At 37.0% G+C, this 124,145-nt stretch overlaps 2 protein-coding genes across 2 annotated transcripts; one reads left to right on the forward strand and one right to left on the reverse strand.

Moving 5' to 3' along the window:
* The first annotated feature begins 29,232 nt into the window (after window positions 1-29,232).
* Window positions 29,233-113,871, forward strand: LOC117326991 (synaptotagmin-9-like). The gene is given in 6 exon segments (XM_033883800.1): window positions 29,233-29,471; window positions 74,629-75,170; window positions 75,172-75,474; window positions 87,501-87,621; window positions 89,558-89,729; window positions 112,791-113,871. Coding segments are annotated over 6 exon segments (1,404 nt in total). The 5' UTR covers window positions 29,233-29,437; the 3' UTR covers window positions 113,023-113,871.
* A 2,757-nt stretch (window positions 113,872-116,628) lies between these two features.
* On the reverse strand, window positions 116,629-117,696 carry LOC117326731. Its single transcript, XM_033883453.1, has one exon. It carries the CDS (start codon window positions 117,694-117,696, stop codon window positions 116,629-116,631), a length of 1,068 nt encoding a protein of 355 aa, XP_033739344.1.
* Between the last annotated feature and the right edge of the window lie 6,449 nt (window positions 117,697-124,145).

Genomic DNA, 124,145 nt, shown 5'->3' on the forward strand with positions numbered 1-124,145 from the left:
TATTCTCCTGGCCAGGACGCTGACATTTATAAAGTATATTTGTAGTGCCAGTTTATCCAATCAGACATTGACCTTGTATACTCCCAACAGTACCAGTTTTCACCATCAGACATTGACCTTGTATACTCCCAGCAGTACCAGTTTTCACCATCAGACATTGACCTTGTATACTCCCAGCAGTACCAGTTTTCACCATCAGACATTGACCTTGTATACTCCCAGCAGTACAAGTTTCCCCATCAGACTTTGACCTTGAATACTCCCAGCAGTACAAGTTTCCCCATCAGACTTTGACCTTGAATACTCCCAACAGTACCAATTTTCCCATCAGACAATGACCTTGTATACTCCCAGCAGTAACAGTTTCCCCATCAGGAGTGACCCAGTTGACTCCATTTATAGAATTTCCGGTAAACCAACCTGCTGTGTTTTCCAAGACAAATCACCATTCCTGTGAAGACCTGGCCTTATTCCCAGGTCGGGCGATTTATCTTCGATACAATTTATTGTCAGTCATTACAGTTGGTACGTTCTGAATCATTGGACAAATGTGTGCTGCTATGACTGTTCCTAATCCCTATCTTCCATTACTTTAATCCATAACAGCCATAAGTTAACGTGATTTGAAGTTAGCTGTGAGTTTTCGTCGGTTCTTCTGAGGTATTTGACAGCCTTGTTAGTGCCAATGGGCAGGGTAGGTACAATCACATGGTGGTATGTGAGTTGGACATTCTAGGAATTTACGTCCACTATTGATGAGAGAATTGTCGTTTGTGTGACACTGTTACCACGCCTGATACCTTGTACATTGTTTACAATTAGCTAAGTGAGGAGGCCATTTCATTATATCCTATCTAAAACAAATCACTCAACTTTTTCATTCCATTCAGATTTGTAAATTAAGGAAAAGCACAGCTCTCAGACGCCATGGATTCTCATTAAAACATTAAGGGATGTTTTTAAAGAACAAAGCATTTGTTGTTTTGAATTACACAAGCACTTTCTTAAAGTTGTAGCAAAGGATAAATGTTTCACTGTAGTCTTAATGAGGAATCAATACTTGGTTGTCATTAGGAGTATTCTGCTGCTGTTGTTTATAGAACTACTGTTGTTGATTATAGTACTACTGTTGTTGTTTATAGTACTACTATTGTTGTTTATAGTACTACTGTTGTTGTTGTTTATAATACTGCTGTTGTTTATGGTACTATTATTGTTGTTTATAGTACTGCTGTTGTTAGTCCCCTGCCGTTTGAAAAACGGGGGGACTATAGGTTTACCCTCCGTCCGTCTGTCTGTCTGTCTGTCTGTCCGTCTGTCTGTCTGTCACGCAATAGTTGTCCGGACAACTCCTTCTAAAGTACTACTCCGATTTTAATGAAACTTGGTATACATGATCAGTATAACATGTAGTTGTGCATCAAACATTTTTTTTTCAAAATTTCATTTTTCAAAATGGCTGCCGGCTTCTCATTGGTCGAGGCTTGTCCGGACAACTCTTCCTAAAGTACTACTCCGATTTTAACGAAACTTGGTATTTATGATAAGTATAACATGTAGTTGTGCATCCTACATTTGTTTTTCGAAAAACCAATTTTCAAAATGGCCACCGACTTCTTATTGGTTGAGGCGTGTCCGGACAATCCTAAAGTACTACTCCGATTTTAACGAAACTTGGTATACGTGATCAGTATAACACGTAATTTAAAAAATGGGAAATAAATAGTTGCACTCCTGGTTCAGGCAGGGGACTTTGTATTGCTGTTGCAATACTATCCATCCTTGTTTTCATTGTACCACTGCTGTTGTTGTTTATAATACTGCTGTTGTTTATGGTACTATTATTGTTGTTTATAGTACTGCTTTTGCTTATAGTGTGTATACTGCTGTTGTTGTTTATAGTACTACTGTTATGGTACTACAGTTGTTGTTTATAGTACCAATGTTGTTGTTTATAGTACTACTGTTGTTGTGTATAGTACTGCTGTTGTTGTTTATAGCATTACTGTTGTTTATAGTACTACAGTTGTTGTTTATAATACTACAGTTGTTTATAGTACTACAATTATTGTTTATAGTACTACTGTTGTTGTTTAGAGTACTGCTGTTGTTGTTTATAATACTGCTATTGTTGTTTATAATACTGCTATTGTTGTTTATAGTACTACTGTTATTGTTTATAGTACTGCTGTTGTTGTTTATAGCACTACTGTTGTTTATAGTACTGCTGTTGTTGTTTATAATACTACAATTGTTGTTTATAGTACTACTGTTATTGTTTATTGTACTGCTGTTGTTTTTAGTACTGCTGTTGTTGTTTATAGCAGCGTTCGAATTTAACGCTCGCACACTCGCTAAATGCGAGCTGATTTTTCATTTTGCGAGTAGAAAATTGTGGTACTCGCATTTTTCTGCGAGTGCATATAAATCCTGGTAAAACAGACACACATAGTAAAACATCGACGAAAACTTTAAACAAAAACCGACACACAGACAATGCATTATTGGTGACGCTTGTACACAGCACTCGTTAGTTTCAAGCGTCTCAAAGACTACGATATACATGAATATATTGTAATGGAAAAGAAACGAGAGTTTCCGAGAAACAAAACGTGATGTCTCGCTAGCATGGCTGACATAATCAATTTTTTTAAGTCAGCCGCTGCCGGAACATCAAATGAAAAGATCGGCGAAAATAATGAGAGCAAGGACACATGTAGAGAAAGTAGCCCAACTTCTAAGAAAAAAGTGACATCATCCCAAAACAAACAAAACAAACTGTCGAGAAATGGGAACTGCATATTGACCTGGAAAAAAACCTTGAAGATGATCATGTGCACGTTATTGAAATTTATTGCAAAACTTGCAAAGAATATAGTCCCGACAAGTCATCATCAGTAAATATTTTGTTCTTAATTGAAATTCTATCAGCACTTACTGTATTGTCCATTTTCTAATTTAACAAGTCAACTTCAGATATGACAAAAACAAAATGAAATTTTTAAACAAAAAAAATTCGGGTTTTTTTTCCAAATCACAAATATGTTGTAAAATCATGATGGACAGGGAATAGCATTTTAATTAGATAGAATTAATACTTATTTCATTATTAGTCAAAGATTTTATGAGAAATCATACGTGATTAAATCAAATGAAATGACTGATTTTTTTGATTTTTTGTTCTCTTGAAAATAAATTATAACATGTAAGTAATATATAGGATCAAAATCCTTCAATATTCATTGATCTTGAAGTTGATGATATTTGAAGGGAGTATACCCTGGCTTATATGAACAGTGAGTTAAATAAAACAAAAAACAAAACAAAAATTAATTGTATTTTGGCTCAAATAAAAACTTTATTTGAAGCAACTGTTCTTTTGTTTGTGGTTCTGAAAAGTAAAGATTATTTATCATAAAACATCTGTTATATTTAATGTTAACACATAATTTCAAAATTGCGAGTAAGTTTGTAATTTTGCGAGTTAAAATTTTATCCACTCGCAACAACGTGCGAGTTACTAAAAAAGTTAAATTCGACCCCTGTTATAGTATTGATGTTGATGTTGATAGTGTTATACTGACGTTATTGTTTTTAGTACAGCTGCTGTTGTTTGTAGTACTACTGTTATTGTTTATAGTACTACTGTTGTTTATAGTACTGCTGTTGTTTTAGTACTGCTGTTGTTGTTGATAGTATTGATGTTGATAGTGTGATACTGATGTTATTGTTTTTCGGCATAGCCGTCTAATTTTGTTTTGGCCCCGGATATGACGCGACAGGTGGCGTTTTTGTCAAGATGAAGTATGTGATTGGTCAATGTAGCGGTCAATGCAAAATGCAGATATACAGTTTAAAACGAAACAAAGTTAAAGGGACTTCACGGTAAACCAATATTTATTTTGTATTTTCTATCATATTATTGGGTATATCTTTTAAAAAAGTAACCTTCTGAACAATAGCCATTCGAATTTGATGATGTATGTACATAAAAACATCAATTATCAATTATTAGGTCATGACAATCTCGGTATTATTTACACAAACTCTGTAATATTAACACAAACTCTGTAATAGTTCCACAAGGTCGGTAATATGTACACAGTCTGTACCAGTACATCGCTACTGTCACTATACTATATGAACAGTGTTTACACTTATTTATACATAAATATGTGTGCCGTAATATATACAGAACGTGTTATTTAACATTTAAACCACTGTATAATATCGTTATCCAACTAACCCAGACGGAATATAGATATCGCCTTGTAAACTATCGTCTGTTTGTGTTGCCACGATTTCAAAAGTCACGTAATAATTTAAAAATAATTTCCGCGCTAAATTAAGAGGGGGATTCCCAACTAAATCGAGTGGTCAAGCTGGACATAGGGATTGACTGTGAACATTGGGACAGCACAGAAACATAATTGGAAGGAACAAAACGCGTACATTCAGTGAAAATTGCAACGTTTATCGTGATGTCCCTTTTAAATTGAATGCACCGCTTTTAAATTGAATGCAAGCTGAATAAGTGGATGCATCTATTCAAATGACACATTTGCAGTCCTATTATCACCAAAAATGATTCAAACTGATATAATTTTGTTATCCGTGCTGAAACTGTGTATTTATTAATTAAAATGTAGTTCATTAATTTATTTCACCGGTAGTTTTACATTATAACCACCAGCACTAAAACTATGCCGTTTATCTTTTTTAAAGATATTTCTTGTTATAGTACTGCTGTTGTTGTTTATAGTGTTATACTGCTGTTGTTGTTAAGTATTTCATTGTATTGAATAAAAAACATAAGTTACAAAAAAAAAAAAAAAACCTTTCAGTGCCATAATGGCAGCTCCAGCTGTATGCTCCCCAGGAAGTTAAGAAAGACCTTGGCTGGGTGCTAAAGGCCCAAAAACCATAGATAATAATTGTGAATCATTTTGGAACGGCTTTGTTGCTGTGATATAACGTTATATAAAACTAAACAATGATCAAATTATTATTATATCAAACTGTCATCCCATGCATACATTTTCATCAAATATTGCAACTGTAGTAAACTTCACCCACTATCTCCTGGGGTGAATGTGAAGCTTTAGACCCTGTCATCTGTGAAGAGTTTATTCTGGAAGATCATTGAAATTTTAGTGAATTTGACACGTTTTTGCTCTGCTCCTCACCAGCCCTTTGGGTTGGGAAAGACTCAAGATTATTATAGTATCAAGCTATATATGAGGTTTTATTTCAAATTAAGTTTGAAATCTTTCCTGTTCAAATGGAATTGTAGATGGATATACGAACTCAATCATCCAGTTCTCCAAGGCTAAATGCAAAACCAGTTGTGTAATAAAAATAAGCACCAAGATCCTTCCGTTTATTGAGAGTAATTGTTTCCAGCATATCTGAATCTTAATATTTTAGATTAATGTTGACATTTAAGCCAATTTGACACCTTTGGGCCCCATCTCTCGACAGCCCCTGAGGGAAGGGCCATGCGGCATTGTAAAAGTTATCGTCTTATCAAATTGTCATCTCCGGGTTATAATTCCAATCAAATTTGTTTTATTTTCAATTGAAATGAAACGAAATACACCCAAATGTATCATTTTCGTAGATATAAATAGTAGTAAACTTCAAACCCTCCCCGGGGGGAAAATTCAAAGCCTGGTGTCGACGAAATTCACAATTTTGACAAATCACCTAAAGACCCTTCTGTCTTTGAAGGAGTTATTATTTCGAGCATGTCACAATCTTTATAAAAGACTTTTTGAAAATTTTAAACTAAAATATCTCATTCCTTGCAATTACATGGAATGACAGTTTGATAATTCAGAGAGGGGCAGGGCTAAAAAAAATTCTAAAATTTTAATAATTCCGCCACATACATATACAATTTAAACTTAGAGATATTTCATGAGGCATATTTTCTGACAATTAACATCTGTAGAGTAGAGTGCAGTTTGTGTTATTGACAATTTTGCATTAGGTACACTGGCATAACATATACTACCTTCAATGTACCTTTCTAAGGCCGGAAATTCTGAAAACATCATTTATAGTACTATAGCGAAACTGGACCAGGCTGAACGCTGATGGCCAGGTAGCTTAAATGGTTAGAGCGTCTGTCTACAGTTCAGAGGTCCCAGGTTCGAGTCCCAGTTTGGTCTTTGCATTTTTCCTTTCCTGTCACATTTGGTGCCCAACTAAATACCCAAGGAGATAATATAGGATTTTGTATGTGTCTTTGGGGTCAAAGACTTTATTGAAAGAGGGAAGAATGTAGCAGAACTGGACTGGGCAAATTAATGTGCCGGTTGCCAGGTAGCTCAAACATTTAGAGCATCTGTCGGTTGGAGTCCTGGTCTGGTCGTTGCATTTTCCCTCTCCGCGGTACAAATGGCCCCCAACTAAACCCATGGAGGTAGTATAGGGTCTAGTGTGTGTCTTTGGGGTGGGAGACTTTGTTGAAGAAGGGATGAATGTAGCAGAACTAGACTGGGATGAAAGCTGGTGGCTAGATGGCTCGAATGGTTAGTGTCGATCTGTCTAGAATTTGGGGGTTCCCAGGTTCGAGTCCCGACAAGGTTGTTGCATCTTTCCTCTCCTGTCACTGTACAGTAATTAACACCTCCATGTGTGTTTCAGTAACAATTTTCCCTCCATTTATAGAGAGTTCATGTTCAGACCATTCTTTGTATTTTCAGGACTTGATGTTGAAGGTATGTGGAGGTCGCGGAAGGCTGCTGAATAAAACAAAGGGGATAAATTAGACACAAAGAAAAAATGGTCAGAAAACGATCTCCAGACTCGTGGACTAACACTTCAAGGGTCACAACAGTGATGTCAGAGGTCATGGGTCAAACAAAGGTCAAGGATTTGACAGGTCTGTACAAACACTTTATATTTCATGTTTTGCAGATGCCCAGTTGTTACATCAGATGTAGGTAATGTTTTATATAAAAATATATCATGCTGGTTTATGTTTGCTTATGCATGTATATGTGATGAATATGCATCTCATTGAAGTCAAGGACATTTTTGTCCTGATTAATATTGAAGAATCATATTCTTTCAAATTTTTTTTTGGCCTTAATACAGTTTTTCTTTGTGGGCATTGAGTTCACTGTCTGATGCTTTTGTGACACTAAGAATCATTCACCAGACAACTTTGTCAGCCACTCCATTATGATTGATTGTAACTGTAGACATTAGTAAATCTATCATTGACTAAACTACAGATTCATTAGATCACCTGAGACAAAGTCTCAAGTGACCTATTCTAATGGCATTTTGTCCTTCATCATTCGCCGACTGTTCGAAAACAACTGAAATCGTTTGCTTCTTCTCAATAACCAAGAGGCCCAGAGACCTGTTATTTGGTTAAAGATTGTTGAAATGAATGACTTTGACCTTCATTCAAGGTCGCAGGGGTCAAATATGCTAAAAATCTTCAAATGACATCTTCTCACTAAACAAGAGTCCCAGAGACCTTGTATGGGTTCTGTAGCATACTGGAATAAAGAGCTATAAAGAATGTTCAAATAAATGTCCTTGACCTTCATTCAAGGTCATTGGGGTCAAATATCCTAAAATCTTTAAAGGAGATCTTCTCACTTGACAAGAGGCCTAGAGACCTGATGTAGGTTCTTTAGCATGCTGGGATGAAGAGCTATCAGGATTGTTAAAATGAATGACTTTGACCTTCTTTCAAGATCATTTGGGTCAAATATCCTAGAATCTTTAAATTACTTTTTCTCGCTAAGCAAGAGGCCTAGAGACCTGACGTGGGTTTTTTAGCATGCTGGGATGAAGAGCTATAAAGATTGTTGAAATGAATGACTTTGACCTTCATTGAAGGTCACAGAGGTCAAATATGGTAAAGGATGTATATATCATGGAAGTTCTTTAGCACTCTAGCAAACTTCACACAATTACAAAAGATAATAATATTTGAAAAAGTTTCACTTTCAGGGATTGTTAGGTCAAGATAATCTCGACTATTTTTTAGAAAAATCCTTGTCAGCACTTAATAGCTTTCAGGGGCCGGTAGGGGACTTGTATTGCTTTAGCAATACTCAGTATGCTTCTTAAATTTGAAATCGATCAACTTAATTGTCAATAAATTCAGTCAAATACTGTGAATGTACTTATTTTAGCAAGAATCATCTTATAGTCCTTTTGGTGCCCATGGAGGAATCATTTTGTTAAATTATAATTGTGCTAATTACACTTATATAAAGTGTTTTTATAGAAAATAATTTGGGTATACCATTTCATCAATGTCCTGATCTGTTAAAATTGGGAAACTTCGAGCACACCAAATGAAATATGTTTGCAGTAACATGAACAAGTATTAGATTATCTAAGTTTAAAACTGTAGACTGGCCTACACATATAGTTCCCATGGCAACAAAAGCGATTCTAAAATTGTAAGCGCCTGACAAACACTAGTCATTGGAATTCTTTTTATGCTGATGGTTTGTGAGTTTCAAGAAGTACACAGTACAGCATATATACTTAAATACTAGCAATTCCACTGAAACTTTTATCCTAGATGCCCGATTTCACCATCGATGGAGTTCAGAGCAAATACTCCCCTGCATGACAGTTCAAAGTAATGGCAAGCAGAACCTTAAATTTGTGTACAAACAATATTTATTGGAGGTTTACATGAACATTTCAGATATACGGTAGGCTGTTTGCCATATTTATCTTCACAACAATTACAGAATAAGATTGTATGGTGGTGGAACTCTCATTTATAACAGCCAGGGCTTGTTTCCTGAGTCCAACATCCAAAAATCTCTTGTTAAAGGTTGAAATATACCTACTGGCTAAGAATATGTCTGCATTATTTGGGATCTCTGGTTCAAGTAGGGGTAATCTGATTTTCCCAGTTTTGGTCCCCTGGTTTTCTTTGGGCATCTTGGTTCTTCAGTGGGTACACTGGCTTCTTCTGTGTATTTTGGTTCCTTTCGGTACACTGGTTTCTGCTGGGTATTTTGGTTCAGCTTGGTACCCCAGTTTCTATTGGTACTCTGATTTTCTCTTTGGTTTCCAGTCTTTTGGTACCCTGGTTTCATCTAGGTATTTTGGTTCCTCTAGGTACTCTGGTTTCCCTTGGGTACTTTAGTTCCTCTTTATACTCTGGTTTCCTTTGGGTATTTTGGTTCCTCTTGGCACCCTGGTTTCCTCTGTATTTTGATTCCCCTTGGTAACCTGGTCTCCTCTGGATATTTAAGTTCCCGGCCCTAGGTACCTTAGTTGCCTCTGGGTATTTAAGTTCCCCTAGGTACCTTGGTTCCCTCTGGGTATTTTGCTTCCTCTTGTTCCTGTGTTACAAGCAGGGTACCTTAAGAGTGCTCACTTCAAGCACCAACTGATGATAATCTGTTTTTTGGTAAAACAAATGATTAAAGATTGTATGATAGATTTGTACTCCAGAGATGATGACATATCCTATCTGTAGCTGTCTCGGTGTATAGCTAGCTGTTACACAACAAAAGCGTATATTTTTTACTCTCAAACATCTGCCATATTGTACAAACTGTACCGCCATGAGTTTGATTCTATGGTGTTTGGCAGAGCAATGGAACAAATAAAACATAGAACTCTTAATGAAATTTTATTTTTAGTAAGATTGCTTTAGATTGCTGTACTTGTTGCAATTATCCATTTGCTGAAAGTGATCTCCGAGGAGGGCCATTACTCTCATTGCATTTTATTGAAAAGAGGAGTTCAAAAACAAGCATACTGCAAATCATCCTGCCTTTCTAGTTTTGTAGCGCTGGGGCTAATATTAAATTCAGAATTGCAAATATGATATGAGAATGAAAAATTAATAAGCATCCGGATTGCAATAGGGAGAATTGATTGGGTTATCTGTACACAAACATCTCCTGTTGGTACACATACGACGTGCTGTCGAACATAATGTCATATGTCATGTCCGGCGTGTGTAGTTCAGGTGTGATCGGCCCCTGGTCACGTCCTATCAATGTATTACATAATGGTAAAAGTATTTTCCACTTTTGTGCTGTAATTAGCTAATATTGCTGACGGACTCTAGATTAGTATATTGGTTCATAACAATTTTTAAATGATCTCATAGTGATTTGATGTGCTTGGTTTGGTTTGGTTTGGTTTATTTTGTTTAACGTCCTATTAACAGTAAGGGTCATTTAAAGCCATGCCAGGTTTTGGCGGTGGAGGAAAGCCAGAGTACCCAGAGAAAAACAACTGACCTAGCTATGGTCAGTACCAGGCAACTGCCCCATGTGGGTTTCAAACTCCCAACCCAGAAGTGGAGGACTAGTGATAAAGTGTCGGAACACCTTAACCACTCGGCCACCGCATATTTGAAGTGCAGTAATTGTAACAATATTTTAATGAAAAGACTTTTTAACACTGATCATGATAACGGCATCTGCTATCCGACATATTCCATAAATGACTTTATGTATTCATAACTTTATGAATGTTGAAAAATAAAAATTGTTGTGTTTATTACCTGAACATTAGGATTTAATAGAACATAATTTACAGAAAAAAGAATCATTCCTTCCACATTCAACCGTTATAAACTAAACCCCCTTCCTAGCATTAATCGTAATTCTCTGACTCTGTATTGCCTCTCAATAGTCCACATCAATTATCAGTGTTGGTATGTTATAGCTTACAAACCAATAACTTGATGATCAGACAGCGGAAGTGTTAATATTGTGGTTTACAATGCCAGTAGATATGTCACTGACAGAGAAAAGGAGGTAACAGACATCAATACGGTTACTGAGAGAGATCAGCGTCTATAATCATCACATACAACAATTTTATTGTTACTCTTTAGCAGTGTGTGTAAAAGTTTCTGTTGAAGCTTCAGTATACAGCTGAACACAGCTGGCCAGTAATAGTTTCTGTTGAAGCTGAACAGAGCTGGTCAGTAATAGTTTCTGTTGAAGCTGAACACAGCTGGTCAGTACCAGTTTCTGTTGAAGCTGTACACAGCTGGTCAGTACCAGTTTCTGTTGAAGCTGTACACAGCTGGTCAGTACCAGTTTCTGTTGAAGCTGTACACAGCTGGTCAGTAATAGTTTCTGTTGAAGCTGTATACAGCTGTACACAGCTGGTCAGTAATAGTTTCTGTTGAAGCTGTACACAGCTGGTCAGTAATAGTTTCTGTTGAAGCTGAACACAGCTGGCCAGTAATAGTTTCTGTTGAAGCTGAACACAGCTGGTCAGTACCAGTTTCTGTTGAAGCAGTACACAGCTGGTCAGTAATAGTTTCTGTTGAAGCTGAACACAGCTGGTCAGTAATAGTTTCTGTTGAACCTGTACACAGCTGGTCAGTAATAGTTTCTGTTGAAGCTGTACACAGCTGGTCAGTAATAGTTTCTGTTGAAGCTGTACACAGCTGGTCAGTAATAGTTTCTGTTGAAGCTGAACACAGCTGGTCAGTAATAGTTTCTGTTGAACCTGTACACAGCTGGTCAGTAATAGTTTCTGTTGAAGCTGTATACAACTGTACACGGCTGGTCAGTAATAGTTTCTGTTGAAGCTGTATACAACTGTACACGGCTGGTCAGTAATAGTTTCTGTTGAAGCTGTATACAACTGTACACAGCTGGTCAGTAATAGTTTCTGTTGAAGCTGTACACAGCTGGCCAGTAATAGTTTCTGTTGAAGCTGTACACAGCTGGTCAGTAATAGTTTCTGTTGAAGCTGTACACAGCTGGTCAGTAACAGTTTCTGTTGAAGCTGTACACAGCTGGTCAGTACCAGTTTCTGTTGAAGCTGTACACAGCTGGTCAGTAATAGTTTCTGTTGAAGCTTCAGTATACAGCTGTACACAGCTGGTAGTAATAATTTCTGTTGAAGCTTCGATACAGCTGCACACAGCTGGTCAGTAATAGTTTCTGATGAAACTTCAGTATACAGCTCTACACAGCTGGTCAGTAACAATTTCTGTTGTAGATGTGTAAAAAATAGGCTTTTTGAAAGAGAGAAAAAAAAATGGAATAGTACTTAGTTATTAATACAAATTGATAACAGCAATAACATGCATAATAAAAGTTTAATTATGTGGCCTTTCTACAGAAAACTATTGCACTTATATATGTTAAGGTCATGTACCAGAGTAATACTAAGGTGGAGATCTGCAGTGACCTTTTCTAATCTGTTTAAATCATGCACCATGCACTTTGCATTGCATGATTTCATTTAAAATCTTCACGTTTTTAAATTCTTCTCAAAAACTGATGAACAATGTTGTGAACCTCAATTGTTAAGGTTAGATGTTTGAATCTTCGGGAGACATATTGTATTAATTTTTTCCAACATAATCCGCTTAATTTTCGTAATATAATTCTACCAGTGATGTTGAAGCGCCTCAATACCACTTTTCAACAAGTCCCGTATGTTTGCACGACTCCCAGAAAGTCCGCCACTGAATGTGTACATGTATGACATATCATATCACCCGACTAAAAATGTCAACCAGAAATGGCCGTTATCATCTTGGAAAGTAAGTGGAAGTCTGAGGGAGTAAGATCAGGTGTGCAAGGGGGATATTAGAAACTTCAAAGCCACGGTCATGGACGGTTGCTATAGCAACGACTGGCAAGTGAGCTTGGGTATTTATTAAAGTAAAACAATACACCTTTTACTGAGCTTTCGTGACAAGGGATTGATCTTAAAAGCTTAAAGTTTAAAAAAGCTTTCAATTTGAGAATAAAAATATTTTACGGTTTTCTGAATGCTTCTGAGATAAATCTCGTCTGGTAACAATATCTTCCCATGGTACGTAATATCTCAGGAAGTGCAGACATTTGAATTGATACCTTAATGCTTGGAAAACGAATGTGGGCTTCTATAAGGTATAAAAGGTGTAGAACGAGCCAAATCAGTTAACATTTCAACACTGGCTGTCTGTAGCAAAAAAAGGTCTGCAGTCCTGCATGAAGGACACATAGCCTTGACTGACATTTTAAAAACATAAATATCTTGACGGTATGAAGATTATCTACACCTCTTGGTTATCATCTGAATTCATGTGTCATAATAAATAAAATAATTGTACCCAAAAACACTAAAAATATCATACAGTCCATCCATATTTTATTTTACGCATGCATGGGTAGAGGCGGGCACACCCAGCGGAGTGTAGTATTTTGAATGGTATATGCTTATATTATATACTCGCACCTAATCAAGATTTTGGCCAAGGGAGGTAATCATCTCATTTGTTCGTTATCAGATAGATATACAGTACGCTAGTGTAATTAGTGAAGCTGCATGTCGTAAGTTTTGTGTATTTGACAAGGGTTTTTTTTTTTGTGGAAATTGAATTGGAAATTAGATATTGCATAAGTTTCATAACTTCTCTAATAAGTAGATTTGGGGCACATTTGGTTTGAGCCATTGTTGGGAGAGGCAGCTTGTAAAGTAGGAAAATATTTAAAATATGTCTAATATGAGAGTATTTTGCCATGATTACTGAAATAGTAAGGTGAGTGATACAGGCCCTCTGGGCCTGTTGTTTAGGATAACATCAGACATTATGGATTTTGAAACATTCCCTCAATAAGGATATCATCATACATCTTGACCAGGTCTGTATAGTCTTGTGTACACCGAAAACAAAAGGAAGTACCCCTCCCCACTGAAATATTGCCGGGAAAGTTTTGTTGCACCTAGAGTATTTTTTCTGGATAATCAAAGAGTCTGTTTGCTTCAAAATATCTTGTAATTCCTCTTTGTTTAATGAAGTAAAAGATTGTTGTGGTATCTTGTCTGCCATATTGTAAACAAAGTTATACTGAACATTCGTTTTTTTTCCCTACATTCTGATTGGCTGCGTCGTTCCAATTAATAGGTTGCGCGATTGGATAATAGTGTAGCAAAGATGGCTGACCTGTTCTTGCTAAAAATAGCAATATTTTTAGCACAAACAGGTCTACTCACTGATAGGTCCTTGTGAGGAAAACAGGGAATTGACCAATGAAAATCAAGCAAACACTCCTGCCACATTACAGTATGGATCATGGACCATTTGAGCTACCTGGTCTCCCACTTTCAGCCTAGCTCAGTTCCAATACATTCATCCCTCCTTCAAGAAAGTCTTCATCCCCAAAGACACACATGAGACCCTATACTACCTCCATGGGTACTTAAATGGATGCCAAATGTGACTGGAGAGCAAAAATGCAACAATCCCCTGACTGAGACTCAAACCTAGGACCTCAGAACTCTAGACCGGCGCTCTAACCTTTTGAGCTACATGGCCACTGGCGTTCAACCCTGAGTCCAGTACTGCTATATACAAAGCAATGCCTAATGTATGTGAAAATATACATCCTGTAATTTATCCCCTATGTATACACCCATAATTATATCATTTAGTTTTCTTCATTGTTTAAATTAATAGATATGTTTATAAATTGACTAAATCCCTATTGATGTCTTAATGCATCGACGTTCATTACCCCCGATCTGTTTAGCCGAGCCCCCATATCCCGGGTCCGGATCTCGTAAATACAGACAGGTTGACTACAAATCGAGACAAATCAGCATGCTATAGCATTTAGCATGGTTTGAATTTTACTCGATGTTGTGTCGAGGAGACACTAAACGTCTCCTGTACATTATAATGGGTTTGTCAAATGCTGATAATAATCTCTTCAGCAGAGACTGTCCTGCTACCACTGTCACTTTTTCTTGGAAATCACACCATCTTTTCGCAAGGATTGACTATATATATCACACATTGTTATGGTAGCAAAGACCGTTCCAATGAAATCTTCCAGAAAGTCATCTGTCTCGAGCTGAATTTGCATTGTACCACACAACATGCCAACACTGCATATTGCACTGGTATATGTCCTCAGAAGTATGAAAGCTTCGTCTGTATAATTACTTGTTTATGTTAGAAACCGATTTTCTGTATACTTTGTATTTGCATATAAGAATTAAAACAGAAAACTGGTAATAGCACAACATCAATATATATCGGGCTTAATTTTGTTGCTTAAATGCAAGGATTCTCATATTTGTTAGCTTAATAAAAGGCAGGAATCAGGTGGAAGCTGACAATGCTTTTTATACATGTCCAAGGTCATCTCAAGGTCATAGTCTGAGTCACATGGTCTCTCGAAGTGTTAAAAGCAATTACATGTAATTCTCTCCTCATTTGTGGAGTTTGGATTTGTTTAAAAATCTGAATTAGAAGTTTGTCCAACTGTTACAACTGAAATTGATGGAATTGTGTTTGTGAAGAGGAATTGGTATTCCTTTGTTCACTGATATAACAATAGGAGTATAATGTAAGGTAACAATGAATGTTCTAGACTTAGTGTAGGTGTCATTTGTATTAACAAAGGCACCTCGAGGTGATAAACCTAAGAGCTGTCATTCTCTGAAAGGTTGGCTCCCGAGGTGCATATAGTATTTCTTTATACCTTCATTAAGTTTTTAGTTCACCTGAGACAGAGTCTCAGTTGACCTATTGTGATCGCCTTTTGTCCGGCGTCGTCCGTCGTAAACAATTTACATTTTCAACTTCTTCTCAATTACCAACAGGCCCAGCGACCTGATATTGGGCCTATAGCATGCTTGGATGAAGGGCTACCAAGTTTGTTCAAAGAATGACCTTGACCCTCATTCAAGGTCACAGGGATCAAATATGCTAAAATCTTTAAACAACTTCTTCTTGATAACAATAAGGCCTAGAGACCCAATATAAGTTCAATAGCATGCTGGGACAATGGGCTATCAAAGTTTGTTCAAGTGGATGACCTTGACCTTCATTCAAGGTCACAGGGGTCAAATATGCTAAAATCTTTAAACAACTTCTTCTTGATAACCAAAAGGCCCAGAGACCCAATATTAGGTCAGTAGCATGCTGGGACAAAGGGCTACAAAGTTTGTTCAAGTGGATGACCTTGACCTTCATTCAAGGTCACAGGGGTCAAATATGCTAAAATCTTTAAACAACTTCTTGTTAACCAAAAGGCCCAGAGACCCAATATTAAGTCTGTAGCATGCTAGGATGAAGGGCTACCAAGTTTGTTTGAATGGATGTCCTTGACCTTCATTCAAGGTTACAGGGGTCAAATATGCTGAAATCTTTTAAATAATTTCTTCTTGATAACCAAAAAGCCCAGAGACCCAATATTAGGTCTGTAGCATGCTGGGATGAAGGGCTACCAAGTTTGTTCAAATGGATAACCTTGACCTTCATTCAATGTCACAGGGGTCAAATATGCTAAAATCTTTAAACAACATCTTCTTGATAACCATAAGGCCCAGAGAACCAATATTAGGTCTGTAGCATGCTAGGATGAAGGGCTATCAAATTTGTTCAAATGACCTTGACCTTCAATTTACGTCACAGGGGTCAAATATACTTAAATCTTTAAATGACTTCTTCTTGATAACTAAAAGACCTAGAGACCCAATATTATGTCTGTAGCATGCTGGGATAAAGGGCTACCAAGTTTGTTCAAATGGATGACCTTGACCTTCATTCAAGGTCACAGGGGCCACATATGCTAAAATATATCATAACTCAGGTGACCGTTAAGGCCCATGGGCCTCTTGTTTGGGGTTATATTTCAATGTAAAACATCAAACTTAAAGAAATTTAATCTGAGTTTCTTTCTTTAAAATTACCTTTGATTTGATTGATAGGTGCATGGGTATAGACATTTTTAGCTCACATGGCACAAAGTTTGAGCAATTCAGGCCCTCTGGGCCTCTTGTCATTAATCAATTTTGTATTGAAGAATAGGTAGAGATTTTTTTTAAACAACTTTGTGTGATAATTTGGAAGACATTTTATGAATCAACTTTGCATGAAAGAAGGGTAGAATTCAACTTGGGTGATGGAGTGGACAGTGATTTTTATGATATATAATACTTATAACAAAACTTATAGTTGTCTGTCACAGAAATTATACCTTAGCTGTCTACCCAAAGACTTGACAGAAATTTTAACTTGATATTAATTGTGTGTACCCTAGAACTTCATAGAAATTTTACCAGCTTGGTAATCAACTCCTATAGCTAGTTGTGTCCGTGGTAACTCGCAAAATCTCATCTTAACAGTATAGTCATTTAATTAACTCGCCAAATAGTCTATATTTGAATTGATTGGAAAATATCTGATAGGAAGTTGAGGAAATGGCATTCTTAAAAAGGCCGGGTAATATGATTTTGATTCCATCATAACATTGGTAGTAAATTGATCATTACATTGTCCTCAGGGGTCAACTCTAAGGTCACTAGGTTGCTACGGAAACCATTTCTTGTTGCTGTCCACCAGTGGTCATAATTATTTCCATGATTGTTTTTTCCTTGACCTACACTCTTAAGTTCCATAAGAGTTTAACAGGAATATCTTGCTCTAACACACCAATATGTTTACTCAATCAAAAAATCAGATTTATTGTCCATGTTAGAAGAAAATGAAGGTACAGGAAAACACACATACAGTGCATTCCGCTTAATTGGGTTGCCTATTTGCGGGGACTTTTTACCCGATTAGCCGACTTATGCAATAAGCCGAAATGCACGTCGCCATCTTAGATTTGGTCCGTAATGGTTAAGACTTGGGTCGATTTTGGATGAAAATATTTGCGTTATTATTGTTTAAGGTAATATTTTACCGTTTTTTGACATTTTAACCATCTAAATTACCCTATTTGTTGATAAATGTCTAAAACTTAAAGAAATACGTGATGACTTTCGTGAAAATCGGAGCATTTCTAAATTTTTTTGTCCGATTGTTCTATTCAAATAACCGAAAAATACGACTTTTCCAACCCAATTAAACAAATTTTTTTAACATGATTTAAGAGAAAATGGTTTTGGTTTTTGAAATTTTACCTAATTAAACGAAATACTTGATTAAGCGTTACCCGATTAACTGGAATGTACTGTACAAGCAAAATAGGGGATAATATTTGATTTATATTCATACATGAATGTGATTTGATTCAGAATATTTTATTGTGCAGATCTTCCCTACAATGGGAATTAGACAACAGGCATAGCCTATATAAACCTTCTCCCCACAATAATAACAGTACATATATATTAATACAATAACATCTTAAATGTATTATTGATATATATGAAAGGTTTATGAGGGTAAGCTTGTCGGACCAAAGGCATGAAGCCATAAAGAACAAGGCAGAGACTAGTTACAATTGAAATTGGCCGTTTATTATATATGAATAACGGACTTGAAAATATGGATTTTCAAGCCTTAATCACAAATTCTTACACATGAACATATTACATTTGTTATTTTTAAGTGTTTGCTTTGTGGATGAGGACCTCATATAATTTGAAGATGTACGTGTGATGAGCAAATGAAGCTGTTGACTTTAGGATCAAACTCATTTGTAATCTGAGAATTGTTTCACTGATTAAAAAAAAAAAAAAAAAAAATTTTCCCCATCATAAACACATTTTTGGGTCACCTGAGACAATTAAAATCTCATGCGACCTATTCTAACCCACTTTTGTCAGTCGTTGTGCGTTGTCAATATGTAAGCAATTTACATTTTCAACTTCTTCTCAGAAACCTGAACCTGAATTTCAATGAAATTTTGCAATAACTTTATGTGGCCAAAGGTCGAATAAAATTGTGAATTTATAAGGTCCCTACCCCCAGAGGAATAAGGTAAGGGGCAGGGGCCAAAAAGGGTCAAATTAACTGAAATTTAAAAAGAAAAAACATCTTCTTCTCAAGACCCAAATAAGTTAGAATCAAATACATTATTGTAATCTTCAAAGATGGAAGGGTCTTAAGGTGCTTTGTGAATTTCATGACCCTGGGGTCTCACATTTGTTCCTGGGGAGGGGTAAACTTTACTATAGTTTATATAGGGAAATCACATTTTTAACTATCATTTAATTGTTGGATTTCTATTGGAATTCATTCTAACTTGGTTTAAATTAGCAGGAATTTATGGGATGACAGTTTGATGGTATGCACATGTTGGCCCTGACTGACCCCCAGGGGCTGATGAGCGGAGCGCAAAAGGGTCAAATTAACTTTTTCAAAAATCTTCTTCTCAAGACCCAAATAGGGTAGAATCAAATACTCTTCATGGATGGAAGGGTCTTAAGGTGCTTCACCAAATTGTAAATTTCATGACCCTGGAGTTTCACGTTTGCTCCTTGGGAGGAGGTAAACTTTACTATAATTTATATAAGGAAATCACATTTTTGACTATCATTTATTTCATTTATATTGAGTATTACGTTATCAGCACGGGATGACAGTCTGATATGGTATGCACTTTTTGGCCCTGAGTGACCCCCAACGGCTGATGGGCAGAACCAAAAAGGGTCAAATTAGTTGAAATATTTTAAAACTCAGGTGACCGTTAAGGTCCATAGGCCTCTTATTCTAAATCATTTCTAGAAATAGAAAAGTTTACAATCCTTACAATTTTTGTGTACTTGTACATGGGGAGTTCTCTACTTTTCTTGCATATGACATCATCATTTTGTGTGTACAGGAAATCACAAGTTGTCAAGTATGTGTAATTTGTCTGCTACAAGTTAGTACAAATGTACAAACTTTTTTTTGTAAATAGCAACGGTGTTTTACAAAAACTTCTGTATATATATTTTACTTTCTTTTTTGAAACGTGATGCATCTAATTTCCTTTTTAAAAATCGGCAACATGTAATTTACATATTAATTTTCTATACTTATGATATATTCTACATGTAGGTATATAGGTATATATATACTTGTAAGGTTACCAGTACCCGTACTCATGCAAATAACTTTCTAAACCTTTATCTATTGTCTCTGTGTAAGCTATCAGGTATTGTACTCGTAAATTTAGACTACTACATAGCTATTACAATATCTCCAGGTTTACATTTTCATTTAATCATGAAACAAAATTTACTTGCTGGTATCTCAAGTTTTAAAGATTTAAATAAACCTATACCAAGATCACACTGCTGTACTCCTGATGCTGTGCTTCTACCAAAGAGATCATTTCTAACCAATGAAATCATTTCTTACATGAGGGAAACACATAACGTCCAATGAAAAGGCTGTTGACATCAGTTTGAACTCTCCTGTGTTATGACTCCAGGAAATGAGTTTGAAGGTTTAAAATTGATTGTTTCTGATAAAAGTTTGATGATTTGAAGCATGGCTGACATGTTAAGCTGAAGTACTTTCCTCCTGTTTAAAGTTTAAGTACTCTCAAATGAAGTCGGGTGCACTACATCCACCAAAAAACTACAAGGTATTTGAGACCCGATTCACAAGTACTAAACATGTCGGCAACTGGACTAAATCCTGCTCAAACTCTGGGAGGATAAGTGTCTTTGGAAATAAACTGCCTGTAAAATCTAAATTGCTCTTAAAGTGCACAAAATGCAAATGTCATTTTCTCAGACAGTTTTATGACAAGGTATAAAAAGGAGATTAAATTTTCATGTTGTGTCTCCAGAGACCTATTTTTAGATGGCATACAGTAGTAACCCTATCCTTACCTGCTGGTTATTAAGTGCCTTTTTACTTTTTATAGAGAAGGAAAACAAATATCTCCAGGACAGGGCACCAGAACAACAATGGAATCACACAACAAAGGATTTATCTATTGGTACATTTATTGTACGAGATAATTAAAAGTTAATGACGTTTCCAATCACAACGATTTAAATAAAAGAGGAAGAATTTTCGCAGTAATTACACTCTACTGTGTAAATAGTATCTCAACTGTGGCGTTATTTACGTCAGTGTGTTGGTTTCCTCTCCTTTAAAATGACTCCTCAGTTTCTGCCTCTTCATTTAAAATGACTCCTCAGTTTTGACCTCTTCCTTTGAAATGACTCATCAGTTTCTGCCTCTTCCTTTAAAATGACTCCTCAGTTTCTGCCTCTTCCTTTAAAATGACTCATCAGTTTCTTGCTCTTCCTTTAAAATGAGTCCAGATATTGGAGCTGGTTATATAATTTGCTGCATGTTTTCCAAAATGCTGATTCCAGCTTTACTATCTGTAATTTTTATGTTTCAGCCATAATCCTTCTTCTTTTTTTTTCTGTTTGATATATGGGAAGTGAAACAAATTCTTTGTTGGAAAGAGAAAAATTGGATAAATTTGTCTGAAGGCATCTCTGGGTAAAGGAGACTTGATAATTTTGATTACCTGTACATGAAAGGTCATGCTGCTGGGCCCCTACGAATAACGGTAATATCCTTTCGACAATATAGTATCATAATACAATATATATACTTTATACGTTGTGATCCGTTCGTGATACCGTCCAATCAAATGTCACGTCCTTTCCTACAACTTCTCAGTGTCTGAATTACATCTCAATTTAGGAGTCAGATTTATATGGATCAGACTGTCGTTGTTTTTATTAATCTTATTTAGGACAGACCTTATTGTATCTGACGGGCAGTGACTCAGAGGAATCAGAGACGGAGACACTCAAAAAATGCCGACTGGCTATGGTATATAGCTTTGATAACCAAGTTATTTACAGAATCAAGTTGTTAGTGTCTTTTTAAAAAATTTTCATATGATGATATGTTAATGTCTGCATATGATTAAGGATTAAGTATGGATAATTTGTGTTTTAAATAACTGTAAGAGTTTGAGCCAAAAATATGAGACTGATTTACTTTAAATGTGGAAATTTATTTCCACAACACAATTTTTTTTGTGATGTATTATGTGGTATTTATGAGAAATCCGCAAAAGAAGAGAAAAAATTTGCATAAATCACGAAAATAATCCCCACATTTATGGTTCACCCAGTCAATATCACGAAATTAAACCATAAATAACGATGTTTACTGTATCTAGGGAGTTACAGCCTATGACCTGTTACAGAGGCTGGGTCAGTGACCTATTTATCTCTTGATTGACCCTAAAACTTTGTGTACGTCTTAATGATCGTCAGTATCAAACAAGGAGTTAGCTTAAACTAATAGGTCAAAGGTCAATGCCATCAGGCTAAAGTTAAGGTCAAATCTTTTTTTTTTATACCTTTGAACATTTTATAATGACTTAATATAATTAAGCAAACTTGGTCAGTTAATTAAACTAAAAGTCATATGACCTAATTAAACTTGAAGTCGTACATAACCTAATTAAACTGAAACTCATATGACATATTATATAGCTGAAAGTCATTGGATCAAAGGTAAAGGTCAAATTATAGTATAATTTTTTGTAACTGGAAATAATTTTGTTATGATATAATAAAGCAAATCTGGTCAGAATTCAATAATGAATTTTCGTTAAGGAAATTATGGTCAAGGTTCAATTTTGCCGTCTTGAAATTCCTAGCCAATTTGGTATACAGTGATTTATATGACACACTGTCCAAAAAAATCATGGCTAATGATTCTGAATTTATTTATTTATTCAACAGGTTTTACATCGACTATTATAGCCTTGTAGCCTTCAGCTGAAGAGCTGATTCTAAGAATGGTGCTTAATGGTACAGTTGTGGGATTCAACATATGCTAGTGGTCAGATCTGACCTATTTTTTATGATTTTTTTTGGTGTTGAGATATGTTAGCTATGCAACCCTTGGTCTTCATAGATTCCTCGTCGCCTCCAGGTATCACAAATACACATATACTGTGTATATATATGACTTTCTGTGACATATCCGGCCATGCTACCAGATAGCATGTCTACAACCATCTCTTTGACTCGCTTCCAAGCACTTTTACTGGCGTCCTCTAATTGATATTAGATAAAAGTTTCAACAGTTGTTATTAACTGACTTCCTCTAATTAATATCAAATGAAAAATTCAACACTTGTTGATCATGCATTCTGTACATAAATCGTGTTTATATAGACAACACACGATTATGTGGACTTGCAGGAGACATATCTCTCAGCAGCTTTTTTTTCTTATTTAAATTTCAATTCAAATGATGTATCGCCTAGACAGTTATTTCATCCTCTTAGTACATACATGTATATCTTTAATACGGTTAGGTTGATAGATCTCTACAGACGTTCATTCTGCACTTTAAGGAGATTTTTTTATATACCTCTAGATTTATCTTTGCTGGAAGTAATCTAATATTTATTTGAGAGGTTTTGCCAGATTTCTGTTTTTATCAGACTGGTTTTATTGCAGTTTTGTCTCGTGTTTCTTTGTTATCACTGCAGTGAGCTCGAAACTCAAGTAATCAACGCTTCCAATTAAATTACTTAAATATCTAATTTCTTCCATCTTCTAATTTACACTCCACATCGGCTGGTACCATTCTTTCTTTACCATGATCACTATTGGACATAATTGTTTAACTACTGTCTTTCAACAGAAATGTCACAGTACTCAAAATGCACTCTGTAAAATAAACAGCTATGCTGGGTTAATTGCCTAATGAACAGTCAGGGTCATTTTGAGGCAGTGTCTTTTTGTAGTAGCTGGTGACTACCTCACTGAAAATCATATGGGGGACCTGTCACATGCCATCCAGAGCAACTAGGGTAAAGTGTCTTGCCCAAGGACACTATCACAACAGCACAGACCGGCCCGTTTCTCAGCTTCCCGAGAAACAAACCGACACAAGTAAGGAGCGTCGAACTGCGCACCTCGGATCTTCAGCTGAGGTTACGTTTTAAAATAACAAAAAATGAATAATGCAAAGTTAAAAGTAATAGTGGAACTCTGTTTTACAATCATTCATTGCTATCAAACAGCAAACTACTGTCTTCAGAAATCAGGTTCTTTTTAGCTCATGCTAATGCTGTACCTCCGGCGTCCGTATCCACGTCGGCGTCGGCGTCCCACCCCACTTTTTAGGGTAAGTTTTTGGTATCAGTTTTTGGAAAGCTTGTAAGTCCAAACGTATACACCTCACAACCTTGTAATTTGGTTTATACGTTCATTAGAGGAGAGTGATGTTGTCATGGCAAAATCATACAGAAAAAAATTGTGATTTTTTCTCATTTTACCATTTTGTGGACTTAACTTTTTTGGCACTAAGGCTCACTTTAAAGATTTTGGGGTAAGTTTTTGGAAAACAACTTTTTTGGCACTAAGGCTCACTTTAAAGATTTTGGGGTAAGTTTTTGGAAAACTTGTAAGTCCACACCCTTCTCATTTGGTTTGTACATCCATTAGAGGTCTAGGAGTGATATGATGTGACATACAATTTAAAAATGACATGCTTATATATACATATATAAGAAATGAGTGCATATAGTGTGATTGCTGCTACCAATGAGCTTCACAATCGTTGATTGCACTTGTTTCTCAAGGATTTGCAAACCAATCAGGACCAATGCAAAATTGAAATGAATATTTTTATAATGTCAGGATAATTGTATATATTATTCATTATTATATTTAAAAAAAAAAAACAGCTATATATACCAAGAAAAATATTTCTTAGATGTCTGATACATATAAGGATGTATCATTGTGATGAGATTGAGGAGTACATGAAGCAGTGTTATAGAAAGCTGCCTGTATATCATATAATTACTTCCTAGTATGCTGGTACACATTAATGCTGCTGGGTAGACTGGAAAAGGCAATATATCAAAAAAATTGTACTTGCTCAAAGAACCAGCATCACTACACCTGCATGCATTTGAACCTGTAACCTTTTGGACAGTAGTGATGCGGAGTCTGGCATCTCCCAATGGATGAGTATGAACAGTCATTAAAATTGATTTTCCGTGCTTTGTTCTTTCTGATGCAGTCTGTTTGTATAATAAATCTGTGTTAAAGTACGACTTAATGAACCATTTGTCTCGACAAGCTTTTAGAATTTTAAAATTGATTCTGGAAATAGGTACAGCTAAACCTGCCATGTCACCAAGCAAGGCACTTTACAAAGGTCATTCCAAAGGTCACATGTGACAGGTAACACATAGAATACAATGATTGTTTTAACAATGCAATAGATTTTGCAATCGCTTACCATAAACAATATTTAGCAATGTAATAGATTTTACTATCACTTTCCTAAAAATTTATTTGACAATGAAATAGATTTTATAATTGCCTACCTAAATCATTATTAAACAATATAATAGATTTTACAATCACCTAACTAAAGCATAATTTGACAATTTAATATATTTTATAATTGCTTGCATAAAATATTATTTGACTAATTATGTAATAGATTTTACAATCACTTTCCTAAAAAATTATTTTACAATATGATAAATTCTACAATTGCTTACATAAAACATTATTTAACAATGTAATAGGCTTTACAGACGCTTACCAAAAAAACTATTTAACAATGTAATAGATTTTACAGATGCTTATCTTAAAATGTATTACACAATATGATAAGATTTTACAAACACTTATCTAAAATTTATTTTACAATGTAATAGATTTTCCAACCGCTTACCTAAAAAATTATTTAACAATGTAATAGATTTTCCAATCACTTTCCTAAAACAATAATTAACAATATAGATTTTCCAACCGCTTACCTAAAAATGTATTTAACAATGTAATAGATTTTACAATGGCTTACCTAAACAGTTAAAAGTCATTTCATGTATAAATTAATTGGAGAGTGCATGAAAGACGGTTTATTTCTTTTGTAATGACAACACTTATGGTATTGATTCTTAGATACAGCATTGCACATATATAGTATCATCAGTTTAATGGCCGAGTGTATACAATAGTTTATTGTATGGGGTCTTAGTGACTATTTCAACAAATGATATTTCATTTCCTCAACTTCAGCAATTGCAAGATTTTCCTTGATATTGGCAGATTTTCAATGTTGACTTTATATGAAAACGTGCCAAATTAAATGCATGAACCTTCAGAAAGACTCTGAAGCTTTTAGTAATATCTATGTAACCTGTTTGACATTCACATCTTCCTTGGGAGCCAACAGTGACAGCCTCATATGTCATTATACAGGTCTATAGACTGTCATTGATTATAGTCGGGGCAGCACCATATTTCTGTATCGGTCTCCAAAGAAAGTAATCGGAATCTCTAAAGCAGGAGTAATGGAGTCAAAGGTGGTGTCTCTACAGTAGTATTAATGGGGTCAAAGGTGGCATCTCTACAGCTGTAGTAATGGGGTCAAAGGTGGCATCTCTACAGTAGTATTAATGGGGTCAAAGGTGGCATCTCTACAGTAGTATTAATGGGGTCAAAGGTGACATCTCTACAGCTGTAGTAATGGAGTAAAAGGTGGCATCTCTACAGCTGTAGTAATGGGGTGAAAGGTGACATCTCTACAGCTGTAGTAATGGAGTGAAAGGTGACATCTCTACAGCGGTATTAATGGGGTGAAAGGTGACATCTCTACAGCTGTAGAAATGGAGTGAAAGGTGGCATCTCTACAGCTGTAGTAATGGGGCCAAAGGTGGCATCTCTACAGCTGTAGTAATGGAGTGAAAGGTGACATCTCTACAGCGGTATTAATGGAGTGAAAGGTGACATCTCTACAGCTGTAGTAATGGAGTGAAAGGTGGCATCTCTACAGCTGTAGTAATGGGGTGAAAGGTGACATCTCTACAGCTGTAGTAATGGAGTCAAAGGTGGCATCTCTACAGCTGTAGTAATGGGGTGAAAGGTGACATCTCTACAGCTGTAGTAATGGAGTGAAAGGTGGCATCTCTACAGCTGTAGTAATGGGGCCAAAGGTGGCATCTCTACAGCAGTATTAATGGAGTGAAAGGTGGCATCTCTACAGCTGTAGTAATGGGGTCAAAGGTGACATCTCTACAGCGGTATTAATGGAGTCAAAGGTGGCATCTCTACAGCTGTAGTAATGGAGTCAAAGGTGACATCTCTACAGCGGTATTAATGGAGTCAAAGGTGGCATCTCTACAGCGGTATTAATGGGGTCAAAGGTGGCATCTCTACAGCTGTAGTAATGGGGTCAAAGGTGGGATCTCTACAGCGGTATTAATGGAGTCAAAGGTGGCATCTCTACAGCGGTATTAATGGGGTCAAAGGTGACATCTCTGCAGCGGTATTAATGGAGTGAAAGGTGGCATCTCTACAGCGGTATTAATGGAGTGAAAGGTGGCATCTCTACAGCGGTATTAATGGGGTCAAAGGTGACATCTCTGCAGCGGTATTAATGGAGTCAAAGGTGGCATCTCTACAGCCTTATTTATGGGGTCAGAGGTGGCATCTCTACAGCCTTATTTATGGGGTCAGAGGTGACATCTCTACAGCCTTATTTATGGGGTCAGAGGTGACATCACTACAGCGGTATTAATGGAGTCAAAGGTGGCATCTCTACAGCGGTATTAATGGGGTCAGAGGTGGCATCTCTACAGCCTTATTTATGGGGTCAGAGGTGACATCTGTACAGCTGTAGTAATGGGGTCAAAGGTGGCATCTCTACAGCGGTATTAATGGAGTCAAAAGGTGGCATCACTACAGTAGGAGTAATGGAGTATTTGACACTCTTTAATTTGGAAATGGTTTTGACAAATAAAAAATTGCCTTATTTCATTTGATGCTACTTCATTTTTTACCTGCTAAAGACATCAAACAGCTGTTTCATCCGTTTAGGTTTCATCAGTTAACGCTAAAGACATCATACAGCTGTGCCATTCTAGGTCTGATCTGTGATGCCAAGGGCGAACAAATTATGGATATCCAGAACAGATGACAGGAAAATCAAAATGGGGCCGGAAAATATTGTAGAAGGGGAGGAGCATTAATTATTCTCATTATTAAAATCCATTTCTGATTTTTTTGGGATATTGAATATTTTTAAAAGGAGATGAAATACATGCCCATAACACATTTTTTTTTTTTTTTTATATTTTTGACCCACTTTTTACAAGATAATTAAGGGAGTTGTCATCAATTAGCTAATTTCATCTTGACATCAGACCAAGGTCAGACATATTGGTCCAAGCTAATTAGGATGATTATAAAATGATTTCATAATGCATTGTGGGTATCGTCAGCGAAGTAGATTATGACACTGATTCTCAGAAACACCAAGCCCTCTTCTCCTTCTACTTTTTCAAGGGCCGCAGTAGCCGAGTGGTTAAAGTGTCACGACACTTTATCACTAGCCCTCCACCTCTGGGTTGCAAGTTCAAAACCCACTTGGGGCAGTTGCCTGGTACTGACTGTAGGCTGGTGGTTTTTCTCCAGGTGCTCTGGCTTTCCTCAACCTCCAAAACCAGGCATGTCCTTGAATGACCCTGGCTGTTAATAGGACGTTAAACAAAATAAACCAAACCAAATATACTTTTTCAGGAATCTCCCAAGAAATCTATATTTTGCTTATAATTTAATATTGTCCTTGTTAAATCGATTTTGAGTTTAAGTTATGGTTTTGTTATAATGTCGGTATACACTTTGGTTTTTTTTATTAATTTTTTCCCCTATCAATCTTGTCGGTTCTCTTTGGTTTTTTTTATTAATTTTTTCCCCTATCAATCTTGTCGGTTCTCTTTGGTTTTTTTTTTGGTTTTTTTTTTAAAAAAATTTTCTATCAATTTACACGTACTCCTCACACATAGTTGTGTATTGATCAATATCAAAAGATACAATGGTTAAATGTGTAACAGTGTAAACTGGATCGGGGAGACAGAAGCTCAAAATTAGTACATCAATGTAAATCTAGCCTTGTGCATGCAGATCAACACAGATCAAAAGGCTGACATCAGCACGGATTCCTGTAGAGGATTGCCATGTACCTGGAGAATTACGGAAAATCAAACATCATTATACGCCTCATATATATACTGTCTAGTGGTATAATGAACCCTTGTAATTAGCCCACTGCAGCTTTTAAAATCTCCTCCGCGGTGCTTGCTGCCATACCATTGTCAGAGTATTGATATAAGGTTAGTACTGTAAGCTTGCAGAGTTGGACACCAGTACAAACAAAATGTTTGACACCAGCAGACAGATCTGTCTGATACTCTCTCCTGTCACCATAAACAACACTCTAAGTGCCACCCTCGAGTTTGGCCAGTCGTCATGGTAACAGAATTGTCACGATGACTCTTGGGATGCCACAAGCCTTGGATTGCTATAAAACATTCATGTTTTGCTATGAGGAGTTTTGTGTAATACTGACCTAGGCGTGCTCCGTGTGACAGTGAGAACAATGCCGCTCTGGTGATTTTGTGTGGCTACACCAACGTGGAGCATCATCTCCTATTAGAGTGCTGGGCCTGTAGTTGGGATTTACGAGGACAAACGCACTGTACACCTGTTGGATTAGTCCTACTGGAGAAAACTCTGGACACCAGTGAGGTTCCGTGGTGTTGACACCTGACCTTGAGCTGCCACGCTTCACTGGATATACCAGGCACCACGAGGCACCACACGGCACCACACGGCACCACGGATGGTCCTTCTTATCTCACTCCCTTCTTATAAGTGTGGATTTATTACAGATAGTCCCAGGTTCATCAGCATGGACGAGTGATAAACCTCCAGTATGGTACAACATGACATATCGAAATTGGGTACAGGTAAGTCAATGTATATACATGTATAGGTATTATTAAGGACGTATCTAAACTGGGTACAGGTGAGTCAATGTATATATAGGTATTGTTAATTAGGATGTATCTAAACTGGGTTCAGGTAAGTCACTGTATATAGATATTGTTAAGGACATATCTAAACTGGGTACAGGTGAGTCACTTTATATAGGTATTGTTAAGGACGTATCTAAACTGGGTACAGGTGAGTCACTGAATATATAGGTATTGTTTAGATAGTGGTAAACCTCCCCATGGTACAACATGTCATATCTGACAACAAATAGATGCAGGTATCACAAAGTGCTAGTGGATACAGGTGTCAGTATAAACAGGTGTCACAGATTTGTCAGTTGATACAGGTGTCAAACATTTGTCAGAAGAATACAGGTGTCACAGATTTTTCAGTAGATACAGGTGTCACTGTGAGTTTTGTCAGTAGAAACAGGTGTCACACATTTGTCAGCAGATATAGGTGTCAAACATTTGTCAGTAGAATACAGGTGTCACAGATTTTTCAGTAGATACAGGTGTCACATATTTGTCAGTAGAAATACAGGTGTCACTGATTTGTCAGTAGATACAGATGTCACATATTCATTTGTAGAAATACAGGTGTCACAGATTTGTCAGTAGAAATACAGGTGTCACAGATTTGTCAATAGGTACAGGTGTCACATACCTGTCGGTAGATACAGGTGTCGCATATTTGTCAGTAGAAATACAGGTGTCACATTTTTGTCAATAGATACAGGTGTCACATACCTGTCGGTAGATACAGGTGTCACCGATTTGTCAGCAGAAATACAGATGTCACAGTTTGTCAGTAAAAATAAAGATGTCAAACATTTGTCAGTAGATACAGGTGTCACAGATTTGTCTGTAGATACAGGTGTCACAGATTTGTCAGTAGAAATACAGGTGTCACAGATTTGTCAGTAGATACAGATGTCACATATTCATTCGAAGAAACACCAAAAAACATACATTTGTATGGCGATAATGTAACAATTGTTTGTTCAGTGTACTGAAGTGAACCTGTTACCTGTACTATATGTAAGACAGAGTCTAGTGCAGTGTTTACCAATATTCCTCGTAACCTGATATGATATTGAAATCTCCATTAACATGAACCGACTGTTGACGTCTATTTGATACTTAGTAAAATATCAAAGGTCATCAGAATTCAATTACTTGGTGAGAGTCCTAGAAATTGGTCATCATTGTAATTAAATACACTGACATTACCGTATCTTATTTGCGCAAGCGTTAATACATTATTGTTAGCTGTATTGAATGGGAAGAATACATGTTTCCAATATTGAGTTTCTCTGGGGCTATTCACTTAATGTTATCATGCCATGAAACCTGTTCAAATATTTTCTAAATGAGCCACCTGTATTAATGAAGGCATATAGATTATCTATAGATATTTACAACAAGCATATTGGGTATTGCTTTTAAATCAATACATGTCCCCTACAGCCCACGGCTAAAAATAACAACAGTGACCTTGACCTTGATTGAAAAAACTCTGAAATTCAAAAATTATCTAAAATATTATGGTCATTATCATTATGTGAAGTTTGATGAAAACCCCTTAAAACGGTTCACACAGATGATGAAAAGTGCTGGAATTTTACCAAAGTGAAAAAAAAGGACAGTGCTGGAAAAGTGCTGGAATTTGGGGGTCAGTGCTGGAAAAGTGCTGGAATTTGGGGGTCAGTGCTGGAAAGGTGCTGGAATTTGGGGGTCAGTGCTGGAAAGGTGCTGGAATTTGGGGGTCAGTGCTGGAAAGGTGCTGGAATTTGGGGTCGGTGCTGGATAGGTGCTGAAATTTGCTGCCCAGAGTGCTTGAAAGGTGTTGCAATTCATACCTTGGTGGTGTCAACATGTTAAAGAGCCAGATTCCTTAAGATTAAATTTTCATCACAAGAAAAAATGTTTTGATAACCAACTTAATTTTTAATTTTCGGTAATGTCAAGATTCCAGTGTAGGGTTATTTATTAGAATTGCTGTCACTTGAGCGCTTAACTTACACGACCCAAATTCGAGATTGTATCTATGAGATGAAAGTAGCACATCGATGTTACAAAAGGAAATTAAGTTGATCATAGATCACTCAATGAGAGATGTCGTCCCATATTTACGAATGGGATCAGGAGTTCCAATCGGCAAATATGGCATACTGCTTGGCATGGAATGTAAACCAACAACACAGAAATTGGTACAAGGCAATGGGTGAAAGCATCCTTAAGTCTCATTGACAGTCGTAGAAATATATCTACAGGAAAATGTTCGTCATACATGAATCTGACCTTGAAAAGGTCAAGGACCTTAATTAATATCCAATGTCTATTGGCAATAGTACAATCTGTTTCAAGAGCTTTCATTTCCTTAAGATTTGAAAGTGAAACATCTTTTTTTAAATTTGAAATTTTTCAAATGATACAAAATGTAATAAATCAACTTTCCTTCTGATTGAATGAAAAATGGACACAATTTAACAGGTGGTAAATATAATGAGTATTAAAAGGCAATGTTATTTCAATCACTTTATAGGATAAAAGTATAATTAATGTTCCCTACAAGCCTGGACAAAAAAAAGTGCATGAAAAGTGGTATGAAAAATCTGAATAAAAGGATTTCAAGGAATCGGATGAATTAAGCCCCTGACAAATTTGGTGTTATGTACATACGTACAAGATGGTCGGAGAGGAAACCTATATATATAGTCTCGCGGGTTTCACCGGTACGGGACTACAATGATGATTCCAGCTGAACCATCATAATTAACTTAAATTAAGTACTTGATTTTCTGTATCATTTGTGTAGATCGGTGTCAGGCATAAAATGTACCCCCTCCCAAAAATATCCAGTGTAGCTATTAAGGGGGTACATTTTACATGCGACACCTGCAGTTATTATATATATTAAATGATTTTTTTTTCCAGACAATTTCTCTGCCGGCTGTACCTGTCATGGAATATAAGAAATGCCCTTTATTAAACTAGGTCATAACAATTTATAGGTTGACTGATGAGAACATATGATATATGAAATCTAATTTCATCCTAAGATGATTTTCAGATTTTCTGTAATCAACAGTAAATTAAATTACCATATAGCCAATTGAGCAGTCCAGATAAGTTGCTCTGACATTCATTAAGAGATCCATCAATTTTCAGACAGAAAAGTTGTCAGGTTTACCCCAGAGAGTAAGGTGGGTCAGGCTTACCACAGAGAGTACGGTGGGTCAGATTTATCCCAGAGAGTATGGTGGGGCGTTCTTTGTCTTAAATGTTAATGGACACCTGATGATTACATCATGATACAAACCTGTAAGAGCAATATTTTGTCATGCAAACATCAGGTTGGTTGTGTAAATAAACAAAGTAATTATCAGATGGTCTTAAATGTCATTTAACAATACAACATTTTCACATTAGAGCTTCATTGATTTAACTTGTTACAGTTTACAGAAAACCCATTGGGACGCGAGATAGATTTAATGGTTCAATTAACTGGCAGAGTGTTAATGGTTTGACTAGTACAGTTCACAAAAAATATATTGAGACTCGCCAATTGAGACTTGAGAGAGTTTAAATGTTTCAATTAATTGTCAGAGTGTTAATGATTTGACTAGAACAGTTTTGATGGTTTGACCGTTGAAATTTAATGGTTGGACTGTCAAAATTTTAACGGTTTCGACTTTCAGAATTTGAATGGTTTGACTTTTGGAATTTGAATGGTTTGACTTCCAGAATTTTAATGGTTGGACTGTCAAAATTTTAATGGTTTGACTTCCAGGGTTTAAATGGTTTGACTTCGGGAATTTTAATGGTTTGATTGTCAAAATTTTATTGGTTTGACTTCCAGAATTTTAACGGTTTGATTGTCAAAATTTTATTGGTTTGACTTCCAGAATTTTAATGGTTTGATTGTCAAAATTTTATTGGTTTGACTTCCGGAATTTTAATGGTTTGACTGTAAGAGATTTAATGGTTTGACTGTCAGAATTTTATTGATTTAACTCAGAGATTTAATGGTTTGACTGTCAGTTGTAATGGTAAATCAGACCATAGTATTGTTGTCAGCATTCCTGAAATGGTTTTCATCAGGTTTTGATGATACATGTGTTTCCGTACCTTGTTCTTAGTATAAACTCCACAGATAGATTCATTAAGCAGCTATTAACTTTTTATGAGGTAGACATGAAGAATTGTCAATCTTTCCCATGAGAATAGCTTTTTTACTAATTACCTCTGGAGAGACAATAATTTAACCAAAACATGTGACAGCAGATATTTCTGCTGAGCTGTGAAAGTTTCCTTCAGTACTTTCATAATACCTCAGTCCCTGTATAATTCTCACCTAGGGTACATCACTGAACAGGCTAATTACTCTCAGAATGTATATTTGTCAAAAAAGGTGTTATCTTGTAGAAGTAATAATGGGTTTTTTTCATAATAAAGTAGGTTTGAGATAATAGACTATCAGACAAGGGTGAGTGGAATTATATAGTCAATTACTAAGCAGAAAATTTCCCAATTAGTTTTGCATCAAAATGAAATTGCATAAGTCACCAATACTTCAGGTATATCAAGTATAGCCTTAATGGAATATTTAAGTGACTTTCTCATCATCAATATTCATAGATCTTAATTATTTTCTCTTTGTTATCTCCCCTGGTATGATGTTCCACTTTATAGGAATCCCAAAATATTTATTTGATCATAGCCACATACCTCCTTAATATAATTCTGAAATTTTGTTAGTGGCAGATTTTCCTCTCCATCTGTAATAAAATCCATTATCACTGACAGTTTTTACCGTCCAGCCTCCCCTCGTGGTACAACAGTACGTACATGTAGATCCCCAGTAGGGCTGAGATATGGTATATTGGAAATGTCCTCTAATAATTTAATGGAGACAGTGTAAATCTATTGCTGAATGACCTTTTCATGTAATCCCAAAGTGATCCCTAAGTTAGGTGGTGGATCCTGCAGTACTTGACCTATAAGCTGCAGAGAACCTCATGAGCACTGTCTGGTTAATGTTGCCATACCCTTTCACTTTAAACAAAAGTTACTTGTTTTGAAAAATATCAATGACTCATTTTGTACTCCATCACCTAGATTTCTCCAGTGAGTTTTTTGTACTCCATCACCAAGCAGATCTCACAAGTGAGCTATTTTGTACTCCATCACCTAGCAGATCTCTCCAGTGAGCTATTTTGTACTCCATCACCTTGTAAAACACTCTAGTGAGCTATTTTGTACTCCATCACCTTGTAAAACACTCTAGTGAGCTATTTTGTACTCCATCACCTAGCAGATCTCACAAGTGAGCTATTTTGTACTCCATCACCTAGCAGATCTCTCCAGTGAGCTATTTTGTACTCCATCACCTTGTAAAACACTCTAGTGAGCTATTTTGTACTCCATCACCTTGTAAAACACTCTAGTGAGCTATTTTGTACTCCATCACCTAGCAGATCTCTCCTGTGAGCTATTTTGTAATCCATCGTCTAGCAAATCTTTTCAGTGAGCTATTTTGTACTCCATCACTTATCAGATCTCTCCAGTGAGCTTTTCTGTACTCCATCACCTAGCAGATCTCTCCGGTGAGCTATTTTGTACTCCATCGCCTAGCAGATCTCTCCGGTGAGCTATTTTGTACTCCATCACCTTGTAAAACACTCTAGTGAGCTATTTTGTACTCCATCACCTGGCAGATCTCTCCAGTGAGCTATTTTGTACTCCATCGCCTAGCAGATCTCTCCGGTGAGCTATTTTGTACTCCATCACCTAGCAGATCTCTCCAGTGAGCTATTTTGTACTCCATCACCTAGCAGATCTCTCCAGTGAGCTATTTTGTACTCCATCACCTAGCAGATCTCTCAAGTGAGCTATTTTGTGCTACATCAACTTGTAAAACACTCTACTGAGCTATTTTGTACTCATCACCTCGTAAAACACTCTAGTGAGCTATTTTGTACTCCATCACCTCGTAAAACACTCTAGTGAGCTATTTTGTACTCCATCACCTCGTAAAACACTCTAGTGAGCTATTTTGTACTCCATCACCTCGTAAAACACTCTAGTGACCTTAATTTTGTACTCCATCACCTCGTAAAACACTCTAGTGACCTATTTTGTACTCCATCACCTTGTAAAACCCTCTAGTGACCTATTATCTGATTCCAGTATTATGTGCATGGTTTACAACTCATTTATCACAAGAACGACTAATTGTAGTCACCGTCTGTTGAACTCTTTCTTGCTTCGCCGTACCAGAGACATCTCCTTCATAAATAAGTGATAACAATGCTATTTCTGAGATGAGATCTGTCAGAAATAACTTCTTTATCAGAATACCTTCACTCTGCAGTAAACAAATCTACATGTAATTGATTTCATTTTAATCAATGAAGTAATTATTAGTTTACACAAATTAATTGATAGTAATGCCTTGATAATATCCTATTTCACTATATATTTCTTGGCAATTAGCTTGACATACATGTATAAATATAGAAAATATGGTGTAAAATTTTTATTTGTGTGCTTTTGGTAAAATTGTTTGTTGAGTTACGACAGGAAGGAGATCAAACTTGTGTATCAGTCTCCTTACAGTATCCCCAAGCTAAAAAATTCAAATGTAACAACAGAAACAAAAAAAAAGCAACAAATATTAAAAGACTGTCGCTGAAACGCTGCCATGTGACCAGCTTAGTTGGCTGATATTTTGCTCCATACCAACACAGATATTCAGTTAATGGCTGGGACTGGCCTCAATATCATCCAATCAAGTTACCCAGACACCTGCTCCATCCATGGATTGTTTTTATCGTTGTCTGATTTGTCTGTATTTCTGTAATTCTGACCAAATCAACGGACATGTCGACCTTTGATTACCATTACTGATAACAATTTTATATTAACTCCCAGAGTCTGGCCCAGGTAGGAATGAAAGGATTTCATGCATTTTTCGTCTGAAGCATTGTTAGGTGAAGGAGAATGGAATCAGTTTTGAGTTTTGCAAAAATTTGTGGCAAAAAATGCACTATAGTTCTCATTTATTGTACTGACACATATCACACAATGATACACTGTAACACCCACACAATGATACACTGTAACACCCACACATACCCACACAATGATACACTGTAACACCCACACATACTCACATAATGATACACTGTAACACCCACACATACTCACACAATGATACACTGTAACACCCACACATACCCACACAATGATACTGTAACACCCACACATACCCACACAATGATACACTGTAACACCCACACAATGATACACTGTAACACACACACATACCCACACAATGATACTGTAACACCCACACAATGATACACTGTAACACCCACACATACCCACACAATGATACACTGTAACATATACCCACACAATGATACACTGTAACACCCACACATACCCACACAATGATACACTGTAACACCCACACAATGATACACTATAACACCCACACATACCCACACAATGATACACTGTAACACCCACACAATGATACACTATAACACCCACACATACCCACACAATGATACACTGTAACACCCACACATACCCACACAATGATACACTGTAACACCCACAAATACCTACACAATGATACACTGTAACATCCAAACATACCCACACAATGATACACTGTAACACCCACACATACCCACACCATGATACACTGTAACACCCACACAATGATACACTGTAACACCCACACATACCCACACAATGATACACTGTAACACCCACACATACCCACACAATGATACACTGTAAAACCCACACAATGATACACTGTAACACCCACACAACTGAACATAAACACTGTAACACCCACACAATGATACACTGTAACACCCACACATACCCACACAATGATACACTGTAACACCCACACATACCCACGCAATGATACACTGTAACACCCACACATACCCACACAATGATACACTGTAACACCGACACATACCCACACAATGATACACTGTAACACCCACACATACCCACACAATGATACACTGTAACACCCACACAATGATACACTGTAACACCCACACATACCCACACAATGATACACTGTAACACCCACACAATGATACACTGTAACACCCACACAATGATACACTGTAACACCCACACATACCCACACAATGATACACTGTAACACCCACACAATGATACACTTAACACCCACATACCACACAATGATACACTGTAACACCCACACAATGATACACTGAACACCCACACAACCCACACAATGATACACTGTACACCCACACAATGTAACTGTAAACCCACACAATGATACACTGTAACACCCACTACCCACACATGATACACTGTAACACCCACACATACCCACACAATGATACACTGTAACACCCACACATACCCCCACAATGATACTGTAAAACATCCCACACAATGATACACTGTACACCCACATACCCACACAATGATACACTGTAACACCCACACAATGATACACTGTAACACCCACACAATGATACACTGTAACACCCACACATACCCACACAATGATACACTGTAACACCCACACATACCCACACAATGATACACTGTAACACCCACACATACCCACACAATGATACACTGTAACACCCACACAATGATACACTGTAACACCCACACATACCCACACAATGATACACTATAACACCCACACATACCCACACAATGATACACTGTAACACCCACACATACCCACACAATGATACACTATAACACCCACACATACCCACACAATGATACACTGTAACACTGACACATACCCACACAATGATACACTGTAACACCCACACATACCCACACAATGATACACTGTAACACCTACACAATGATACACTGTAACACCCACACATACCCACACAATGATACACTGTAACACTGACACATACCCACACAATGATACACTGTAACACCCACACATACCCACACAATGATACAATGTAACACCCACACAATGATACACTGTAACACCAACACATACCCACACAATGATACACTGTAACACCTACACAATGATACAATGTTACACCCACACATACCCACACAATGATACACTGTAACACTGACACATACCCACACAATGATACACTTAACACTGACACATACCCACACAATGATACACTGTAACACCCACACATACCCACACAATGATACACTGTAACACCCACACATACCCACACAATGATACACTGTAACACCCACACATACCCACACAATGATACACTGTAACACCCACACATACCCACACAATGATACACTGTAACACCCACACATACCCACACAATGATACACTGTAACACCCACACATACCCACACAATGATACACTGTAACACCCACACAATGATCACTTGTAACACCCACACATACCCACACAATGATACACTGTAACACCCACACAATGATACACTGTAACACCCACACATACCCACACAATGATACACTGTAACACCCACACATACCCACACAATGATACACTGTAACACACACACATACCCACACAATGATACACTGTAACACCCACACAATGATACACTGTAACACACACACATACCCACACAATGATACACTGTAACACCCACAAATACCCACACAATGATACACTGTAACACCCACACATACCCACACAATGATACACTGTAACACACACACATACCCACACAATGATACACTATAACACCCACAAATACCCACACAATGATACACTATAACACCCACAAATACCCACACAATGATACACTGTAACACCCACACATACCCACACAATGATACACTGTAACACCCACACATACCCACACAATGATACACTGTAACACCCCACACAATGATACACTGTAACACCCACACATACCCACACAATGATACACTGTAACACCCACACATACTCACACAATGATACACTATAACACCCACACATACCCACACAATGATACACTGTAACACCCACACATACCCACACAATGATACACTGTAACACCCACACAATGATACACTGTAACACCCACACATACCCACACAATGATACACTGTAACACCCACACATACCCACACAATGATACACTGTAACACCCACACATACCCACACAATGATACACTATAACACCCACACATACCCACACAATGATACACTGTAACACCCACACATACTCACACAATGATACACTATAACACCCACACATACCCACACAATGATACACTGTAACACCCATACAATGATACTCTACAATACTGTTGCTATTGTGTGAGATTTCAGAGATCAATATTTGTACACAATCCTAGATTTATGCATGAAAACCTGTCAGGAAAGCCATTTTTCAGTTTTTTGTTTGTTTGTCGTTAATATCACCCAATCATTATATCAATAATTTATTGTATGTATCCGATGTTCATGCATGATTAACAGATCCGTCATACGTAATTACCACTTTGATATACATTCATCTCCGGCTAATTTTTCACTCCTATTTATTTCTGACTAGATATTGGGTGTCTGAATTGATGTGACAAACAACACAAGCTTTATTGGATGAGCCGTTATTTGTTATTACACTGGATTATACCTGATAATATGATCATATATAAACCAACCGATTTATGGTGAATTACCAGTAAATAGATATCTCACGACTTTGTCCGGTATCATTGACCCCAGAATATGGATCGTTAAGATGGACAGTGTGAATCAATATTTTGAACCCGACCCCCAGCCTGGCGAAACCTGTATAGATCTATAGGTGTGACTGTGTGGAGGCGAGCTAGTAATTAGATATCATTTCATCACCATGATAATGCATGTTTTTTACAGTATTATCGTTAAAGGTGTGAGAAACATGTTAATGCTTTGTCATACACTGTGTATGTCATTTGTCACGTTTTCGACCACCTTGTTTAATAAGAGTATTTACATACAAGTATATATAAATAAGTACGGACTCCACACAATAACAACAAAATTAATTCACAATACACGATATTGTCATTTCAAAGGTTAATTTATGATGGAATCCTGCGTACCTCTAGCTGGTGACCCCAGTAAGGGGAAAAGTCTCCTCACTGGGGTATACCTACTGTATATATGTATGGATTGATTGGGCTGCACCACCAAATGTATATATTTACCAGTATATGACGCAAAGAAGTAATTCAAACAGTGTGGACAATGAGGCTTGTTAAATTTTCGAGGCAATCCGCCCCTTTATCAAAACCCAAAAAATACAAATACAATCACATAATATATATAAGAAGTACTGGAAATACAATAAAATATAATAAGAATAATGTTTTAGTAACTGGAGAAACAACAATGAACCCTTCGGCAAACGTGGGCCGAAAGCAGATACTAGCGTGACTGTAACATGTTCAACACTAGAACGCTATGCGACCAACGGCAGTATATATCAGTATATATACACTTAGGATGTGGACTGTGATCTATCAGATTTATGTAATTTTAAAAGGTCACTCACTGGTGCTCGGTTAACCTTTAAAGGTGTCTGATGGTCAACGAACATAACAGAAGACTTATTGAGTCATCTCCGATGTGTCCTGTCTGCAGGGCCATTTTTATTCATCATGGTTCAAACAGTTGGACCTGGGTTGTTCATTTATGAAATAAGGACAGACCTTTGGTGATTCTTTGCGTTTGTCAGACGAGCCTTGACAAAGACTTTCAAGGCGGGTATATTAACATTTGAGGGTCTATCAAGATGAATGCCTTAAATATTACATTTAAAAACAGAAGATCTGGTTTGTGTGCATAAACAAACAGGCTCTGGTCACCCCAATACTCATTGATTATTAGATCCATAGAATAGTCTGTAGGTCACGGAACTATATCTTTGTATTTCAATGAACCATATTTTATTGGTCAATGAACTATGTCTTGTAGTCAATGAACCATGTTCTGTTGGTCAATGAACTAAGTCTTGTAGTGTTCTAGCTATTGGTCAATGAACTATATCTTGTATTCGGTGAACCATGTACTGTTGGTCACTGAACTATATCTTGTAGTCGGTGAACCATGTTTTGTTGGTCAATGAACTATGTCTGCGGTCAATGAACCGTGTTGTGTTGGTCAATGAACTAAGTCTTGTAGCCAATGAACCATGTTCTGTCGGTCAATGAACTAAGTCTTTGTAGTCAATGAACAGTGTTATGTCGGTCAATGAACTAAGTCTTTGTAGTCAATGAACAGTGTTCTGTTGATCAGTGAACTAAGTCTTTGTAGACAGCGGACTGGTTCTGTTGGTCGGTGAATATGTCTTGTAGTCAATGAACCGTGTTTGTATGATCAATGAACTAAAAAAAAGTCTTTTTAGTGAATGAAGTGTGTTCTATTGGTCAATGACCTATGTCTTGTAGTCAATGAACCAGGTTCTGTTGGTCAGTGAACTATGTCTTGTAGTCAATGAACCGTATTCTGTTGGTTAATGACCTATGTCTTGTAGTCAATGAACCAGGTTCTGTTGGTCAGTGAACTAAATCTTGTAGTCCGTGAACTGTGTTATGCTTGTCTTTGTAACCATGCTGTGTTAACGGACAGGTACCTTAATAATTACACACAATATATGTTTATTGATGGAGAAATATAAGAGATTGACAGCCATGCACTCCTTATTACAATCATCCATGATATCAGGTCTAAAACATTTCTTAAATGACAATTAACTTTTTGATATTCCAGCAGTGTGTGGGGATGTGGCGCTTTGCTTTATTGCTAATTTTGTTATCCCTTCCTGACACAGTTGTGGAGAGAATATATCATCCCGATTGTACACTGGCATGGGTTCATGTTAGCGTCAATCTTTATGAATTGTCAGCACTCTAACGACTTCTAAAACAAATTTTTATCAAACTTCATGTAATGGTCAAATGTGAGAAAACCTCAAACGAGTTTTTGTTTCAGGGTGCCAAAGTCAAGAACAAGGTCACTGTTACTATTTATAGAAAATCTTTGTAAGGGCTGAAGTGACTTTTTGAAATTGATTTTGATCAAACTTCATGTAATGGTCAAATGTGAGAATACCTCATACGAGTTCTTGTTTCAAGGTGCCAAGGTCAAGAACAAGGTCACTGTTACTTCTTATATATATATATAAAAACTTTAATAGAACTTATTTGTGACGTTTTGAAATTGATTGTGTGTATTTCAGGGTGCCAAGGTCAAGGACAATGCCACTGTTACTATTTATAGAAAATGTTTTGTCTGAAGCAGTTTCATTATTAAACAGATTTTGATCAAACTTTATATACATTTATTGGTAATGCATGAGAATGCCTCGAGTGAGATATAGCCTCAGGGCTGATATTGTAGGATCTGTCGGCGGGTAAACTCGGCACACGCTGAGGGGATTGGTATATCACTTTCGATGCCTTCTGGAGATGGTGAAGTGTCTAAAGCTTATCATTAAATACTGAATGATTTAGATACAGGGCTGCCTGCTTAGTCTGACGACACCGAAGCCTGACATGGAACACAGCATGTTGCATATTTCAGTTCCTGTACTTGGAGATACAGAATGGTGTTTTTCTTTTTTTTTCTTTTGTTCCCTTCCACCCATTGTCTGCTGATTAGACATATCATCCATCAGGCTTTACAAGAGTATATCTTACAGATAGATAAGTAAAGCTTCCTTTTTTGTGTATAAGTAAAATTAATCTGACGCAGCACATACGTACACTCCATGTCGAAAAAATCAATAACGGGCCAAACTAGTGGCTCATTTAGTGTGATGGTGTTGTTCAAGGGTGACACATCAATTTTTTAAATTACACTGTCTCATGATCTAAATCTGTTTGATGGAAAGTCATAGTTATGTAATCTATGCTGTATAGGTTTGTTTGTGACCCCCCCCCCCCCCCCCCCCCCCCTATCCCTGACCTTGTTTGTAAGTTACATGAAGAGGTTATAATTGGGAAAGGTTGTGGATGTGTCTTTAGGTCTCCTTTGGTACAGGACTTTTTGAGGCCAGGATCTAGTGATTTTTGTGTCGCCTGCAAAATGTAGGCGACAAACAAGTTTCCATGCTATCACTCAAGTTCACTTTGGCTGATCAAACTCAAATTTCGTGTTTTCAGGCCCAAAGGTCAAGGTCACTGTTACTAAAAACAGAAAAATTGTTCTGTTGAGCTGATCAAACTGCAAATATACTTGCAGTTTTTCCTTAATGCAAATGTTTGAATGGGATTGGGTTTTTTTCACCGGTCCAAAGTTCAAAGGTCAAGGGTACTGTTACTATAAATAGAAAATCTGTTTCCATGCAAAAACTCTTGTATTTATGTACCCAACTTTCTGCCATGGGACATATCTACTTCCATGGAATTCTTGTTTACAACTTTCTTTTATTAGCGGAACCAATTTTGTATTGTCAGACTTTTTTATTGGCATATTCAACCAACAAACCAACAACTAGGGAGACCTAAATGGAGTATTAGGAGTATCGTAGTTATTCACAAGGAAGCCCCATGTTCCACAAATAAGCCCCAGCGCCTGCTTGCTTTTTGCCAAATCATCAATTTCAAGACACTAAACTAAAAGTGGTTCACAAAAAAACCCTCCCCAAACTTTCATACTTAACTTTTACACCAAGGGAGGGGGCTTATTTGAGGATAATTATGATACTAAATTCTTACACTATTGGAGGTGATAATTTTAGGATAAATATGGTACTAAACTTTAACACTAGTACAGGGGGTTATTTTAGGATAAATATGGTACTTAACTTTTACACTAGGGGACTGGGCTTATTTGAGGATACATACGGTACTGATCTTTACACTATGGAAGGGGGCTTATTTGAGGATAAATATTGTACTGGAATCCTTCTTTATGGCATATTTTCACCGAACTAACTTGTAAAAAGACAACCATAATTCTAAAATGCAGGTACAAACTCAGTTATTTATTCTGGAACATTTTCTTCGGGTTGGTAAAATAAATATGATAGAAGTTATATGACACAACCAATATGATACTTAAGAGTGTGACGTTTCGGTGACTACACTGTCACCTTCATCAGACTAATGACCAATGTGAGGCGTACTAGCACTGTCTTATGTAGTGTCCGATACGCCTCAGTGGTCCAATATACTAAACAGGGACGAGGGGGGCCACAGTCTCTCCCACATTTATGACCAAGTGTTAAACAAAGCGTAGCCGATTTTAAGATAAAACATCCTTCAGAGTAGATCAAAATCTTTTACCGTCTCCGACACTACATAGACAGTGCTAGTACGCCTCACATTGGTCATTAGTCTAATGAAGGTGACAGTGTATTCATCGAACATCACACTGTTAAATATCATATTGGTCCTGTCATATGACTTTTATCAGTTATTTATTGACAGTTATATCAGCATACAAGATTTGGAGAACTATTGACTTTGGTCTCATACTTGGTGTGATTTAATTGTTTTCATGACACATACATGTAATTATGCTCTCTTAATCTTTTGATACCAGAATCGATGGCATTTCAGTATTATATGAACAGCCGAATAATATTTTTTGTCCTCAAATTCTTGTTATATCATATCGATTGTTTAGAGGAACAAGGACGTATCTCCAACATGGAGTGCTTAGAAGTAAAGGGTCGTATCTCAAATTTATCAAATTTTAGATTTTGATAAATTGCAATTCCGACTGAGCTTTTCTTATAGAATATGTACTTTTTATCAATGGAAATTGTCTAATTCTTTTAAATCACTCAGTATTTTAACAGAATTAGACCATTTCAATTCATATAATGTACAAATTCTATAAGAAAATCTTACTCATAGTTGTTATTTATCAAAATCTAAAAATGGATAAATTTGAAATACGGCCCTTTACTTCTAAGCACGCCATGTTGGGAGATACGTCCTTGTTTCTCTAAACATTCGATATATGCATGGGATCTTGTTTATGAATTTGAAAGAATTTAGCTAAAAAAAGTAAATGATATTTCACATGTGTAATAAGATGAAAAAATTAATTAACTCAGGGAATGATGGGTTAATTGTCCCTTTTAATCATTCATGATTGCTTCGGGTAAAAGCTGCAAAAATAATTGCAAATATTATTCATATATGCTAATTTGGAGGTCATTGTCAATCATAAAGTTCAAGGTCATGCATATTAACAACACATGGACGGAAAAAAAAAATTTGATAAAAATATCATTTGTTTCATCTTTAATTTTTTTCACACATGCATCCCATTAACAAATGTTGTAAATTAAATTAGCAAAATGCTATGATGTTTGTATCTGGCTGAAACATGGAATGTCAGATGTTGAGATGAAGAGCTGTGAATCAGTTGAGTGAAGTATCATGTCTGCTTTGTACTTGTTGTGCTAACTGTTAATTAGGGTGTGAATACATAAAAGCTTTCTGACACATTTGTGATGTAGAACCCTGACAACATAGCTGGTTTGTATTTTTATTTGTTTTTTTTTTCGCATGTCAGACAGTGCAGCATTCATTTTTTAATGATAAACTGTGGAAAAAAAAATTGAACGAATTTGGTTGCCCGAGGAAATATTCTCGCTTACAAGTGTTTAGTACTCTTAAGGTATGAATAACAGCCGTTCGATATTCTGTTTCTCTTCAGGATGTACAATATACTGTATGGTGGAAAACTTTATTGAGATGTTATTAATTGGCAGGTAAACATCTTGATCACCAATTAAAGATTAACACTGTGAATCAATACAAAGCCACAGTCTTTCATCTTCAACCATTTTATAACTGTCTGTGTTTTTACAGATACTCTTAAAGTGACGACAAATTATTGTGTTTGTATATTGTTTCCATGGCTGAAGAAATCTTATAATTATATAGTAGGAGTGAAAAAATGCACAACCAGACTGGGGTTCGAACCCGGGACATCTCAACACGGTCCAGTTTTGCTACATTCTTCCCTCCCTTTTTAAGTCTTCAACCCCCAAATACCTAACCAAGTTTTCACCTCACTTGAAACAAGGTTTGGTCACAGGCACCAAATGTAAAAGGAGTAGAAAAATGCATGGCCAGACTGGGGTTCGAACCCAGGGCTTCGGAGCATTAGCTGGATGCTCTACCAATTGAGCTACCTGGTCGCCGATGATCGACCTGGTCCAGTTCTGCTACATTTACAACAATATATAAAAAGTGGCTACAGTAATGAAGATCTAAAAAGTATGCTTATTTTCTAATAAAAAATTGATTGATTTCGAGAGAATTAATTTTTCGCTTGCTATCATTTCATGCTTACAACGAAGACTGAGTTAATAAAACTCATCTTTGTCAGCGTGACCCAGTGACACCAGCTTAAAGATGATTGAACATTAAACCGATCTGACCTAACATTTAATCCATAAAATAACCTAATATACATAATCCAATTATGTTGTTTATATCAGACACAACGCCACCTGGAGGGAAGATCGATAACCTCCATTGAAAACAATAATCGGCACTTGACATAGTTGCGCGCAGTTCACTGAACACTGGTAACATTGACTACTTTGTCACTAGGATGGGACTAATTACATCAGCATGCAGTCACATGGACTGTTATGGTTTAAGAAAGGTTTTACCATGCAATTACTGTATACCTATATGTATCAATCCTTTTAAATACCAAATAAATCAAAACTCTAGCTTGTGATTTAAAACCATTAAAATCAAAACTCAGCTAGCTTGTTTGTTAAAGCACAATTTAAAATCATCAAATATACAGTTTTCCCAAGACCAAATCATAAAATACAACAAGTGAAAGTTCTGTTTGATAAGAAATGGAGAGATTGTGTTCTCTCTTCCTGTTCTTGTTTGATAAGAAATGGAGAGATTTGTGTTCTCCCTTCCTGTTTGATAAGAAATGGAGAGATGGTGTTCTCTCTTCCTGTTTGATAAGAAATGGAGAGAATGTGTTCTCTCTTCCTGTTTGTGTTTGATAAGAAATGGAGAGATTGTGTTCTCTCTTCCTGTTTGATAAGAAATGGAGAGATGGTGTTCTCTCTTCCTGTTTGTGTTTGATCAGAAATGGAGAGATTGTGTTCTCTCTTCCTGTTTGTGTTTGATAAGAAATGGAGAGATGGTGTTCTCTCTTCTTGTTTGTGTTTGATCAGAAATGGAGAGATTGTGTTCTCTCTTCTTGTTTGTGTTTGATCAGAAATGGAGAGATTTGTGTTCTCTCTTCCTGTTTGTGTTTGACAAGAAATGGAGAGATTGTGTTCTCTCTTCCTGTTTGATAAGAAATGGAGAGATTGTGTTCTCTCTTCCTGTTTGATAAGAAATGGAGAGATTGTGTTCTCTCTTCCTTTTTGTGTTTGACAAGAAATGGAGAGATTGTGTTCTCTCTTCCTGTTTGTGTTTGATAAGAAATGGAGAGATTGTGTTCTCTCTTCCTGTTTAATAAGAAATGGAGAGATTGTGTTCTCTCTTCCTGTTTGTGTTTAATAAGAAATGGAGAGATTGTGTTCTCTCTTCCTGTTTGATAAGAAATGGAGAGATGGTGTTCTCTCTTCCTGTTTGTGTTTGATAAGAAATGGAGAGATTGTGTTCTCTCTTCCTGTTTGTGTTTGATAAGAAATGGAGAGATTGTGTTCTCTCTTCCTGTTTGTGTTTGATAAGAAATGGAGAGATTGTGTTCTCTCTTCCTGTTTGTGTTTGATAAGAAATGGAGAGATTGTGTTCTCTCTTCCTGTTTTTGTTTGATAAGAAATGGAGAGATTTGTGTTCTCTCTTCCTGTTTGTGTTTAATAAGAAATGGAGAGATTGTGTTCTCTCTTCCTGTTTGTGTTTAATAAGAAATGGAGAGATTGTGTTTTCTCTTCCTGTTTGTGTTTGATAAGAAATGGAGAGAATGTGTTCTCTCTTCCTGTTTGTGTTTAATAAGAAATGGAGAGATTGTGTTCTCTCTTCCTGTTTGTGTTTAATAAGAAATGGAGAGATTGTGTTCTCTCTTCCTGTTCCTGTTTAATAAGAAATGGAGAGATTGTGTTCTCTCTTCCTGTTTGATAAGAAATGGAGCGATTGTGTTCTCTCTTCCTGTTTGTGTTTGATAAGAAATGGAGAGATTGTGTTCTCTCTTCCTGTTTGTGTTTGATAAGAAATGGAGAGATTGTGTTCTTTCTTCCTGTTTGTGTTTGATAAGAAATGGAGAGATTGTGGTCTCTCTTCCTGTTTGTGTTTGATCAGAAATGGGGAGATTGTAATGATTGTGGTGTTCTAGGTGACATAACATCACTGTTCTCTTCAATTTAGATTTGTATACAGGTCATAACAGTACTGACTTCCATTCAGTCCATCAGATGTCATAATGCATTTTTGGTCCAAATCATTTTAATCAGAAGGAAAGGGAAGATGTTGCTAATGTTTTAAAGAATTTTCTACTCTGAGATTTTTTGAATTATCGGATTAACATAGGAATGGTGTTTAAATTGTTGTGATCATCATCTTAAGGATCGCTAACAATACATCGCTTGCAGCATTGTCAGAACATCATTACAATCCGAGGAAATGAAAGCAGATCCGCTCATAGAATGTTAAGTAAGTGGATGACAGTTCTATAGTCTGTTTCATAAAAGTTACTCAGAAACACCACTCTATAACTTAACATTTTCACAATGTAGATACATCGGATACTAATTAGATATTGAATTATTGCAACACACACGGATGTATCATTAATGTTTTAAGGTATACCGTGGATCCTCCAGGATTCATGTAACTTCAGTCAAACAGGGACAAGATAGCGACAAGTTGTCGGCACAGTGGTACATGTAACGCATGTTAACTTACCTAGGCGGCTGGTCAAGGGCTTTGATTCCCCGATCGCACATGAAAGTGTATGGTAAAAAAAATAAAAACTTGTGTGCTTCCATCAGGGCCAACAGGAGTGATTAATACAAGTTTATATCACTTGTTTTGCAATTGTTATAAAATGAATATATAAAGACAATGACAGGTGTGACCCAGGTACTGTGACTTCCAGTGGACAGGTGTGACCCAGGTACAGTGATTTCCAGGAGACAGGTGTGACCCAGGTACTGTGACTTCCAGGTGACAGGACAGTGACAGGTGTGACTCAGAGACTGTGACTTCCAGGGGACAGGAGTGACCCAGATACTGTGACTTCCAGGGGACAGGAGTGACCCAGGTACTGTGACTTCCAGGAGACAGGATAGTGACAGGTGTGACTCAGAGACTGTGACTTCCAGGAGACAGGTGTGACCCAGGTACTGTGACTTCCAGGTGATAGGACAGTGATAGGTGTGACCCAGGTACTGTGACTTCCAGGAGACAGGACAGTGATAGGTGTGACCCAGGTACTGTGACTTCCAGGTGATAGGACAGTGATAGGTGTGACCCAGGTACTGTGACTTCCAGGTGATAGGACAGTGACAGGTGTGACCCAGGTACTGCGACTTCCAGGTGATAGGACAGTGATAGGTGTGACCCAGGTACTGTGACTTCCAGGAGACAGGTGTGACACAGGTACTGTGACTTCCAGTGGACAGGTGTGACCCAGGTACTGTGACTTCCAGTGGACAGGTGTGACCCAGGTACTGTGACTTCCAGGAGACAGGTGTGACCCAGGTACTGTGACTTCCAGGTGACAGGTGTGACCCAGATACTGTGACTTCCAGGGGACAGGTGTGACCCAGGTAATGTGACTTCCAGGTGACAGGATAGTGACAGGTATGACCAGGGTACTGTGACTTCCAGGGGACTGGACAGTGACAGTTGGGACCAAGGGAATGTGACTTCCATGTGGCATGAAAATGACAGGTGTGACCAAGGTACTGTGACTTCCAGGTGACAGGATATTGACAGGATGACCCAGGTACAGTGACTGCCATATGACATGACGGTGACAGGTATGACCCAGGTACTGTGACTTCAAGGGGACAGTACAGTGACAGTTGTGACCCAGGGATTGTGACTTCCAGATGACAGGACAGTGACAGGCATTGAAACACAAACAACAACAAAACATAATATTTGGCTTGTGGCCTGTTCAGACCTCAAATGCACCATCTGCTACCAAATCTTTGAGTCAATGTTACTAATAGGCCAAGTGTCATGATACTGAGCCAATAGCATGCTGGAATAAAAGTCCTTCCAAGTTTGTTCAAATCAACGACCTTAATTTACTTTCAAGGTCACAAGGTTTAAACATGTTAAAACTCTATAAACACAGTTTTCAAAATAACCTAGAGGCCTAGGATAATTATATTGAGGCCAGAAGCATGCTGGGATAAAGGAATACCATTTTCTTGAATGAAACATTAGAGTAACACATTTTTTAACAAAATTTTACATTTTGATTATGTAAGAGAATTGGATATGAGTATTTATCACAGAGGAAATTTGTGTACAAATGGATTAAAATGTGAGCACATTTATGATAATGTTTATTTTAATCATTTTAATTTTGATGAAAATAATTACCTTAAAAGGCAAAAAACACAAAACACAGTAAATTAATGCATTAATGTAATTGCCATCTTTTGTTTGAGTAGCATCAAAGAATTTGGAGATTTGATGCATTTGTATAATTGATTTGAAGCTTGTTAAGATATTTGTAGGCTGTGCCATTAAAAGGGTGCATGGTAGTTTTTCAGGTTTTCAAGGTCAAGGTCAAGACCACCATTACCAATACCATTGTAACCCTGGTAAATACTAGCTGCAATATATCGCTTGGCTAGAGAGATCTTCTCTTTTACTCAATCAGTTGAGTGTAAGACTAGTAGGCCAGAGGTCCTGGGTTCGATCTCTAGCAGAGGCAGTGATTTAAATTTAAAATCAATCATGCACTCTTTTACACTATGGCTAACATACAAAATGTTTACTCTAGAAATTTTATTTTGGGACATATTTTGATAAAAAAAAAAAACACATACCAAAGTCAAATATGAGGATTCTATAATGAGTTCCAAGCCCTAACAGAGTTCAAAAGCCAAGTTCAAGGTCATTATTATCATGAACAGAAATTCACCCAACATTAATGATTTTTTTTTTATTAAACGTACATATCATACATGGAAATGTTTAATAAGTTGGTATCCATAGATAAATTATTGTTGTAAAAAAATGAAATAAATAAGAGTGATGTCATCAATGTCTGTTAAGTATTTTCTTTTATTACATTTTAACCAATGAAAAATCTAAAAACATTCATTCTTTAAAAAAGATATTTTTCTGATTTGACCAATCAGTACACTGCTTACAAACGACAATAGGGAAAATTGAGATTTGCATATAGCTCTCCGTCATGTTATATGACGTCATAATGCAAGATAGAATGCATATAGCGTTGCAATTTGGCGTACATTTTTGAGTCGTTGTAGGGGACCGCAATGAATTCTGGGAGAGATGTAACTGCCTCGGTATATTTTGCTATAAAATGTAATAAACAGAATATCTAACAGTATCTTAAGTAATATTAAACATATTTCACTCTTGTGGATAATATTTTGATATTCTTAATAAGTGCGTAAACTCTTCCATAAATACTTTGCTAGCAAGAGATACACAAAGTATTCGGGCCAATCATGAGTAAAATATAGGTCGCTGATCCAGCCTCACGTCATTGACTGAAATTCCCTAGGACCTGTAAACGTCGTTATTTTACGCAGGGGTTTAATTTCACCATAGCGATAGGTAAACTATACGCACAAGGGTATTTTGCGACCTTTTTTTCCCTTTTGCACGACATCCCATAAAATACTACACACATCACGAAATAATACTCGTGGGGGAAATTTGTTGCAGCTGAATGGCCTTCGTGTATTCAGCGTAAAATTTCCCCCTCGTGTAAATTTCCTTGATGACAGTATTATGTTCTTTTCTTCACAAGATCGCTGTATAATCTCAAAGTCTAGAATTTCCGAGCCTAGCATGTCCGCTAGCTAGCTGTTTGGTCTACTAAGATATACAATGTTCCCCGATAAAGGAATTACCGTCTAGGGATAGAGATATGAGGGAAAATGTTGTCCAGCATGGATCCATTTCTGGACATTAGTCAGAACAGGAATATGAAGTGTTCCACTAATCATGGAATTGCTATGATGAAATGGTCGCTGTCTCATTTGATAGCCATACCTGATGTCTGATAAACACCTTTTAGCTAATTTGAAAACCAGCGACTGGTTTTGTTGTTCTTAGATTAATTACTACTACCATATGTTATGACTATATATAGTTTGGTGATTATTCCTTCTGTTTAAGTTACAAATGAAAGGAAATGTCAAGTAACCCTACCTGTGTAATACCACAAGGTCACCAGTTACCTTACCTGTGTAATACCACAAGGTCACCAGTTACCTTACCTGTGTAATACCACAAGGTCACCAGTTACCTTACCTGTGTAATACCACAAGGATACCAGTTACCTTACCTGTGTAATACCACAAGTATACCAGTTACTCTACCTGTGTAATACCACAAGGTCACCAGTTACCCTACCTGTGTAATACCACAAGTATACCAGTTACACTACAGGTGTAATACCACAAGGTCACCAGTTACCTTACCTGTGTAATACCACAAGTATACCAGTTACACTACAGGTGTAATACCACAAGGTCACCAGTTACTCTACCTGTGTAATACCACAAGTATACAAGTTACCCTACCTGTGTAATGCCACAAGGATACCAGTTACCTTACCTGTGTAATACCACAAGGATACCAGTTACCTTACCTGTGTAATACCACAAGGATACCAGTTACCTTACCTGTGTATACCACAAGGATACCAGTTACCCTACCTGTGTAATACCACAAGGTCACCAGTTACCCTACATGTGTAATACCACAAGGATACCAGTTACCTTACCTGTGTAATACCACAAGGATACCAGTTACCTTACCTGTGTAACACCACAAGTATACCAGTTACCCTACCTGTGTAATGCCACATTGTGAAAAGTTACCATGTACAATATTTTGATAGCATAACTCCACCTGTTTAATATCCTGATATCTCGTAAATCCTGAAAGCATGAAATTGCACTGAATAATTTATAGGGATGAGTTTTATTGACGTGTGCTGATGATGCTAGAACCCTGGAACCTACAAATCAATGACAGCCATCATTACAGTCTTCGCGATGGTTGTGGCGCAGCTCACGGCAGGTCTGTGTTGTAAACAAAACAGGGGACAACAACATGTATTATTTAATGTTAGTCTAGAATTTGGTATAAAAAAAAACAATGGTGGAAATTTTAAGTGAAAAACTTAGATGGTACCTGGTAAACCGTACAGTTATTGGGTGTTGAAAGGAAGCCTTTTAAAGTATTATATAGAGGCTTGGAGTTAATCCATACACAATCATCAAGTTTCATTAGAAAATCTGTTAAAAGCGTGGGTTAAAAAGTAGAAGTTTCTCTCTGAAGGATTTGTTTGTAAAATTGATGCATTTGAGGTGAGAGTGCAGTTGAATCGATCTTCTCAACATTTCTTCCAATCCTAGACGACAACACACTGTATAGTTATGATATGTTTCATCACTAGCAGTGTTTTGACTTAAATTCCCGACAGGATTTTTCATATTTTTCTACCATCCCACAAACAATTTCCTTCATTGATAAAGTTGTGGTTGTAAGCCCGGAAATTTTCCAGACAGTGTTGATTTGTCTACAAACTTCCATAATTCAAAGGTGGCCACTGCGAAGGAAAATGACAGTTTTCTGATGAAATTGAACAAAATTCTAAAAGATTGTCTGTTTAAGCAATAAACTGCTTTCTTTGGAAAGTTAGTGTCTCACAATTCTGACAGGATTGTATACAAATTGTGCCTTCTTAAATAACTTTCTAAAGAAAGCATTTTAATGCTTATACATTGTATTTCCATTTTAAATTCAAGTTTTTCTTATAGCTAACCTGTTACAGTTTTATCGCATTCCAAAGTCAAATTTCGCGCTGTCAATGGGGCCTGATCTTGAGACATTGTGAGAATGTGCGACCGTTCCGGCAAAGAAATAATTAGTTCATGGAAAAAAAATCAAAATCATAAATTCAATTTCATCATTTTAATCAATCTATTCCATCATGGGAATATTCATGCACTTTTAAACAACAGAACTACATAAATTGTTTCGAGATACATTGATCAAATAAGTGAAGTTATTCAGTAACTTGACTCAATTTACTTGACGTCAAAAATACACCTGATATACATGTAGGTTAAACAAGGATGATGAAGGTTTAACGAGGATGACATAGGTACAAGAGTAAGTTAATGGTTTAATGCGAGAGGATAGATATGTTTAGCAGTAATGGATTAATGTAAAACAGGGAGGATGTATAGGTTTATAATGGGGGAGGATTGTGTAGGTGTAATGGGGGAGGATATTAGTTTAACAGGGAAAACATAGATTTAATAGGGGAGTATATTGGTTTAAACAATGATCATGTAGGTGTAATGGGGGATATAGGTTTAATGGGGGAGGATAATGGTTCGATGGGGGAGAACATACCTCTGTGAAGTTGATTACTTATTCCTTATTCCATAACTTATTCGTTTTCTCTTTACTTATTCGATTCCTTCATTACCTATTCGTTTTCTCTTCACTAAGTAACACTTTAAATGGTTCAGAACTAATTAATAAGCATTCCCAATGCCCATTCCACCATTACATTCCTTATCCATACATTATTACTTGTTCAATTCCCCCATTACTTATTTGACTTTCTCATTACGTATTCGATTCCTTCATTACCTATTTGTTTTCTCTTCACTAATTAGTAAAGAGAAATCGAATAAGTAATGAGATAATCGAATAAGTAATGAAGGAATTTAATCAGTAATATGGTATGGAGAAGGAATGAAATGGTCGACTGGATGATGGGAATGCTTAATAATTAGTTCTGAACCATTTAAAGTGTTAATTAGTAAAGAGTAAACGAATAAGTAATGGAATAAGGAATAAGTAATCAACTTCACGGAGGTGAGAACATTGGTTTTATGGGGAGAACATGGGTTTAATGTGGGAGGATATTGGTTTAAAGGGGTTGGATATAGATTTGATGGGGGAGGCGACATGTATAGGTTTAATGAAAGATGATATAGATTGAATCAGGGAGGTTATATATTTATGGGTGAGGATCTACTTCAGTTTAACAGTTGAGGATATTGAAAACCACCAATAGGATTCTGACTTCTCATAAAGTCAAACATCCACGCACACTATCATGTCTGGTTTTGTAATTAATATTTTTTATCAGTATCAGACAATCATGATCACTACAGCTGCCTCTTGTTGGCTAAAATCATATTGGACTCCAACATTTTTTTCATGGAATAATGCATATTGATGGTAGTGATATGTATGCGACACAGGCTTAATTTTAGAACAAATACATGAACCATCAACATTTCATTTCAAAATTGCCGTCATGTGGTGCTCTCGGATTAAATAATACCCTATTTGCTATAACAGTATGAGGAAGTCTACTACTGTGACATTGGTGCTTCCTGATTGGACAGGCTGCCATTGATCCTGGTCTCTGATTGGTCAATAATAATGTTGTCCAATTTCAATCAAATTTTCTGTGTAAGGCCATCATACATATATGTATAGTTTCTCTCCTGTTTCAGACTTTGAACCGTAAACATTGATGATTAGAAGATATTTAAATGCTGATCTATTTTGTTTTCGTCAATTGCATAGGTTTAATAACGATACCAGGAAGTCTACTGCTGCGACATTAGTGTTTCCTGATTGGACAGGCTGCCATTGATCCTGGTCTCTGATTGGTCAAAATTTAATGATGTCCAATTTCAATCTTTTCTGTGTTGGTCCATCATACATACAGTGTACAATGTATAGCTTTGTTCCTTAGATCTAACTTTGAGCCTTCAATATTGACAAATACTAAATTGTATATTTGAAGCATTGTCAAGAAATCTTGCTCTTCGCTATCATTACAGAGATTTGTTAGTTCATTGGTACGATATGTACAAATTGGAGCTGTTCTGCTGTTTTCTATTTTAGACATTGCCCTATAGCAATCTGTTATTTAAAATTTTCATTAAAAATTTAGTTACATTATTTTAGTCAGAGAATTTTTAGTGAACCTGGTCTGACAAGAGATTGCCTCACCATTTGTTTTGAAGTAGAACACCATAAAGATGGACGATTCCGAGTTGTCGTCTGTCTCCGACATGTTGTTGTTCCACGTGACACTGGGCAGACGTGATTGGTATTCAATGCACACTTAAGGTTCCTTCACTAACAATCGGTTAACACCATAACCAGCTGGAACTGACAGGCAGACGGGCAAAAATACCTTGAAGGTTTCATTGTCTTCTATTGAAGAAAAATAGCAGGGAAAAGGGACAATTTCCTGTCTTTTACATTCAAACGGAGGCCATTACCCTAACAATGGGTTTGGCCATCGTGACATGCCCGGAGGTTGGCATGACGACCAATGAAGTTCAAGGTCATTGCAGAGGTCATTGTTCAAGAGAAATGAGGTGCCTGGCAAAAAATTCGTTCAAAACCTAACATAGCAAAGCATTCAAATGAATTGTATTAACAATTCAAAAAATGTTAAGATAACAAGGATGACTATTTCTGTAAACACTTGTAAAAACTAATCAGTGCTACTTGATATTTTTTCATCTTTTGACTCCTTAAATCATTTTTTTAAAGTTGATTGAAACAAAATACATCTAACGTATTATTAGTCCCTACCGGTGAAATTGGGGGACTATATGTAGGTTTCCTCCCCGTCCAGTCTATCCATCTGTCTGTCTGTCTGTTTGTCTGTCTGCCTGTCTGGCTGTCCGTCTGTTAGTCCGTCCACTCAATTTTCCACACTTTTCCCAGCCATGCTTCAAGTTATATTGGTGAAAGTTAGTATGTAACCTCTGTATGAGGAGCTAGAGATAAAGTTAAGTTTCAGGGGTTTTGGGTCAAGGTCAAGGTCAAGGTCACTGTTACTGTTTAGAGGGATCCGGTAGGGGACATGTATTGCTTTAGCAAAACTCTGCATGCTTTAGAGTGAATTTCTTTATTTTTGTGTTTACAAATTATGTATATCACTCGAGGTGGTGTACTTATAAGTTGTTATTTACTACTTGTCTCTCATCATTTATTTGTTGTTTCGGTCAAGAAATCGCTTGTTACTCATAATATAGCTATCTTCAGCTCATTTTTTTTTGATACTTCAAAAATCAAAATCTTCTCAACATTCTTTCCTCACTAAAACTTGCACAGCTTTTAATTGGTGTGCTTCAAATTTGTTTTCAACAATAATTAATTATGATTTTATAATGTTTACAATTTGATTTGGATTATAAATCAAAATATTGAGCATGTATGTCAATCATTCAACAAAACTTATTGGTCAATTAAGTTTGAGATTTGATTATCCAAATCTAAATCAGGTCATAGATTTATATAATCAGGTTGCATGCATGGTTTCCCAATACAGATCTGAATCTTGTTCACTTAACAAGAAGTGTCATACAAACAGATTTATTTAACTAAATCAAGCTTCATGTTCACAGTTTTTATAACACAGTATATGAGGGTAAATCCTGAGGTGTGAAAACATTGTTGAGATTTGGAGTTTTATAATCTGTAAATACAAGATATTGAGGTTGCGGATGCTGATACGATTTCTCCCCTTGACAACCCCCTGGATACCGACATATCTTGGAATGTGTGTCATTCCTTTCGACTCAGATTTAGCTGTGTCTTGAGACTTGACTGTGGTGAACGAGGGAGTTATTGAGGCCCTGATTAGATTAGAGAAACTCATTATAGATTCCACATTATTATCACATCTCTCCTGCTACTGCTTGGCTGCATTTCCCGGACCTCAAAAGAAGGCTATTCATCGGAGTGCTTTGATATGTAAGGTTATAGGTCAGGGGGTTTCGGACACATCTGGGGATCTATGAATTGTCTTGTACCTTGGTTATTGTCACAAATTAAACTGACCACTGACCACTATAGGGGGTGGAGACACAACGTCCCTATAAGTGTAGTTTGGTACTGATCCTGATGAAACAGCCGTGGATCCTTAAGGATACTGAGGTCTCACGCAAAAATCCATGTAATGATGTAAAGAGGAGTGAGTCCAACACGGAGTTTCGTCCAGAAATTTATTCCTTCAGTTGTTTACATGTTTCAACTACCAGGTCGAAACATGTAAACAACTGAAGGAATAGATTTCTGGACGAAACTCTGTGCTGGACTCACTCCTCTTAATGTCATGACCATTGACCAGTCAAACAATTATTGGACACTTAGCCACTGCTGTCCATCAGTGTAAGGGGAGGTAAGCATGGACATCACTCACCAACAGATTATGAATAAAAATAATCAGCTAGTCGTTCATCCCCCCCACTAGGGGTTTACACTCTGTTTCACTGTCTGTCCATCTGTCAGGTAGACATTTGTTTTTACATAAAAAACAACAATATAAATGTTATTTTTATGAGTTTTTTTCTATATCCATCATAAAACTTTAACCTGATTTATGGAATTCATGTTCAGAACCGCTATGACCTTTGACCTTAATGAAAACAAAAAAAATCTTCTACACTTTATGTATAATATATATTGTATATAGGCATCATAGAAGCACAATAAAAAGAAAGACAGTCTTATGACTTGTACCCTGACCGGGCCCTGAACTCATAATCTATGGCACTTGATAGCCTATACAGAAATACCAGCAGCTTACACCACTACACCACATCAACAATCATCCATATTTGTATGCATATACTTTGTGATTCAAAGTAGTTTTAGGTCACCTGAGACAAAGTCTCAGTTGACCTATTGTGATCGCCTTTTGTCCGGCGTCGTGCGTCGTGTGTCCTAAACAATTTACATTTTCAACTTCTTATCAATTACCTGATATTGGGTCTGCAGCATGATGGGATGAAGGGCTACCAAGTTTGTTCAAATGGATGACCTAGACCTTCATTCAAGGTCACAGGGGTCAAATATGCTAAAATCTTTGAAAGACTTCTTTTTGATAACCAAAAGGCCCAGAGACCCAATATCACATCTGTAGCATGCTGGGATGAAGGGCTGCCAAGTTTGTTCAATTGGATGACCTTGGCCATCATTCAAGGTCACAGGGGTCAAATATCCTAAAATATTTGAACAACTTCTCAATAATCAAGAGGCCCAGGGACTTGATATTGGGCCTGTAGCATGCTGGGGTGAAGGGCTACAAAGTTTGTTCAAATAAATGACCTTGACCTTCATTCAAGGTCACATGGGTCAAATAGGCTATAATCTTCAAACGAATTCTTCTCAATAATCAAGAGGCCCAGGGACTTGATATTGGGCATGTAGCATGCTGGGGTGAAGGGCTACCAAGTTTGTTCAATTGGATGACCTTGGCCATCATTCAAGGTCACAGGGTCAAATATCCTAAAATATTTGAACAACTTCTTGATAACCAAAAGGCCCAGAGACCTGATATTGGGCCTGTAGGATGCTGGGATAAAGGGCTACCAAGTTTGTTCAAATGGATGACATTAACCTTCATTCAAGTTCACAGGGGTCAAATATGCTAAAATCTTTGAACAACTTCTTATTGATAACCAAAAGGCCCAGAGACCCAATATTACATCTGTAGCATGCTGGGATGAAGGGCTACCAAGTTTGTTCAATTGGATGACCTTGGCCATCATTCAAGGTCACAGGGTCAAATATCCTAAAATATTTGAACAACTTCTTGATAACCAAAAGGCCCAGAGACCTGATATTGGGCCTGTAGGATGCTGGGATAAAGGGCTACCAAGTTGGTTCAAATGGATGACATTGACCTTCATTTAAGGTCACAGGGGTCAAATATGCTAAAATTTTTGAACAAGTTCTTATTGATAACCAAAAGGCCCAGAGACCCAATATTATGTCTGTATAATGCTGGGATGAAGGGCTACCAAGTTTGCTCAAATGGATGACCTTGACCTTCCTTCCAGGTCATAGGGGGTACGTCAAATGTGCTAAAATATATCAAAACTCAAGTGACCATTAAGGCCCATGGGCCTCTTGTTTTGTTTTTTTTTTTTTTGCTTTTTGTTTTCCTGATACCTGATGGACAATTTGTCACAATGAGGCTATAGGTCAATGCAGGCTTTGTATCATTTGTTGAGACAATGGTGGCAAAATAGTGAAGCAGCTACATGTGTATAAATATGTATACTTCTTGGCTTGTTAATTTTGTACTTAAGATTGTGTGTTGAGACCCACACAGGGTACATGTATGGCAAAGTTATCCTTCTTTCTTTCCGTTTTTTTGTTTGTTGGGTTTATCGCATATGAACAGGCAAGGTCATTATAAGGCAGAGGTCACCTTTTGTCATAGTAGTTGGTGACTACCACACTGAACAACATACAAGAGGCCCATCGCATGCCATCCAGAGATATTAGGGTAAAGTGTCTTTCCCATGGACACAACCATGACATCATAGACCGGTTTGTTTCTCGGCTTCCTTGGAAACAAACCATCATTGGTAGGGAGAATCGAACCATGTTCCTCTGATCTTCGCCTGAGGTATAGAATGACACTGTCTGGACTATCACAGTCCCTTCTCATACCTTACAGTTGTGCTTATAGATTTCACATACATATAATTTTTCTTTTAAAGATGTCATTAACAATTAATTCAGTAAGAATATTTCATTGTAGAATTTTAAAAGACAATGGAATAAACTAATTGAATTTATATATTGTCAAAATCTCAGGCACCTATTTAGCGGAAACCCCAGAAGGGTTGGAAATTTATCAGAAACAGTATGCATCATGCCAACATGGCCGATAGAATCTGAGATTTAGCGTGAGAGTTAATTGGGGCTATGGGATGCCAGACGAAGACAAGATGTCACCAGCCATTAACTCAACTTCCGACGACTGACAGACATTCGCACTGCATGAAATCGGTAGATTCTTCATTGGAACTCTCCTATTACAAAAGCCTACAAATCTACCTCCAAACGAACAACCTACAATATTTTTGCTTCAATGACGAATGTGCTTGAAACACTTAATATTTTTCTTCCACTTTTGACATTTAGTAGAATGATATATAAACTGTATAATATATTACACTGTTGCTGTAGGTTATTCTAGAAACATTCATCTCCATGCCAGAGTCAAGAAATAAACCTCAATTTAATGTCCCTAAAGTTGATTAGCGAGACGCTATCCCACGTACATTTTTCTGACGATTCCTCATCAGTAGAGGAGTTTTGAAGATTGATCACTTTACAAATCGGCCGAAACTTTGATGTTGATTGGTGTAAATGGTGAAATGATTTCTCCAGGGAGATCTATATATATATATGGGTTACTGGGTTTTCATTTGGTTGTTTTGTTCTACTTCTCAAGGCTGCTGAGAGACTGAATATATAAACACAGTCTAATTTAGGGTCCATATGCCTTACAGATAATTTGTAATCTATTTTCAGTGACATTCCGGTTTTATGTCTCAATAACTCCGAGTATGATTACTAACCGTTTAGTCCCCGGAATAGCTGTTGGATATATTTCATGGTGAATTGATGGATTGCTGTTTGTTAAGTTTACAGATCACCAATTCTCTACTGAAGCATTCATTTGCTATTATGATTCAGAAATGCAGTTGTTTATTATTTTAAAAATTAGCTGATCTTGATCAATTTCAGATTGAAAGCTACATCTCTTGTACAACTGAAGATTGCTTTTATTTCCTCTGAATGCAATTTATAATTCAATTTTGGCTCTGTTTCAGAAAGATAGTTAGATTTTATACAAATAATGGAAACCTTTTTTATAGTTTTCAAAAATATGTTTATCGCTACATTGCAAATAGCTTGAATGTCAAGCTCATTTGTTACAGAGAGAAAAAAAAAAGCAACAACAGTTTTTCAATTTTCTTTCCAATATTGCAAATATTTATTACCCAACCTGGTATAAGTGGGAGGTACAACTAGCAGATAGGGCGTCATGGCTGACACTGAACCTCACACGCAGTGATCAATTCTCTGTCAACCTGCGAGCCAGGGGCTGCAATTACACATGGTTAAGAGGTTTGACGCAGGTGTAGCGCAATTGTTTCTTCAGAAGAATGATCTATTCTTAGTTCATTTGACAAAGACAAAGGTTAATTGTTCCTGGTAGGACTGCAGCCTTCCAGTGGCAGTGGTCAAGCTAGAGCAGACGACACTCTGCAGCTAACGAAACTTGGTTACTATTGCATAGGCTGGATTACGCAGGACTGTCTGATTGGGTGAGTTTTGTTCTCTTGTCTCCTCCGAAAAGGCTTAGAATCTTGGTTTGACAGCTATATAGTGGATTTTCTTCTCTCTCTGTGATTAAGGTAATTAACTCATTCAAATTGATACTAATTCAAGATCAGTAAGTAGATACAGACTTTCAAGGGATAATTATCTTAAATGTTAAGTTTCTGCCGCAGTTGAACATTTAAATAATTAAATATAGCTTTTTTATCTATTAAGTATATTTTTCGTTTCAATTCTATCATCATACATCAAATTATATATACTACAAAAATGTAGCTGTTAATTTTCCTCAATAATCAGTGATTTCAATTTTCTATTGTACAAATTAAGGTTAAAACATAATTAGTGATTTCAGTATTTTACATTTAATGAAATTTATTTAGGGTAGGTTTAAATGTCTCAAATACTTTTCTGAAACGATGTCACATTAACCCATTAATGTGTCACAAAGCAAAAGGTCAAGGTCAGAGAAAATGTGTTATAGTGAAAAAAAGTTTAAGGTCAGAAGTGAACTTGCAAGCTATGGGCAGAAAGTTGTTCATCTGATTCAGAGGGAAGTTTTTGTAGATTTGAATACAATTTTGTTGAATTTACTTATTTGTTTGTGTTCAAACCAGGTTTTTTTTGGGTTTTTTTAAGAATAAAGATGATAATTACATATCAATGTATATAAATTGGAAAGACCACTTATTGATGAACTCATAGCTCTTTCATACATGCCATATTTTTGAGGGACCAATAAGGGAGATTGATGATTATTTTAAGGGAGTTTTGCCTAAAATAAGGGAGATTTGTGCGCGGCATGAATATCGACATTTTTACTCAATTTTTAAGCAATTAACTAATTTTGAAAGTGATGAAGAATATTTGTATTTATTTTAGATATTAATCATATTGTATATGCAAACAACAAAAAGTTGTATAAGGTAAAAAATGCTATAAGTATACATTCAGAATCTGATGATATGAAATTTTTTTTTGATTTTTTTTTTATGCAACACAAAAAGTTTCACAGCTTTAATTTATGCATATTGCATAACAGCAGTCTTTACACTGTTACTTTTATGGATTTAAGGTTAGTTAGGTTTCATGTGGTTGGAAGTCTTAATATTCTTGTGATTGTTTATTTAATGTGCTGTTAATGTACATATTTTAGCGGTAATCCTATTTTAGCGAGTTTTTTGTTGTTGCTGAAATAATTCCGCTATTAATAATGATTGCACTAATTGTAGTTTATCTACATTGGTTTCTATGGCAATCAATGGTAGTGTACTTAAGCATCTGTTTTAATTGGTTTTGAGCTAAAATCTGAATGCATCAAATTAAGTACACTTACAGTTTATTATTGTGTATCGTGTCATGATAAAGTACCTTTAAAAGTTACCGACAATACAAATTTAAATGATATTTTGTAGTGATGTAAGTTTGGTATTGAAATTCCCTACAGTAAACTCCCCTACATACCATGTCAGATTGTTTTTAGGGTAACCTCCCTTATATGCCATGCCAGATTGGCCTCTAAGGGATACCTCCCTTAATACCCTGCAGATCAATCTTTGAATTAACTCCCTTATTAGGACCACAAGGTTGGTTTTAGGATTACCTCTCTAACACAACCTACCACATTAGGTTTAGAGTTACCTCCCTTTTATGCCATGCCAGATCAGTCTCTAAGAGTTACCTCCCTTCTACACCCTACCAGATCAGTTATGATTTAATTAACTCCCTTGCCTGTACACACCCTACCAGTTTTTTTCAGAGTTACGTCCCTTATATGCAATTCCAGATCGGTCTTTAAGAGTTACCTCCCTTTCACACCCAGCCAGATCAGTCTTAGAGATAATTATCTCCCTTGCCTGTACACACCCTGCCAGTTCTGTTTTCAGAGTTACCTCCCTTACACAACCCACCAGATCAGGTTTAGAGTTAATTATCTCCCTTGCCTGTACACACCCTTCCAGTTCTGTTTTCAGAGTTACCTCCCTTACACACCCAACCAGATCAGGTTTAGAGTTAATTATCTCCCTTGCCTGTACACACCCTTCCAGTTCTGTTTTCAGAGTTACCTCCCTTAAACACCCTTCCACATTGGTTTTAGGGTTAACTCCCTTTCCTACCCGACCAGATCTGTGTTAAAGTTAACTCCCTTTCGTATCCTACCAGGCACTGTTTTCATCATCTTTCCTTCACTTAAGGCAACTTGGTAACTAAAATATCCCTTAGGAGACATATCATTGGATCTAAAGGGAAAACAGTCACAGCTATAAGGAACTTCCTTAAATCCTGTAACACTTTCCTATGGAAATTTTCAAAGTTTTTATGCCCCTGCCATGAAATGGGGGACCCATGTCTGTCCCATCCCATCACATCCCGTCCCATCATGTCCCGTCCTGTCCCTTCCCGTCCATTGCATCCCGTCCCATTGCATAACCGTCCTGTTCTGTCCTGTCCTGTCCCGATGCATGTCTTACAGACATTTTCTAGTTCATTTAAGATTAATTGATTAAACTGGAGCTTCATATATTGGTAGAAAAATTAATTAAAACTTATTGATGAAATTGGAGCTAGATTGATAGAAATACATGAGTAAGATTGATTTCTGATTCATCTACAATAACTATCACCAGTTGAAAATTGATATTTTCAAGTAACATACCTATTTCACAGGTTTGGAAAGGCAATGGTTTGTCACAGTATGGTACTGGATATACCTAAGCTGAGTCTATTACAGTACAATTAAAATATTCACAAGATTTATTCCTGAAAAAAAAGTGGTAATTTTCTTTCTTTGAACGGCAAGATAACATTATTGAAAGTCACCAAAATATTAAAATACAGCAAAAAAAAAAAAAAAATTTTTTTTAGTTTAGGCCTAGAAAAATACAGTTTATTTGTGTACTTCATGACTTTGATGAAGAAAATAATCTTTAGGGCTGCTATTAACAGTATTGTTAGAATTTCTATTTGGCTGAATTGACAACATTGTATTGTAAGGATTATGCTCTATAGACCTGCTATTCTTTTTTTATCCTTTACGACAGAATTACATCCAGATAGATATTAAGATTGACAGTATAGATCTCTAATTTGAATAATTATTGACAGAATTGAATGTATAATTCTCTTCATACTACCCTTGTCTGATATGGTTAACTATCGGCTCCAATTTCATTTGATTGTCTATGAGGCGTCTAGGACCTGAAAATTATACAGTTGGATAGCCATAATCGCCCTGTGTGTCATACAAATGATGCTTCACAGAAACTATGAATAATAACAACTCTTTTTCTAAAACAGAGCTATTTTGCCCTGAAAGCTCATGTCACACTTTTGCATACATCAAATCCTAATGAGTTCGTTATAAATAAAAAAAAAAAAAACATTCATTACGCAGCAGTAAGCACAAAATTTCCTTTTTTTTATTACTTGGACCACATCTTCTAAATATCATGAATGCATTTGGTTAGCATCAGTTTCGTTGTCAAACCCTGCCCATGTTACTTTGATATGACAGGTGGTATTTTGTTGGATGTAATCTGACGGAGGAGAGCCTTGGATGGTAGCTTGGCACATTGGTAACGCTCGTCTTTCACCCATGTAAGCAGTCAGGATTCGATTTCCACCTGACAAACCATTAATTAATTGCATGGTCCCACCACCACCTGTCGGTGACCACCACCATCACTACAGCATTCTCCTCGCCTGCTACCATCTAGGCCAACAAGTCTTGCTTAATTTAAGTTGGTTTATCGTAACTTGTTTCGCCATTGTTGTAAAATAAATGAATAGCTCTTCTGCTGTCCAGATATAACACCAGGAAAATACAGACTACACAAAATTTCTCACTCACAGCGAGCAGACGACACCTTTATCGGTGCTGAAATTGATGTCCAGTCAGATTATTGCTCAATCGGTCATTCTTATGTCCATCAGGAAATGCTGTCAGACTAGAGAAGTTTCAGGGCCCCCATAATTGTCGTCACATTCAAGGATTGCATCAGCCAAGCAATCACGTATACAGACAATATTCATGTAACCAGCCAATTCTTATGAGATGACTAGACAAACGGAGGTCATGTTACCAGCCTATTCTTATGAGAGGACTAGACAAATGAAGGTCATATGACAAAGGTCATGTTACCATGACTACACAGAAGAGAGGGCTAGACAAATGAAGGTCATGTTACCATGCCTATTCTTATGAGAGAACTGGACAAATAAAAGTCATATGACATAGGTCATGTTACCAAACCAATAATTATGAGACGGCTAGACAAATGAAAGTCATATGACATAAGTCATGTTACCACGCAAATTCTTATGAGAGGGTTAGACAAACAAAGGTCATATGACAGAGGTCATGTTACCATGACTATACAGAGGAGAGGGCTTGAAAAAGGAAGGTCATGTTACCATGACAATTCTTATTAGAGGGCTAGACAAATAAAAGTCATATGTCATAGGTCATGTTACCATGACAGTACTTAGGAAAGGACTAGACTAACAAAGGTCATGAGAGAGGTCATATTACCATGCCAATACTGAAGAGAGGGCTAAACAAACAAAGGTCATGACAGAGGTCATATTACCACGCCAATTGCTATGAGAGGGCTAGACAAACGAAGGTCATAGTAGAGATATAAATACTCTATAAAAGAGAGCACATGTTTATATGTGGCCGTTACATTACAAAATGTATGGTGTCATTTTCTGCAACAGATTGCCAGATCTTTTTTTAGGGAGATTTTATCATCCTAGATATTTCATTTTCTACTTGATATTGGATTATCACATAACCGACCCATTCTACAGTCATGTCATAAATATTGTTATACTGTCAGTGTATTGTGTGAGTGTATTTTGAGCTTAATTTTAAGTATATAATGTATTTTTGAGTGTATTTTTAGTGTATTGTGTTAGTGCATTTTTAGGGTATTGTGAGGTGTGAGTGTATTGTGCGTTTCTCGATTAAGGTGGGAGTTATTTCCCTTTTATTTTGTATCAATAATTGATTAAATTTTAAATTTCTTTCTATTTCAAAATGTTTACAAAATTATCACATTATTTTGTATTCATTTCATGTAATAGCAACCATCCACACAAAAAAGGAAGAAAGAACATAATATACACTTGCCTGTTATTCAACCCATTTGACAAAGCCATCTTCATCAATAAAATTGTTGGATAGTCTAATGTTGGGAAGAGCTTGGTAAACAATTGTGTATATTGCTTGGTGATTGACCTTTCGTGACCTTTACCAGTATTACACACAGTTAGATAGTTCCCTATTGGTCAATGTGACCTACAGGAAGAAAAAGTAGTGAGAACTTATCTATCATTTCTGTCACTTCCCCGTTCCCACAGTGATGGAGCTATTCGTGTTGCTGACCTCTGCCATTGTAGATTTACTACTATGTTCACAGTGCCAGGCTGAAACTGAGACTAAAGGCAATAACACTTCAGTAGACATTGTACCCAAGGATGTATCAGTGCCTTGCATATTATAACTGATATGTGTTAGAGTTACCTCCCTTACACATTATACCTGAGATTTGTGTTAGAGTTATCTCCCTTACACATTATACCTGAGATTTGTGTTAGAGTTATCTCCCTTACATATTATAGCTGAGATATGTATTAGAGTTATCGCCCTTAAATAGTATACCTGATATTTGTGTTAGAGTTATCTCCCTTACATATTATACCTGAGATAATATGTGTTTGAATTATCTCCCTTACACAGTAAACCTGAGATATTTGTTATAGTTATCTCCCTTTCAAATTATATCGGATATTTTTGTTAGAGTTATCTCCCATGCAAATTATACCTAATATTTGTGTTAGAGCTTTATCCCTTACAAATTATACCTGATATTTGTGTTAGAGCTTTATCCCTTACAAATTTTACCTGAGATTTGTACACATTATACTTGAGATAAGAACTAATGTTTTCTGGCTTACTCTTGATAATCAAGATTTGCATTGGAAAAAAATGGTTTTTTTAGCATTTCATTATGAAATAAACTGCGGTCACTTGTCTAATATCTTAATATAGAATGATAAGGTAGCGTGAGTCCTTAAATTTTTTTAGTAATTTCAGTTAATGCAGTCACTTGATAGGTCTGTAGTGTGGAAGGGTATTCGGTTGCTTACATCCTTAACTTATTTTTTCCCTCAGAAAATCACTCCCCTAGCACATTCATGTAAATAATGGTCATTATCCCTCTAGAGCTCCGTAACATGAGAAATAGAGCCTCACTTTAAGCTCTAGACTGAGCAATGAGATTTCTCCAAGTGTTTGCGCTATGATGAATAGATTGACCTAAGAAATGAAATTACATGTGCTGACCATCGGTGTTCCAATGAAATAATAGATAGCTAGTTTGTTATCAGAGAGATATTTCCATTATATATTAGTTATGCTATCTTCATATTTTACATATTTTGCTTGACAACAATCTCTGGGGAATTACTTATATAGATATACCATCATTAACATAATTGCTTGTATACATACGGAAATCATAATTAGCTGAAGGACACTGTGACACTTTTTGTTGGCAAACAGGCCGGGAGTCGGACCAAAACACCGGATGTGTGTCCCCCATGAGACGTGGGGTAGATAGCACTCCACACCTCCTCCGTGTAAAGACAGTGGGCTGAACGTATCTTTTGGGACAAGGTTTCCTGCTATCATTGTGTTATGTATGAAGTTGTCATCTTGAGGGACCATTTATCTCATCACTTTGGTTCAACAAATCCGATTAAGAGGATCTCGTCCATTTAAAAACTTCTCAAAGGAGGTAACAGTGACCTTCTAAGATACCATATTCAGCTTAATAAGTACATGTGTCCTCAGAAACACAACCCCGCCTTATTTCAGGAAAACTGGATGGATGTGCTTATTGAAACTTATGAAAAATAATTCCCTCAGTGATCTGTAATATAATCTTCAGTCTTTTAATGAAAGACTTTTGTTATTTTTGCTACATAAAGGTATGTTATTGAAATTAAAAAAAAAAAATTTAAGCCCATATTTCATATTTCTCTGTAAGCTGTTTTATCAAGAATACTGCTTTTGTGTTTTTGTAAGAATATTGTGATCTCACTAGAGGTCAAATATGGTAATACATCACATCTTACTAATTAGGACTCCATTTGGAATGAGCAGAGACATTTGTTGTTACACAGAGCCAAACTTTTAACCATGGAGGTTAAGACTTGATGTTGGCTACCTATTTATCAACCACAGATACGGTGCAGTAGGTCGCTGTGACTTTTGGCTCAAGGTCAAAGGAGTGCATATGAGATTTGTCTACAGTGAACTTTAATAATGCTATTAAGTATGACCTTCATTTAATGTGGTTACAAATAATTACCGGGGTATAGGATATTGCATGGCCTTCAAGTAATGATAACATTCCCGAGTAAGAAGACATCATGCGATAACTGACTTACTGCCTTCTACTCTAGAGGTGCCATGGTGGCCAAGTGGTTAAGGTGTCCTGACACTTTATCACTAGCCTTCCACCTGAGGGTTGCAAGTTCAAACCTATGTGGGGCAGTTGCCAGGTACTGACCGTAGGCCGGTGGTTTTTCTCCGGGTACTCTGGCTTTCCTCCACCTCCAAAACCTGGCACGTCCTTAAATGACCTTGGCGGTTAATAGGATGTTAAACAAAAACAAACCAAGCATGCTTCTCACCTCGAACAAAAAAAAGAATGAGTGAACAAATCTCACCTTGTCAGTCCCCATACCCTATTCTTTTTTGTTTTCTGTAAAATTTACCTGTATGAGCATATCTCAGTACCAGGGAATCTTGGCTCAATACTAAACAACACAGTCTGTCATTACACATCCTAATGGACACAAGATATTTTCATATGGAGTGAATTTCTGGCTTGAGTGCTTTTTCAACATGAAATATAACGAGGGGTTTGAGATATTTCTATTGAATGAAACTTTTGGATCCATGCAGTGTCTGAGAAGGTCAAGAAGTGTCTGTTGAACAATAAGAATAAGATACAGGAAACAACATGTTCAGAAGATGGAGAGAGAGGCAGAAAAAAAAACGCTACATTTTCAGTTTAATTTTTAAGATGTGGCAAAGGTACGGGATATTGAAATGATTTTCATTCGTAAGGAATTATCAATTACTAAGGATCACCAGTATTAAGCCCATCAATATCTTTTTAAAAAATGGTGTTTAATTTAGTATAAGGAAATGGCTCCTGAATATTATAAACTTTTCCAGGATTATTATTATTTTTTTTAATCAAGAAATTATCATTTCTGATTCTATTTTGTTATTTTTTTAACTTTAAACATGTCATTTAAGTTTATCTTTTCTGTATTGATGTCATCATTAATCAACCTACATGGTACTTATTGATTGTAATTTCTAATTTGAATTTATCATTTTTTTCTAAAATTTGAATGTATCAATCACAGATTTATGCTTTTCACTGTATTGACTAATTATTGATTATCTCCCCTTGTTTACAGTTTTTGTTATCACAGTTCACTGTGCTCACACACACACCCCTTTCATGGTCCTGTTATTGTGAATTGGAAGGGGATTATGTGTGCATTGGAGTGTGGTTAAGTGATGTATCACCTACACTTCGATTGAGAGAGGTAGAAAGACGTTAGAATGCAGTAAAGTTTGATCGGCTCTATAGACAGTGTTAAGACATCTTGATGAACGATTAATTAATACATGCATGATATACTGGATCCTTGACCTCACAGTGTGCTCAGCTGGGTATTGTATTTATCGTAATCTGATGACCATAGGAAAACGATCGCTCCCCTTTGTACCGCAATAACAACCCATAATGCATTTTAGATTATTAGTCCTCTAAAGGTGACATCGGGGGGATTATAGGTTCCTCCCATCTGTCTGCCTGTCGATCTGTTCATCTGTCAGTCTGTCTGTCTGTCCGTCTCTCTCCACTCAGTTTCTGCACTTTTTGGATTCTGCACTTTTCTCGATCAGCCATGCTTCAAGATATGTTGGTTGAAGTATGTAACTTCAATATGGTTAGCTTCAGATCAAGTTGAGGTTTCAGGGTTTTTGGGTCAAGGTCAAGATCACTGTTACTATTTTTAGCAGGGGATGGTTGGGGACATGTATTGCTTAGCAATACCCAGCATTCTTGTTAAACTAAGAACTATTAGACAAAGTCTGGAATGATTTAAGATAATAGAACATTCAGCAATTCATTGAAATGATCTGCGATGCATGTTTCAGAGCAAATGATAGTACATGTGGAGAATTCAATTGAAACAAATTAGTGATTCCAATGGAGACATTTACAGGTTTTACGACTGCTCGATTGAGACATGCATGGTGGAAGTTTTTATACATAAATGAACAGAATTAAGAGTTCTGACTGACAGAGATTTTGATGACTTCATCATCATGAAGTTTCTGCAATGCTAAAAAGTATCTCCTTGAATTAGTGAGAATGTCGGTCCCTGTTGGATGAAGACCTGTTATGCTGTTTCAAAGTACTGTACACATCCTCTATACTGTCGATAAAGTGCTTCTGACTGATCCTAATGCCACTGCACCCCTTTAACCCGCCAAACAAGACGAGATCGGCGTTATATGATCCTTCTGTCGGGAACAGACGCAACTTTATGGCCATAAATTCAACTGGCATTTCAGATTGATGTGATATTTGAGAATACCGAAATCTTTTGTAATTAGATTCAACAAATCGCATCGGAACTTTAAAAAAATCTTACGATGGTTATATATCTGCTGTTGTATATGTTCATGAAATATTTACTCTGAAAAAATAATACTCCATCACATCCAATATATACATTTTTTGTAACCAATGAGTATCAGAATAAAATCAGTGGAGTAGATATATATATTTCTTTAAAAAATAAGAGTTCATTTAATGTCATATCAACCCCAAAGCCTAATAAAAGGAAGTTACCAGTGGATTTCTTTCACCAGATTAGAAACTGGGCTGAATATTATAAAAATATGTTTTGGAGATCAAAAATGGTTAGATCGTCATAGTAAACTAATATGCCGGTCATTTTGATTGGTCAGATAGTCACAGTAAGTCACAGTAAACCAATATGCTGGTCTATTGGTCAGATAGTCAAAATAACAAATATGCCAATCGATTGGATTGGATAGATAGTCACAGTAAGCCAATATGTCGGTCATTTGGATTGGTCAGAAAGTCACAGTAAGCCAATATGTCGGTCATTTGGATTGGTCAGAAAGTCACAGTAAGCCAATATGTCGATCACTTTGATTGGTCAGATAGTCACAGTTAAACAAAATAACAAATATGCCAATCGATTGGATTGGTTAGATAGTCACAGTTAGCCAATATGCCGGACATTTGGGTTGGTCAGAAAGTCACAGTTGACCGATATGTAGGTAATTTTGATTGGTCAGATAGTCACAGTACACCAGCATGTCGGTCATTTGGATTCGTCAGCTCGTCACAGTAAGTCAATATACCAGACTTTTGGATTGGTCAGATAGCCATAGTAAACCAATATGCTAGACATTTAGATGGATTTTCATAACACTGTTGGGACTAATCTTCAAGAGAGCTGACATACAGTTTTTTTATCCCTGTCAAATAAGATTGATGTTTATTTCGGATAGAATTTTTTTCATTTGTAAATGAGAAAAATAATTAAGCATTGGTGTATTAATTACTCACAATAGCACCCTAGCTGTTCTTAAATGACTTCCATGATCTATCGCTTTCATCTGACACCAATTCATTCACGCTTTCTTTCATTTTACTGCTTTGATTAGATGATTAGAAGGCACGTGTGTCTTCACATATTTCTCTGCCCTGTTTCATACATTGGTGATATCGTTCATCAGCTGCAGGTAATCCGGCGTTACTAATCCCTACTCAAATATTTGTTTGTTTGCTGGGTTCATTGCCCTGTAAACAGCATTTTGAGGTTGGGTCTCATTGTAGTAGTTGGTGACTACCTCACCAAACAACATATATACACCATCACTTGACCATGCTTTCCCAGTGAATATGGTTAAAGTGTCTTGCCCAAGGACAGAGCCGAGACAGCACAGACTGGCCTGATTCTCAGCTTCCTGAGACACAAACCGACACGGGTATATGTAGGGAGCGTTGAACTACATACCTCGGATCTTCACCTGAGGTTACGTGGCCGGACTGTAACTGATTAAGCTATCATGGTCCATCAAATGAAGATCATGGCAGTGATGTGTTACAATGTCATGTGACAGTTTGCTCTCTCTTCATGAACATTTCATGATTAACATCATTTGATCTGTATTTTAATTTACTAGCTCACTTTCCACACATAATTTCTAAAATAATTTTCAGAGATGCCTAAAACATACCCCAATTTTTTCCTTAAATATGCCTTCAATGGGTTTGTTAACCCTTTAATTCTATTTTTTCCCCATTTTTTCTTTCTACAAAAAATCTCCTTGGTTGATTTTATTATGTATGCGTTTTTCAAATGTTTTTGATAAATGGCAGTGGTTTACAGAGTACACCTACCACTGCCATATCAAAGAAAAATTTAAATCACATTTTCTATGCAAGCGACTAGTACTGTGAGTAAGGCCACTCACATGCTTCCATCCAAGCCAAAAAGTTGGTATAACTTGTATCACAATTGATGTAAAATAAATAAAGTTTAGGTTTACATTGATATACATCAAATACTGAAATAAACAACGGGCAATTTTTAATTCTATATTCATCAGATACATTTATATGTATAGTATAAACTATCGTTTGGTCCGTAAATATTACATGATAACCATCGTTTTATGTGTATATGTTACAGGTGGGTTTCCCGCTCGGTACTTGGTGGCGTTGATCTCGGGCATAGCAGGTATCTTTCTCGCGATAGTGGTGTACCTCGTGTGGTTTTATTGTCGTCAGAAACGGAGCCATCTTAACTGGCACGGGTCTTCAGACGGTGAGAATTCCCCGAATACCATCACCAACGATCTCAAGATCAGCCAAAGTACGCCCGACCTAGTTCACCAGTTAATGGCTGAAAATGGAGGCGTCAGCCACTCAAAACCTATCATTTTTAAACACACCCAACGTCAATCTACTTTACCTACGGTCTCCGAGAGGCATGTGTCATTCCAGCGTCAACTTTCCCACAAATTGGACTTGTCCAACATTGAATTTACTGTCCAAAGTGTAAAACACAAGGAACAGCCAAACCTCGGATCCATCAAGCCAGAGTTGTATAAACAGGTCTCCATCGACAGTATTAAAAGTGAGCATTTGCTCTGTGGCAAGCTCTTCTTCAGTCTAAAATACGACCATGACCTTGGTGAACTGAAGGTCCTTATTCACAGATCAGAAGATTTACCCTGCAAAAGATTTTTCAGGAACATCGGATCCATATGTGAAAATATATTTACTACCAGACAGGAAACACAAATGTCAGACAAAAGTTCACCGTAAAACTCTGAACCCCGAGTTCCATGAATCTTTCGCATTCTCAGTTCCATATAAGGAAATAACATCGAGAACGTTACAGTTTAATATTTATGATTTTGACCGATTTTCTCGCCATGATCTGATTGGTGCTGTAGTGGTGAAGGATATTTTAAGTGAGGGAAGTTTGCTGAAGGAAACCTTTTATGTGCGAGATATACTTTCAGCCAATCAGGTGAGTGCTTTGCTGTGGAGTCTTTTTCAACATTATATTTTCAGCCAATCAGGTGAGTGCACATGCAATGCTGTGGAGTCTTTTTCAACATTATATTTTCAGCCAATCAGGTGAGTATAATGTTATGGAGTCTTTTTCACATCCTTGTATTTGTATTTTCCATCTGCCAATCATGTAGGGGCTGCAGTGGCTGAGTGGTTAAAGTGTCATGACACTTTATTAATTACTAAACCTCCACCTCTGGGTTGCAAGTTCCAAACCCACGTGGGGCAGTTGCCAAGCTGGTACTGACGGAAGGTCATTGGTTTTTCTCCAGGTACTCCGGCTTTCCTCCACCTCCAGAACCTGGCACATCCTTAAACGACCCTGGCTGTTAATAGGATGTTAAACATGTTGATGTGACGTGATTGAATCAACATGACGTTAATGTTTTGTTGCCAGAGAGAGACATCAGTCATATTTCACAAAGACATCATACCCTAGGAGAGGGAGAGATGACAGAGAAATTGTATAATAGGGGATGAAATCACGCCCTGGGGACGGGGGAGAGATGACAGAGAAATTGTATAATAGGGGATGAAATCACGCCCTGGGGACGGGGGAGGGATTACAGAGAAATTGTATAATAGGGGATGAAATCACACCCTGGGGACGGGGGAGGGATTACAGAGAAATCATATAATAGGGGATGAAATCACACCCTGGGGACGGGGGAGGGATGACAGAGAAATTGTATAATAGGGGATGAAATCACACCCTGGGGACGGGGGAGGGATTACAGAGAAATCGTATAATAGAGGATGAAATCACACCCTGGGGACGGGGGAGAGATGACAGAGAAATCGTATAATAAGGGATGAAATCACACCCTGGGGACGGGGGAGGGATTACAGAGAAATTGTATAATAAGGGATGAAATCACACCCTGGGGACGGGGGAGGGATTACAGAGAAATCGTATAATAGGGGATGAAATCACACCCTGGGGACGGGGGAGGGATTACAGAGAAATTGTATAATAAGGGATGAAATCACACCCTGGGGACGGGGGAGGGATTACAGAGAAATTGTATAATAGGGGATGAAATCACACCCTGGGGACGGGGAGGGATGACAGAGAAATTGTATAATAGGGGATGAAATCACACCCTGGGGACGGGGGAGGGATTACAGAGAAATCATATAATAGGGGATGAAATCACACCCTTGGAATGGGGGAAGGATGACAGAGAAATCATATAATAGAGGATGAAATCACACCCTGGGGATGGGGAGGGATGACAGAGAAATCGTATAATAGGGGATGAAATCACGCCCTGGGGACGGGGGAGGGGTTACAGAGAAATCATATAATAGGGGATGAAATCACACCCTGGGGATGGGGGAGGGATTACAGAGAAATCATATAATAGGGGATGAAATCACGCCCTGGGGATGGGGAGGGATGACAGAGAAATCGTATAATAGGGGATGAAATCACGCCCTGGGGATGGGGGAGGGATTACAGAGAAATCATATAATAGGGGATGAAATCACGCCCTGGGGATGGGGAGGGATGACAGAGAAATTGTATAATAGGGGATGAAATCACACCCTGGGGACGGGGGAGGGATTACAGAGAAATCGTATAATAGGGGATGAAATCACACCCTGGGGACGGGGAGGGATGACAGAGAAATCGTATAACAGGGGGTGAAATCACACCCAGTAAAATATAGTATAAAAATTTGAAAAGGAAAAAGAAAAAAGATCAAGCAAGGTTTTACTGTAGTTTACGGGTTATAAGCTAGTCAATGCTCGGGGATAAGCCCAGCCCCCTATTTTCACGTTTTCTCCGCATATAGGACCATATTTGGGAATAAACCGATCCCCTATTTTTGAATGTCTAATCCACAATGAAAAAAAAATAATGATAAAATAAAATGAAAAATATGTTGTGAAAACGATCATATTCTGTAAAAAAAAAAACTATTGTTAAAACAATATTACCTATGTGAATTTGAATGGAATAAATAATTTATTACATTATTCTTAAGAATATTTCAGTCATAGATCATTGATATAGAATGGGCGATCCTTTAAGCTTCCATATTATAAACCAAGATGGCTGATTTTTTTTTCCCTTTTACATAGTCCCAGCTGGGTCTTAACCGGGATAAGCCCCCTACCTCGGCGCCCTCTTTTGCTTATACCTGGTAAAATATGGTACATTGTTAATACCTAAAGGTGACCTCATTGTTTTATGGTGAAGACAAGAGCAATGCTTGTATGAGAATTATACAGTTTTGTTCGGAGGCCAATCTTAACACACAGAATCATGATCTCGTTATGAAGCCAGCCATTGTAATGAGCTTAAAAGATTTCTGTTGACGAGTCTCGTGTAGTATTTTATTTATTTCATTACAGAATTAAATCTGTAGAACTCACAATTAAATCAAGCTCGTAGGAAATTTTAAAGCATGAATGTAGTAATTAAATTTCAAAACCACAGCTCAGAGCAATGTCATCAGAGCTTTGTTTTGAGGTAGTGGTATCCCTTGTTATATGTTAAGGTACATTTTTTTCATGTACATGTATATGTGACAGAACTCTTCATGGCAGTTCCAATCTACTGAATAATAAGAATGTACGCAGGAAATGAGCACAGCAGCGATGCGACTATGCCGTTGTTGACATGGCCATATTTATTTCTTGTCTCTCTGTAATTCTCGTGCCGAAACGTTGTATGAGAATAGGGCCTCATTTCCTGATCTGTATATGACCTGGACAGTTGTAGTTTACTCTTCCAATACAGCGGGGGTTTTTTGGCACAGCAACCGAATGTAATTACAACAGTTTGGACCTCTTCTTTACAATTATTCATTATCACTTTACAGGAAACGAATTGTTCTTTACAATTATACAATATCACTTTACTGGAAATGCATTATTTTTTACCATTATTCATTATCACTTAATTTACAGGAAATGAATTATTCTTTACAATTATTCATTATCACTTTACAGGAAATGAATTATTCTTTACAATTATTCATTATCACTTTACAGGAAATTAATTATTCTTTACAATTATTCATTATCACTTTACAGGAAATTAATTATTCTTTACAATTATTCATTATAATTACAGGAAATGCATTAGAGGTTTTATTTCAAAACGCAATATTAAAGAGGCTTACCCGCAGACGGACCAGTAAACGGCACATCTCCGATCACTAAATAAACTTCAGTACACGTTTCTATGTGACAAAATTAGAGGCTTTCCGACTTTATTTCTTGAAAACAATTACAGAATATGTATTTAAAAGACGTTTTAAAGCTCAACCTGAGAGGGAAATGTATGGAATATAACGGCAAATCTTCTTTGTAAATCGCCGCTGCCTTTGAAGTTATCACTGTGCGGCACTGTGCACGTGCTTGTTTCTTTGATGTGTCAATCAAATTAGACTCCACTTTATAGCGGGGACTTATTGCGGGTTGCGATTAAATAAATACTATTTAAAAAATGAGGTTTTAATATCACTTTTCAGCATTTTATAAGGAAAATAAAATGAAAAACTCAACAATTCCAACAATCTGTCATGTGTAAAAAATCTTTTTCTATTAGCCAATTTTTCTGATCTCTCTGCGGGCAAGCCTCTTTAAAGGAATGTGATTTGAATAATTCTGATAAAAGCTTAGGTTTATCACTAATTGAAAATGTGTTATTATTTAAAGTAAGCCACATAGAAATAATATATTAAGCTGATTTTTATTGGTGATATGGAGGTAATATTTTGTACATTTCATGAAATTGGAAGAATTTTGATATTTTCAAAATTGAAATAGATCATGTAGTGTCAGTAAGAAGCTAAAGATCTATCATTCCCTAACTCTACCTGAGATCTATAATTCCCTAACTCTACCTGAGATCTATAATTCCCTAACTCTACCTGAGATCTATAATTCCCTAACTCTACCTGAGATCTATAATTCTCTAACTCGACCTGAGATCTATAATTCCCTAACTCTACCTGAGTTCTATAATTCCCTAACTCTACCTAAGATCTATAATTCTTTAACTCTACCTGAGATCTATAATTCACTAACTCTACCTGAGATCTATAATCCCCTAACTCTACCCGAGATCTATAATTCACTAACTCTACCTGAGATCTATAATTCACTAACTCTAACTGGTACACAGAGATCTATAATTCTCTAACTCTACCTGATATCTATAATCCCCTAACTCTACCCGAGATCTATAATTCACTAACTCTACCTGATATCTATAATCCCCTAACTCTACCCGAGATCTATAATTCCCTAACTCTACCTGAGATCTATAATTCCTTAACTCTACCTGAGATCTATCATTCCCTAACTCTACCTGAGATCTGTCATTCCCTAACTCTACCTGAGATCTATAATTCCCTAACTCTACCCGAGATCTATAATTGACCCTAACCCTACCTGAGATCTATAATCCCCTAACTCTACCTGAGATCTATAATTCCCTAACTCTACCCTGAGATCTATAATTCTCTAACTCTACCTGAGATCTATAATTCCCTAACTCTACCTGAGATCTATCATTCCCTAACTCTACCTGAGATCTATAATTCCCTCACTCTACCCGAGATCTATAATTCTCTAACTCTACCTGAGATCTATAATTCCTTAACTCTACCTGAGATCTATAATTCCCTAACTCTACCTGAGATCTATAATTCCCTAACTCTACCTGAGATCTATAATTCCCTAACTCTACCCTGAGATCTATAATTCCCTAACTCTACCCGAGATCTATAATTCCCTCACTCTACCTGAGATCTATAATTCCCTAACTCTACCTGAGATCTATAATTCCCTCACTCTACCCGAGATCTATAATTCACTAACTCTACCTGAGATCGATAATTCCCTAACTCTACCTGAGATCTATAATTCCCTCACTCTACCCGAGATCTATAATTCCCTCACTCTACCCGAGATCTATAATTCCCTAACTCTACCTGAGATCTATCATTCCCTAACTCTACCTGAGATCTATCATTCCCTAACTCTACCTGAGATCTGTCATTCCCTAACTCTACCTGAGATCTATAATTCTCTAACTCTACCTGAGATCTGTCATTCCCTAACTCTACCTGAGATCTATAATTCCCTAACTCTACCTGAGATCTATAATTCCCTAACTCTACCTGAGATCTATAATTCCCTAACTCTACCTGAGATCTATAATTCCCTAACTCTACCTGAGATCTATAATTCCCTAACTCTACCCGAGATCTATAATTCCCTAACTCTACCTGAGATCTATAATTCCCTAACTCTACCCGAGATCTATAATTCCCTCACTCTACCTGAGATCTATAATTCTCTAACTCTACACCTGAGATCTATAATTCCCTAACTCTACCTGAGATCTATAATTCCCTAACTCTACCTGAGATCTGTCATTCCCTAACTCTACCTGAGATCTATAATTCCCTTACTCTACCTGAGATCTATAATTCCCTAACCCTACCTGAGATCTATAATTCCCTAACTCTACCTGAGATCTATAATTCCCTAGCTCTACCTGAGATCTATAATTCCCTTACTCTACCTGAGATCTATAATTCACTAACTCTACCTGAGATCTATAATCCCCTTACTCTACCCGAGATCTATAATTCCCTAACTCTACCTGAGATCTGTCATTCCCTAACTCTACCTGAGATCTATCATTCCCTAACTCTACCTGAGATCTATAATTCTCTAACTCTACCTGAGATCTATCATTCCCTAACTCTACCTGAGATCTATAATTCCCTAACTCTACCTGAGATCTATAATTCCCTAACTCTACCTGAGATCTATAATTCCCTAACTCTACCCGAGATCTATAATTCCCTTACTCTATCTGAGATCTATAATTCCCTAACTCTACCTGAGATCTATAATTCCCTAACTCTACCTGAGATCTATAATTCCCTTACTCTATCTGAGATCTATAACTCCCTAACTCTACCTGAGATCTATAATTCCCTAACTCTACCTGAGATCTATAATCCCCTAACTCTACCTGAGATCTATAATTCCCTAACTCTACCTGAGATCTATAATTCCCTAACTCTACCTGAGATCTATCATTCCCTAACTCTACCTGAGATCTATAATTCCCTAACTCTACCTGAGATCTATAATTCCCTAACCCTACCTGAGATCTATCATTCCCTAACTCTACCTGAGATCTATAATTCCCTAACCCTACCTGAGATCTATCATTCCCTAACTCTACCTGAGATCTATAATTCCCTAACTCTACCTGAGATCTATAATTCCCTAACTCTACCTGAGATCTATAACTCCCTAACTCTACCTGAGATCTATAACTCCCTAACTCTACCTGAGATCTATAATTCCCTTACCCTACCTGAGATCTATAATTCCCTAACTCTACCTGAGATCTATAACTCCCTAACTCTACCTGAGATCTATAATTCCCTAACTCTACCTGAGATCTATCATTCTCTAACTCTACCTGAAATCTATAATTCACTAACTCTACCTGTGATCTATAATTCCCTTACTCTACCTGAGATCTGTCATTCCTTAACTCTACCTGAGATCTATAATTCCCTAACTCTACCTGAGATCTGTCATCCCCTAACTCTACCTGAGATCTATAATTCCCTAACTCTACCTGAGATCTATAATTCCCTAACTCTACCTGAGATCTATAATTCCCTAACTCTACCCGAGATCTATCATTCCCTAACTCTACCTGAGATCTGTCATTCCCTAACTCTACCTGAGATCTATAATTCCCTAACTCTACCTGAGATCTATAATTCCCTAACTCTACCTGAGATCTATAATTCCCTAACTCTACCTGAGATCTATAATTCCCTTACTTGACCTGAGATCTATAACTCCCTAACTCTACCTGAGATCTATAACTCCCTAACCCTACCTGAGATCTATAATTCACTAACTCTACCTTAGATCTATAATTCCCTAACTCTACCTGAGATCTATAATTCACTAACTCTACCTGAGATCTATAATTCATTAACTCTACCTGAGATCTATAATTCACTAACTCTACCTGAGATCTATAATTCCCTAACTCTACCTGAGATCTATAATTCACTAACTCTACCTGAGATCTATAATTCCCTAACTCTACCTGAGATCTGTCATCACCTAACTCTACCTGAGATCTATAATTCCCTTACTTTACCTGAGATCTATTGAACTCCCTAACTCTACCCGAGATCTATAATTCCCTAACTCTACCCGAGATCAATCATTCCCTCACTCTACCTGAGATCAATAATTCCCTCACTCTACCTGAGATCTATAATTCCCTAACTCTACCTGAGATCTATCATTCCCTAACTCTACCTGGTACACAGCAATCTATAAATCGCTAATTCTAACAATATTCGATGTTGATTTTCATCAGTGGTATCACTACAAGTAAATATTGACATTTCACACCTAATCATCGATGACCTATCGCCTGTAGGATACAATGAGTTCTACTTCTACAGCATCATACAAAAAACTACCAGACCCCTGATTATCTGTAATATCGTTACATTTCAACAGCAAACAGAACAAACACTTTATAAAATTCCTTTGTTTCAAATCGTAATTTAGCCATGACTCATTGATTTCAAGGCCAATCAGAGGAATTCAACTTTAGAATTGAATTGAAAACAGAAAGATGTGTGAAAGATTAGACTAATTTTCCAACAAAGCAAATTACCATTTGAGGCTGTTTGGTGCAAATTTCAACTGTGCTGGTGAATAGTTTTCCTATTCTCCAGTAATCACAGAGGTAGTGAGCTGCTATATTTTTTTCCCTTTAGGTTGTTTAGGGAATGGGGTATTGTTTAAATCCGCTAAAGTAAAAGTTAAATACCATATTTATCCTCAAACAAGCCCCTTCTCTAATGAAAAAGCTTAGTACCATAATTATCCTCAAATAAGCCCCTCCTCTAATGTAAGAGTTTAGTACCGTATTTATCCTCAAATAAGTCCACTCCCTTCTTTAAAAGTTCAGTACCATATTTATCCTCAAGCAAGCCCCCTCTTCTATTCTTAAAGTTTAGTACCATATTTATCCTCAAATAATCCCCATCCTCTAAATTAAAAGTTCAGTACCATATTGAACCTCAAATAAGCCCCTCCTCTAGTGTAAAAGTTTAGTACCATATTTATCCTCAAATAAGCCCCTTCTCTAGAGTAAAATTTCAGAACCGTATTTATCCTCTAATAAGCCCCCTTCTCTAGTGTAAAAGTTCAATACCATATTATTTGTTTGTTGGTTGTTGATAAGTGTCCAAACTATATTCAATAAAGTAAAAACAAACACAGGGTCATTGTACTTCAATATTTTTATAATTTTCACCTTAATTACCATTTTTACCTGATCATATTACCTGAAATGATAACATAGGACCATAACAAATAGATATTTTGAAGGGTAAAGGTACCAACCATTGCCACTCAAAATTTCATGGACCAGGTTCATGGACTGGTCGACCCCATAACTTCCATGTTTTGCCAACTTGTATGTCCTCTGATGGAGGAGACCTCTCTCAGGAGACCTACAAGGTACACGTACACAAGACAAAAAATCTCACGTAATTTCGAAAAAGTTCTCCCTCCATATCACGTCTAGCCATAATGCACTTGATAGTAGGGTTACATAGTAGGGCTACATCCAGTCCAGTGCCAAATAGTGTCATTCGTTAACGTGCGTGACCCTTCTTCATCAGATCCGAGGGCATTGAATCCTGGTCGTCATGGTGAAAGATGCAGTAGTGCTATGGTTTGTGTCATCGGCCGCCAATATATTGACCTGGTCAATTTTATTAAAATGAATATCTATCTGTCTGTTTTTTAGAACGTGCTTTATGACAAAATTAAACCCCTTATTTCTCTGAAAGATTGTGCAGGGGTGTTGTGTTGAAATGAATTACTTTGGTGATGGATAGTTTGTGGAATATCTAAAATAGAAAATAGTGTGCCATATAAACTGAAGCGATAAAAGCAGTCATTGCTACACAGCTCTGCCAGTCATCTTTGTGTCGATCAACAAATCCATTTGACAACACGGAAGGCGTCCAGTTTAATCGTTGTCTCGCTGTAGAAGTGGTCAGTTTTAGGATGTTTGAATACCAGATAATTGACGTGAACATTCTTGCTGTGACGAAATTAGCAGATAAATTACTGCAGTTAATCATTCTGACTTCAAATAGCTCTAAAAGCTGCAAATAATGTCTCCGCCATGTTTTATTCTAAAAGAGTCTCTCATTATTGACCGAAGGATGTTTTTAAATGTCCTCACTCCAAATTCAGTTTTTCTTTAAAATGTTGTTTTAATGCTTGCTCGACAGCAGTTTGAATTAGTTGGCACGGTGCCCTGCCTCATAAGAGGGCAAATATAAATGAGATAATTTCTTTGATCATATTTTTTGAAATTCTAAATCAAGTTTTTGACTGATTACCAGGCAGAGATTATATGAACATGTAAACTTAAAAACTCCAAAATGTTTGAAATCTTAGTTTTGGAATATTTTCAATGTTTTCATGTTTAATTTTTCAACAATTGTGTTTGTTTGTTTGTTTCATTTGTTTAACATCCTATAAACAGCTAAGGTCATTTAAGGACGGCCTCCTATTTGTGCGATATGCATGCATGTGGTGAGTGCATATGCGTGTTTTGGGAGGCTGCGGTAATGTTCGTGTTGAGTCGTCTTGTGATAGTCTGGAACTTTTGCCGATTTATAGTGCTACCTCACTGAAGCATACTGCTGAAGACACCCAGCAGGACACCCCACTTGGTCACATTAAAACTGCAAACTTTAGGAAGATATATATAATGATTTCACTAGGGAGCAAACCCAGGACAGCTGGTGCTAGTCTGATATAATGCTCTTCCGATCAAGCTAAAGCGATGATTCTCTAACTGAGGGATATCTTGTGGCTAGGTTTCACCAGGGTTAAATACTAAGAAGTCATGTCCCTTAAAAGTGGTGTTTGTAAGTTCACAACCAGTGAAACCCTAGGGACGTAGGTTTCCTCACCATCTGTCCGTCTGTCCAATTCGTCTGTCCGTCCGTCTGTCTTTTCTGAACTATGCTTCAAGAAATGTTGGTATGTTAAAACGTCAGTATGAAAAGCTACAGATCAAGTTCGAGTTTCAGGGTTTTTGGGTCAAGGTCAAGGTCACTATCAGGGCCAGTAGGGGACATGTATTGCTTAGCAATGCATAGCATGCTTGATCAATTTTAGGACTGATCAGAATTTTTTTTTTTTTTAAACATCTTTTATCAATGAAGAAGCTGATTACGAAAAAGCTAATCACAAAAAATGTAAAGGTAATCACGAGAAAGGTACAGAAAAGTTTAAACTCGTATAAAGCCAATAAAAATCACATGATGGTTTGTTCTGAGATCCCCTTGGGATATCATACATGTTTTTACTGTTCAACACTCATATGCTTTATTTGATTGCCTTGACCGAGAAATGAAATATTTATCAAGCTTCCTCGTGCTTTATTGACCAATCAGGATGTCACACACTTTCAACAATACAACATAGTGACATCATTAAATCATTGTTATTTATGAATATTCATCATTCAAACAAAGACAGGTTTTTAACACAATGATTCTTTATGCATGTTTGTATTGATAGAGGGTTATCTATGAGTTACACTGATATTCTCTATTCAAAATGTTTTATTAAATGGCCATATTGATTTCATTCTGATGATAATTTTACAGCATCACGATTACAAGGTTCATAGAGAATGTATCAATATTGATAAAATCGTTGCCTTTTAATTATTTCACCGTTTTATATGGTTAGAATGTGGAATAGGCAATACATTATGGAAACCATAGGAGTGTCATTATGTAAATTGAACAGAAAAATTGTTTGTGTGATGACTCTTTACCCAATATGATATATTAAGTGTAAGAGTTGTCTCCCCCTAACAGTTTTGTTCTATACATTACAGGAGATGTTCGAGTTTAGAGTCTAATTCACTCAATAACAGTTTTGTTCTGAGCATTATTGGAGAAGTTTGGCTTCATTCAGAGTTGTCTCCCAATAATGGTTTTGGTCTGAACATTGCTGGAGAAGTTTGACATTAGAGTTGTCTCCCCATTATGGTTTTGTTCTGAACATTGCTGGAGAAGTTCGACATTAGAGTTGTCTCCCCATTATGGTTTTGTTCTGAACATTGCTAGAGAAGTTCGACATTAGAGTTGTCTCCCCATAATGTTTTTGTTCTATACATTTAACAGGAGAAGTTTGACATTAGAGTTAGAGTTGTCTCCTCATAATGGTTTTGTCCTAAACATTTCAGAAGTTTGACTTTAAAGTTGTCTTCCTATGATAGTTTTGTCCTAAATATTTAACAGAAGAAGTTTGACTTCAGAGTTATCTCCTCATGTTAGTTTTGTCCTATATATTTTACAGGGGAAATTTGACTTTAGAATTGTCTCCCCATAACTGTTTCATTCTATATATTTAACAGAAGTTTGACTTTAGAGTTGTCTCCCCATAACTGTTTCATTCTATTTATCAGGAGAAATTTGACTTTAGAATTGTCTCCCCATAACTGTTTCATTCTATATATTTAACAGGAGAAATTTGACTTTAGAGTTGTCTCCCCATAACTGTTTCATTCTATATATTTTACAGGGGAAATTTGACTTTAGAATTGTCTCCCCATAACTGTTTCATTCTATATATTTAACAGAAGTTTGACTTTAGAGTTGTCTCCCCATAACTGTTTCATTCTATTTATCAGGAGAAATTTGACTTTAGAGTTGTCTCCCCATAACTGTTTCATTCTATTTAACAGGAGAAATTTGACGTTAGAGTTGTCTCCCCATAACTGTTTCATTCTATTTAACAGGAGAAATTTGACGTTAGCATTGTCTCTCCATAACTGTTTCATTCTATATATTTAACAGAAGTTTGACTTTAGAGTTGTCTCCCCATAACTGTTTTATTCTATATATTTAACAGGAGAAGTTTGACTTCGGAGAGTTGATGTTATCACTCTGTTACCTGCCCACGGCTGGAAGACTGACGCTGACCGTGGTCAAGGCCCGTAACCTAAAAGCAATGGACATCACAGGTTCATCAGGTAACTTGGACACTGCATACTGAGTTAAAATTTCATTATAATTACTTTGTAGCATATTGTATTTGCCAATGATAACACTGCCCAAGTAGCTTTGTATTATAAGTAGTATTCAACAACCAACATTTGGAGTCATCTGCCACTTGTTGATCTTGAAATGGCTGTAGTATTCCATTTTAATTCATTCTAAATCAACTATGTTCTTTTCTGGTAAAAATGCTTCTTCTGAAAAATGGGTTTAATAGATCCATGAACGTTTGCTATATATTTGTAATGTTGTGTCCAGAGATCTCCTACAATTTTCGACAGATCTTCATGAGACATAGTTGTGTTTCCCTGACCAACATTTTGAGTTGACAATTTTTACAGAAGTTATTGCCTTTGTTTATTTCAGTATTATAATCTTTTCCAGAGATCTTCTATATTTTATATCCTTGTTTTAAACTAATCTCTATGAAATTTATTCTAGGAAGGATTGCATGGTTACCATTTATGTACAATATATGGCTTCTTAAAGAGTATTTTGTTTTATTCTTGTTGTTACACTTTCAAATATCATGTATTTTGTTACACAAATCCATGTCAGTTTTTTCATCTCATGGAAGTATATTGTTGAAAGTGTCCCTGACGTGACCCTTATTTTTACAGATCCGTACATGAAGGTTTCCCTGACGTGACCCTTATTTTTCAGATCCGTACTAAAGGTTTCCCTGACGTGACCCTTATTTTTACAGATCCGTACGTGAAGGTTTCCCTGAAGTGACCCTTATTTTTACAGATCCGTACGTGAAGGTTTCTCTGACCTGACCGTTATTTTTACAGATCCGTACGTGAAGGTTTCCCTGACGTGACCATTATTTTTACAGATCCTTATGTGAAGGTTTCCCTGACCTGACCTTTATTTTCACAGATCCGTACGTGAAGGTTTCCCTGACGTGACCGTTTCTCTGACCTGACCCTTATTTTTACAGATCCGTACGTGAAGGTTTCCCTGACGTGACCTTTATTTTTACAGATCCGTACGTGAAGGTTTCTTTGACCTGACCCTTATTTTTACAGATCCGTACGTGAAGGTTTCCCTGACGTGACCCTTATTTTTACAGATCCGTACGTGAAGGTTTCCCGGATGTGACCCTTATTTTTACAGATCCGTACGTGAAGGTTTCCCGGATGTGACCCTTATTTTTACAGATCCGTACATGAAGGTTTCCCTGACGTGACCTTTATTTTTACAGATCCGTACGTGAAGGTTTCCCTGACGTGACCTTTATTTTTACAGATCCGTACGTGAAGGTTTCCCTGACGTGACCTTTATTTTTACAGATCCGAACGTGAAGGTTCCCTGACGTGACCTTTATGTTTACAGATCCGTACGTGAAGGTTTCTCTGACCTGACCCTTATTTTTACAGATCCGTACGTGAAGGTTTCCCTGACGTGACCTTTATTTTTACAGATCCGTACGTGAAGGTTTCCCTGACGTGACCTTATTTTTACAGATCCGAACGTGAAGGTTTCCCTGACGTGACCTTTATGTTTACAGATCCGTACGTGAAGGTTTCTCTGACCTGACCCTTATTTTTACAGATCCGTACATGAAGGTTTCCCTGACGTGACCCTTATTTTTACAGATCCGTACGTGAAGGTTTCCCTGACATGACCATTATTTTTACAGATCCGTACGTGAAGGTTTCTCTGACCTGACCCTTATTTTTACAGATCCGTACATGAAGGTTTCCCTGACGTGACCCTTATTTTTACAGATCCGTACGTGAAGGTTTCCCTGACGTGACCCTTATTTTTACAGATCCGTACTAAAGGTTTCCCTGACATGACCATTATTTTTACAGATCCGTACGTGAAGGTTTCCCTGACATGACCCTTATTTTTACAGATCCGTACGTGAAGGTTTCCCTGACGTGACCTTTAATATTTTTACAGATCCGTACGTGAAGGTTTCCCTGATGTGTCAGGGGAAGAGGATAAAGAAGAGGAAGACCTCTGTGAAGAGAAACACACTGAACCCTGTCTACAACGAGGCTATGGTGTTTGATGTACCACAGGAAAATGTCGACGATGTGTACCTGGTCATTAAAATGATCGACTACGATAGGTAGGGTCTGTTTTACTTGGTGTCAGACAGGAAGGCCCTCTGCTTTGTCAGAATATAAGTATGATTTTAGCTTAGTCTGAATATAAGTCTGATTTTAGCTTAGTCAGAATATATGACTAATTTAATTTAGTCGGAATATACATGTATGTCTAAATTTACCTTAGTCAAAATATATATAGTTTTGCTAGAGTCTGACTATATATCTAGTAATATTAATGAGTCTGAGGACACTGCCAGTATTACACCAGTATAGAGTATTAGGTCTGAGGTAGACCACCACTAGTGTTACACCAGTATTTGTGATAGAGTATTAGGTCTGAGCTAGACCACCCCTAGTGTTACACCAGTATTTGAGATAGAGTATTAGGTCTGAGCTAGACCACTACTAGTGTTACACCAGTATTTGAGATAGAGTATTAGGTCTGAGTTAGACCACCAGTATTTGAGATAGAGTATTAGGTCTGAGCTAGACCACCCCTAGTGTTACACCAGTATTTGAGATAGAGTATTAGGTCTGAGCTAGACCACTACTAGTGTTACACCAGTATTTGAGATAGAGTATTAGGTCTGAGTTAGACCACCAGTATTTGAGATAGAGTATTAGGTCTGAGCTAGACCACTACTAGTGTTACACCAGTATTTGTGATAGAGTATTAGGTCTGAGTTAGACCACTACTAGTGTTACACCAGTATTTTTGATAGAGTATTAGGTCTGAGCTAGACCACTACTAGTGTTACACCAGTATAGAGTATTAGGTCTGAGCGAGACCACCACTAGTGTTACACCAGTATTTGAGATAGAGTATTAGGTCTGAGCTAGACCACTACTAGTGTTACACCAGTATTTGTGATAGAGTATCAGGTCTGAGCTAGACCACTACTAGTGTTACACCAGTATTTGTGATAGAGTATCAGGTCTGAGCTAGACCACCAGTATTTGAGATAGAGTATTAGGTCTGAGCTAGACCACTACTAGTGTTACACCGGTATTTTTGATAGAGTATTAGGTCTGAGCTAGACCACTACTAGTGTTACACCAGTATTTGTGATAGAGTATTAGGTCTGAGCTAGACCACCCCTAGTGTTACACCAGTATTTGTGATAGAGTATTAGGTCTGAGCTAGACCACTACTAGTGTTACACCAGTATTTGTGATAGAGTATTAGGTCTGAGCTAGACCACCAGTATTTGTGATAGAGTATTAGGTCTGAGCTAGACCACCAGTATTTGTGATAGAGTATTAGGTCTGAGCTAGACCACCAGTATTTGTGATAGAGTATTAGGTCTGAGCTAGACCACCAGTATTTGTGATAGAGTATTAGGTCTGAGCTAGACCACCCCTAGTGTTACACCAGTATTTGTGATAGAGTATTAGGTCTGAGCGAGACCACCCCTAGCGTTACACCAGTATTTGAGATAGAGTATTAGGTCTGAGCTAGACCACCAGTATTTGTGTTACACCAGTATAGAGTATTAGGTCTGAGCGAGACCACCACTAGTGTTACACCAGTATTTGAGATAGAGTATCAGGTCTGAGTTAGACCACAACTAGTTTTACACCAGTATTTGAGATAGAGTATTAGGTCTGAGCTAGACCACTACTTAGTGTTACCCAGCATTTGTGATAGAGTATTAGGTCTGAGCTGGACCACCCCTAGTGTTATACCAGTATTTGAGATAGAGTATTAGGTCTGAGCTAGACCACCAGTATTTCAGATAGAGTATTAGGTCTGAGCTAGACCACCAGTATTTGTGATAGAGTATTAGGTCTGAGCTAGACCACCAGTATTTGTGATAGAGTATTAGGTCTGAGCTAGACCACCAGTATTTGTGATAGAGTATTCGGTCTGAGCTAGACCACCAGTATTTGTGATAGAGTATTAGGTCTGAGCTAGACCACCAGTATTTGTGATAGAGTATTCGGTCTGAGCTAGACCACCAGTATTTGTGATAGAGTATTAGGTCTGAGCTAGACCACCAGTATTTGTGATAGAGTATTAGGTCTGAGCTAGACCACCAGTATTTGTGATAGAGTATTAGGTCTGAGCTAGACCACCCCTAGTGTTACACCAGTATTTGTGATAGAGTATTAGGTCTGAGCTAGACCACCAGTATTTGTGATAGAGTATTAGGTCTGAGCTAGACCACCAGTATTTGTGATAGAGTATCAGGTCTGAGCTAGACCACTATTAGTGTTACACCAGTATTTGTGATAGAGTATCAGGTCTGAGCTAGACCACCAGTATTTGAGATAGAGTATTAGGTCTGAGCTAGACCACTACTAGTGTTACACCAGTATTTTTGATAGAGTATTAGGTCTGAGCTAGACCACTACTAGTGTTACACCAGTATAGAGTATTAGGTCTGAGCTAGACCACCACTAGTGTTACACCAGTATTTGAGATAGAGTATTAGGTCTGAGCTAGACCACTACTAGTGTTACACCAGTATTTGTGATAGAGTATCAGGTCTGAGCTAGACCACTACTAGTGTTACACCAGTATTTGTGATAGAGTATTAGGTCTGAGCTAGACCACCAGTATTTGAGATAGAGTATTAGGTCTGAGCTAGACCACTACTAGTGTTACACCAGTATTTGTGATAGAGTATTAGGTCTGAGCTAGACCACTACTAGTGTTACACCAGTATTTGTGATAGAGTATTAGGTCTGAGCTAGACCACCCCTAGTGTTACACCAGTATTTGTGATAGAGTATTAGGTCTGAGCTAGACCACTACTAGTGTTACACCAGTATTTGTGATAGAGTATTAGGTCTGAGCTAGACCACCAGTATTTGTGATAGAGTATTAGGTCTGAGCTAGACCACTACTAGTGTTATACCAGTATTTGAGATAGAGTATTAGGTCTGAGTTAGACCACTACTAGTGTTATACCAGTATTTGAGATAGAGTATCAGGTCTGAGTTAGACCACTACTAGTGTTACACCAGTATTTGAGATAGAGTATTAGGTCTGAGCTAGACCACCACTAGTGTTACACCAGTATTTGAGATAGAGTATCAGGTCTGAGCTAGACCACCAGTATTTGAGATAGAGTATTAGGTCTGAGCTAGACCACTACTAGTGTTACACCAGTATAGAGTATTAGGTCTGAGCGAGACCACCAGTATTTGTGATAGAGTATTAGGTCTGAGCTAGACCACCAGTATTTGTGATAGAGTATTAGGTCTGAGCTAGACCACCAGTATTTGTGATAGAGTATTAGGTCTGAGCGAGACCACCAGTATTTGTGATAGAGTATTAGGTCTGAGCTAGACCACCAGTATTTGTGATAGAGTATTAGGTCTGAGCTAGACCACCAGTATTTCAGATAGAGTATTAGGTCTGAGCTAGACCACCAGTATTTGTGATAGAGTATTAGGTCTGAGCTAGACCACCAGTATTTGTGATAGAGTATTAGGTCTGAGCTAGACCACCAGTATTTGTGATAGAGTATTAGGTCTGAGCTAGACCACCAGTATTTGTGATAGAGTATTAGGTCTGAGCTAGACCACCAGTATTTGTGATAGAGTATCAGGTCTGAGCTAGACCACTACTAGTGTTACACCAGTATTTGTGATAGAGTATCAGGTCTGAGCTAGACCACCAGTATTTGAGATAGAGTATTAGGTCTGAGCTAGACCACTACTAGTGTTACACCAGTATTTGTGATAGAGTATTAGGTCTGAGCTAGACCACTACTAGTGTTACACCAGTATAGAGTATTAGGTCTGAGCTAGACCACTACTAGTGTTACACCAGTATAGAGTATTAGGTCTGAGCTAGACCACCACTAGTGTTACACCAGTATAGAGTATTAGGTCTGAGCTAGACCACTACTAGTGTTACACCAGTATAGAGTATTAGGTCTGAGCTAGACCACTACTAGTGTTACACCAGTATAGAGTATCAGGTCTGAGCTAGACCACCAGTATTTGAGATAGAGTATTAGGTCTGAGCTAGACCACTACTAGTGTTACACCAGTATTTTTGATAGAGTATTAGGTCTGAGCTAGACCACTACTAGTGTTACACCAGTATAGAGTATTAGGTCTGAGCTAGACCACTACTAGTGTTACACCAGTATAGAGTATTAGGTCTGAGCTAGACCACCACTAGTGTTACACCAGTATTTGAGATAGAGTATTAGGTCTGAGCTAGACCACTACTAGTGTTACACCAGTATTTGTGATAGAGTATCAGGTCTGAGCTAGACCACTACTAGTGTTACACCAGTATTTGTGATAGAGTATCAGGTCTGAGCTAGACCACCAGTATTTGAGATAGAGTATTAGGTCTGAGCTAGACCACTACTAGTGTTACACCAGTATTTTTGATAGAGTATTAGGTCTGAGCTAGACCACTACTAGTGTTACACCAGTATTTTTGATGGAGTATTAGGTCTGAGCTAGACCACCCCTAGTGTTACACCAGTATTTGTGATAGAGTATTAGGTCTGAGCTAGACCACTACTAGTGTTACACCAGTATTTGTGATAGAGTATTAGGTCTGAGCTAGACCACCAGTATTTGTGATAGAGTATTAGGTCTGAGCTAGACCACCAGTATTTGTGATAGAGTATTAGGTCTGAGCTAGACCACCAGTATTTGTGATAGAGTATTAGGTCTGAGCTAGACCACCAGTATTTGTGATAGAGTATCAGGTCTGAGCTAGACCACTATTAGTGTTACACCAGTATTTGTGATAGAGTATCAGGTCTGAGCTAGACCACCAGTATTTGAGATAGAGTATTAGGTCTGAGCTAGACCACTACTAGTGTTACACCAGTATTTTTGATAGAGTATTAGGTCTGAGCTAGACCACTACTAGTGTTACACCAGTATAGAGTATTAGGTCTGAGCTAGACCACCACTAGTGTTACACCAGTATTTGAGATAGAGTATTAGGTCTGAGCTAGACCACTACTAGTGTTACACCAGTATTTGTGATAGAGTATCAGGTCTGAGCTAGACCACTACTAGTGTTACACCAGTATTTGTGATAGAGTATCAGGTCTGAGCTAGACCACCAGTATTTGAGATAGAGTATTAGGTCTGAGCTAGACCACTACTAGTGTTACACCGGTATTTTTGATAGAGTATTAGGTCTGAGCTAGACCACTACTAGTGTTACACCAGTATTTTTGATGGAGTATTAGGTCTGAGCTAGACCACCCCTAGTGTTACACCAGTATTTGTGATAGAGTATTAGGTCTGAGCTAGACCACTACTAGTGTTACACCAGTATTTGTGATAGAGTATTAGGTCTGAGCTAGACCACCAGTATTTGTGATAGAGTATTAGGTCTGAGCTAGACCACCAGTATTTGTGATAGAGTATTAGGTCTGAGCTAGACCACCAGTATTTGTGATAGAGTATTAGGTCTGAGCTAGACCACCAGTATTTGTGATAGAGTATTAGGTCTGAGCTAGACCACCAGTATTTGTGATAGAGTATTAGGTCTGAGCTAGACCACCCCTAGTGTTACACCAGTATTTGTGATAGAGTATTAGGTCTGAGCGAGACCACCCCTAGCGTTACACCAGTATTTGAGATAGAGTATTAGGTCTGAGCTAGACCACCAGTATTTGTGTTACACCAGTATAGAGTATTAGGTCTGAGCGAGACCACCACTAGTGTTACACCAGTATTTGAGATAGAGTATCAGGTCTGAGTTAGACCACAACTAGTTTTACACCAGTATTTGAGATAGAGTATTAGGTCTGAGCTAGACCACTACTTAGTGTTACCCAGCATTTGTGATAGAGTATTAGGTCTGAGCTGGACCACCCCTAGTGTTATACCAGTATTTGAGATAGAGTATTAGGTCTGAGCTAGACCACCAGTATTTCAGATAGAGTATTAGGTCTGAGCTAGACCACCAGTATTTGTGATAGAGTATTAGGTCTGAGCTAGACCACCAGTATTTGTGATAGAGTATTCGGTCTGAGCTAGACCACCAGTATTTGTTATAGAGTATTAGGTCTGAGCTAGACCACCAGTATTTGTGATAGAGTATTAGGTCTGAGCTAGACCACCAGTATTTGTGATAGAGTATTAGGTCTGAGCTAGACCACCCCTAGTGTTACACCAGTATTTGTGATAGAGTATTAGGTCTGAGCTAGACCACCAGTATTTGTGATAGAGTATTAGGTCTGAGCTAGACCACCAGTATTTGTGATAGAGTATCAGGTCTGAGCTAGACCACTATTAGTGTTACACCAGTATTTGTGATAGAGTATCAGGTCTGAGCTAGACCACCAGTATTTGAGATAGAGTATTAGGTCTGAGCTAGACCACTACTAGTGTTACACCAGTATTTGTGATAGAGTATTAGGTCTGAGCTAGACCACTACTAGTGTTACACCAGTATAGAGTATTAGGTCTGAGCTAGACCACCACTAGTGTTACACCAGTATTTGAGATAGAGTATTAGGTCTGAGCTAGACCACTACTAGTGTTACACCAGTATTTGTGATAGAGTATCAGGTCTGAGCTAGACCACTACTAGTGTTACACCAGTATTTGTGATAGAGTATTAGGTCTGAGCTAGACCACCAGTATTTGAGATAGAGTATTAGGTCTGAGCTAGACCACTACTAGTGTTACACCAGTATTTGTGATAGAGTATTAGGTCTGAGCTAGACCACTACTAGTGTTACACCAGTATTTGTGATAGAGTATTAGGTCTGAGCTAGACCACCCCTAGTGTTACACCAGTATTTGTGATAGAGTATTAGGTCTGAGCTAGACCACTACTAGTGTTACACCAGTATTTGTGATAGAGTATTAGGTCTGAGCTAGACCACCAGTATTTGTGATAGAGTATTAGGTCTGAGCTAGACCACTACTAGTGTTATACCAGTATTTGAGATAGAGTATTAGGTCTGAGTTAGACCACTACTAGTGTTATACCAGTATTTGAGATAGAGTATCAGGTCTGAGTTAGACCACTACTAGTGTTACACCAGTATTTGAGATAGAGTATTAGGTCTGAGCTAGACCACTACTAGTGTTACACCAGTATAGAGTATTAGGTCTGAGCGAGACCACCAGTATTTGTGATAGAGTATTAGGTCTGAGCTAGACCACCACTAGTGTTACACCAGTATTTGAGATAGAGTATTAGGTCTGAGCTAGACCACTACTAGTGTTACACCAGTATAGAGTATTAGGTCTGAGCTAGACCACCAGTATTTGTGATAGAGTATTAGGTCTGAGCTAGACCACCAATATTTGTGATAGAGTATTAGGTCTGAGCTAGACCACCCCTAGTGTTACACCAGTTTTTGAGATAGAGTATCAGGTCTGAGCTAGACCACCACTAGTGTTACACCAGTATTTGAGATAGAGTATTAGGTCTGAGCTAGACCACCCCTAGTGTTACACCAGTATTTGAGATAGAGTATTAGGTCTGAGCTAGACCACCACTAGTGTTACACCAGTATTTGAGATAGAGTATCAGGTCTGAGCTAGACCACCAGTATTTGAGATAGAGTATTAGGTCTGAGCTAGACCACTACTAGTGTTACACCAGTATAGAGTATTAGGTCTGAGCGAGACCACCAGTATTTGTGATAGAGTATTAGGTCTGAGCTAGACCACCAGTATTTGTGATAGAGTATTAGGTCTGAGCTAGACCACCAGTATTTGTGATAGAGTATTAGGTCTGAGCTAGACCACCAGTATTTGTGATAGAGTATTAGGTCTGAGCTAGACCACCAGTATTTGTGATAGAGTATTAGGTCTGAGCTAGACCACCAGTATTTGTGATAGAGTATTAGGTCTGAGCTAGACCACCAGTATTTGTGATAGAGTATTAGGTCTGAGTTAGACCACCACTAGTGTTACACCAGTATTTGAGATAGAGTATCAGGTCTGAGCTAGACCACCAGTATTTGAGATAGAGTATTAGGTCTGAGCTAGACCACTACTAGTGTTACACCAGTATAGAGTATTAGGTCTGAGCGAGACCACCAGTATTTGTGATAGAGTATTAGGTCTGAGCTAGACCACCAGTATTTGTGATAGAGTATTAGGTCTGAGCTAGACCACCAGTATTTGTGATAGAGTATTAGGTCTGAGCTAGACCACCAGTATTTGTGATAGAGTATTAGGTCTGAGCTAGACCACCAGTATTTGTGATAGAGTATTAGGTCTGAGCTAGACCACCAGTATTTGTGATAGAGTATTAGGTCTGAGCTAGACCACCAGTATTTGTGATAGAGTATTAGGTCTGAGCTAGACCACCAGTATTTGTGATAGAGTATTAGGTCTGAGCTAGACCACCAGTATTTGTGATAGAGTATTAGGTCTGAGTTAGACCACCACTAGTGTTATACCAGTAAGAGTATTAGGTCTGAGCTAGACCACCAGTATTTGTGATAGAGTATTAGGTCTGAGCTAGACCACCAGTATTTGTGATAGAGTATCAGGTCTGAGCTAGACCACTACTAGTGTTACACCAGTATTTGTGATAGAGTATCAGGTCTGAGCTAGACCACCAGTATTTGAGATAGAGTATTAGGTCTGAGCTAGACCACTACTAGTGTTACACCAGTATTTGTGATAGAGTATTAGGTCTGAGCTAGACCACTACTAGTGTTACACCAGTATAGAGTATTAGGTCTGAGCTAGACCACTACTAGTGTTACACCAGTATAGAGTATTAGGTCTGAGCTAGACCACCACTAGTGTTACACCAGTATAGAGTATTAGGTCTGAGCTAGACCACTACTAGTGTTACACCAGTATAGAGTATTAGGTCTGAGCTAGACCACTACTAGTGTTACACCAGTATAGAGTATCAGGTCTGAGCTAGACCACCAGTATTTGAGATAGAGTATTAGGTCTGAGCTAGACCACTACTAGTGTTACACCAGTATTTTTGATAGAGTATTAGGTCTGAGCTAGACCACTACTAGTGTTACACCAGTATAGAGTATTAGGTCTGAGCTAGACCACTACTAGTGTTACACCAGTATAGAGTATTAGGTCTGAGCTAGACCACCACTAGTGTTACACCAGTATTTGAGATAGAGTATTAGGTCTGAGCTAGACCACTACTAGTGTTACACCAGTATTTGTGATAGAGTATCAGGTCTGAGCTAGACCACTACTAGTGTTACACCAGTATTTCAGATAGAGTATTAGGTCTGAGCTAGACCACCAGTATTTGTGATAGAGTATTAGGTCTGAGCTAGACCACCAGTATTTGTGATAGAGTATCAGGTCTGAGCTAGACCACTATTAGTGTTACACCAGTATTTGTGATAGAGTATCAGGTCTGAGCTAGACCACCAGTATTTGAGATAGAGTATTAGGTCTGAGCTAGACCACTACTAGTGTTACACCAGTATTTTTGATAGAGTATTAGGTCTGAGCTAGACCACTACTAGTGTTACACCAGTATAGAGTATTAGGTCTGAGCGAGACCACCACTAGTGTTACACCAGTATTTGAGATAGAGTATTAGGTCTGAGCTAGACCACTACTAGTGTTACACCAGTATTTGTGATAGAGTATCAGGTCTGAGCTAGACCACTACTAGTGTTACACCAGTATTTGTGATAGAGTATCAGGTCTGAGCTAGACCACCAGTATTTGAGATAGAGTATTAGGTCTGAGCTAGACCACTACTAGTGTTACACCGGTATTTTTGATAGAGTATTAGGTCTGAGCTAGACCACTACTAGTGTTACACCAGTATTTTTGATGGAGTATTAGGTCTGAGCTAGACCACCCCTAGTGTTACACCAGTATTTGTGATAGAGTATTAGGTCTGAGCTAGACCACTACTAGTGTTACACCAGTATTTGTGATAGAGTATTAGGTCTGAGCTAGACCACCAGTATTTGTGATAGAGTATTAGGTCTGAGCTAGACCACCAGTATTTGTGATAGAGTATTAGGTCTGAGCTAGACCACCAGTATTTGTGATAGAGTATTAGGTCTGAGCTAGACCACCAGTATTTGTGATAGAGTATTAGGTCTGAGCTAGACCACCCCTAGTGTTACACCAGTATTTGTGATAGAGTATTAGGTCTGAGCTAGACCACCCCTGGTATTACACCAGTATTTGAGATAGAGTATTAGGTCTGAGCTAGACCACCAGTATTTGTGTTACACCAGTATAGAGTATTAGGTCTGAGCGAGACCACCACTAGTGTTACACCAGTATTTGAGATAGAGTATCAGGTCTGAGTTAGACCACAACTAGTTTTACACCAGTATTTGAGATAGAGTATTAGGTCTGAGCTAGACCACTACTTAGTGTTACCCAGCATTTGTGATAGAGTATTAGGTCTGAGCTGGACCACCCCTAGTGTTATACCAGTATTTGAGATAGAGTATTAGGTCTGAGCTAGACCACCAGTATTTCAGATAGAGTATTAGGTCTGAGCTAGACCACCAGTATTTGTGATAGAGTATTCGGTCTGAGCTAGACCACCAGTATTTGTGATAGAGTATTCGGTCTGAGCTAGACCACCAGTATTTGTTATAGAGTATTAGGTCTGAGCTAGACCACCAGTATTTGTGATAGAGTATTAGGTCTGAGCTAGACCACCAGTATTTGTGATAGAGTATTAGGTCTGAGCTAGACCACCAGTATTTGAGATAGAGTATTAGGTCTGAGCTAGACCACCAGTATTTGTGATAGAGTATTAGGTCTGAGCTAGACCACCAGTATTTGTGATAGAGTATTAGGTCTGAGCTAGACCACCAGTATTTGTGATAGAGTATTAGGTCTGAGCTAGACCACCCCTAGTGTTACACCAGTATTTGTGATAGAGTATTAGGTCTGAGCTAGACCACCAGTATTTGTGATAGAGTATTAGGTCTGAGCTAGACCACCAGTATTTGTGATAGAGTATTAGGTCTGAGCTAGACCACCAGTATTTGTGATAGAGTATTAGGTCTGAGCTAGACCACCAGTATTTGTGATAGAGTATTAGGTCTGAGCTAGACCACCCCTAGTGTTACACCAGTATTTGTGATAGAGTATTAGGTCTGAGCTAGACCACTACTAGTGTTACACCAGTATTTGTGATAGAGTATTAGGTCTGAGCTAGACCACCAGTATTTGTGATAGAGTATTAGGTCTGAGCTAGACCACCCCTAGTGTTACACCAGTATTTGTGATAGAGTATTAGGTCTGAGCTAGACCACCAGTATTTGTGATAGAGTATTAGGTCTGAGCTAGACCACCAGTATTTGTGATAGAGTATCAGGTCTGAGCTAGACCACTATTAGTGTTACACCAGTATTTGTGATAGAGTATCAGGTCTGAGCTAGACCACCAGTATTTGAGATAGAGTATTAGGTCTGAGCTAGACCACTACTAGTGTTACACCAGTATTTGTGATAGAGTATTAGGTCTGAGCTAGACCACTACTAGTGTTACACCAGTATAGAGTATTAGGTCTGAGCTAGACCACCACTAGTGTTACACCAGTATTTGAGATAGAGTATTAGGTCTGAGCTAGACCACTACTAGTGTTACACCAGTATTTGTGATAGAGTATCAGGTCTGAGCTAGACCACTACTAGTGTTACACCAGTATTTGTGATAGAGTATCAGGTCTGAGCTAGACCACCAGTATTTGAGATAGAGTATTAGGTCTGAGCTAGACCACTACTAGTGTTACACCAGTATTTGTGATAGAGTATTAGGTCTGAGCTAGACCACTACTAGTGTTACACCAGTATTTGTGATAGAGTATTAGGTCTGAGCTAGACCACCCCTAGTGTTACACCAGTATTTGTGATAGAGTATTAGGTCTGAGCTAGACCACTACTAGTGTTACACCAGTATTTGTGATAGAGTATTAGGTCTGAGCTAGACCACCAGTATTTGTGATAGAGTATTAGGTCTGAGCTAGACCACCAGTATTTGTGATAGAGTATTAGGTCTGAGCTAGACCACCAGTATTTGTGATAGAGTATTAGGTCTGAGCTAGACCACCCCTAGTGTTACACCAGTATTTGTTATAGAGTATTAGGTCTGAGCTAGACCACCAGTATTTGTGATAGAGTATTAGGTCTGAGCTAGACCACCAGTATTTGTGATAGAGTATTAGGTCTGAGCTAGACCACCCCTAGTGTTACACCAGTATTTGTGATAGAGTATTAGGTCTGAGCGAGACCACCCCTAGCGTTACACCAGTATTTGAGATAGAGTATTAGGTCTGAGCTAGACCACCAGTATTTGTGTTACACCAGTATAAAGTATTAGGTCTGAGCGAGACCACCACTAGTGTTACACCAGTATTTGAGATAGAGTATCAGGTCTGAGCTAGACCACCAGTATTTGTGATAGAGTATTAGGTCTGAGCTAGACCACCAGTATTTGTGTTACACCAGTATAAAGTATTAGGTCTGAGCGAGACCACCACTAGTGTTACACCAGTATTTGAGATAGAGTATCAGGTCTGAGCTAGACCACCAGTATTTGTGATAGAGTATTAGGTCTGAGCGAGACCACCACTAGTGTTACACCAGTATTTGTGATAGAGTATTAGGTCTGAGCTAGACCACCCCTAGTGTTACACCAGTATTTGTGATAGAGTATTAGGTCTGAGCGAGACCACCCCTAGCGTTACACCAGTATTTGAGATAGAGTATTAGGTCTGAGCTAGACCACCAGTATTTGTGTTACACCAGTATAAAGTATTAGGTCTGAGCGAGACCACCACTAGTGTTACACCAGTATTTGAGATAGAGTATCAGGTCTGAGTTAGACCACAACTAGTTTTACACCAGTATTTGAGATAGAGTATTAGGTCTGAGCTAGACCACTACTTAGTGTTACCCAGCATTTGTGATAGAGTATTAGGTCTGAGCTGGACCACCCCTAGTGTTACACCAGTATTTGAGATAGAGTATTAGGTCTGAGCTAGACCACCAGTATTTCAGATAGAGTATTAGGTCCGAGCTAGACCACCCCTAGCGTTCACAGTAAATGTATGCTCTCATTAGAAGTTGACAGGAACCCTGTATCAATATATCAAAGAATTCCCGTGACGATTGGCCAAGTAAAATTTTATATATATACTGTACCTACATTGTTATTACTCACGAAAGGGCAGAGGGCACTGTCATACAACACAAACACTCTGCTATAGATTCTGTTTAATGCTTCTGTTTCGGATGAAAATAATGATGTATGTCTTCGCGAAGACAGCTTCTAAATGTCCTCCTCGGCTCTGTATGTCAGTGTTAGCACTAAGTTATAATGGAGTCACCAGCAGATTCATCAGAAATGGATCAATACTGGAAGAAATTAAATAATTGAAAATATATTTGGGAGCAATAAATAATTTAAATGTATTGTCAAGTCTTTCTCTTAAATCTTTTTTGATTTATTTCATTTTGGGCAAGATATAAATAATCAGTTTTCAAGACGTTACATTTTATATATGGAGAATATGAACAAACATTGCAAACATGTAGTATCTAACACTGCTTTAGGTAAGAAATCAATCATTTTTTCTCAATTTATCATTTTTTTTTTTTTTTTTTATTTTTGATTGGTTCTATAATAATCATTAGTTTTCCAATTTTTTTTTTTTTTTTGCCTCTCGTTTGACCAATATTCCTTAACTTAAAGAAATCTCTTGCCATAGTAAAGAATTACAGAATTTAAGGAAAATTTAATTCCTTAGTTAAGGCTTCCTCCACTCTTCAATTCAATAAATGCTTTCCTAAATTAATGGAACATTGAAGAACGTTTGCAGTATGAACATCTTAAACCAACCAATGAGGTTAACAGGAATTGTATTTTTGGGTGTATGTTACTAAATGTTCTCTGGTCAGTGTCTTCTGTGGTAACATCTGGGGACAGAAATGTTACTAAATTAGATGTTCTCTGGTCAGATATTTCTGTGGTAACATCTGGGGATGAACATGTTCCTAAATTAGATTTTCTCTGACCAGTGATTTCTGTGGTAACATCTGATGATGGACATGTTACTAAATTAGATGTTCTCTGACCAGTGATTTATGTGGTAACATCTTTGGATGGACATGTTACTAAATTAGATGTTCTCTGGTCAGATATTTCTGTGTAACATCTAGGGATGGACATGTTACTAAATTAGATGTTCTCTGGTCAGTGATTTATGTGGTAACATCTGGAGATGGACATGTTACTAAATTAAATGTTCTCTGATCAGTGATTTATGTGGTAACATCTTTGGATGGACATGTTACTAAATTAGATGTTCTCTGACCAGTGATTTATGTGGTAACATCTTTGGATGGACATGTTACTAAATTAGATGTTCTCTGGTCAGTGATTTATGTGGTAATATCTGATGATGGACATGTTACTAAATTAGATGTTCTCTGACCAGTGATTTATGTGGTAACATCTTTGGATGGACATGTTACTAAATTAGATGTTCTCTGATCAGTGATTATGTGGTAACATCTGGGGATGGACATGTTACTAAATTAGATGTTCTCTGACCAGTGATTTCTGTGGTAACATCTGGAGATGGACATGTTACTAAATTAGATGTTCTATGATCAGTGATTTATGTGGTAACATCTTTGGATGGACATGTTACTAAATTAGATGTTCTCTGATCAGTGATTTATGTGGTAACATCTGGGGATGGACATGTTACTAAATTAGATGTTCTCTGACCAGTGATTTCTGTGGTAACATCTAGAGATGGACATGTTACTAAATTAGATGTTCTCTGGTCAGTTATTTCTGTGGTAACATATGGGGACAGATATGTTACTAAATTAGATGTTCTATGATCAGTGATTTCTGTGGTAACATCTGAGTATGAATATGTTACTAAATTTGATGTTTTCTGATCAGTGATTTCTGTGGTAACACCTTGGGATGGACATGTTACTAAATTAGATGTTCTCTGACCAGTGATTTCTGTGGTAACATCTGGAGATGGACATGTTACTAAATTAGATGTTCTCTTATCGGTGATTTCTGTGGTAACATATGGGGACAGAAATGTTACTAAATTAAATGTTCTATGATCAGTGATTTCTGTGGTAATATCTGAGTATGAATATGTTACTAAATTTGATGTTTTCTGATCAGTGATTTCTGTGGTAACACCTTGGGATGGACATGTTACTAAATTAGATGTTCTCTGACCAGTGATTTCTGTGGTAACATCTGGGGACAGAAATGTTACTAAATTAGATGTTCTATGATCAGTGATTTCTGTGGTAACGTCTGGTGATGGACATATTACTAAATTAGATGTTCTCTGGTCAGTGATTTATGTGGTAACATCTTTGGATGGACATGTTACTAAATTAGATGTTCTCTGACCAGTGATTTCTGTGGTAACATCTAGAGATGGACATGTTACTAAATTAGATGTTCTCTGGTCAGTTATTTCTGTGGTAACATATGGGGACAGATATGTTACTAAATTAGATGTTCTATGATCAGTGATTTCTGTGGTAACATCTGGGGATGGATATGTTACTAAATTTGATGTTTTCTGACCAGTGATTTATGTGGTAACATCTGGGGATGGACATGTTACTAAATTAGATGTTCTATGATCAGTGATTTATGTGGTAACATCTTTGAATGGACATGTTACTAAATTAGATGTTCTCTGATCAGTGATTTATGTGGTAACATCTGGGGATGGACATGTTACTAAATTAGATGTTCTCTGACCAGTGATTTCTGTGGTAACATCTAGAGATGGACATGTTACTAAATTAGATGTTCTCTGGTCAGTTATTTCTGTGGTAACATCTGGGGACAGAAATGTTACTAAATTAGATGTTCTATGATCAGTGATTTCTGTGGTAACGTCTGGTGATGGACATATTACTAAATTAGATGTTCTCTGGTCAGTGATTTATGTGGTAACATCTTTGGATGGACATGTTACTAAATTAGATGTTCTCTGATCAGTGTTTTCTGTGGTGACATCTGGGGATGGATATGTTACTAAATTAGATGTTCTCTGATCAGTGATTTCTGTGGTGACATCTGGGGATGGATATGTTACTAAATTTGATGTTTTCTGACCAGTGATTTATGTGGTAACATCTGGGGATGGACATGTTACTAAATTAGATGTTCTCTGACCAGTGATTTCTGTGGTAACATCTGGGGACAGAAATGTTACTAAATTAGATGTTCTCTGACCAGTGATTTCTGTGGTAACATCTTGGGATGGACATGTTACTAAATTAGATGTTCTCTGGTCAGTGTTCTCTGTTGTAACATCTGGTGATGGACATGTTACTAAATTAGATGTTCTCTGGTCAGTGTTCTCTGTTGTAACATCTGGTGATGGACATGTTACTAAATTAGATGTTCTCTGGTCAGTGTTCTCTGTGGTAACATCTGGGGATGGACATGTTACTAAATTAGATGTTCTCTGATCAGTGATTTCTGTAGGTAGCAGTGTACAGTAAAAATGCCAAATTCTTTAAAATATGGCACATGCTTTAGATATGTAAACATTGCCAGTTAACCTTACATATAACCTCTAATAAAGTATATATATTTGAAATCTGTACAACATTTGCAATTTTAATAGAGCTCTGAAGGATAAGTAAACTGATATTTTCTGTGATTTTTAGAGCTGTGAATACCATGGTAACAGCTTAAAAAATTCTCAAAAATTGCAAAATATTATGATATTTGACCCAAAATGGCACAATTCTCTACACAATTTTTTTTCTGAAACCTATTTAAAATTAAATATCTCTATCCCAAAGACAGAATTAATCTTGTTTGGACATATGTTGTAAATTAAGTTTTTCCGCTATCTTACCTTTTCTGTGGGCTTCCATTTTGCGCTGTAGGCGAAACTAAATTTCCTGTGTAAACACACGTTCGGAAAATCCGGATATTTAAAATCCGGAACCAATTTATTGATTTTTGTTTTAATAAATGTGAAGCCTGTATGTACTACTTCATACTGGATATACCAATTATAGTGTACATTTATTTTTTCATTTTTTATACATATCATAATACAGGAGTTATTTGCTTAACAAAAAAATTGCCCATGGCCAGGCTGTCTTACTGTGGTGTGCTACCGTAGTAACATCTTGGGATGGTCATGTTACTAAATTAGATGTTCTCTGATCGGTGATTTCTGTGGTAACATCTGGAGATGGACATGTTACTAAATTAGATGTTCTATGATCAGTGATTTATGTGGTAACATCTTTGGATGGACATGTTACTAAATTAGATGTTCTCTGATCAGTGATTTATGTGGTAACATCTGGGGATGGACATGTTACTAAATTAGATGTTCTCTGACCAGTGATTTCTGTGGTAACATCTGGAGATGGACATGTTACTAAATTAGATGTTCTCTTATCGGTGATTTCTGTGGTAACATATGGGGACAGAAATGTTACTAAATTAAATGTTCTATGATCAGTGATTTCTGTGGTAATATCTGAGTATGAATATGTTACTAAATTTGATGTTTTCCTGATCAGTGATTTCTGTGGTAACACCTTGGGATGGACATGTTACTAAATTAGATGTTCTCTGACCAGTGATTTCTGTGGTAACATCTGGGGACAGAAATGTTACTAAATTAGATGTTCTATGATCAGTGATTTCTGTGGTAACGTCTGGTGATGGACATATTACTAAATTAGATGTTCTCTGGTCAGTGATTTATGTGGTAACATCTTTGGATGGACATGTTACTAAATTAGATGTTCTCTGACCAGTGATTTCTGTGGTAACATCTAGAGATGGACATGTTACTAAATTAGATGTTCTCTGGTCAGTTATTTCTGTGGTAACATATGGGGACAGATATGTTACTAAATTAGATGTTCTATGATCAGTGATTTCTGTGGTAACATCTGGGGATGGATATGTTACTAAATTTGATGTTTTCTGACCAGTGATTTATGTGGTAACATCTGGGGATGGACATGTTACTAAATTAGATGTTCTATGATCAGTGATTTATGTGGTAACATCTTTGGATGGACATGTTACTAAATTAGATGTTCTCTGATCAGTGATTTATGTGGTAACATCTGGGGATGGACATGTTACTAAATTAGATGTTCTCTGACCAGTGATTTCTGTGGTAACATCTAGAGATGGACATGTTACTAAATTAGATGTTCTCTGGTCAGTTATTTCTGTGGTAACATCTGGGGACAGAAATGTTACTAAATTAGATGTTCTATGATCAGTGATTTCTGTGGTAACGTCTGGTGATGGACATATTACTAAATTAGATGTTCTCTGGTCAGTGATTTATGTGGTAACATCTTTGGATGGACATGTTACTAAATTAGATGTTCTCTGATCAGTGTTTTCTGTGGTGACATCTGGGGATGGATATGTTACTAAATTAGATGTTCTCTGATCAGTGATTTCTGTGGTGACATCTGGGGATGGATATGTTACTAAATTTGATGTTTTCTGACCAGTGATTTATGTGGTAACATCTGGGGATGGACATGTTACTAAATTAGATGTTCTCTGACCAGTGATTTCTGTGGTAACATCTGGGGACAGAAATGTTACTAAATTAGATGTTCTCTGACCAGTGATTTCTGTGGTAACATCTTGGGATGGACATGTTACTAAATTAGATGTTCTCTGGTCAGTGTTCTCTGTTGTAACATCTGGTGATGGACATGTTACTAAATTAGATGTTCTCTGGTCAGTGTTCTCTGTTGTAACATCTGGTGATGGACATGTTACTAAATTAGATGTTCTCTGGTCAGTGTTCTCTGTGGTAACATCTGGGGATGGACATGTTACTAAATTAGATGTTCTCTGATCAGTGATTTCTGTAGGTAGCAGTGTACAGTAAAAATGCCAAATTCTTTAAAATATGGCACATGCTTTAGATATGTAAACATTGCCAGTTAACCTTACATATAACCTCTAATAAAGTATATATATTTGAAATCTGTACAACATTTGCAATTTTAATAGAGCTCTGAAGGATAAGTAAACTGATATTTTCTGTGATTTTTAGAGCTGTGAATACCATGGTAACAGCTTAAAAAATTCTCAAAAATTGCAAAATATTATGATATTTGACCCAAAATGGCACAATTCTCTACACAATTTTTTTTCTGAAACCTATTTAAAATTAAATATCTCTATCCCAAAGACAGAATTAATCTTGTTTGGACATATGTTGTAAATTAAGTTTTTCCGCTATCTTACCTTTTCTGTGGGCTTCCATTTTGCGCTGTAGGCGAAACTAAATTTCCTGTGTAAACACACGTTCGGAAAATCCGGATATTTAAAATCCGGAACCAATTTATTGATTTTTGTTTTAATAAATGTGAAGCCTGTATGTACTACTTCATACTGGATATACCAATTATAGTGTACATTTATTTTTTCATTTTTTATACATATCATAATACAGGAGTTATTTGCTTAACAAAAAAATTGCCCATGGCCAGGCTGTCTTACTGTGGTGTGCTACCTTATACATCACTTTTGTTAATTCTAATTTTACTAAAAACCCCATGAATGTCTAGAATATGTTCCGACGAACAAAATGACATATCGGGTTACTGTGTATCTTTAATAGTCACCGAGTATTGCTGATTTCCCTGAGAGGTGTATTTTGACAACTTTTTCTCCCAATCCAGTAATAAGGGGAGGTAATTTTAAAGATGAAAACTCCCATAATTCTGTATATCTCTTGAATAAAGTTGTGTTTTGAGTTGAATGTGGTACTTTGAGTCTCTGTGCATGTAATCAAGCAAAAAATACTATACAACTATCAAATTTAGCCTTGTAATATGACGTCATAGTTACCATGACGTCATCAGTAACTATGACGTCATCAGATGGTATCTATGACGTCATAAATACTCAATGTGTCATAATAAATAACCAAATTCCTTTCCAAACCTCAGCTTAGCAACACATGCAATATTCTAACTGATAAATCATGACATGACATCCAAGATTTCAAAATGTCATGCCTATGACATCACAGTCATCTGTTTCCACCCCGGTAATTCAGATATGTACCAATGATCATATGAAAGTGTCCGCTGATCCCATTTTATGCGGAAAATGCTATTTTTTCTGCTTTACCGAAGGAAGTGACAATAATTGACAATATTGTATCAACCGTACACTCCATCAATTGAAATTACATGCTTACCAATGTATAAATAAATTGAAAATAATGGTTTCACCAAATATTTCAAAAAATAACACTTACTGTAATAGTTTCCATGGATACGGGGTAATAAATCAGGTAAAACAAACCAGAATTCAGTCTATATGGTTTGTTAGATACCCAATAAGTTATTTTGGGTTTGTTATAAAACATAGAATATCTTTTCAATTTACACTGACTCATTAACATTATGCTTAATTAACCCACCCTTAAAATGGGTAAATATGCGAGTTACCTCCCTTGATTCCTCTAATATGACAAGCCTGATAATAAACAAGTTTTAAATTGTTTTTATGCATTTTTGAGCAATAATGAACTAAAATGAAGCTTAATCAAGCATAATTAAGCACAATTTCCAAAAAATAACATTTTTCAGCCCTTATAAGGTAGCAGTGTACAGTAAAAATGCCAAATTCTTTAAAATATGGCACATGCTTTAGATATGTAAACATTGCCAGTTAACCTTACATATAACCTCTAATAAAGTATATATATTTGAAATCTGTACAACATTTGCAATTTTAATAGAGCTCTGAAGGATAAGTAAACTGATATTTTCTGTGATTTTTAGAGCTGTGAATACCATGGTAACAGCTTAAAAAATTCTCAAAAATTGCAAAATATTATGATATTTGACCCAAAATGGCACAATTCTCTACACAATTTTTTTTCTGAAACCTATTTAAAATTAAATATCTCTATCCCAAAGACAGAATTAATCTTGTTTGGACATATGTTGTAAATTAAGTTTTTCCGCTATCTTACCTTTTCTGTGGGCTTCCATTTTGCGCTGTAGGCGAAACTAAATTTCCTGTGTAAACACACGTTCGGAAAATCCGGATATTTAAAATCCGGAACCAATTTATTGATTTTTGTTTTAATAAATGTGAAGCCTGTATGTACTACTTCATACTGGATATACCAATTATAGTGTACATTTATTTTTTCATTTTTTATACATATCATAATACAGGAGTTATTTGCTTAACAAAAAAATTGCCCATGGCCAGGCTGTCTTACTGTGGTGTGCTACCGTAGTAACATCTTGGGATGGTCATGTTACTAAATTAGATGTTCTCTGATCGGTGATTTCTGTGGTAACATCTGGAGATGGACATGTTACTAAATTAGATGTTCTATGATCAGTGATTTATGTGGTAACATCTTTGGATGGACATGTTACTAAATTAGATGTTCTCTGATCAGTGATTTATGTGGTAACATCTGGGGATGGACATGTTACTAAATTAGATGTTCTCTGACCAGTGATTTCTGTGGTAACATCTAGAGATGGACATGTTACTAAATTAGATGTTCTCTGGTCAGTTATTTCTGTGGTAACATATGGGGACAGATATGTTACTAAATTAGATGTTCTATGATCAGTGATTTATGTGGTAACATCTGGGGATGGACATGTTACTAAATTAGATGTTCTCTGACCAGTGATTTCTGTGGTAACATCTGGAGATGGACATGTTACTAAATTAGATGTTCTCTTATCGGTGATTTCTGTGGTAACATATGGGGACAGAAATGTTACTAAATTAAATGTTCTATGATCAGTGATTTCTGTGGTAACATCTGCGTATGAATATGTTACTAAATTTGATGTTTTCTGATCAGTGATTTCTGTGGTAACACCTTGGGATGGACATGTTACTAAATTAGATGTTCTCTGACCAGTGATTTCTGTGGTAACATCTGGGGACAGAAATGTTACTAAATTAGATGTTCTCTGGTCAGTGATTTCTGTGGTAACATCTGGAGATGGACATGTTACTAAATTAGATGTTCTCTGACCAGTGATTTCTGTGGTAACATCTGGGTACAGACATGTTACTAAATTAAATGTTCTCTGGTCAGATATTTCTGTGGTAACATCTGGGGAAGGACATGTTACTAAATTAGATGTTCTCTGACCAGTGATTTCTGTGGTGACATCTTTGGATGGAAATGTTACTAAATTAGATGTTCTCTGGTCAGTGATTTATGTGGTAACATCTGGGGACACATGTTACTAAATTAGATGTTCTCTGATCAGTGATTCATGTGGTAACATCTTTGGATGGACATGTTACTAAATTAGATGTTCTCCGATCAGTGATTTCTGTAGTAACATCTGGGGATGGACATGTTACTAAATTAGATGTTGTCTGATCAGTGATTCATGTGGTAACATCTTTGGATGGACATGTTACTAAATTAGATGTTCTCCGATCAGTGATTTCTGTAGTAACATCTTTGGATGGACATGTTACTAAATTAGATGTTCTCTGACCAGTGATTTATGTGGTAACATCTGGGGATGAACATGTTCCTAAATTAGATGTTCTCTGACCAGTGATTTATGTGGTAACATCTGGGGATGAACATGTTCCTAAATTAGATGTTCTCTTATCGGTTATTTCTGTGGTAACATATGGGGACAGAAATGTTACTAAATTAAATGTTCTATGATCAGTGATTTCTGTGGTAACATCTGCGTATGAATATGTTACTAAATTTGATGTTTTCTGATCAGTGATTTCTGTGGTAACACCTTGGGATGGACATGTTACTAAATTAGATGTTCTCTGACCAGTGATGTTCTCTGATCATAAATCAAACAAATTTATTGATGTGGTAACATCACAGGATCGACATGTTACTAAACAGAGATGAAAATGTTCAGCCGATTGGCTGATTTCAGCCTTTTTGAGAATATCAGTGTAATGTAGACTTGTAATTTTTCCCATTGAAAAGATTGAGTAATCTAATTTTCAGCCTTTTTGCCCTTAGTCCATTTTCATCTCTGCTAAATTAGATGTTCTCTGATCAGTGATTTCTGTAGTAACATCTGGAGACAGACATGTAACTACCCTGATAGATTGTATGTTTTCTGATAAGATTTTTTCTGTGTTGACAGGATTGGAAGTAATGAGGTGATGGGATGCTGTGCTCTGGGACCCAAATATAACGGTGTAGGACGGGACCACTGGTTTGAGATGCTCGAGTCGCCACGTAAGCCCGTCGCCCAATGGTACGCCCTCCAGGAGCATGTGCCCTGCTGCATCGACACTCCAAATGGCAAGTGTAAGTTTGGCTGTCGGCACTCCCGTCAGTCCACTGTCGACTCCAGTGAAGGAAGTACGTACTGAAAGGTCAGGTCACCTGACAGGTTTTGATTGGCTGTGCAGAGGTCACCTGACCTTTGGCAAGGATTAGAGGAGCAGTTTTGATTCGTTGTACACGAAGTTTGTTATTAGCTATCTTTGATTGGCTAATATTACAGAGTGCGGAAACGTCAAGACCAGGAAGTTAAAACGGTGAGAGATATTGTCAGATTATCTGCGGCTAACATCCAGCAGACTAATACTGATGAAGGAGGATTGAACCAATCAGTTCCAATCTTACATTGTGAGGTTAATTGGAAGACTGCCGTGGCTCCCAAGAGGATCTGGAGGATCCAGACATACATGTTTACCTGTGTTGTGGAGTCATCCTTTCTGTCTACATGTAATAGAAATGATCTAGAGATCCCAGAAAACCATTGTAACATGCATGAAGACCAAACAACACATGTGTAGATCGTTTTCTTACTGTAGAATGTATACATATATGTACCACAAACTGGCTTTGTATAAAATTCACAGGGACTTGGCGCAAATGTTCAACCCACAGTCTACATATATATATTTGGACCCTGGGTAGGGAATTTGCGCCAAGACCCTGTGATAATATCAACACTAGATCTTGTAATACCACAACAAAATATGGTTATAACATTTCCTGATGAATGTGACCGGAATTAAGAGATGTGTTTTATAAGGTTAGATGTTTCGAAGACCATGTACCTTTAATTTGCATGAAACACCTGAACATGATTTCTATTTAAGGCATATGATCTGCGATATTTCCTCACAAAAAATTTCATCTGTTTTAATTGATATAACTATTGAATGTGTTATGAAAAAGCATATGGCACTTTCTTTTACCTTGAATATTACAAGATACAATTTTCTAATTTTTGTAAGTTTTAAATCTTTAGGTAATTATTATTACAATAATAATTAATTGGTGAAAAACAGCCGCCAATTTCCCCATAATTACAATTATGAGAGTGAAAACAAAGCAATGTTAGGTATATTCTAGTTTTATTTATTCAAATTCAGAGTCATTTCCCTGAAAACTGGACATTTATTTTTGATGTGAATATCCTAGATCCTATGACTTTAAATAGAAGTCAACACCTTAGAACGATTTGTAACAGAGAGGCAGTGTTTATGATAACTGTACTAATATGGTTACTTCGTAAACAAGGAAATGATCGACTGTTTATGTTTAAAATGAGGTATAATGAATTTACCTTGTGATGAAAATACCATCAGTTGTATATACAATGTAGATAGGTGGTGTAGTATGTAAGGTCTATTACACTGTCAATTTCACTGAGGAGATGTAAGAAAAAAAGTGATATTGACAACGTCGAAATCTAACCGAAATACACAAAGGCCATTGGGCCGCAAAAATTTCCCCCAAGTGTATAATTTTGTGGTGTATGTGGTATTTATGGGACAAGGAAAGAAAACAAAAATCATGGAAATAAGCCCCATGCATACATTATCTCTAGAAATCGTAAAATTATACCCCTGCTGAAATAACGTTAACGGTAAATGAAGAGGGTTACTTTATTAAGTGTTGTTCCAGTCACACTTACTCAGTACTGAGAAAGACCGTTACCACACAGCTGTGTGTAAACTGGGGTGGAACAAAACCTTCAGTTGATGGGGAAGACAGCTTTAATCAGGTGTCAGATTGTAGAGGTTTTTCTCAGTTCTGGTGCCATTTGTTAGCCAACAATTTGTGGCTATCAGATCTGAAACAGGCTTTAGAAAAAATATACCATATAGGTAGTTATAGACAGGTGGTCGATATAGACAGGTTTTAGTTACAGACAGGTGGTAGATATGGACAGGGGGTCGTTATATACAGGTGGTATAGATATAGATAGAGGTTAGCTATAGAGAGGCGGAAATTGTTGACAAGAATTAGTTATAGACAGGTGGTAGTAGTAGACATGAGATAATAACAGACAGATAATTGGTTTAGGCAGGTGGTTGATATAGACAGGTGATAGCTATAGACAGGTGGTAGTTTTAGACAGGTGATAGTTATAGACAGGTGATAGTTATAGACAGGTGATAGCTATAGACAGGTGGTAGTTTTAGACATGGTAGTTATAGACAGGTGATAGTTATAGACAGGTGATAGTTATAGACATGTGATAGTTATAGACATGTGGTATATATAAATAGGTGGTAGATATAGACATATGGTAGTTATAGACAGGTAATAGTTTTAGATATATGGTAGATTTAGACAGGTGGTAGTTATAGACATGTGGTAGTTAAGGATATGTGGTAGTTATATACAGGTGATAGTTTTAGACATATGATAGATATAGACAGGTGGTAGTTATAGACATATGGTATTTAGACAGGTGGTAGTTATAGACAGGAGGTAGTTATAAACAGGTGGTAGTTATAGACATATGGTAGTTATAGACAGGTGGTAGTTATAGACAGGTGGTAGTTATAGACAGGTGGTAGTCATATATAGGTGGTAGTCATAGATAGGCTGTAGTTATAGATAGGCTGTAGTTATAGTTAGGTTGTAGTTATAGATAGGTTGTAGTTAGAGTAAGGTTGTAGTTATAGTTATGTTGTAGTTATAGTTAGGTTGTAGTTATTGTTAGGTTGTAGTTATAGATAGGTTGTAGTTATAGACAGGTTGTAGTTATAGTTAGATTGTAGTTATAGTTAGATTGTAGTTATAGTTAGATTGTAGTTGTAGTTATAGTTAGGTTGTAGTTATAGTTAGGTTGTAGTTATAGTTAGATTGTAGTTGTAGTTATAGTTAGGTTGTAGTTAAAGGAAGACATGTGATGTTGATAGAAAGGTAAGTTATAGAGTTGTCTGTCTGTCTATCTCCATGTCTGTCCGTATCTGTCTGTTTCTTCTCTCTGTCTGTCTGTCAGTCTGTAACATGAATCTGTAGCATTGTTTCTGTCTGTCTGTCTGTGTTTAACTATAATTAAAACCGCAACATGTTGATCTACACATATTGTATAACTCCAATCGTAGTGATTCACCATAGTTAATATTGTATCTGTCCATCTGTCTGTAACTTGATATAAACCACAAAGTAGTATATTGTCATTTGCTTTGAAATCAATACATCCCGTGTCATATTTTGTATGTCAGTTACACTGTTTGATCATGTTTAAGTGATAAAAATTATTTTAAAAACAATACTTATCATTAATAATAGAAATATATGAGCTGTCTATATGCCTAAAAAGTTTTTTGTATATAATACCATGTATCAGTAATTTTTGTATGTTCGTACGAGTAGGAGGCGACAAAATTAGTCCTTGTATGAATAACACACATGCTTAGTAATTGTATGGGCAACATATCATTTATAGTCCTTATATGGGCAACACATAGTTTATAGTCCTTATATGGGCAACACATAGTTTATAGTCCTTATATGGGCAACACATAGTTTATAGTCCTTATATGGGCAACACATTAATCCATATATGGGCAACAAGCTCCATTGTTGTTTGCTGGTTTCTGGTCACTATTGTAAATGCATTCTCAATCGTTTCTGTAACGAGAAAAAATTAAAGTGATAGGAATGTTGCATGTTAATGTAATTTAATCAATTTTATAAAAAAAATCAACTATAACGCTGAACCTTTAAAATGTAACAACAAATTCAAGTTTTTGTCCATTAGACAATTGATGTATGAAGTCAACACTCATCGAAGTTGGAACATTGTAAATTACTATAGTTTGATGGCGGGGCTGATTGCAAAAGATAGCATATACGGTCATGGCCACTAGATAGGTGGCATATATGATCATGGCCACTAGAGAGGCGGCATATATGCTCACGGCCACTAGAGAGGTGGCATATATGCTCATGGCCACTAGATAGGTGGCATATATGCTCACGGCCACTAGAGAGGTGGCATATATGCTCATGGCCACTAGATAGGTGGCATATATGCTCATGGCCACTAGAGAGGTGGCATATATGCTCATGGCCACTAGAGAGGTGGCATATATGGTCATGGCCACTAGATAGGTGGTATATATGCTCATGGCCAATAGATAGGTTGCATATATGCTCATAGCCACTAGAGAGGTGGCATATATGCTCATGGCCACTAGATAGGTTGCATATATGCTCATAGCCACTAGAGAGGTGGTATATATGGTCATGGCCACTAGATATGTGGCATATATGCTCATGGCCACTAGATAGGTTGCATATATGATCATGGCCACTAGAGAGGTGGTATATATGATCATGGCCACTAGAGAGGTGGCATATATGGTCATGGCCACTAGATAGGTGGCATATATGCTCATGGCCACTAGAGAGGTGGCATATATGATCATGGCCACTAGTAAGGTGGTATATATGATCATGGCCACTAGAGAGGTGGCATATATGGTCATGGCCACTAGAGAGGTGGCATATATGCTCATGGCCACTAGATAGGTGGCATATATGCTCATGGCCACTAGATAGGTGGCATGTATGCTCATGGCCACTAGATAGGTGGCATATATGCTCATGGCCACTAGAGAGGTGGCATATATGCTCATAGCCACTAGAGAGGTGGCATATATGCTCATGGCCACTAATGAGGTGGCATATATGCTCATGGCCACTAGAGAGGTGGCATATATTTTCATGGCCACTATATAGAGATGGCATATATGCTCATTGCCACTAGAGATGGCACATATGGGCATTGCCAATAGAGAGAGATGGCACTATATATAGCGATGCCATATATGCTCATGGTCATTAGAGAGATGGCATATATGGCATTGGCGGCTATAGAAATAGCATATATGGCCATGCCTGCTAGAGATGGCTTGACCGCACTATTGTCTCCCCATTTTTCTTTTTGTCCAAGAGATGAAAATTTTCAACCTTTTATCTTTATTCAATCTCGTTTAGAATGCAAGTGCATGTGTAATAGTCTTGATTTCTCCTTAAATGAAAACTAAAAAAAGTTTGGCCTCTCGTCGTGCTTCAAGACACAAGCTCATCTTATGGTCATGCATATTTGCATAATTCAAAAATAAAACTATATTGCAGCCACCATCATGAAACTAGGTCTGAAAATGGTGATCCTGGTTTGTTCCTTGTTATAATTAGACTTTCCGTGAAAGCTGCTAGTAAGTTTGTCATCAAAATTTGTTATTTTTTCCTATAATTACCCACCTGACATTGACACAAACTTTTTTCTCGCTATATATAATAGTATATTAGGTAAGCACTAGTAGGGGCCCTCGTATTAAAATGTACAAATGTTATGTGTGATTATAGTAGCATTAGATTTTTAGTAAGTATCAATTTTCTTACTGATTCCTAATTTTACTCTCAACTTCTTGTTAATGTTAAAATCAAGAGAATATCACTATATATATATATGAGATATATTTTATATACCTGAGTGCTCCTTCGTGATATTGTGGACTATCTCTGTGATACCGACATCTTCCTTCATAACATTGTCTGCTTCGTAACCTTTTTCTTGATAAAACCCTTTTGACCTGGCAGTTCAGACCATGGCAAGGTGCAACATTCAACTTCAAAAGGACTCTTCCATTGCAACATATCAAAGGGATTTCTTCTAAATTATTTTATACAAATGTTATATCCTCCGAAGATGTCTGGGCCAACATCGAATGCCCATATTCTTGGTATCCCTTTAGCTAAGAAATTGCCAAGTTAACAAACATGGCAAAGTAGATGGCGCAGTAAAAGATGACTATATAGTGTTATCATTGAACATTCCATTCTGTTACATATGTTGGGCTTTCTGAATGTGACATCAGTTACTAAAATAGGTGTCAATTGCAACAAGCTCTTTCTTTATTATCTATTATCTATCGGTTTCATTTAATCGTCCTTAAGAAGCCCACCGTTTGGACAAAACCAGTAGACATAATATATATCACTATAAAGCAATTAAATTGATCCCAAGCTTGGTGGGATCGACACCTATTCTTAGCTTTCCTGGTTCCTCAATCGCCATGCATTCTTTTGGTATCCAGGCTAAGGATAAATGTAACCAACAAAACTAATGTTAATGGTATTGGTTCTACTCTCAGATTTATGTAAGACTACATCAGTAATACAAGATACAATTTACATCAGATATGTACATTACATTTTACAATCTAGTTACATTAAAATACTTCAGAATAACATGATTTCTTATTTCAGTTTCATGTAATTTTCAAAAGATATCAAAAATGAAAGCAAGAATGTCATTGATAATTTTACGTCTGATTTATAAAAGTGGGATCCTCTCTAGTACTGGTAAAGGGAAGTAACTCCAATTAAAGTATGAAAGTAGTTATTTTAACTCGTGTCTTTTATACATGATTTAAAACGCAGGTTAAACAAATTTATTCCTAATCCTGTGTTAACTCCATGGAAGCCATGTTAGCCCTGTTTATAAATAGGGACAAACCACCAATTGAAGAATTTATTGTCAATTAATATTTTAAATTTGAAGTTATAAATTTTATTTTTTTGAAGTTTCTTGAAATACGGAATAGTTATAGAATAAAATAATTTTAACCATTAGAAAATATTTGTTATCACAATATTTGTTCTTTCAGAGGAGTCATTTATTAATGTAATATTATAAGCCAATATAGAACACTCATTAAATAAGATTTTTTTTCACTTAAATTCAGTACTAATGCTTTCCTATAGAAATAAAATTAAGTTCAAGAATTTCCTTAAGTTAAGGAACTTTGAAGAAACAAGGTCCAGGAATTAGTCTTTTTATTTTCAAAATATTAACCAGCAGAGATCAATATAATACTTGTTGAGTATCAATTAAAGATTTTTTTCCCTTTAATTCTGTAATGCGTTACTATCGAAAAAAATTCAGTTTAAGAATCTCTTAAGTGATAAGGACAGGGATGAGAGCAGCTAAATAAAAAAAGTCTGAAATCCCAATTTCTAGTGTATTTTCTACGATGAAATATTAAAATCAACATTACAGCCAACATGAGAAGAGTCTAAATCAGACTTTTATCTGAAAATTCTCACACCTGCATGGAACATCAATCGATTGATGAAATTCAGGGGCCAGGAGTCATTCTTTTAATGTGAAATTAATATTTAACATCAACTAGAATAGACTGATTTAACTTGGACTTGACCTGCCATGGTCTGGGGTGCCTCTTTGTTGTGGTTGAACCGGTACGTACCATTTGTTGATCTCATGGCATTAATGAAACATTAAATAAAACAAGAAAAATGTGTTGTTGTTGTTGTTTATTTCTATTTGTGTTTCTCTAAACAATTAACCTTACAAACTAATTAATGAGAACATAACCATAAAATGGAGAGGAATTTTAACTTGATGATTATGATCAACATACATCAGGATCGGACCTCATGATAATGTATGAGTGGGAATATCCAAACCTGGCATGAAACACAAACATTTTCTTTTAAACAATATAACTCATAATACCACACCACACGAGCAGATCCTAATGTAGGTCAAAGGTCAAATATCATTTTAAATAAGTTTGAAGTCGAAAGACTACCATGTATACATCCATGATTATGCTAAAGTAATAATTAAATGTTATGCTGTTTTTCATGCCGCAACTTCAGACCCTGACACTTTCCCAATGTAAAAATCATCAATACTAGTGGTTTGTAACATAGATGTCCTACCATCAGTTGTATACATAGAAGGATTTAACAGATTGATATTGTCAAAGCAGAGAGCGATTGCTAGTTGATCTGCTGTAAAACTGTCGTGTAGTAGGGGAGAGAACTCCAGGATTTTTTTCAGATCGTCATCCTGTAGTTTAAAAAGAAAATTAATTAAGGTCAAGAATTACATGTGTCCCTCTCTTTTAGTTTGTTAAGTTTGAAGCAATATCCCAAATTCATTAAAATTTCTTTTTTCTTCTTCTTCTATAAAATAACCAAAATAATTCCATTCATGTGTAAAATAATGATCGATGCATTGCAAAACAAACTGCCAATTTTGCAAAATAACTACAGAATCTCAAATCTACTTTCAACTGAATTTTAAGTCAACTAGATAAGAAATAAAGTATTGATTTATGTTTATTTCTCAAAATCTGAAATTTTAAACTCAAAATACACCAAAATAATTTAGTTCATGTGGGTCGAGATGTCAACAATAAAATGTAAATATATATTTATACATATATACCAGAGGTGGCTGGAATAACCATACCAGAGTATAGTGGCCATACTTTTAAAGTTAAATATAAAACTTGATATTAGGCTCCGTGGATTCCTATTTTCGGTAACTACATGTACTTACCAAACAATGTTGATATATTCCATAAACAAAAGGTGTGTTGAGATGTTCATTGTGTGATCAAACTGTATACCAAGTTTGATTGAAAAGTTTTTTGAGCATCGGATCTATAAACACAGAACACTTTAAGTGAAATATTGATGCCGCCCCGCGAAAGTAGTAATGTCCTAAGTCTCACTTTCACAACTTTTTGTCACAGGCAGGATAATAAAAAAGGTCCTTTTGACAGCTATATCACAATGGAAAAATAACAATGGAAAATAACAATGGAAAAACAATGGATTAATTTACACATATTTTATTTATTCTTATTCATAATCATAACAATTACAATGTCATGTGACCAATTTCCATACTTTTCACACTCTAGTATTTCCAAATTCTAATATGTCTGGACTCTAAAAAAACGTAACCAAGGTGACCATAATACAATATATCAGTGCAATTACATTACCGTAACATGTGGTGTCGTGATGTACAGGCAGAATTTTACGTTTCTCGACTCTCTCCGTAATATACCATAACGGTACTGTTGTTAAACACAGTAGACCGTTACCATTCAAAAACATCCACCACTCTCTCAATCGAAACAAGTGTGTCTGTACATTTCAAAATATGAAACTTAACATAATCTTAAGTTTTAAAAAGCAGCATTCTTTTAACAAAAGCACATGAATGCACGAACATCGTCTCCACCACCATATCCGTCACGTGGAATCTTATTACTAAAATAAACTACATGCCGATGTGCGTATCAACCAATCAGATTGGTATTAAGGGACACAACTCCATTCTCAATGCTCATCATATAAACATTTTAACAAGGATGTATAGTAGCGGGATTGGACACTTTTTCCAGTATACACTGAATCGTGTAATCATGGAAGGCCCTTTGTCAGATAGCTTTTTTTAACCTCTACCCTCTTCAGAACAGATACGTTACCTGTAAGAAATTTATAAACTTTAATATATTAATCAATCTTGTTGGCCGGATTGATCGAAGCGTACAAGGTGTACGTCTTACTGTGGGAGGAAACCGGAGTAGCCGGGAAGAACACAAGTGGTCGGACAAGTAACCCCATACCATTTCACATTAGTTCTGAGAATTGAATCCTCAGACGAAATTTGGTTTGGTTTGTTTTTGTTTAACGTCCTATTAACAGCCAGGTTTTGAAGGTGGAGGAAAGCCGGAGTACCCGGAGAAAAACCACCGGCCTACGGTCATTACCTGGCAACTGCCCCAGGTAGGTTTCGAACTCACAACCCAGAGGTGGAGGGCTAGTGTTAAAGTGTCGGGTCACCTTAACCACTCGGCCACCAAGGTTTGGTTTGTTTTTGTTTTTAACGTCCTATTAACAGCCAGGGTCATTTAAGGACGTGCCAGGTTTTCGAGGTGGAGGAAAGCCGGAGTACCCCGAGAAAAACCACCAGCCTACGGTCAGTACCTGGCAACTGCCCCACGTAGGTTTAAAACTCGCAACCTAGAGGTGGAGGCCCCTCAGGCGAAAGGCAAGTGTGTTACTAGCATGCCACCTGACCATTAACTTAGCACGGATAGGCCTCCCTCATGATATTATCATGTCCTGAGACAAGAGAAGTTCATTTTCGATATGTAAATAAAATTGTTCTATCACGGATAAATGAGAAAATCACTCGAGCTTTCTAACAGCATTGATTCAGAAATAATAAATAAAAAACTTCAATAAAAAGTAGTACAAAATGGCTGTCCTCAGCTTTGTATTCATAATATTTTGTTCACGACAAAATAAAACAATTTAATTGTATTGCTATGAAAACTAACTCCTTCAACATTAAATTTATTCAGAAATTTCATTTCATAAATGTGAACATAACTTATTTTAAACAATTGCGAAACAAGTTATACCAACTTGTATTAATCACCATTGTTGGCCCGGATGGAAGTACGTGAAAGGTCTTACTGTGGGAGGAAACCGGAGTACCCACCGGGGAAAACTTGCGTGATCAGGTTAAAAGGTGGTCCCATACCTGTACATGCCCAATCAGGGAATCAAACCCCCACTGTCCAGATGAAAGGCAATTGCAAGTGCGTTTCCACTGTGCCTCGCGAATGTTTTTGATTTTGTAAATATCAAATAAATTAAATAAATACTTCTAAGAAAACTTGGTACTGTTTGGAACAACGAAATATGTCACACAGTAGGTACAAAAAAAAAACACAATTAGAAAATAATGCTATCCAACAACATCAACAACATGTTGTTTAACATGAAAATTATTCAGTATAATTAAATTTTAGTAAAATTGAATATATAAGTTTAATACTCATGGAAAATATTGGTACAAACTGTTTGCTCATACTTGCATGTTACATACATGGTAGCATCATCACTAGCGGATAGAGGCAGTGTCCCATCCTCCAATACACCGTACTAGAGGCAGTATGTGTCCTTTCCCTTGATATATACAGGTACATCCCTGATTTTATCAATTGGAATATAATGTTTAATTATTGTAATTACTGAAAAAATTTATCACAAAATATCACAACCATGAAAATAATACTAGACTGTTTTTGCAAGCAAAAACTTGTCTCCCTTCCCCCTTAATAGACATTGAACTTTTCACACTCCACTGACCTTTGACCTTGAGGTCAATGCTGCAATGATCCAATGACAGAGACTGCATTTTGTCGGTGGGATAACAAAGGCAACTTTCATTGAAGATATCTTGAGGGATTTTAATAAAAGTTATTGCCAGATGAGAAATCATTAACAAAATTTGCACTTTGACCTTTGACCTTAAGAATAAGGTTAAAATGACCTTATAGCAGTGCATAGCATATTGGCTTTAAATAAAGCAAATATACAGCATGTTTCTTCA

The sequence above is a fragment of the Pecten maximus genome, chromosome 5, assembly GCF_902652985.1.
Source record: "Pecten maximus chromosome 5, xPecMax1.1, whole genome shotgun sequence".
NCBI classification, from domain to species: domain Eukaryota; kingdom Metazoa; phylum Mollusca; class Bivalvia; order Pectinida; family Pectinidae; genus Pecten; species Pecten maximus.

What these genes read in the sequence shown, in the direction of transcription:
- LOC117326731 (XM_033883453.1), bottom strand. Translation starts at nt 117,696, where the DNA reads ATGCCCATATGTGCCATCTCTAGTGGCAATGAGCATATATGCCATCTC.